Source organism: Branchiostoma belcheri, unplaced genomic scaffold (genome assembly GCF_001625305.1).
Source record: "Branchiostoma belcheri isolate BF01 breed outbred unplaced genomic scaffold, Haploidv18h27 scaffold16, whole genome shotgun sequence".
Lineage (NCBI taxonomy): Eukaryota > Metazoa > Chordata > Leptocardii > Amphioxiformes > Branchiostomatidae > Branchiostoma > Branchiostoma belcheri.
This window is the reverse complement of record NW_017803046.1, coordinates 2,177,797-2,302,378: the sequence shown is the minus strand read 5'-3', so window position 1 is coordinate 2,302,378 and position 124,582 is coordinate 2,177,797. Positions and strand designations below refer to the sequence as shown.

Genomic DNA, 124,582 nt, shown 5'->3' with positions numbered 1-124,582 from the left:
GCAGTTTTTAATTAGCATAGAAAGCTCTCTGGCCATGTCGTCACCTATCATGTGTCACATCTGTCAATCTTATTTTATTCAAACTTGCTTCAAGTACTGTATTGTCTTCTACTTTCATCATACACGTCTCAGAACTACATTATAACTTGGGCAAAATTTAGATTTGACGAATCGTTATTTCTTTTCCAGCCACCTTAAATCGGTTTTAAACTGGTATTCCTTGGTGCGAAAGTACGGACTACAGAAAACTGACCCGGTGGACGATCTACTGAAGCATCCAGGAGAGCTGGACAGGAAGTGGCTAGTCCCGCGTGAGCACAAACAGCCGTTCTCCTACACACGCAACTTCATGTCGTACGACCTGGGGCTGCCCATCGCTCTAGCCGATGACGAGACGGTACGACATGCACTTAACATTTTTTTTATTTGTTGCTCAACATGAAAACGTACAGGGCACAGTGGTGTGCAACTGTAGCGGCTGCTAATATAAGCCTCATCACATAAAGAAAGAAAGTACTGGCAGAGACGATTACAATATTTATAATGAATAATATCACAGTCTGAAAGGCTGGGCAGTGAGAGATGTTAAAGACAATATGTAAAACTAGAATATTGAATATTTGATATTGATAAACAGGTAGGTCCAGTCAAGTGTACATCGTTAGCACTTAATTTGTTATTCTGAAACATTTTCAAAGCAAAATCTGTGGGTTTCCGTTTAAACACTACGCCGACCGATAGTTTTGAACGAGTGATATGATTTGCAACAACAGTTGCAAAGGATCGCTTCTATGTTACAACTTCAGCCATGTTCTAAGAAAGGATCACCTGACGACCACATCCGACTTGATCATTATATGTCAAGCCGTGATAAACAGTTATTGCCTCTGTCAAATTTCGTCTTTGTAATATGCCATCGACATTGCAATGATACCGAGTGCAACATGAGGCACAACATTTATTAAAGTACAGTATTTGAGCCAACAGTACGTCCGTGACTACATCGCCCAGTTGGACCGGGATTTCCTGCTGGTGCTGGTGCTGGAGTACTTCGACGAGTCGCTAGTCCTGCTGAAGCGTTACATGTGCTGGCAGCTGACAGACATTCTCTACAAAATACAGAACAGTCTAGAGTGAGTATTCAAGCAGATGTGATTTCAAGAATTAGCAATAACCGGGCAAGACGACTATTGGATAAAAACTACGAAAGGGAGTTAACACCAGAGCGTAATTGATAATCATGTTGAACTGATTCTAACATATCTTTGCTCTCCTTGTCCTCATTAGATACGGATATAAGGAGGAAGAGCTGTCCCCTAAAATGAAGATGATCCACAGGAACTGGAGCAGGGCTGACTACCTGATCTATGAACACTTCAACAGGACCTTGTGGGACAAAATCGCACATGAGGGGGAGGACTTCTTTAACGAGGTGAAGTTTCGCTCTGAATCCTCTGATACGTTTTACCTTCATACGTCATACATTTTTGTGTACCGAATTATTGTTTTTTACAGAAAGAAAAAAACTATAAAGGGAATAACTCAATGAGTCCATTTTGTTATGATGGACATGGCCATGACATAAAGAATAGAAAGAGAGCATAGCTGACGATGTCCGAGCTGTGATCATTTGACTCATATTATCGTCTTCTTCTACAGTCATATCTAACTTTATAACAAAATGGTGGGTGGAGCTTGTGTTTTTATCCTCTATAGCAGACGCCACTGATAAGGATCTTCTGTTGCAGCTTGCGCGGTTCAAGGAGATCAACCAAATGACGACCCGATTCTGTGACGTAACGGTCGTCAAGAACAGCACCGCAGACAAACGCTTCGGCGCTACCCGGTGGAACGACGAGTTCGTCATTGATGGCAAGTTCTGCGGAGTGCTGAACACCAGGCATCTCCTCAGCCTGAAGAGGATGCACGTAGAAAAGCTGAGAAACAATGGGGTCAACATGCCATGGCCGAAATGGCTGGGTCCGCCTCCGAAAAACCCTCCAGACAAGAAGCAACCCCAACCTCAGAACAAACCTGCAAAGAAGAAGCAATCGAAATCTCCAGCAAAGCGACCAGTCACGTTCAAACGTATAAAATCGTCTAAGAAAAGACGCCACTGATTCAACGTTAGTTGATAAGGACAGCGTTCTGTCACAAGTTTGAAAATATGTGCAGTATGTCAGTATGTGATGTTGTCAACTTAATACGACGTTGTTTGAAAATGTCCGTCGACATAATTTATATTTTTTCCCATTGAGCTTCAGATGCACCTGTTAAAAAGAAGTGATTCATATTATGAAGTTATATATGAGCAGTTTCGGAGAATCGTGATCGGGCGCGGTTTGAAAGAAATGTATGGCACGTGGACCAGATGCGAGGAATGCGAGTTACCCGAATCGCGGTTCGGGAAGTCAGTGAAGGCGCTTTACATGTGGCTTCCCCCGAAGCCGGTTTCAAGTGGCCCCATCTGAACGCTCCAAATCACATTGAAAGCGCCTCGATCCCAATCCACATCGAGAGGTGGTTTCGAACCGGTTTTCCCGGATCGCGATTTGCGTCTGAACGCAATGAGATTTCAATGTGACTTCACCTGGTCATGGATAACGGGGTGAAATTTCTAACCCTAACTCTAACGCTAACCGTAATTTAGGGTTAGCTAACCCTAATTTCGGGTTACGCTAACCTAATTTAGAGTTACGCTCTAATTTAGGGATATGTAACCCTAATTTAGGGTTAGCTAACCCTAGGGTTACCATTGGCTGCTTGTATCCACGTTTATGATAAACGTTTGCCCCACGATGTTGGATAGAGGCGGCCAAAGGCGGCTATAACATCTCTTTGCCACACCGAATCTGCTAGGAGATAAAGTAGGCGGAGAACGTGGCTTATTTGGGGCAGCGTCAGGGGGCGTTATGGGGTGGTGCAGGTCAGGGGTCACCTTGGTGCGGATGACTGGGAGGGAAGAAACCGGTTTGGCAACATTGCCAGGTCCGGGTATTATAGAGTTATATGACGTGAGGAGGACAGACAAACAGTTGTCATGATTAGCAAGTCTAATTCGAAATAAATAACAATGTCATTCGTGGATTTTGTCTAGGTATGTAGAGTATGTTGTTTTCCTAAACATAGTCCTTGTGGCCAGATTTCGAGTGAGCAGAAGAAGTGAGAAAAGATCTACAGAAGGCACCCTTGCCGTGACTGACCTGAGAAGCAATTCAGTAAGTACATTCAAGGAGGTTATGGTTTTCGTTTGTTTGTTTGCCCCTTTAGATATCACATGCAATTCGCCGTCAATGTGGTCCAATCATTTTCACCTACCCTCTTGGACCATATAATCTATATTACAGAGGCCAATATTTTTATCGTTAGTTTGAAGATAAAAATATCGGCCTTTTGTGTAACATATAGTATATGGTCCAAGAGGGTAGGTGAAAATGATTGGACCTCATTGACGGCGAATCACGGTCTTCCTCAAGATTGACGAAGACAACTCTTTTGTCCACCAGGCACACTTCAAATATTACTGTTGCTTATTAAATGGTGGCATCTTCGACCAAGAACAAAACCAGTCCAGGAACCGCCACAGTGACAACACCGAGCAGTAAGAAGCCATGTACACAGCTGGTGCGTAACACCGAAGGGCGGTTATACCGGCTATACCGATACAGATGCAGATACAGACACAGATGTGTATGTCAGGGATTCAGCCTTCTCATCTGTGCGATACTTGTTGTCGGCATGACGTACTTGTCTGTTCCGTCGGGCGTCATCAACGTAACGTCAAACATCGTCCAGGGCGTCGTCCGGCCCGCGGCTTATAACGATCATCATCATCATCATCTTCGCCGCTGTAGTCATCTGTCGACAATGCGGGCCTCCACCGCTTTCCATTGTCTCCTGTCCTGTGCTGTCCTTCGGGCTCCCTCCCAAGTGATACCCATCACTTCCAGGTCTCTCATGACAGTTTTTTCCCAAGTCATTTGTTGTCCCCCCCCCTCCTTCTTTTTCCTTGTGGTACCCAGTTCAGTGCCATCCGGGGGAGGCGTGTTCTTGGCATCCTTGCCACATGGCCTAGCCATCTTACCCGCGCCCTGCGTACCAAGGTGGACAGGCTGGGTTGTCCTGTTCTCCTACGTACTTCCTCGTTGGAGATGTGCTGGTGCCACCTGACCCTCAATATTGTTCTCAGCCATCTTTGGTCGGCAGTGTCAAGGTTCTTCTCTTGTCTTACTGTCATTTGCCAGGTTTCTGCCCCATAGCGTACTGTTGATACCACGCAGGCATTATATATTTGGATTTTTGTTCTGAGTTGTTATAATTGTTATAACGATACTGGCCGGTAAGTTAATGCTGATGATGATGTTAAGCCAAGGGGAGGGGTGTAACGTTATGTGGGGTTTACAATCACAATCACGTTATTCCCGAAGCTTGCAAACTGTTGATAAACAGTAAGGTTTGCTTCTCTGATACATTGTCATCTATGATGTAGTGATGCATATATAACGTAGTTGGTGCAAAAATAACGAAGTTATGTACACGGATTCATCTTTGATAGACAAATCGTCCTTTCATTTTGGGGAATTGATATAAACGATAAAATTTCTATGTATAGCTGTTGTGTGAATTGGAAGGAAGATTGCTTATTGAAGCTACTGGTATCTTCGTGAATTTTCCGATAAATATAGAATGAGCAACGTAGTTAACATAACTTTACTAATGGTATATTTGTCAGCGCAAATGCACATTAAAGATGGTGCATCAACATTGCAATTCTTGCAAAATCCGGTAGGTCTAAGATCGTCGGCGACGTTGAAAAGCAACCAGGAGGAGGTCGCTGTAAGGAGAAGACCGGGGCTGCCTTCGTCAAAGTGCACAAAGCCGGATCTACAACGGTCCAGTGCATCTTGAAGCGATTCGGGTATCGCCGCCATCTTCATTTTGTGTTGTCAAGTAGCAAAGAATGGAAGCTCGGTAAGTTGATTCGTCAGTAAAGAAGAACGCTGGGTATCCCAGTTAGTAGAGCTGTATAGTAGTCTTTTGTTCTGCTCAATCAGGAGCCGGTCACAAAAGTTGTGAAAAAAGTTGTATGAACCAAACAGAAAAGGCTCATTTTCTGTATATATGCCACTCAACCGCGACCCCATACCCCCAGCTTGGCCGTACCTGATGAAGAAGGAGGATTACCTACAGCCCATCCCCGGCCAGCCCTTCGACCTGCTGGTGGACCACACGGTGTACAACAGGGAGATCTTCAGGAACCTGCTGCCCAACGACACCGCGTACCTGGCTATAGTCAGGGAGCCTTACAGGTGAGAGTACAGGTCACCATCGGGTATAAATCACAAATGAGCTGACGCACTTATCTCGGCCTCCCAAAGCCTCCCAACACTTGGAGGTTCCATAGTAGCATGTTGCCATGGTTTGGATTTCTCGTATTGATTGTTTATGGAAAATTAACATTGTTCACGCCATGATTCACTACTCAAAACTCTTTTTTTCTATTTGTCAGCCACTTGCAGTCCGCCATCAACTACTTTGACTTGAGGCGAAAGTACGGTCTGCCGAAAGATGACCCTGAACGGTTCTTCCTGCAGAACCCGGCGGAGCTGGAACGTGCCTACGTCTTGTCCAGTGCCATGAACATTACTCTCTGCAAGCCGGAGTGCACGCACAGGAACATCTCCAAGACCAGGAATCTCATGGCGTATGATCTCGGTATCCCGAAGACATTGTGGGAAGACGAAGATGTATGTTAACAGTTATCTCCAAGCAGATGTTTGGGTGGGAGATCGTAATGTCTTCTTACTACTGCCTGGCTTCTATGTTGGGTGATGGACTGTCAAATAAGCCAGGCAGTCAGAAATCGTAACGACGATATCCCGCCCCAATATCTGCTTAATCATTTTTTGAACGTTTCGAATATTCGGTCGCCATCTATAGTCACACCAACATGACAGCAGACGCTGACGATCCAACTTAGGATCTTAAAAGTTTAAACCTAAAGTCCTTTCACAGATCATCATATCACTTCACATGCGTTTTAAACAACGAGTGTTTGGTATTTTAACAGAGACATTGATTATATTGGTAAATCTTTTCATTGATTTGATATCAGGACGTCCGTGACTACATCGCCCAGTTGGACCGGGATTTTCTGCTGGTGCTGGTGCTGGAGTACTTCGACGAGTCGCTAGTCCTGCTGAAGCGCTACATGTGCTGGCAGCTGACAGACATTCTCTACAGAATACACAACAGCCAAGAGTGAGTATAGAAGCATAATCGGTGAAACAGAAAAGATGAAATTTGAGTTTCACAACCAAATGTACTTGCGAAGAGAAATGAGTTTTGAACGATGAGAAATGGGTTTTTGGAACGAAAAGAAATAGGTTTTGAACGATCAGAAATACTGTAAGTTTTGAACCATGAGAACTGTCCCGACGAGGCCTTGTTGAATTGTACCTTTGGTCTTTCGTACAACCCAGCGTATGTGTGTCAGTGCATGTACACTTGCCATACATTGTATCCATTGCAATTGTTGCGCAATAAAGATTGATGTAACATAAAATCCCGATCTCTCCTGACAACTAGTACTGCGTAAAACCTATTCCTGACGCCGACTCAGATGGGAAAAACATGCATCATCAGCAAATTTCCTGTTTTGACTTGAGATTAAACAACTTTCGTGCCACAAGTGGGGGCTGACATCGTGTATGTGTATTATATGTACCTTGCTTGTTACACCGATTTTGATAACTACTAGTAATCCACGTGTTATTTTGCGTTTAATGCAAAGCCGGATGTTTTCTTTTCTGAGCTTTTGTGTTTCAAGTGTTAACACAGACGCTGACAACTTCAATGACTACGATGCAATGTAGAAGTAGTACTAGTACATGTAAATAGATAGAAATTGCACAACAGTGGATTTCAAGTAACAAGGTTTTGGGACATGTTGGTCTGAATAATCCCAATACATGTGATATCGACATTTCATGAACTGAACACATCAAGAATGGTTAGAATTAGATGTTTTCAACTTCAAAGTTTCCTCTATTAGGAAATATTCTATCAATTTACTGTCTGGAAATGTTGGCTGACCAAGTCCATGCATATGTTCTGCCCAGGTATACGAACGAAGGAACAAAACTGTCGCCGGAACTTAGAGAGGCTCACTACAACTGGAGTAAAGCGGACTACATGCTCTATCAACACTTCAACAGAACCCTGTGGGAAAAGGTTGCAAATGAAGGAGCTGACTTTTACTCAGAAGTTCGTATCTTTCCATGTCACCACAGTCGTTGTACATCCGTGGATCTAAGTTAGATGAAGGGAATAAATGTTTGTGGTGGGATTTTAGAAACGTAAACTCCGTTCATTAAAACAGCTTTTTGCCTTCTACAGGTGAAGCAGTTCCAGCACCTGAACCGAGTGACTTCACAGTTCTGTAAGGAGGAAGGGGATGTCTCTAATTATAAACAGAAGGTGTTGGAAGCCAGCGCTTGGAACGACAGAATTGTCTTAGACAGCAACTTTTGCCGTCTCCTGAATATGGGAACTCATGACTATGGAAGAGCTCTGAAAGAGAGATACTTTGCTGCGATGACGTGAATCATATATGGAATATTACAAGTAGTCTACCAACGAAACATTGCACACAATTGAAACGAAATAGAAAACAACGGTCAGTGCAAGTTTTATAACAAGACATCTCACAAATGTATTCGTTTCAAGCACTAGTGAACTCAGTTGACGTAGATATCGATATTACAAGTAGTCTCAGAAATGCAAAGAAACACCGCACAAAATTGAAACGAAATGAAAAACAACGGTCAGTGACAGTGTAAGCTTGACGGCATGACATCTCAAATATATTTGTTTCCAATGTGCTTGCATCAAGCACTAGTGAACATTTCAATTTGAATCAGGCATTTTGCCGTAGGCAGTCTAGGCCAATATTTATAAAGTTTTATGATGAATTTTGAGCTTTCTGTTTGAATTCTTTTTGCTCTCTCAGTCTCGAGCTATATAATCTTCTTACCAACAAAAACCTGTTATCCCACTTGACATAGCCTCGAGTGCATTTCTCTTCTTCTCCGTATGGTGTCCTTTCATACTCGTCGTAGAAATGGTGAGAGGGGGAAGTTACAGTTTCAATGTGTTATCTAGATCTTCCAAGCACTTCGCCGAGAATATTTTTTTCAAGGAAATGACGTTAAGGTAAAAGTTGCAAGTCGGTGCACAAGCTTAAGATTTTATTCAAATAAATTTTATAGTAGCGCTGTAGATGCACATCAGATCACTATACAACTGCTTCAATTCCAAATTACTTTAAGTTATTCTTCTACTAGTCTATTATTCTAGCGCTTTTTTTAGACAAAACGCATTTTTACGCTGTCAGATGGTTAGTAAGGTCCATATCATCTGTGGCAAGAACCTCCTTGGTCGTACAATATATATGAAATGGACAATGATGGTGAAATGGACACGTTCCGACTTCCGCGTTCAAATTTCCCGCGCCGAGTAGTCAGCTGATGGCGCATAAATTACCGCCCGGGCCGGTCCCTACTTCCTGTGCGCGTTTGGCCTGGGAGCAGAGCTGAGGCTGGCTGAGGTTTGCGGTTTCGGAGGCGGTGTAGTTCTAGCCGGGGATTTTCTGTGTTTGGACGACGGAGAAAACGCCGCGACTCATCCGCAACGGCAGGGATTTACGGCAGCATGGCGGGGTGGAGAGGTAGACCGGGCTTTCGGACGGTCCTTAACTTTTTAGCGTGTGTTCTCGGCGTCGTTTCGCCGTGTCTGGGCGCCGTGGGCCGCCACACGATGGGCGAGTGTGTGGACAGGCAGGGTCGGGCTCAGCGCTGCATGCCTGAGTTCGAGAATGCAGCCTTCAACAAACTGGTTGTGGCCACCAACACTTGCGGGGACCCTCCGATAGAGTACTGCCTGCAGACCGGCGTGACGGGAGTCACCAAGTCCTGCCACATGTGCGACTCGGCTCGCCCTCGGCTCGCCCATCCTCCCAGATACCTCACCGACTTCAACAACGACGACAACACGACCTGGTGGCAGTCGGAAACCATGCTGCAAGGAGTCCAGTATCCCAACGAGGTCAACATCACGCTCTCCCTAGGTAAGACACAAAAAGAGACACATTGCACACAAGTCAGAAACAAACTTTGCGAAAGAGCGAAAAGTTCGGTATCGAGTTCGCCCCCCTCCCCCTCTCCGCCAGGGGTCCGTCCGCAAGCAAGCGGCCTAACTTTGTTCTACCAACACCCATGTCCGAATGACCCGCATTTTACTTCTCTGTGCGCTAATCATTACGACAAACAAGTACAAACAGTATGGTATTGTCTTAAGGTTGTATTCATGTAATATCTATAAGTAAAATGGTGTTGAGAAATGTAGGAAAGAAGATTTATTCTCTGCGTGTGTGCAGCCTTGGGTCTGCTCCAGCCATCAGTGATTGGTCAAAATGGCCGCCCAAGACGCCAGACCATCGGCCGACAGAATTCCAGTTTACCTTTCCCCAGTCCCGAGAGACCAAAACAAACCTTACAGCTTGATTGAGAAAATCGGATCTGGAGTGTGTCCGCAGCAGATCCACATTTAGGACGTTTGTTAGGAGCGGAGGAAGGTAGAAAGATCAGCGCTTGTTTACTTTTAGGTCAACCCCCGTCTTGTGTTTGTATAGGTCGATGTGAAGCACCAAGAATTTTTGGGTTGCCAGAGAAAAACAGATAAAGTTTCAATTATTCTCGGTGGCCAGAATAAACAAGTGTATTTCCCCTAAACCAGGAATGCTAGAGCGGTCCTGTAGACAAAAGGGGGACGGGATATCCTGGCAAGTAGGGCAGGGGCCCGCCTGGAAAATGTCTGGTATGGGTCCTGTAGCTTTGCTAGTCTGGGTATCAGGACATCATAGGGCCTCCTTTAGTCAACTGGACAGCATCAAAGTGCTTGTATGTGCCTGTCTCCTAATAAGCATTGGAGTAGGCTATACATATGTAGCCTTGAAGTCACAATGCCCTGTATGTGTGAGGGATTACAAATGGTGTTAGATAAGAGTGTCACAGATTTCCATAATTTCTGGTAGCCCAGGGTTTTCCCTGTGGTATGCCTGGGGAAAACAGTCCTTATAAAGACCTGTGTTATGTCAACAGTTTTGGTGGAGCCTCCCCCCTCTACCCAGGTAGTGGAATATCACAGCCTTTTTAGGGTAGTTGCTGTCAAACGGTTGGGCAGCATAATGATAACGGTCCACTGTTATCCAAGCACTGTTAGCCTCAGGCATGACCTGGGCTAAAAGTGGAACAACCCCCCACCGGAGCATTTGTCTGATTGACAATTGAGGTGGAATCCAGCCTAACAAAGGCGACTAAAACCCGTGTCATACAGGGGAGGCATTGCGCAAGGTTTGCTGGGGGGTCCGACAGGTCAGGGTGTCGCGGGAAGCACACCCTCATTTTGACCCAAGATAAACATGTGGACAAATATCAAACAGTTGTGAAAGTTTTCTTGGAATACCCCATACTGATTGCACTGAATTATTCACAATGTTCATTGGTCATGAATGTCAAAAATTGCTTGCTTCAAATACACACCTACTGTTCGCATGTAGGTTTGTCTGTAATCTCAGAAATGCATGATGTAATATTATTAGAATTCCTCTGGCAAGGGTCACGTCAACCAAATAATATTTTGAATATTATCTGAATAATTGCACATGTATTTTGACAAATTAGATGCCAAATCCAGATGCAAAAATTGAGAACATGACTTGGCAAATTGTTTTGGATAGCGACAGTGTAAACTTTGGTCAGTCAGGATTGATATGTTGATTTTACTGTCTGGACATTTGAGTTATATTTGTTTTGAATGTTTCTATTAGTGGAAACTTGTAGATGCAACAGGACCCAACTATTTGGAGTCACCTCTGCCAGACTTTGCCCAGCACTAACCCCACCTCAGGGTGGGGAGCAGACTAAACCAATTTTGCTAATTGCTACCTCTCGACATAAGTTTCTAATTCAAGGATGGAGATAGTACTGAGCACTACCACGTGGAGAGGTGTGGTAGGATGTGTTCAACTAGGCCAAATGGACATGGAAGAGTGGGGAGGGGGGCAAGCAGCGAAACTTCCGTCCCCGGCATTGGCCTGATTGGGACAGCAGGAATGTCTGTCGTTTCAGCTGATTGCCTCTCTGTCATGCAAAGTCTGTAGCGATTATTCCTGATGAAAAGGAAGACTGGACCTTCTTGAAGATAATGACATTTGCATAGCCGTGGGCATGGACATGATAAGGCCAGGGACAGGTGTCACCCACATATGTTGGTCCAATTAGAGCCATGCAAATTGATTAGGTTTAATGGAAGAGGAGATTATATCTTTACAACATCACTTGCACTCATTGAAGACTGAACTACATTGTATAATGCAAGAATCTGTAAGTGGAGAAACCAGTACTTTAATTTCTGCTGGCTAGCTTGACATTTCCATGTCCATAGACATGTGAAGCCCCAGAGGGACACAGGATATGCGCATGTGAAGAGATAATGTGAAGAGCCCATAGGTGTGATAACTGTTAGCACAATAGTGTCTGTATAGAGGTGAGGTAATACACAACCTGGGGCTATAGAGAGCCATTTTCACCTTTTTTTTTGTGTATTGATGATACCAACAACAATGAAACTGATACAGAGATTTGTCACCTGATGTTATCTTGTCTAGTGTTGTGATACAGATTGTAGATTGGTGATGTTAGATAGTTGTCTTTATAGCATGCAGATAGCCATTCATATATCCGCAACAATGATTTTTAAAAAACCTACCAAACTTTGGACCCTACTGAACTTTGGTTTGGATATCCCTGTTAATATAATTATGTGATATCAGAACAATTGCATTTTTATAGATGTTAGTAATTGTTTCACTCAGTATTGTCTACTTAGCGAGATTTTTTCCTCTCTACATGACTTAGTACTTAGTAGCACCTATGACATGCATGAGTATTCATGATCAGTTTGTTTTCTAAAGGGGAGGGGTTGAACAAATCTTCCTGTTCCTGTCCCTCAGACAATCAATAAATTTGTACAACCTTTCCTCAGAATGGCCTCAGATGTGTGCTGATTGTGCTGCCTTGGAGTGATAGGCATACCTGGGAAAGTTAACATGTTGTCTTGCCATGAGGGTTCCAATAGGTGTGACCCATGTGTGAGGGCTACTGTTTGTGGTAGGCGTTGTTTGACTTGGCCCATGGCAGCTAAACTTTTTACAACTTTGTCCTAATGGAAAAGGGAAACAGTCATTAGTTTCACTGATTGAGCAGCAATTGAACAAAAGAAACCAAGTTGTTGGAAACTTTGAAATGTTAATATTCTAGAAGACTAATTGGTATATAAGATTTATTTGACTAGAATAAAGCAATAACACACACTAGACAATTTTTCCCCCAATAGCTGTACAATGAAAAATAAATGTAGGTACATATAACTATAAGTATGTATTGTATGTAGAGGTGATAGTGGTTAGATCTGACTGGTAACTACCATGTTTAATTGAGCAAGCACCATTTCATCCTTTAATGTATGGTATCAATTTACCAGAGCTTAGTTAAATGCAGGGGTTGCACTACCTTGATGTAATGGTAGGTTAGGGTGGGGTGTATTTCAGTGGTTTGATCAGGTATTACATTACAACAGAAGATAAGAGACTATAAATGATGGTACTGCAATAATGGGTTTTGTTCACTTTTCGCTATAGATCCTACCGTAGATCACCTTACATTTTGCACAAAAAGCAGCGGAAGCAAGAGAGAATGCTCGGTTGGTCCTGAATCACAGGAAAAGGAAACAGGAGTTGCGGTAAAGCCTGACATGCAATCTGTTGATCAAAACAAAAGTGGAAACCTGACCTCTTCTAATTAAGTGGTCTTCTATTGTCATCGGAGCTTAGGTGGGCTCCTGTCTTTTCCCTCTTCAGAGAAGAACTTCTAGAAGCTGTAGGAAGTGTCAAGTCCCGACTCTGTGGACAGAAGAATTGTTCATAATATCAACACAGGGTGCATATCAGGACATATTTGGTCACGGCATTAGGCTGTGTTTATAAGATGTTTTCACGGTATTGTTTGTGGGATTATCTCTGCCAATCTCCCATGTCTACGCCGTCTGAAAGTATTTCACGCCAGATTATCAATATGTATTTTGCCAATTAGGGCCAGAAGTTTGCTCTCCTTGATTACCGCTGTTGTTTTTTGATGACTTTTGAATAGAGCCCCCATGGGAAATTGTTTTTCCAATGAATACCTTTTATGAGACAAATCAGTTTCTTTATTACAGTTTATACAGTTATCAAGTCTGCTGGATTGTTATATAAAAATTATACCAGAGAAATGATGTCTGTATAATTATGACTTTGATGAATTTGTGTTATGACAGTGTTTTAAAAAAAGATAGGGTAAACTGCTTTGTGGCCGTTATTTATATCACTGATTTTTTTTGTCTAAATGATTGATAGCTTTTTTTGAGCTTGCATGGTCTTCATGTTGTGTTGCCAGGCAAACAAGGTATTTATTTACCCCTACCAGGGATCAGACTCACTGTGCTTTCAAGTTGTACCTACCGGCGGAGCTTGAGTCATTGGGAAGTATTGTCTGGCCTTATTTGTTCTCCTGGCGTGTTGGAAAGCATATTGTCTAGGTACATATCACTATTGAATGGTACTGATAAGGCATTTTGATGTCTCCCCCTTCCTACTCTACCTTATCCCTCCACAAGTGGTGGTTTCCTACAGTATTGTCTACTGTTCTCACAGAACAGACAGTTGTGCGGCCGGTAGACCTTGGCATTTCCGAATGAACTTATTTTGGCTCAGGGCTGTCCTTTGTGTGGGTGTGGGGGTCCTCACGGTGTACTTTAAAGGAGGGGTACACACGTACGGGGAGGGAAGTGTGGCCATGCTACAGGAATTTGGACATTGTTTGTGGCAGACAGCAAGGTTGGTGAAGCCCTGTGGGTTGGTGCAGTGCCAAGTGGAAACAGAAGTTAAAGAGATTAGTCCGGATGAAGGGAGCCCAAGTGTTTCCCTCTCCATGTTCTTAAACACTTCTTCAGGTTTTCAACATTCCTGTCGCAAACCATTGTAGGCAAACATTTTTTACCTTCTTGCACTATTCCTTCTCTTGTACACACCAGTGCAGAAGGAGCTATATTTTGATGAGACATGTCTCAGCATTGGCCTAGAACTCTATTGACTTTCTCTCCAGTGCACCAAATAAAGAAAAGGGACGTCAGGCGGGGAAGAATTTGGGTGGTGTTTGCTGCGGAGGTGAAGTGTGGGTGAGACCGGTATGTCGGCAGACGGCCAGACTGATCTCGTCAATGTTTTCATCACCACTCTGTATCAGTGCATGGAACAGGACCTTCCAGAAATCTGGGAAAGACCAAACTTGAAAGGGAGTTGAAGATTATGGCAGTACTGTATTCCATGCGGGGAGATACTGGTGTTGTGTGTTGAAAGGGTAAAATATTGGGTGCCAGAGAGGGGGTGGGGTGAAGTGCCAACTACATCGTGGCTGCCAATGATATGATTCATGTCAGCACTTGATAATGGAGGGCTGGGCATCTTATAATCCATGGATATCTGTCTTTCTTTTGAGTCCCAGCAGACCAGTGGTTACATATAGATCAGTGCCATGGCTTGCTGGGATGGCTGCCAACTGCAAGTTTACCAGTGCATGCTGAAGTTACCAGGAACAAGGCAAAACCCTGTGTTTTGCCACAAGTAAAACTGAAGCAGAAACTTGTGGAAAGACGTTTAGCTATGATGCCACAGATGTTCCAATGTGCATGTTTCGCCCAATATCTGTTGCAATGAAATGAAATAGACATTTATAAAATGTAAAAGTAAACCTGGCATATTATTGCAAGGCTGAACTGGACAAAGTGACAATGCTGAGTCAAAAGTTTCCCTTCAAATGTTAAAACAAAAGATGCCATATCTGCCAAGATAACTCTAGCACTCATGTATCACTGGCACATCCTGATGGTACATGGAGTGTCAGTGACATGGCAGCGACACTTCTTGCTCCATGTTGTTAGTCAGCTGTTGACCTGAAAGTTAAGGGTTCTAATCCCAATGAGTAGTGCTAAAACTGGCAGCCGGTCATTTGGCTTACAATAAACATCATGTTGGAATTTCCTCCCCCCAAGCTCAGATCTGTCAGACCTGGGGGTTTCCCTTCAAGGCCATCAATTCCAGGGGGTCCTTCCAAGGTCATGCCTACCAGGGGGTCTTTTCAAGGTCATGCTGTCTAGGGGGTTCCTGCTTGTGGGGTGGCCAGACGTCCTTCAGGATGTGGTGAAAAATCGGCCACTAATCTTTAGTCTTAGACAACTCAGGGACCGACCATTTTACCAGTACAGTGAATAAACAATACATCAAGATCAAGATGGGTTTGCTTTCATTTGATATTCTGCTATCATAGTCAATTACACATTTGACCCAATCATTTACGTAGGGCAAAAATGAAATGTCTGTACGAAATCTCATATTCCCCATGAAGCATTAATGGTTCACCCCCAGAAGGTCATGTTTGTGGGAGCAACACATTACCAGGGAGGTGTCTGGTCAACCCACAGATTGGACCACGGCCAGCTCTCCCACAATCTTTAACTGGGTCCTTTTTTCTTCTTTCTTGAAAATAAACGTGCTAAGTAGCTCACTTTTGTATAAACAGATCGTATATCTCTATGGTTAAGTGCTGGAGATTTGTGGGGTTAGTCTGTTTGGATTTGCACCAGTGAATGTAGTATATATTGTTCAGGCACATGGATTACTCAGTACTTGGAGTAAATGTCAAAATTAGTCCCAAGAAACTTTAACTTACACAATATCACAAAAGGTCAAATTAAATTTTTTGTAGAAATTTCCCCTTGCTCATTTTCCCAGACACTGGTCTGTGTTCAGATCCTACTTGGTCTTTTCCGTCAGTCCTTTCTAACGTGGACACGCTGCTGCCAAGCATCTAGGGTTTATTTTAAGGTTGCTGACCCATGTGGAAAAGGGTCACCAAGTTATTAGAAGCCCTGCTATGCAATTAGAGTGTTAGAGATAAGATAAGTAAGGTGAGGTTGCAAATCTGTCATTGGAAGAATGTCCAACATGCAGCGGGCACACTGAAGATGGGAAGGGCTTATCTGTTCTTAAAAATGAATTATGATCTCATACTGTAAATATATAAACTTAAAAAGACATGTCAGTCAGGGCATGGCAAGATATCAAGCATCTCCAGACAGATAATCAACTTGTTGGACAGGGAATATGATGGATCTAAAAAAGGAGCCTCACTCCAGACAGTGCTCTTTTCTCCATGTTTGGACCTTTCTGAACATTTCTATCCAGATCTTTGGTTTATTTTTAGTCAGCGATAATATCAGAAGTAAGAAAGTAACCTTGTCACAGAAGCCGTTAGATGCTATCAGAGAAAAGTAGCCAGCTCATGTATAAAGCAGACATTGTCTGCAGCCACTTGTCCAGGAGCCTGTAGGCTCTTGTTTAGGATCAATATTACATTGAAGTGTGCTTATATTAGATTAAACCTTGAAGCTGTGCAAACATATGATACTAATCAAATTTTGCTAATTGGCTTTAGACAAGCCCCTATTATATGTTAGATGCCCAACATGTGGCCTTGGATAGACCTAGTGAGATGAAGCACCCTGGGATAGCTATTAACCTTTGACCTGGGGGGAGAATCAGCAGGATCAGCTGAGCTAGTTGGCTGCCAAAACCAGCTGAGAAAGCTGTTAGTAAGGGGAGTTATCGGTCTGGTATTGCACACATAACATATCTGGTATGGGTAAGTCTTAGTCTGGAGAGGGAGGATTCACAGACCACTTGAAAGGTCGAAGAGAGCAATGTTAGGGAGACATAACTGGCATGTAAAATTCTTCATATCAAAAGTATATAACAGTATAATATATTACATGTGAACTCTAGTACATGTAATACTGACTGGGTAAGAAGATCATATGGAATAGCAGATCAGAATTCGAATAAAATTTCTAGAAAGTAGTATACTTTGTCATCATCATCACTAACTAAGGACAAGAAGGATTCATTGTCCTGAAAAGACATTTACATTGTTCTGTCTGTAAGGATAGCCAGGATTTCCATTCTTCTGATAAAAGGAAGGCAGGCCGATAAGACATGGGGGATTGGCCATGAGTGACTTATTACAGACCTTCTTATCTCCTGACTAAACCCACATTCCACCTGTACCACACAGCAGCAAGAGAAACACCATTAAAACACTGACTGAAAGATATCTCCCTCTGTTTGTACAAGGAAAAAACCCAGGAGGTTTCGTTGGGAGGGTTGGATTACCTGGCTATGTCTCTCCTGGAAACTGGAGCATCCCGACAATTGACACGTTGAGAGCATGCCAGAAGAATCTCAACCATTTGGTATAGTTTAAAATCATACTTGTTGCCAAAATTGAACGATTTAGAATTTCTACACAGTAGGAACGATTAGGAAGAGGAATAGTCTACGAGAGAAAAGGTTAAGAAAGGTTCAAAAGCTTGTGTGAAAAGAGGTTATTGAAGAAGACTGGAGTGAAGGAGACAGGAAGTTGAGAGGATATCTAGGGAAACGAATGTGTCAGTAAGTTGGAAAGGACAGGTCAGAGTGCCCGACTTTACTACAACACCATTATTGGAACCTTCTTAACCTGATCATCCCTGACTAAGTGAGTTACGTTCGGATGTACAGGGAATAGCTCCATTTGGAGTGACTGTAAAGTGGAATTAGAGTTGGGAGAAGAACCTGAAAGGTTCAAGAGTGGTAGTAATTGGCAGGAGACTTTAAAGAATAACTGATAACTGAGTATCAAGAAACAGATAGCAAAAACTTGTGGTTGTGTAGGACCAAGATCTTGTGGTTGCATAAGACATGATGTTCCAAGACTTGGAATGGAAAATGCAATAAATTGTCCCTAGTAATCAAGAAATGAGGAAACAGTTGTTTTACCTCAGTCCCTCCTACATGAAATCCCAAAATATTTGGTTACCTTCTCAACAAACAGGGAGAGCCATAGGTAGACAGCCTGTGTTGACCAAACTGAAAGAAGGAAGGTCACAGGTACAACTGAAGATGCTTTACAAACACTGGACAGTACCACCTGGTTACACAGACAGGTGGAGTGTTTATGTAAAGGTCAACTGAGGTAATAAAAAGGTTTTCACTCACTATGTACATCTTTGTGCATCATACGAAAATGTATGGAACTTCGAAGCACAAGATGTTTGAAATCATTCTACCAGCATGATAGAATATCTGTTAATTGCTTTTTTAATAGAATAGTTGTTGTACATGTAGCATACAGGTGACCCTATCGCCATATTGAAATTGTGAGGAATGGGTATTGTAGTGCCTTCTAACATTGACTGCCAGTGTTGACAGATTAGTACACTCTGGCAAGAAGTGTTGAACTTGCAAATGTTCAGAGGTGGGTGTGAAGTGGAATTCTTAACAGCTGAGATATGAGCAGTCCTGTACCTACCAGCTGGGACCTTGGGCATGTTCCAAGTTCTCAATAGGTCATCTTTTAGGAAGGGGATTTTGGCAGAGGGTTGAGTTGTTTCTTAGTGCCTGTAACAAAGAAGGAAAGCCATGTTAGACTTGTACATTTATTTAAGAATTCTCAGTGAAGTTGGGGACCAAGTAGTATCCATTGCTGAAATTAAAATTTCTGGGCTAGTTCAGTATTCATATCGATTTTTATATTCAATTTTACATTGCTTAAAAGTTTCCACCATTCACGTCTACATGATTTGATATTCTGTAGAAATCTGCTCACGAGTTGCTGGCATTTTCTGGAAGTTGTCCAACACAGATTTTATTGCCTGTCCAGCATACGTCTGTGCCCCAGTGTATTGGTATTGACTAGAGGTATTGACAGAGATGGCCATGAACAACATGATTGATGTAACCGTTGAAGTTATCTTCTTCAGGTTTTGCATTTGAATACTTAACTGTCATTGTTGTAACAGAACGCCAGATAAATGGAACTGGAAATTACCATGGAAAATTTACGCGAAAGACCTTTGTGCAAAGGAGTTTCAAGCTGGTTAAATACATCATGAAACACCAATTGCCAAAGGCTTCCTGCAGTAGATGTATATCATGTGGGCTAACTAGCTTTTTTCTTGCCAGCAGTAGATTAAGAATTTATGAAAACAGATGAGCATGGCCTACTCATTGCACATTTTTAAACTTAGAAACCTCTTGGAAGATTCTGAATTCAGCAGGAATGGGGAAATCTCATCCCGAAAAGTCCAAGATTCCACAAGGACATGATGGACATCACATGATGTTACTTAACGTATATAGCCATTCATTAGACGACAATGTTGTAAGAAACACAATGAAATTTCATCATCCCATTATTCAAAATTGGTATCATCTATGGCAATAGCTTGTGTGAGAGTGAGACTTCCATGCTTGTTAACCTTGTCAAAAAGTCAGAGTGTCTAAACTACAGGCTAACCATGATCCTAGACAGGAATGGTCTGCCAGACCACCCATGAAGCGTTTTAATTTCATTGTCCAGATCACAGCCACATTGTAATGGAAGAACCACAAGGAGCCTCTCATTTCTTTCTGTTTGAAAATGTAGGGACAAACCAATGTACAACAGGGGAGAGCTGCTAGGACATTTCTACAAGTATCCCCAACTGCATGTTCCCCCATCTTGTTACAGCTGCACTGTAGGGGAAACCGTTATCTTGCTTCTTGCTCATCCATGTTTTACAACACGGAGTAGGGGCAGTGCAAATGAATATGTGTTGAAAGGGCAGATTGTTTACACAGGCCTTCACCCCTTGGTAATTTGCACACAAGTCAGACTCTGGGTCTGTGATTTGCTCACAAGTCATTTGCCTGTATCTCAAAAGGTTAAAGTTAAACAATCAGAAGGTTTGCGCTGTGTTTGGGCTTGACGTTTAGCCTTTCAGCTTGAAAACTTCACAAACTGTTTAGTGGTACAGGTCAGTCCCCGCGTCAATATTTGGTATGACCTATTTGATTACTTTTTTCCAGTTGGCAAATATTTTAAGTGGTCCGTGTAATCTAAAACTTTGATTACAGCTTTAGGTAAGGGGGGGGGACTGCACATTTTGGACAAGTTCTCTCTGATTTCTATAAGTTTGAAAGTAGTTTGCAAAATAAACATACTATCTCTTTGATAAATTGTGTTGATACAATCCAATAGATTTTAAGATTTGCTATCAGCAAATTTGTTTTGTGGTAGGAAGAGATTTTCAGACCGTTGCAGAGTCTGTTTTTTCTCCATCTTGTAGTTTTTCCCAACAATGAGTTTCCTGACCTGACAGCTGTTTCCTCTACCCTGTGCAGTTGAAGGTAAAGTGGACAGGTATTCGTGAGAGGAAGCACATTAGGACCCAGTAGGTACCATGGTCGGCAATCCTAGCATGTCTTCACAGGATCCTCTGTCTTCATTTACAAAGGAAGAAATATATATTGACTAATTCCAACGGAAGTAACAGTCAAAACAGAATCACTACATCCTCTGATACTTCACACTATGTGCTTATCACAAGATGTTACGCTGGATAGTTCTTGAAAAGAACAAGGAGGTCTTTAGCCTGGGTTCCAGACCCATAGCACACTGGACACAAATATCTCAGTGAGCCTGGCACACTGAGATATTTTGTGTCCAGTGTGCTTTGGGTCTGGCATCCAGGCTAGGAGGTTTTATAAAAGGGGAGAAAGGAAGCCAATGGAAAGAATTTTTGGTTGCATTTTTTTCTCCACTTATTGTCTGGAGCTGTAGTGTTGAGTGAGAGGATGGCATTAGTAGTTGTGTTCTTAGTACAGACATGAGGGCCCTTGCATTCAGTGTGAGCTTGGCTCTTCCTTCTCATTCCCATTACAATGGTAAGCCAGTCTTGTTGCTCGGACCACAAGAATGGAGTAATTTATAAATCCTGTAACTGTGCAGCCTGATAAGTTTCAAGCCCCCTGCAGGTATGACAAACAAAGGATGTTTATTGTAGGATTTCCACACGTTTTAGACCATCAAATAAGGTGTTTACTGGGTGTCAATTGTGTAATTAGCAAACGCTGTTCACGCCTTTGATGTAAGGAGCCTGATTACATCATTTGCAGTGCCAGACCTAGGGTTTAGGGAAGGAGCTTAGTGCTAAATAGGTTAACCTGCAAGCTGTGCAGCTGAGGAAATCCTATAGAAATATTTTTACCGTCACGTTTTGTGACCAGATTAGTCAAAGAACATGGTCGAAGTATGTGTGAGAAGATTTTCCTACAAATGAAAGATGCCATGGGTCAATCACATCAACACAGTGACAGCTAGTTAACTGTGTATAAAATGCATCAAAACATGAAATGTCTGGTAACAGTGGAATCTTTGTGTGTAGCAATGTAAAAGTTCATGGTGCTGTCAGTGATTTTAGTGACTTCCATGTGCAGTATCAGTTACTTCAATCAGGTACTGTTTTCTTGGAATGAAAGGAGAAAATTGGATACCAAACAAGGCAGTCACAGTTGATTTGTTTAGTCTGCCTGTCTATAGAGAACTGTGCCATCCACCCTGATAAGCTGTATGTTTTCAAATACACAGAGGAAATGTGAAACAGAGCACTGTGAAATCATGATTTGTAGGGGTTTCTCCAAGCCAAACAGAGATCCACATTAGATGTATCGACTCCTATGGGAGTCAGGCCTTCCTGAAACTCAATATCATGCTAATTACACAATTACAAAATTCCCAAGGAATTTGCATCAAATCAGTCACAGAAGAATTGCTTTTATGAAATTTGTCCCAGTAGAAAAGTTATATCCCAACAGGAGGACATTACAGTCTGCAATTTGAATAGAAAATTTGGAGAGAATAATGTACAGTGCCAGCTTAATTACATTTTCTTATCACCCAATTTTTGGCCACATTTTGATTTATGATCCCTTGATTATTATCTCTTGATGGTTATGAAATATTGATGTGTCATCATACTTCACAAAAGGTGGAATGGGATTTTGAAGCTGCGTTGTCTGGTTAGGGTCTCTAGTTGACTGATGTTTGGGGAAGATTTTGTCTGGAGATTGTCAGGGTCACAGAGGTCATGTTGGTACAACTGTCATGGTTGTGCACTATTAGGACACCAGGGTATAAAAGGTCAGAGGTCAGTACAGCAATTATAAGAAGTAACTTGTAAGATACAGTTATTGACATTTTATATTTATCAAAGGGAAAGATGACAGCCAATTCTGCTCTTTCAGTGATTTCTTGAGCCTTTTAGCTGAGGTTGCCTACTTTACCTTACATTTTTATCTCAGATCTGCACCTCTCCTATCTAACAAAAGACTGCAGCATGTATACTGTTGGATTGATTCTTGAATATACAAAGTATTCAGTAGTGGACCGTGCAGTTTGAAGGGAGGGAAACTTACATGTTTTGAGGATATATTCACATATTATTAGGCTGATATATATGTATATTAGTGAAGGCTTGTCATAAAATATCCCTACATCATGATCGGGTCAAAACACAACCTCCAGGAAGCTTGTTTGACAGCTGGTCGGAAGGCAGATACAGCTGGGGCCAAGTCAGGAAGGATGTTGGGATGTGTGGAGGATGGGGGAGGGGGGTGCATCAGACCTCCCGTTCCCTTGACAGTGAAGACTGATGCCTTCAGTGTAGGAAGGTCAGAAATGTGGTGCCAGTCGGCAGAAGTTTATGGTTAGTGAAAATGTGGGATGTAGGACATGTACAGGTCAGGGTCAGGTGTACCTCAAACATTTATCCCCCACTGACTTACATGTTGTACTGGGAAGCAGGGATAATCCATTTTACACTAAGAGAGGTGGAGTACATTGTTACAGGTTGGAACGAAATGTCAGCAATTGATTTCCCCATAGACAGTAGATCTCCAAGCCTGCTCATCGGTCAGCGGTCTGGCAGGCCAATCAATATGGCTGGTCTTCAAGTTCATGGTGGGAAGATTGGCCAAGTCGATGGGTGGACACACCCAGAACTGGTGAAGCAATTTGGTTACAATTCTTAGAAAGCCTCTTCTTGCCTTCCTCTTTAACAAGTGGTTTCTGTGACACCATGACAACCTATAAAGTGCCTTGAAGGCCCCCATGTTAAATACTATGTTTCAAAGGTCATTGACCTGTACAACATGGATATGGGAACAAAGTTGTCAGTGGATGAAATAGCTTCACTTTCCTTTACCCAATACATGTAGGTAAGTCAGTAAAGGCCTAACATGATCTAGTTGCAATCTTGTTTGATATGTTGAGAAATCACTTGCACATTTCCAGTATGCCAGTGTGAATTTATAATGTAACATGTAATGTTCATGGAATCGGGCTTGTTGATGAACTTTTGAATACGAGAGGACATAAGATGGAAGTCATTACATTTTTGCGAAGTTTTGTAACAGAAAGAGTGGCATCCACCTGTCCACACAGAGGCGGGGTGAGCAGATCTATCAGGAGGTGAATAGTCTCTTGTTCTGCTGTGGTCTGACTTGTGCAAACAAGCAAGATGGGTGTCCCCTGTTGTTGTAGTGGTCTGCTTATCCAAACAGAACATATGGGAGATGTCAGGGAACAGCTCAAGAGTCAGTATGGCATCACTCAAGAGCAAGATGTGCATGGCGGAACAGAAAACAAGACTTTGGCCTGGTGATCATCTGTAAAAATGTCCCATCCCCTATTTGGTACTAAGTGTCTAAGACGTGCAGCATGCATTGAATCTCTTAGTTACGAAAAATGCCATGTAATTTTGAATTTTAGGAAACCTCATTAGGTTCTCAGTAACTCATAACAAGGCTTTATCTCAAGTTCATGTTGTTTTTGCTTTATCTCAAGTTTATGCTGTTGAAACCTCTTCCTCTAGTAACTATCAGGAATCAGTGGTTTTCTTTCAACAACTGGTATCAAGTCTCTGTTTGATTTGAAATGAATTTCACCCTTAGAAGGATACTCTTGGCATTGCTGCTGATATGGAAGCTTGTAACGATCCCTGGCTTTAGATGGGGGGTAGCCCTATACAGGTACCAAACACAGAGACAGAGATTGTCTTTCCAAGTCTTTGTGCCCTGTTTGCCAACAGACACTATGTCATCATGTGCCTGTATTGTCGTCCTGTGTGTTTGAGGCTGTGGTTTGGTGTGTACTCTGTTTTGAGTGACCAACCCTTTTCTAAAGCCTTGCTTGTTGGGGGTCAGATGTCCAGCTGTTGGAATGTGGTCCTAAACCCCATGCAGACCCTGATGAGATACAGGTGTTCTTGTCCAGGTGTGCCTGGCCAGGTGAGCACCAGGGGCACAGGTAGGGGAGACCTGGGAAGTCCGTACAAAGGATCAGTGACAAGGGTCTTTCCATTCCCAGAGGACATATCATACTGTTATAGTCCTTCTTTACCAAAGCTTTCTAAAAATAGTAACATTGCAAATGATCCTACATGTATCTGAGTATCCCTTTAGTTCAACAGTTCCATAGCTAGAAAGATACAAAACTCCTTGACACTTGACACTTGAAACTTTATCCAGATCAACTTTCCTTTCTATGCACTAACAAGATTTGGTATGATTTGAAAAAATTCAATACATTTTGTATGATTACAAATACTGTTAGTGTGAAATAAATCACTAGGGAGTCCTTGTCAAACAGTTTCAGGTATGCTAACACTGCTACGTAGGGATGCTTGAAGTTGAACCGTTATGTTTGTCAGGTATCACCCCACTTCATACATAACTGTCCTCGGATTAACACTGCAGGGAACAGGGCAGCATATTTGGCCAAGGACAAGATGGAGGTTTGAAATGTTTGCGGTTATCAAAGGTCAGGGGTCAGACAGATGGAATGTGAGAACAAGAGACAGGACTGATGAAACACAGCCTGTGAGAAAAAAACCTGATGGGTTCATTATTGCTTCATTACTGTCCCTCCCTCCAGGTAACTATTAATAGAGAACAGTTTTTCAAGTATTCAAACCTTAATCAAGTTAATGTCACTGAGAAAGTTCAAATGAGAGCCTGTCTGGAGGGAGAAGTTATGTAAGTTGAAAATATACAGGCTGAAACAAGAAAGAGTTGGTCTCAATCAGCCATCAAAGTTTCAATCCACAAAGTAGTTGCATCAATATTTCCGAAGGAAATCCAAAATGATATTGAGTGGGTCATAATTTTGTAACCCATTGGAACACAAACTTGAAGTTATTGTAAAATGTTGGTCAGAAGATATCACATTGACAAGTTCACACTGAAACTCATATTTCCTATGTGTTCTTGCTTTGGCCATAATTTGAAAGGTACTTCTTTCTTTCATTCACACTTGCTTTTGTCAGATTTTCTATTTCCTATGCATTGACCATTGGAAAGGCAGGTCTCTCCTCTATTCTCATTAGCTGTTGTCAGCAAATACAAGCAGGCCCATTGCACAAGAGGAATGTTGATTTGTAAACGTAGCAGGCTGGACAAGTTGACATATAAGGTGACAGTACATGGCTGAGGTGTTCAAAAGAATGGTTAGGTGACTTGTAACAGTCCTTCCCATGACGGACTGTGTGCACACAGACTTGCACTCCAGGCTTTAAATGGTGCATAAATACACTTGGGTCTTGATTTCGTTTACTTAGGGAAAACAAACAGTGGCCAATGGTGGTGAGCTCTGGCCTGCTATGGCCTTGCTCCTATGTCTGGTTCAGGGAAGGCAGTCTGCAAAAAAACCCTGGGAAAGAAAGAATCTTCCCTCAGGGAAAAACAGTCTGTGCAATATGGATAAGATGCCCAACATTTTTCTCCATTATCAAAATATTTGCGTCGTTATCAACTTGTGCGTATCTGAAAATGAGCAACTGCATAAACAAAGAGGTGCAGTACTTTGAATACAGTTCATGCATCAAATGCCATTTACAAGGTGAGATGAAAGAAAGAGTGATAAACGTCAATGGAGACATTCGAAACACAAAGTGTCCAGTTACTACCTAAAGGTCAGGCAGGTAGCCTCAAACTCCAGGCTCCAGCTTAGGGATTGGAAAATGTATAGTGTATACATGTAGCAACCTGATCAGTCTAATTACTGCCACCCTGAATCAGAGACTACTGTTCTTGTCTCAGACTCAGAGTTGAATACTGTGTTAAACATCTTGGAGTTGGAGAGTATGGTCTGGGATAGAGTTTTTGCGAGGGCTTGTGACATGTTTGTTTTTTCAAATTAAGGCTCAATTTTATTAAGATCTAAGGCTGGGGTAGATGTTTCAACACAGTTGAACCAAAGATGCAAACATGTCAAACTGGAGAATAATCCCCATAACTCCTGCTAACAGCCAGGCCACAGGACTTGTCGCTTACAATTTACCTTACAGTCGGTACAAGCTGCACACGTGTCCCTGTCCCAGGACCACTCCCTGACAATTCCTTTCTCTCGCCTGAAAATTACAGTTCCTAGTTTAACTAATGGCGTTCTAAATTGATGTTTGGTTGAGGGTCTGTTAATGATGTTATAATCATTACCACAATTACCAGTCCTTAGACTAATGTTAGAGTACAGATGGTCTGTATTACCATACCAATGCCTTCTCCACCCCTCCCTACTGCATGTAGGTATCTGTATATGCAATATCTTTCTTCTCTTTTATATCTGTGTATTAAAAAGAAGAAAAGTTACCTTTAATCCATAGTAAGGAGTAGAAAACACTTCAAACACTTGTGACAGCTGGTATATAAGTAGGGTTAGGAGTTAAGTGTGAATAAATCATGAAATAATGGCAAAAATTCAATATTTATGACGAGGCTTTTCAACTTAAGTACAGGCAGGATGGTCCCTTGGGTTCGGGTCAGTTTAAAGGTAACAAAGTGAACATTCGTCACACTGACAGCATGTCAACTACACTACTGTCTACCATTTCCTGTTAGAGTCATGTTTGTCTTGTCACTTGCTTTTAAAAGAAGTCTACAAATATCACATCTTAGTGCAATCATAGATTTTCAAGCTCAAAATGATATATGTTTGGCTCAGATTTATTGGATGCTGGTAATTTTTATGATAAAGGTAAATATATACTGGATCAATAAAACATGTAGGAATAAATGTACTTGAATTTGTCATGTAAAACTTGTGAACTTGTTCCCAGATCCATACATGTATGTGGGGAGAAAGCACAAGTGTAGACTGCTCCCTTGTACATTTAGTAAATAGGCAGCATCCATCATTTGTCCATAGAGAACCTGTACCGACCTTCAGACTTCTATTTACGAGGAACATGTGTAAGGTCGACATTGTTAACAAGATGCACGTGAAGTTTAACCACTGCCGGCAAAAGCCAACTCGAGTTCAGACCTGTCGCACAGCTCTACTTCTATTCCGTACAAAATAGACCCGATATGACAGGGCTATTTTTGACCAGAACTGACCGTCAGACGACCGACCTAGAAAAGCTATGCCTCTCCCTCCATATATGGAGTGTTGAGTTTCTTTATTTGCTGTCGGACTTTTTTGTGCTGTCAAAACCACTTCCGTCTCACAATCAGGGTTTGTCTGGGAGGGTGGGAGACTCGCCTGGCGATATTGTACCTCAAACAGCTCTCTGTCTGAGGGCTCTTTTCTCACTTGTCTCTCAGTTTATTTTACGTGACCTCTGGGGTCAGCCCTTTATTTATAGGTGATGCCCAGTTGTTACAAGGTTGTTTTCAAACGGATAAGCCTTTCTGCAACAAGAGAGTACACAGGTGTCGCCAGACAGGTCTATTGAAGCTGACATTGTACCTTACATGACACCTTAGCCCACATAGCGAAAACCAAGGTTCAGAACATAGCTCTGATTACACTGTTTTCCCTTGTAGGAAACACCCAAACATCTTGGTGCAGTCACAACACAGCAGTTTGCCATGTACTACTGTAAAGATGTTTGTATTTATTACACAAGTGACATAGCAGTGAGTTTCAGAATTTAACTGTAACTTTTGTACAAATCACATCTGTATTAGAAAAAGAAGCAGACAATGGCCATTCATGGCGGGTTGTCTTCCTTTATGAGTCTAACCTTCTACTTAAGGGCCTCGTATAGTATTTCCACTTTCAAATGGCAGCTTCACATCGGCGCCACGTAGGGGTAACCATTTCTGTTCGCAGACCTCGTCAGTAAAACCAATATATCCCACGCCTTGGTTTGATTTGTTGACAGGAATGGCGGTGCCGGCTATTTTCGTTCGACCCCCGGCCCTGAAATCAGGGCCGAGCAATGGGAGGCATGGGAAAAATTGGAGTTGGGCTTTTTATTTGGGTTTGGACGTGAGATTTCCAACTGTGGGGGTCCCTTGGATCTGGGGATCTCATCAGGGCCGTACCCTTCTGGGGAGAACCAAGGGCACCTGGAGCAACAGTTGTTACAAGGGTTAAACGAATAACTGGATGGGCCCACTTAGTACAAATTGGGGAGGGCCGTCCCTGACCCGTGTCTGCACCGCAATGGTACAGTCCACCAAGATGGCGGCCTGGGATTCTGTGGTATATTGAATATTGGCTTTAAGTGGCCCTGAAGGGATAATGGTAGCAAGGCTATATCGGTCCGATCTACCGTTCTTAAACCGATCATTTACAAGGCCCAGGGACCACCTACGTCTTGGCTACAGTAGTTTGTAGAGACCCCTTTTGTTTGGTCCTCAGAATGCAAATAAAACATCTATACACACTAATACTGTATTTTTATATTGGCTGTAAGAAACGTTGAAGGCAAAGTTCTAAAAGTTATACTATTTTCTTTTCTTACAATAGCACATTTATGGATATTCAAACATATATACTGACATTGGGTTACTGAAGTTGCAGGTTTAGGTACCCTCACTATCTGGACCCCCCCTCCTGGATTTCTATAGAATGGTGCACAGGAACTGTTCAAGGACATTATTCCCTGGAGTTTGTACAATGTAGTGTTTGACCTTCAAAGTTATTGGTAAGGGAAAATACTGCTGCTATCTTTGATGACCCACAGCATTGCAGTTTAGTGCTCACAAAATCCAGATGGCAAACTTTACTGTATGGCCTTACCGCAAAATTTACTGTATTATCATCAGCTTTCTTGACCTGAGTTGGCAAGTGGAAAGACAGCTGAGTTTTGTTGTCTGTTATAAAGCTTAAAGTACTCCTGGAGGCCTACAAGAGGTCATGATGCTTGGATAGGAATCTCAAGATATCTTAGAAGCGGTATGCCACACTTTTCCAGAGAAGATACACATTCTTTTAACATTTGCTGCAGTGTTACAATACTTGAGAACCTTTTGAGAAAAATTATTTTTGTCTGAAAGCTCATGTAACTAGCATTGGAAGTTTTTGACATACTATGGTCTGTGTCTAGCTGTTCGCACATGATTTCTAATGTCAAGGCAACTATGCCGGTATCCCTCAGCGATAACTCACAGGTCTAATTGGGTGTTAACATCAGCCACGCCAAGGTCAGCTTTTTCCCAGAGTGCAGTGGACTTTCCCCTTATCTTGCTCTGCTATGTTGAAGTATGTGGGAAAGCTATACTTGTAATCCTCATCCTTTACAGTCCCCTGGTCATATGGTGGCAGAGTAGTAATCTGCAGTGCATTTTTATTCCAATAGAGGGCACTTCTGCTCAGTGTAATGTAATCAACATAGGTGGATGGTATGGTGAACAGTATCTTCCCTGAGAGTTTGCAGCACCAGAGTACTTAAGACAATTATCGTGTTTAATTGATTATGTTAAATGTTAATAAAGATCATGGCTAGATATTGACCAAAATAGCCTAAATTGCTCATCTAAAGGATGCAAAATGAGGTGTTGAAAACATCTTCATTTCTATGTCTCACTCCTAAAAGATACATATTCTTTATAAATGACGGTTTTTATCTCATTTTTGTTCTACAGGAAAAGCCTTTGACATCACATACGTCAGACTAAAGTTCCACACGAGTCGACCGGAGAGTTTCGCCATCTACAAGCGGACGACAGAAGACGGGGAGTGGATCCCGTACCAGTACTACAGCGGGTCCTGTAGAACAACCTTCCAGAAAGTCAACAGAGGAGTCATCACCAACAGAGACGAGACAGAGGCCATTTGTACAGACGAGTTTAGTGATATCTCCCCTCTGACTGGTGGAAACGTGGCCTTCAGTACGCTGGAGGGAAGACCAAGTGCCTACAACTTTGACAACAGCCTCATTCTACAAGTGAGTGGTACAAGGAGCATATGTCTGATTCTGTAATGTCATGAAGATGTATAGGTTGACCCATTCAGTCTTGCATGTTTCAGAAAACTTCTGGCCTTGGGATAGAATATCATTTTGATTTCTGTAACAATATGGTCGACATGTTAATCTATATAACAAATTTTGAGTATTAATACTGTTTGTACTGAGTAATGCATAGGCAATACTTGTTGTTCTACATATATACTTTAGAAGGTGCCTTTGACATTCATGACTTTGAACATGTTTCAGTTGCCATTTGGGTGCTGTTCCCACAGACTCCACCAGGGGGCATCCCTGACACATGTTGCCAAGGATATACTGTAGTACTTTGTACGTTTCCCTGCCACATAACATGCCCACCACCCTCCCCCTTCCCTGTAGGATTTTGTTACAGCAACAGACATCAGAATTGTGCTGAACAGGATCAACAGTTTTGGAGATGAAGTTTTCAGGGACCCCAAAGTTCTTAAGTCGTACTACTATGCAATCTCCGATTTTGCCGTGGGCGGAAGGTTAGCGGGAATCATAGATACTTTTCACAGACACTGTTTACAAATGTATGCAGCGGGCCTTTGCACCATTTGAAGTTTCATAATTTCTTGTTCGGAAATTCTGTACAAATCTAAGAAAAAAGTATGGTACAAAAATGTCATTTGCACTGATGAGCCACAATGCACTTTTTGATGTTTGGAAAACTATGCTTCACAGAGTAAATTCAGGATCTGACCGAATCTTCAAATGGTGTGAAGACACATGGCTAGACTACATAACAACCTCTCTAAGTGTGTCTTCATCTTATATGTGTCATTTTTTTATTATTATTATTATTTTGTTTATTTTTCTGTGGGCATTTTTAGGGATGGGTCACCGCTACAGACATTCGCATCCGCTTAAGGCGGCTGAATACCTTCGGAGACGAAGTGTTCAGGGACCCGAAAGTCATGTCCTCATACTACTATGCCATCTCTGACTTTGCTGTAGGTGGAAGGTAGGCAGACACCTGCCAGCAGCTGTCATGCCCCTGAGTGATCACCTGCTTCACCTGCTATCTATCCTGTTTTTATTTTGCAACTCCTCCGGAGAAACACAGCTAGCTTGTTGCACTTACAGTGAACGTAACAGAACATGGATTTATTTTGTAGTACTGTAATGTATGCCATGATAACGAAATTTTGAAGAAGGATGAATTTCTCTTCCCTTGATTTATTCATGGTGAAAATGTCTCATGTAAAATTTCATGTAAAACATAAGCAACTCTCAGGTCATTTCTTGCAAACAAAGCTTTTATGCTAGATTAAATGTACATTGTACATACATTCTTGGAAATAATTTTGATGCGTTGGAATTCAGAGGACACTGCAGAATGACCAGTTAGGCAGATTGTTGACCTCTGGTTAGGCAAAAGTTTCTGGCCTTCCCCACAAAGCTAGCTGTGTGAACTCCATGCTTTCTTGCACGTGTGGTCCTCATTTCCTCCTTCCCTAACTAACACTGTGATTTTGTGTGATTCGTTCTGTGATTTTAAATAACTCACAACAAATACATCCCAATCATGTGTGAACCCCAATCATGGTGTGACATATTCCCTGCTCTTTATGGTGATGGTCAAACCCAAGAGCATGACCTTTGATATCCTGACCTTACCCAGATGCTTTGATGATGCATGCATTCATATATGGCACTTTGAGCTTATGTAAACATGTACATGTATATTGGGAGCAAAAGAAATTGCTTTGTAATGTAAGAGCATTTTCAACACATAAATGAACAACTAATTACCGATTAATAATACTCAAATAATTGTTGGAAAACCAAAGTAAAGAACTATACCTGCACTATTTCTAGATATAAACTGTTGCAAAATTTGGAGGATTACCGATAGATTCAGAACTGGAAACAATCTGTAACAGTAACGGTGTATATGCAAACACTGCAAAAAGAAAAGATGACTTTTAGAAGTCCTTACAAATACTATACACACAGCTATGGAAATACTAACACTCTACAGTGTTTTTCTGTCCCATGACAATGTACAGTTGTACATTGGAATGGTACATTCACTCCTGACTGTAACTCATGAAACTGTTGGGAACTCTCCCAGGTGTAAGTGTAACGGTCACGCTGCGTCGTGCGAGGCTAACGTGAACACCGGGGGCGAAGCACGGCTCATCTGTGTGTGCGAGCACAACACGGGCGGCGTGGACTGCGACAGGTGCCTGCCCATGTACAACGACAGACCGTGGGGAAGGGCAACGGCGTCGGATTCTCACGAGTGTCAAGGTAAGTCGCTGAAGTGTTATGGTCTCTTTTAGCTTATTGTTATAACTCTAAGAATGAGCTCATAGTTAATTCAACAACATTTTCGTACATCAGAATTCAAGTATATTGTTTTCTGTTTTCGTCTATTCCAACATACTCCAAACTAAACAATAGACAAACACCCCTGCACAGAATTTTGAGATGAACCAGTCCAAAGCAAAGAGTACATTTTTATCCTGTATGCCCAAATAAGGACATGCCTCATCACACCTTCTATACAGTGAGCTTCATTCTGAGTTGAACTGTAAAATTGGCAGTGATTCGGCTGAGAAGGTACCATAATTATACCAGAAGCCTTTCTATCAATATTTATCACTCTGTTTAAAGGCCACCTGATCTTTGTGTACATTTAATGTCAACTACCGAACCTTAGATCTACTAAACTATGCTACCGGTATATGTATTATTATAAAATTAATTTTTCCACTTACAATGCCTATCTGTATGAAAATAGTTCACACACTATCAGAACAAACATGTTGCCAGCCAGCTAGTTGTGGACATATGGGATGAACACATAGTCCACTTGGATTTGTAACTCAAAGGGGTTAGAAATCTCATCCTTCAGGATTTAGTTGGATGTCTTAGTACATGTAGATAGCTGGAGGTTTGACCTATCACAGTATCAGATCCTGTTGATAGCTGTCTGCATACCAAACTAATGTAATGGTATACGTTCAATGAAATTGCATGCTTTCACATATATATCAATCCAACAGTTCAGATTGGTAAATACGATTACTCTTGAAATTCTAACAACACTATTGAAATGGAGGAATTGTACTTGCCTACATTAGGTAGCATCAGTGATGAACAAAACAAAGTTTGGCCAAACATGTTTGCAGAGGTTAAAACTGAATAATCAGCACAGCTGCCCCAGTAGATACCAAGTGGTGATTAAAGGGCAGGGTTTTAATCTGAACATCACCCACACTGACCTCCCCTTTTGGACTGGAAGTAGATTGTGTCAAAAGGTCTCCTGCTCAGGTAATTAGCTGCTGTCAGCAGAGCACTTAAAACTGGGGCTTGTTGGGATAGTGGTTTTCCCTGTACAGTATTGTGAGGATGGATGGATGCTCGCGTTATCATGTACACAGTAGCATGTGTATTATACAATACACATTGTGTATCAGATGGTATACAGTCCTTGGTGATGGTTTGTTTAACCCTTTCATTTCAGAAACAGGTCCATAGACCGACATTTACAGCTATAAGAGATGGTTTGTAGGTTGATGTGCAATTGATTATATCATTTAGACATGTTACAATAAATTTTCAAAAACAGACCCAGTGGTAGTTACTGCTGCTGCTATTGGCCACACAACACACATAAATACAATATCCATTATTTTTGCTACAAAAGTCTAAAAAGAGCCTATGTCTTCCAGGAAAATTTTGGAAAGACAGTGTTAGACCAAGGGCAACATGTGTAGATGTAACTGATGAAAATTGTAATGGTGTTAGACATAGGTCTAAACCCTAAGTGAGAAGAATAGACAATCTAATTGTAGAGGATACTTCCTGAGATGAAAAATGCAATTTTAAAGCAAAGCAGGCGACTTTATCATGTTTGCAAATATGAACAGTCTAGGATATTGCTCTTCGAGTAATTTGCATCAGACAAACGGCACCATATGAGTCATCAGTACTGAAATGGGGGAACTAAGGCAAAAACATTAGCATGCATACCGTGAGCTACCATTTATTTACTACAAAACCCATTTGAAACAGAAACAAATATGACCAAATATGTCAACAGAAGACAATGTGACCTATTTCCTACTGTCCATTCCATTCCCAGGGTATAGTGCCAGAATAGAAGCATCCGGCATCAAGTAAAAAGATCTTTCCCCAGAAACCATGCCAAACTCTTTCTCTTGCACAACAGCTACATCGAAATGCGACTGATTGATAGTAATACCAATATGGAGCTATTTAAAAGGTCACAAAACACATCACATGAGCTGGAAGACCCCAGTAAATCTCGAAATGCGCCGAAGCTCACCAGATGCACATGGCATTTCACAGCTCGCCTGCAATTAGCACAAATGACATACATGTACTTACGGAAATGAGAAAACTCTCTAGGAGGTTGGGCCATAAATTTCTACATTTGGAAGCAGTGCAAGGTTAGGGATGTAATTAAGTAAACTATGGACATTTTTTGCTAAACTTAATTTGCATTCCAGATGGACTTGAGTCTTATAACCTGTATAGCCGCTGCTATTTCCTTTCCATTGCAAGGTGTGCTTTTGAGATAAGTGGAAACCAATAACCTACCTCAGAAACTGATCTATTGAGTGATCTAAGACAAATGAAGGTTGCAGCTTACCTGATTGTTGGATGAAGTTCAGCTCCCTTCCCGTTGCCACCTCCATGTTGGATTTGTGATGATTCACCTAAGTTGGGTTCCTCTGGGACCAGAGTGCCTACACAACAGGAAAGAGACAGTGTGACTCACTCGGTCCTTTCCCCACTCACACACTGAGAACCGATTAAACTGACCATCTGCAGGGAGAAACGCTTACAACGAAACCAAACCACACAATCTGCTACACACATGTTACAGGTAATGAGCATGCATGTGTCGTAAATGGAGTTTTCCTTCGGGTGACATATTTCCTTCATATCCGATTCTCAGGAAAATGATACGATCAAATATTTATTATTGTTCTACGGGGACATAAGTGCTTTGAAGGATGCTAGACTTCTATTTATCTGGAGGCATGGCCTTATCTTACTGTAGGAAAAATACTATCAGAGTCCAGAATGCCAAAGAAACATTCCCACTAGAGAGATGTGAATTCCTAAAGCCCTTTTGAACTTTTCCTCTCAAAGTTTATGGGTTGTAAGGCAATATCTTCATACATTTCCCTTTGAGGCAGGTTTAGTAGAGGATCTCCCCATGTTGATGATTTAAACCCTCCCAGAAGACATACTGGATGGTCCCCTCATATGTATGCATGAGGAGATGTACCTGTTGTGTTGGCCTGACTGTTTTCCATAGGTATGCATATCAGTGCAATCTAATGAATCATCCTCATTAGAGGCAATTCCTATGCCTTTAACACAATTGAGGAGATGATGTTATCTTTGCCCCACCCCTGTTTCACCTGTTATCAACCTTAACACCTAGAAACGAATTATACTTAAAATGTAAAATTGTGGAAATGAAACATCGTGTGAGCATGCTTTAACAAAACCCTATCTCTTAGATGTTAACTATGTGGGGACAAGCCCCCTGTCCCTCCTTATCTCCCACCAAGCTGCCTTCCTGAAATTGCAACAATTTCTCAGTGTGCCCAGTGACAACTTGAACCAGTGGGCTGTTTGTCTGCTGACCTGTTGGCATGTGCTGCACTGATGGGACCCAGCAGTCCCCCCCTCCCACACCCTCCCCTCCCTGCTGATCCTTCTGGACTGTCCCTGAGAGAAGCTGCTATAAAAGTTTGGTGAGAACAGGACCAATTGAGCGTTGGTGTCTGCGGTTTGTGGATGGATGGGTGCCGCAGCCCCTAGGCCCGCTTGGCAGTTCAAATGGTCCGCCCTGCCCAGAGCTGCATAGCTAATCAGCTGATCTGAGTGCCCCGGCCCAGTGCTAGGTGGTGATTAGGGCTGAGTGGAGCCGGGGGATTTCAACTGTGAACAACACACACACAACATGGCCCGGCAACGCACATCTGTAGGATTTTTGCTGCTTTCCTGGCTTGCCCTGGACTTGCTTGTTGCAGTGACAGCGCGGTATTACTGGGACGGGACACAGTGGATCCGTGAGTGACTGTTTTCCCTGTGCTTTACGGTGTTTGTAGGGGGGAGGTACCAGGTAATGACAATGCTGGGAAGTGAAGTGTCTACAGGGTGGGTGGACTGACTGACTGACAGCTAGTTTTACAGCTTGCCAATGAACGGCTCTCAGGGTCTGGAACTGTTACTGTGAGATAAAGGATGACCTACAAACCAGGAGTCCAGGAGCTCTGTCAGAATGCTGTAGATCTCCTGAGTTAATGTAGCAGCACATCTGGCCATTGTTAGACCCTTTGTGTGATACCCTAGGAGATATTCCAACTTGACTGGGCCTTCCTCGCTTTCTGGTCAGACGATTCCATGTGCAAATCCAGCGAAACTGCACCAGAAACAGGACTTCTGGAAAATTTGTACTGTTTGTATTGAAGTCTTGTTCATTTTGGAGGTTGTGAATACGGATAATATGCTCATCAAAGTTATCATATAGATTATAGGTATCGCTCTTCCCTTGAGACCTACTATTTCTCCTATCCCTGACTTACGTGAGGGTGTCAAATATCTTCCGTTGTTCTGAATGAATGCAGAGAAGCGTGTGTTTTGTTGGAGTTTTTATTCAGCAAGTGTGCCGCAATTTCTAAAGCTCTGAAAGCAGATGGACTGACCCCCTTGCGTGGACATGCTTTGTTTCCTGTCCCTTCTGTGTGGCCATGTGGTCCCTCCCATGCTCTACTGCATACACAGACAACCAGGAATGAGAATCCCAAAGATAATACTCATAGTCCCCATTACCATTGAACAATGCTGCATGTTGTTGTTATAGGTTGATCACATTTTAGCCATTCTTTTATTCTCATTGAAATAATACCGGAAACATTTTAATGAAATCCCCTTTCAAAGATTTCTTTGCAGCTGGTTTAATAGCATGATGCTTACATAAACATGAGATGCATACCTGGTACTACCTTTTTAAGATTTATCAGTGACAGAATCCTTTGAGTTATAATCAGCATGCTTGATCAAATGTTGTATGCACAAACAAATCTCAAGATGTATTAATGTTATCATTTCTAAATACTTAATTACATGGCAACCAATCACGTACTGTGATAAAATCTCCCCTGATAGCCCGATATTCTGCCAAATTTCCTGTGTGACTATCGTCCAATCAGATTGATGACTGGTTCCCAAGTTTACGAGCCGCCCTGTAGAGAATTGAAAAAAGGTGGGAGGTCTAGTATAGTTGAAGATAAAAGTTGCACCTGACACTGAACAGACTTCCCATTTCTTGACATACAAATTTCCTGTGCCTGGCTGATTCTTGTGGTATTTAATTGTCTATATCATATTGTGCAGCACTTGACTAATGAAGAATTGGGGTTATGTGGCTGGCGGTCTGGATCTTTTAGGTCTGGTCACTCACGAGTTGTTTTCTTTGTCTTCAGTATCTGAAAGGTCTGCCTCCACTACTTTTCATACTGGACAGGGAGAGAGAACGTTTGCCAAGACATTGCTAGTAAAGATCTAGTTTCCCCCTTCTGGCAATTGTAAAGAATGCTTTGAAATAGTCTGTTACTAGTGTTAGACAAAATTGAATTATGCGTTTCCTATCCGTATATAAAAGAATTAAAAAAGAAAATCCATTAATACATTTTTCGTTTACCAAGATACCAAAAGAAGACATGTAACATTAGGTAGAGATAATAAATATTGTACACAGGATGTCACCATGTGTTGAAGTGGGAACAGGGGATGTAGGTGTTGTCACAGTGACATTCCGATGTGTCCTTTGAGGCACCTGTCTGGTATGTTCAGAGGAAACTCACCTTGTTGGGACAACAGAGGGAGAGGCCACCTTTGGGACACAAGTCTTTAATTTACAACAGTCGTGGGCTGTAATCTACAACGCTTCACCTTGGGTGGAAGGTAATTTTCATGCTGATGGATTCTGGTAATGATAACGGACGCAGCTCGCACCGGAAGACACAACAGGTGTGGACAGTAAATGAGCAAGGAACGCAGAAATCCCTCACGTTCTTGCTAACAAGCGGCTTCCCTGTGGAAGTTGCAGTGTAAGATGGGAATGCCACATGACTTACAGTAATTCATGATAGCAAAAGTTTGCCTGAAAAATGGACATGTTCATGGAACCACATGTATGTATATGTTCGTGGTGGCATCAGGTGCAGCAAAAAGAAAGTCGGTGAATTATTTGTTCACGGTAATGATAAGTTCGCTGTACAGAAGTGACCAGAAAAACCGAAAACATAAAAGTACCACGAAAAAATCATGAATTACACATCTGCTCAGTACCATCATCATCAGGAAGTTCTGTCACCTCAGCCATTTACATTAACCACTGGTGTCTGTATCACCTTTCCTAAAGATCAAAGATCACATAAACAAGTGAACACAACGGAAAAGTTCACTACTTTCCAAAAACTAACAGGGCGTGTTACAGCCGTAGTAGCTGATGAGAATACGAGGAATGCTTATTTCTTTAGGCTTGCTCTACATGTGCGAAGTGAACTTGTAATGTCTCCCAAGTGGTCTTCCAACCTCAGAGGCAGAGGAAATTAACTCTCCTTTGGCCCCCTTCTTGTATTCCAGTAATGTCTAACCTCTATGACCCATGGATGCCCTCTTTGTATGTGTACCATAACCAAAATAGCCCCTACTGGACCAGAACAGACTAAGAAGGGATATCAAACAAGTCATGTAGGCTCTAGTACCCAAAATAGATAGTGATCTTGCAACACCTACTGTAGTATTAGGTCTTTTATACCAGCTTGCACCAACGTTGTTGTCTGGATAACAAATAAACCTTTATTTTATCAGCTTGTCTGTAGCTGATATTTTACCTAATTGTACACCTTTTAAGTCAGTTTCACCACTATGGCTCAGGTTCTTTTTGTGGGAAATCACAGTAACTTACTTAGTTCGGTGTCACTGCTGCTGACTTGTAGCCATTGTTGTCAAAAGCCCTTGGCCTTTGATGTGGTAATGTAAAGCAGTTGTTGCATTCTGAAGGACTGCTGTGGCAGAAGTTGAGATAAGAGAACTTACAGCCTACACAACTCACGGCATAAACCTCAACTTCTAAACCCCCAGGCGGCGACGGAAACAGGGCAGGATTAAACTGGGCACGGCTTCCTATTCTTTGTGGAAATCCACCGGGATAATTGTGTGAAATAGTTTCCTTTACCCCTCAGGCTACACTCCTAGAAACTACACAAAAGAACTGCCAGATATACACTATAATACCCACAAATAAGTCCTGCACAAATGTCAAAGGTAATTGCACTTGCATCTTCTATAGGACTGTGCTCAAACCCACATAATGCATTGTTATTTTTGCCCCAAAATGTTTTCGGAGAGAAAAATGTAGGAAATGAGAAAATATTATCAAAGATCAATCAAAGAGATTAAGCATGAGACCATCACCTGTTCCAAAGGAATTAATGTTTTCTGATGCTAACAAAATGTACAAGACAATGAAAACCAGTAGAACAGGTATGTAACATGAGAATGGAGAATTTTTCCATGATAGGTTGGCTAGTAGAGTGTCTTATGTGGGGAATGTGGGCACAGGAAGTGGTGTGTCTAGAAGGTGGGTTGTTCCCACCACCCACAGGTTTCCCTACTCCTACAGGTAACTGTACACCTTTAGCTGGGAGTGTGGGAGGGGGAGGGCAGCCCCAACAGTTGACATCTGGTCTGTTCTGTAACCTAAGGGATACTTGGGGGAGTCAAAACAAAATATTATAGCAGCAGCTTATGTAGGACAGGATATGCAGATGGTTTTAGGGATGAAAGGAGGCTAGCATGTGTACATAACCCAGAACTCCAGCTGAATGAAAGAAGAGCACCAAAACCACACAGGTAATTTTGTATACAGTTTGTATACAGTCAACAAAATACTTCCCAGAACCTTGGGTCACCACATCCTTAGAGAGAAGACTCTGGAAGTTGTTGATGAGATTCTGTCATATAATTTTTCAAGATTTTCACCAGCTGTACCTTATCAATTCTGCCAGGGGTATAACTAACTGATAACGGACCAAAGACATCATTAAGCTGCTCATTACCTGCAGTAGTAAGACTTATTGCAGTGGTTCACATTTCTGACCCAGGCCATACTACATTTGGTACTTCCAGAGCACCTTGTAATGGCCGCAACTTGGGGTCCTGGACCTTTCCCACCAAGCAGTATTTAGACAAGCTGCCTTGCTTTCTAGAATTTCCTTCTCCTGTTACAAGGCTACAAATTGAATTTTCCCTGAATGTAAATTGTTGTCAGGAAACTCTGAACAAGAAGAATGATCCTATCAAGCCAGATTAATTTGATCTGGGAGCTAAAGTAGGTGATGAGGTGATCTCTGAGTGATCAGGGCAGGTCCATGTGGTAGTCAAAGGTCAGCTGCAGGTAATGGGTAGAAAAACTGTGGATTCTGCACCTGGTAGAGGTGGAATATGGCACAAACCTCCGGTGGACAACTCACAGAGACCTTGCCCACAGATGCAGGGTTAGGAAGATGGATATACTTGTGTATGTCCTGTGTCGTGGGGTTAGTTCAATGAGATGCACCTGTGTATGGAACAGTTCTTCCAGACCTTTTTTTGATAAACTCACATAATTCACTTGATTGGTCCCTGGAGACCTTTTGTCGGGCCAAAAAGACTCATACATGTACTTGTATGATGTATGTCTTCAATATTATGTTACTTTAATAGTTTCCTTTTATGTTGAATGGATGACAAGTCGATCATTAGTTTGTTTTCTTTACTGACAAAGAGAAGATGCGTGTTGAGTCAACAAGTAAAGTAGGTCTGAGGATGTATGTTTGTCCTCCCTGTGTTTGGGGACACAAGACCTGGTCTTTATTAAGTGGACGGGGTGACAATTCACTGTAATCTGAGGACATTACCAAGAGTAATGCACCTCTCAGAAGTAATTACACCAGCTATCTCTTAACAAAGATAAGGTTGGGGTTGATGGACAGACCTGTAGGTTTCAATTTGGCCTCACTTTTCAAATGTAAGACTGCCACTAGGAAATGTATTTAGGTAGGTAGAATTTTGTTTCATCCATGCTACATGCTACTGTTAAAGCATACAAAATTAAACAGTTTTAGGAGGGATTTTGACTTAAACTAACTTTATAGGGAAGGGCAGTATATAAAATAAATAATGTAATACTAGTAGCTATTATATGAGCAAATGAAAAATTTAAGTTAATGTGGAGCATCGTAAAAAAATTGATTGTTTCCTGAGATTTCGACATGAATTTGCCCTTGGAAAAGTCAAGCAAAGTCAAGTCAAGCGGGTGTGTACATGATCCATCGAAATTCGAGTCAAGAAGATTTGATTCATGCGAAATCAAATTGTTCACAGGTAAACTGATTTTACTCCCCCAGGGTAGACAAATGTCCTGACATGGAAAATCTGTCCTTTGGAAAACACTTGACATTTCTGAGGAAAACCTATGGTTAACATGCAGCCTGTGAATCACAAATTGCCAATTATCTGGTGTAGCGGTGCGTTTCACTCTTCCTCGGTACAATTTGCCATGCAGAGGTGCACCACATCAGACTCATCTGAGCCAGTGATCTTTACTATGTGACCAACATCAAGAGAAGCTTCTCTGACTTCTATTTCCTGCCTATAACCTAGTTAGGGCAGTGGCAGGAAGCCAAGTTCTGATGCAGAAACCAAATTATTGACTCTTGGACCCTCCTGGAATAGATTTTTACCTGCAGGCATCTGTATGGTTAAATCTATGGTATCGATGTCAGCATAGAGACTGTTTTCTAGTCAAGGTTACGATCAGTATACTGGCAGTTAAATGTTACAATGTCGTTACTGTATATCTATGTTCAATTTTTAATAAAAAGGCAATTTTATGATCTTTCAATCTACATAATATTATGTTCTAGACATAGTTCAGCATAATGTTCTAGCCTATAGGTAGAAAATGAGACTGTGGCACAGATGTATTGAAGTAGCTGCACAAGAGAAAATGACTTCAAAGTTCAGGAAAATACGACTGCTGAGAGCAGCTGAATATTAGGTCATGTCTAGACACAAGCCAGCGAAATTAAATTAACAGCCGTGAAATACACCTGCCACATCATTCCTTTACCTCCAGAGGCAAGGCTGTTGTGACCCTCTGTTATATTTTGCAGGTACTTTCTCTTATCATGTTAAGACCGAAAGTCAGGCATGATCAGAGGAGGAGTTGTTATGATGTCCCCAGACCTCTCTCCCCTCAACTGCATATGGCATAATGGATTACATCTCCCGCCTTTATTAAGTTACGCCTTTATGACACATCCCCCACCGCGCACATCACACACACATGGATTAAATTACTGTGGCAGGCACGGCAGCGACCAATCTGATTTGGGAAGGGGTCGCAGGCGCAGCTTTGCCTCCGTAACCGAATTAAACCTTGGAGGAGACGGAGCGTTTGTCACTAAAAGTCCCTGTCAGTGTCAATATTATTGAATTGCTGACCTGCACGGAGTGGTAATCAGTCAAACTTTGCAGTACATGTTCCAGAGACTTCTCTTTATTTGGTACAGGGGAAGGGTGTAAGCATGATGAATGTCTGGATGACCCAGGAGACCCATATGGCGCATTAGTTGATGGCGGTTTTAATCATAGCGCATAATGGTATAGCCGTATTATTAACCTGTTGCTGAATATTTGTGCAGTGGTGCATAGAACACTTTGATAACTCGCTGTGGGTATTGGTTCCCTCAGGACAGTGTTTCTCCTGCATTGTTGCAATGTTTGGTATTGTTTGTTACATCTACACTACCTCTTTTGTTTTGCCATAAGCAAGAAGCAAGTTCATTGTTGAGTGAGACAGATTTCTACACATAACAGGAAACACATAAAATGGGATACCAGTTGCAGGGATTCACCCTTGCCTACTTATGATGCAGGGCTTGTACCATGGTGCCGTATAGCTACTGAGAGTTCCAACTGTCTAACAGGATCTCCTTATGAATTTAACATAGCGGTGTGTCCGTTGAGTGGGCATGGTGGAGAATAAGGATGTTAAACCTGTAGGAATGCTAACCACAAGGTTGGGAAACATGACACTTCCAAGGTCAGTACACGGAACATTGCTGGCATAACCAGATAAAAATGTAAGTTTCAGAATATATGTATATATCAAAAGACAAGAGGTTTTGTGTTGTACAATACAGTTCCTCCTGTATTATCTTTGCTATTTATCTGTTGTCTCTTCCAGGGTCAGGCTCTGTGTCTTCCTAGCTCAGCCTTAAAATGTCATGTGTGCTCAAGTAAGACTTAGCAACTAACCAAGGAAGACATGGTAAATGCCTGAACTATATGTCATTAGAAGTAAGCCTGTTTTGGGTCTAAACATAATATCTGTCCAACAGGTGTTCTTCCACTACTGTGGAATTGTTCTACACTAACAAATATGTAGAGGTAGTTGCACTGGAAAGGAAAGTTTCAAATAAAAGTTCCCATCTGGACTTGCAGTGCCCTTGAGGTCACAAGGACCGTAAATTCCAAATGCCAGGCATGTCCTAACATAACAAAACGGCAGCCATGCTTTAAAGTGCAAAGGACGAGATTCAAGGTGACCATGGTGCATTGGAGGTGCTGTCTGTCACTGTGTCAGGGCGAAACATGCTTTTCTAAGTAGAAAGCTATGTCAGTAATGGCATTTTTTGTGGCACATGTAGAAAATATAAGACATAGCCATGCAGTGTCATTGCAAGGTGATTAAAATGAACAACTTGTTAAGACAAGTTAGATGTTTCTGCTTGTATTTTGTCACCATCATTGCTTTGTATTTTTACTTGGAACTATGGATATGATGAGCAATGTACTTTCCAGGTGTGTCCACTCTATCAACAGTATCCACCATTTCATTGAAAAACATCCTGGGGGAACACTGTCAGTAAACCAAGGTCAATTAGGAAGATTCTTGTCTGACATATCATATCTTCCCTTCCAGCCTGCAACTGTAATAACCTGGCGGACAGCTGTGAGTTTGACTCGGACCTGTACAGACGGACAGGGCACGGCGGGCGCTGCATCGGCTGCAGACAGAACACGGCTGGACCCAACTGTGAGCGCTGCCTGGAGTACTACTACAGGGCCCAGCAGACCGACCCCTGTCAGCCCTGCAACTGTAACCCTCTCGGTATGTCTGGCTTAACCCTGCTGGTTTTGAGATAAGGATAGGCAGGATGTCAGAGGAACATTTTCTGAGAAAACATGGTGGCAAGATTCTGTCTGAAAGGATGTTCAGATCTTCCTGGACTGGTTGACAAGAAAAATATTGTTTGATGTTTGGCACACAAAATATTATTCCCTAACTTCGAAAAAAAGTTGTACATTTTCGTTCAATGATATTACTGGTGTTGGGATGCCTGCAGATTGATAGAACCTTCCCCTTTGCCATAGGCATTGGTTGAGATCTGTCAAGGGTAGAAATATGTGAGGTAAACAGAGCCATGTGCATGTGTCACTGATCCTGATTGGCTGAACTTTGTCCTTCCCAGGATCCATCCAGCAGCAGTGCGACCCCCTGGGACGCTGCCAATGTAAACCCGGGGTGGGAGGGGACAAGTGTGACCGCTGTCAGGACGGGCACTTCGGCCTGAGCGAGGCTGGCTGCAGGTGGGTATAACTTTTGCCAACTTTCATTTTCTCTCTGAAAGAAGTTCTAGTCATGCTCTTATTCCATTTTAATCCATTTACAGTAAAATTGCTGCAGCTTTCATTCTTGACCACTTTTGTTATTGTTGTGCACAGACAATGTTCCTGTGACAGTGCTGGTACCGTGAACAATGCGGGTGCCTGTGACCAGGTGACAGGACAGTGTCAGTGCAAGCAGAATGTGGAGGGACCTCGCTGTGACAGGTGGGTCATGGGTTAGTTTAGAGTTCAGGGGTGGAAACTTTCAGTAGTATAGTGTATTATACTGTACAATGTAAGTCAAAGGAAATGTAAGTATGTTTTAGAGGTCCCTGTCATCGTCCAAAATTTAACTTTGTTGACAACTCAATATGGAAAACTATGGCCTGTAAATTTTGTAACATTTTGACACGACATGTACCACTATAGGTGTAAGCCTGGTTACTTCAACCTGGACTCCACCAACCCGTCTGGCTGTATCTCCTGCTTCTGTTACGGCCACTCTGCCAAGTGTGCCGTGGCCTCTGGGTACGCTGCCTCTGTCATCAGTACACCCTTCACCACAGGTCAGTCATAAATCAACTATCTCCATGTACCTTATGTGGTGTAAAACATTACCAGAAAGATCATAACTTAGTTATCTGAGATTGTCTTTGCAAGTTTAAGCTGTAGTAGTTAGTTTGTCTAAAATATTTTCAAAGTTAAACCCTTTAGATAGACAGGGTCACTGTTTGAAGGTGGCACTGCCTGATGACATGATAAATACCCAAAAATATTCCCTTCAGTCTATTGTAAAATCCATATTGATGAGGAACCTGTGCTTTGCAGCATGTTGGATTGTAATGCTTGTGTTTAATGTATTTTAACCAGGTGCGCTGTCAGGGCCTTGCCTCTGCCCGGGCCCATTGGCCTGCCTGCTTGCTGACCATTCTATTGGTGCATCTTGTATGTCCAGTTTTGCCCACAATTCAACAGCTCTGTAGCCAGAGGAACATAGCCGCAGATGCTGCTGCTAAAACCCTTCATCCCTTAACCATATCTAAATGTTTGATAACAGACAATTGGTAGAAGGCTAAAATCCACACCAAAATATCTGCACTAAAATTTCATACTGACCTTACATTTTTAAAAGCAGTAGATAGCCCATAATTTCAAAGGCAAGCAAGCAGATGTGGCGTAACATTTTCAGAATGGCTTTAACCACAGTAAAACTAAACATGTAGTTTAAAGCAGAATCATTGCATAAGCTGTAATGCATCAATCAACAAGTGACCTGATGGAAATGTCACTAGGCAGCTCTAAGGATGAAAGCTTGTCTGTCATATAGTTAGGTAAAATTCTCAGCGGGTAATTTGCTGTAATTTGGCGGGTTTAAAGCAGTTAGGCAGATTGTGCTGTAGTACAAATGTAGCCTACAGCCTGCAGATATTTGCCTAACTCCTATACAAGTGTTTTACAAAGCGGTGTTGACATATACAAGACCTAGTAATTGGTGGAAGCTGCTCAAGATATTTATGAAAAGTAGAAATATTAACTGAGTGGTTTGTTTTCTCATGATTCCCTTCGATGTGCATGTTTCTTTTCCTAGAATTATACTTCACCTACTTAATATCTTCCAGATTATTGAAAAAAATAAAAAAACTGAAATTGCTTATTCCACGTAGAAGTACAGAGAAGTAAATGAATAGGACCTCTACTTTCCCAATACCTTTGACTGGTGACCTAATGAATGACCCCTCTCCCTGACCTGCTAGATCCCAGGTACCAGTACGGGCCCAGGTTCAGTACCTTCACCCATGGTAAGCCCACTGTGCCACAAAGGTTAAAATACGTAGAGGAACCTTTTCTGGCACAGTGGAGGAAAGGCTTGAGGTTTGCGGCAATCACTGGCACCTAGATGCGCGAGTTGGTACTCCATGTTTCATGGCAAACTTGCTAGAAGGCACAGATTGTGCAGATGTGTAAGCAGTGCTAATGTGTAGAATATTCATGAATATTGACCACAGGCTTCTCTCCAATCAAGGCTACTTTTATGGCTATTGCAGATCAGCAGAAAGCTGTAGAGAACATCATTTCATTGTAGCTTGCCTATGAAGTGTGTTCATAGACAGATCAAACTCTACTGCTGGATAAATTATAGAGATTTCTTCTGTACGCTTCTGTAACTTATCCAGTAGTAAATTTTGATTTGTCCTTGAATATTGTTTACTTGGACGTCTTACCTTCATCAATGTATATGAAGTTTGTTGTGTGTAGGATATAGAATAAGATTCTCCAGTGATGTAACATGTGCAATATTTCTTGTCCAGATACTCGACAAGTGATAGACGACTTCGCCCATGGTAAAAATGACAAAAAGTTTTCTAACGGTGATGTCTGTGGTGAAGTGAATTTTTGATAAGGGTCAAAAGAGGTGTCCAACCAGTGTGGTGTTGGTATTAGGGTGTTTCCATAGATGGTAACTACAAGGTGACCCTGCACCCATCTATGGTTATAATGTGTGATAGTCGAGTTATGAGCCAGTTTGTTGATACATGCTGCCCCCCTCCCGCAGGTCAGCGTGGCTGGACTGGTGAGGACAGGTTTGGGAATGAGAGGGAGATCAGGTGGACACAGGTGGGGGAGAACCTGGGAGCTACAGCCGACAGCCAGGAGCCTGTCTACTTTGTCGCACCAGGTAAGGACTGAATATCTTCAGATTTCAACAAATACCAACCCAATCTCTCTTTGTCGTAATGTTATTGATCAGTAAGTAATCAGTAATAATGCTATTGATCAGTTCTTATACCCTCCTGTATAGTAATGATGATTAAAAAAGCAAAAAGGTTTTCTTCATGAGGAAGAAAGATACAGTAAATGGGGCCATAGAAAAGTTTTGTTTTTTTAGGAGATTGCTCCATGTATGTCCTTGTGTGCATAGTGTTAGAAACTAGTGTCCTCTTTGTTTGGGGGGATACTGTAACTTGAAAACCATCTCTTTAGCTGTGAAAAGTTCATAGGTAAAGCCTTGATACACAGAAATAATGAGATAAATGTTTTCTTGATTTCAGCTGAGTACCTTGGAAACCAGCGCTTGAGCTATGGCCAGACTCTGACCTTCAAGCTTCGTGTTGACCCGGAGGACGTGCGCCTGTCAGCGGAGGACATCGTGCTGGAAGGGAACGGAATCCGACTCTCGGCAGCCATGACTGCCCAACAGAACCCCGTCCCCAGGAGGGTCAACCAAGAGTAGGTTCCAGAACTTATTGTGTTTGGAAAAGTTTAAACATTAGCTTCTGGTGTGGGAGTTACAACTGTCAACCTCAACTAGTTTGTATTTAAAATAATTTTACTCATTTTGAGCAAAGAAGTAATTTGAAAAGGATTCAGAACAAACGCGCAAGTCAGCTGAAAGCTTTGAATGGACCTGCACTGTTCCATGATGGGCAATGCAACAGCACCACCTGGCAGTTGTGTGGTGTACTGCAGTTCAAAGATGGTGATCACAATCTGCAGCTTGTCCTGACTTCTTGTTAGTCAGTAGTTTAGTTTAGTTGTAGATGTTCTGCTTTATTGTGTGAACAGTACAATATTAGATTACAAATAAGCAGAAAATCAGCGGTCAATGTATTTTTTTGTTTCTTCCCTAGTTACTCCTTCCGGCTACATGAGGACCCATCCCTGGGGTGGAACCAGAGGCTGTCCTCCTTTGATTTCAACCGTCTCCTGAGTAACCTGACTTCCCTCAAGATCCGGGGAACCTACACTGACAGAGGTCAGCAGATTTCTTCCATATGAAATACCACTTTGTGTAAATGTTTTTTGTTAACTCTGTCCACTGATTTGTCCCCAAAGATTCATCAAGACATCTTTGACTGATTTGTTTGGTGCAGTATTGTTTCATGTCATTTTTTGCCTGTGGTAGATACTGAGCAAGTCATTAAATGTCTTTCCTCCCCTGATCAGGTCGTGGTTTCCTGGACGATGTTCGGCTGAACACAGCGGTGAGGAGCGGGGCCCAGCCAGCTGCCACCTGGGTGGAGGTGTGCGAATGTCCAGAGGGTCAGTATTCCTACTCTTCGTACTCTTTTACTTCTCAATGCGCATTGTTTTAGAAAAATTCTGAACTAAATGTAGGAACAGAAACAGGGCTATTTTATATGAGATACATCATAATTCTTAAGCTGTGAACAAAGGACACTATTTAATGTTATGTCAGAAATGTACACAGAATGGAAGAAAGGATAAGCAAATCTCATAACTTAATCCTGGCCATTACAGAACTAGTAGATGCAAATAGCTGAGATTTTGAGGCCTTTAATGATAGTGCTATATTGGCTTGTAGTAAAAATGTCAAAGCTAGTATATCAAAGTGAAGGATTGTTACATGTAGATTTTGCCTCCTGTGCCCCTGCAGGTCTGACTGGACAGTTCTGTGAACAGGTGGTGCCTGGGTACAAACAGGAGAACCCAGGACGTGGCCCCTTCTCCCCAGTAGAACCATGCTTCTGTAACAGCCACTCTGCCACCTGCGACACTGTTACAGGTACGACAACCCTCTTATGTTTCAGCAATGACACAGCATATCATGAATCAATCCTGTCTTCAACAGTGATCTTTGCATCATATCACAATTACTTCTGCTTTTTGCCTTTGAAAAGTCATGTTTAACAGCAAAGCATTTTGCTAAAAATATGATTACCTAGTACATGTATTAGGAAATGTAGGTTTTGCAAAAAATTCTGGTTGTTGATTTGGCTGCGAGGATTTGAAAAAATTGCAGCTACCACAAGGTTTGAAACTTTATGTACTGTCATCACAAAACCTTTGCTGTGCCTTTCACAGGTGAATGTAGCTGTCAGCACAACACAGAAGGGATCTACTGTGAGCGCTGTCTGAAGGGTTACTATGGCGATGCCACCCAGGGGACGCCCAACGACTGTCAGCCCTGCCCCTGCCCTAACCAGGCTCCCTGTGATCTGGCTCCTAACGGGGAGGTGGTCTGTACCTCCTGTACTGAGGGCTACATCGGTATGTCATTCTTATACTTGTACCAAGATGTAACTGTTCTTGCAAGTGGAAAGGTTTAGAACTGGTGAAAGGAAATAGGATCCTTTTAGGATTGTCACATTCTTGTCTGTACATGTGGTGTTGTGCTGTGGATCTGTCTGAAGTCTGTGTGCCTTTGTGAAGTTGCATGTGTGTGTTTTTCTTTTGTCTCTGTGTTCTCCTATGTGAGTGGTATTCTCCTGTGTTAGGGGGATAGCTCACATGATATTTGGTTAGCAGATCAGGCAGTGCGTGAGTCACTACCCCTCAGCGCAAATGCATCATCCCTCCCACATGTATGTCGCCTAGCCAATGTTAGCTATTCAAGCACAGTTCACATGTAGCCAGGTGTTCTGAGGGATGCCACGAGGGCAGCTGATTCAGTTGCATGTGCCTCACCTACACAATACAGGTGATAGTGAGACAGGTAACTGTCGAGACAACCCACAGACTGGTGCAGAGGACTCACAGCTTCAAACCGAGCTATCCGAAACAAGTGAACGACATGAGCTTGCTAAACCAGAGGTGGCAAATCATGATGAGAACAGCATACATGTTCAGCTGCAAGGTCCAGAAATTGGCCGAGAGCCAAAGCCAGGGAAAAGACTTGAAAACTCTCAGCAATATTTCACACAACAGTATCCCCAGTTTGTAGATGCTTCACCAGTAATGAGAGACATGCCCCAGAACGATAAAAGCGATGTCGCGGTGGAACGCCTGCGGCAGGAAACTGTTCAGAGCAGGCCACACTCCCGTCGACCCATGTATCCTAACCCTGGGCGCAAGAGGGGGCAACAGAGGACCTCTGCTATTAAAGGCATCACACGCCCCACATACCCTTACAGTGGCCAGGCTGCCGAGCCCCTGTATCAAGCCCCTCAAGTGAAGGGTCCCATGAGACCAACCAACAGGCCTACAGGGCCAGCACAACAGCCATACTGGTCAAGGAGTCGGACCAAGGGCCCGACCCGACAACACTCGGACCCCTACCCCGGACAGGCCCAGGCTGAACCCTTTGATCTCCCACCCTGCCCCACCAACATCCCCAGTCGGGGCAGTCGTGCAGAGCCCATGCAGTACCCCTGTAACCCATGTGGGGGTAAGTCCACGTGTGGGGCAGCCAGAGCTTTAGAACACCATTAACCACACCATGTGCCCTACAGTAATCATAAACTAGAAAAAACTGTTTTGAACTTTTCCCCCCATTTCTTAGGATTCATCAGCCTAAATACTACTGACATGTTTTATCCACAAGGATGAACAATTATAGCTGCATCCTGAGGACCTAAGGCTTACTGGGTAATTTAAAGTGCACAGAATTTTGCTGTGCTAAACTTTGGTAACAGTTCCTCTTTGACATCAGTATAGGTACTTACAACAGCAAGCTTCTGTGAATGTGTTCATCTCTACTTTTTCTCTACTATGTTGTGTCTGTGTACTTTCCTCTGCAAACACTACTACACTTAATTTTCTTGGACGCAACTTTAATCTGTGTGGTAAATTTGTATATCCTTGTATCATTTCTTTGTGAATTACAGCCACATACGATTTGAATTATCAGTTTTCTTACCTTTTCTTAACTTGCTCATTCACAGGTGACCGTTGTGAGAGATGTATGGATGGTTACTATGGTGACCCCATCGGTCAGTACGGTCAGCCACGCCCCTGCCAGCGCTGCATCTGTAGCGGCAACATCGACGAGAACGCCGTCGGAAACTGCAACTCGTAAGTCAAGTTGGCCATGTTAATTTTTCATTCATTTCATTCATTCATTCATTTATTTATTTATTACAATTTTCCACATACTGTTCATGGAAGGCGTGGTGGAACAGGTGGACCTAAGCACACCTTTTCGAGGCCACCATGCCTACAAATAAATAGACAGGGTTATACAAGTGCATAAGAATACAAAACAGTGTTAATTCTTAATAGTGCACTCCTTTTTACTTGTAAACATGTAATACTACATTAAAGCAGTGTTTTGATAGTTGTTAAATTGTACCTAAATAATGGATGAAAATTTATCATATACATTAATTTTACATGTATATCCTTACATATAAAGTTTTGATTGATCTTCTGCTGACAAGTTGTATCGGCAATGCTGTCAGTGTTATTTCCTCCTGTCCCCATTATGAATCTGTTTTATGTTGAAACTTTAGTGTGGCCTAATTATGTCACAAAACTTCAAAGGTCTGCCACCCTGCGGACCCACAGGTAATGCTGTTATCTGCCATCGGCCTGGCACAGGTAATCTGATGTTGGCAAGCTTTGTTGTAAAGTCCTACTGTCAGCTCAGGTGTCATTATAACATACCTGTCCTCCCAACACCTGCAGGCCTGCATACTTCACACTTTCACTCACCTGTACATGTTTCCTTTCCCCACAGAATCACCGGGGAGTGTCTGAAGTGCGTGTACTTCACGACGGGAACCGCCTGCGAACGCTGCCTCCCCGGGTACTACGGCGATGCCACGTCCTTCCCCAAACCTCCATGCAAACGTAAGGCTCTGCCCCAACCACCATACTTAACCACATTATGTCTTCCACAATAGAGGTGCTATTATGGAGTTATTTCGGGTGATACCATGTTAGTCTGGTGAAGGGGACTTAATTGGTGGTTAGTTTGTTTATCTTCTCAGCGTTAGGCCACAATGGCTTCGGCTAAACATTTCCACAACGCTAAGCTGGTTACGGGCAAAACGGAGAAGAAATGTTCTCTTGTAGCTGCCAAAAGAGAAGAAAAGCTACCATGCTTGTTTTATCTGTTGGCAAAGTAGCCAGGCCGGTTTTTGCTAGGATTGTCAGTCGTGTGAAGTGGCCCAAGGCAGGTGATAAGCTGTGTGGTTAATGCCTAGTTCCTCCACCTCACATCGCCGACATGGTTGCACCCTGCTGCCACCTGTATGCCTTAATAGGGGTAGTTGCGTGGTTACTGCAGAAAGGGGAGTGCGCAGGTAGGTTAATCTTGCCCGCCGGCAATTCAGAACGACTTTAGAACGACTTCCCTCATTACCTCTGGCTGGGCTGCCTGGAGTGGCTGACGAACAGGCAGCAGGCATGGCACGGAAGGAGGTGCTTCTCTTTGTGCTCGTTGTCCTGAGTTCTCCTGGCCTTGGTCAAGGTTACTTCGACTTTGACTTAAGTTGGCTCACTGATAACTTAGACTTACCAGACTTAACAGACTTACCAGCAGATACAGATACGGAAACAGATGCAGAGGAAGGATTGGTGCCGAAAGGTATGTTCTATCACCATCACCCAGGAGGTGGAACATTTCTACATAATGGTAGATGTAGAATGTTGACTGCAACCTGTCCTTGTTTCTGAGTACTTCAGGAAGGCAGTTGGGTAGGAAAGGGCTCCAAAAGGCAAAAGGGAAAGTCATTTTTAATAAGATGTTTGGAGGTCTTGTAGCAGGAATATCACGTGCTAAGTCATGCACGTCTCTGTGCTCCTCTAAGTACTACCTGCATAAAGAAATAACTACAGGTATCCTAATATCGGCAGTTTTCAAACAAGACAGTTAATAGTAGTTTGGAAAACATGAAAGCTGCTACTAGAAAGTGTGTAAGTTTGGGTCTGGTTTTGAGCACTGGGTTTTGTGTAATGGACAGCTGGCAGATGCCATTATTCATTACAGTCAAAATGTTCAATTGTTTACGTAGTCAGATTCAAATAAAAACTTGGTCATGTGTGACATCCCAGGTGGATCCAGTTCAATTCATGACATGAGGTTACATCTGTAGGCAGAGATTTAGTACTACTGGTACTAGTAGTGTGGACTTGCATGTAAGTGTTTGCTTGCTGTGGGAAACTATAAAGGCTATTCAGATGGGATTCTTTTCAGAAGCATTCCTCTTTAATTACTGTACCCATTTCAGGTAAATCATCTCCTGTTAGATCGGACGAACTTTTTGTGAATATAAATTGCCATCCAAAGAATGTAAGCTAGCCCTTAGAGATACAATTCAGTCCATACATTTTGAAAATTTAGCTGTTTTTTTTTCACAAGTTCTGTGACTTATGTAAGAAAGAATAATCCATCTTCCAAAAGGGATTATTGTAGAACAGTTGCCCCAGGCTACCAGCAGTATGTGGATTAAAAGAGGGAATGCCACCATTAACTAGTCCAGATGTTCTTTCACTTCACAACATGTAAGTGTATATAGTTGTGGTTTGTACAGGATTCCATGGTCTTGTTTCCTTACTGGTTTTTGCTGGGATAATGTTGTCTGTTGAAGTATGTCACGTCCAGACAATACTTCCTGTCTTTTGTATCTCATATCAATCCAGCCATCTCAACCTGCAAATTGTCCTTCACAGGTGCTTAAGGGATCAACATTTAATCTTTGTGGCACTCTCTTTAGATAGTGCTAAACAAACTTCATTGGACAGGGAAGTTTTCTCAGATGAGTTAAAGAAATGGATATAAATGACCATACCTGCATACCAGCACAGGGTGCCTAAGGGCTTCTTCGACTTGAGTGGCATAAAGATTAGCACTGTGTTAAAAAAAATTAAGAATATTCAAGAAAAGTTCTTTGCAGGCTTCAGCAGCAATTTCTTAGCTGGTGTGACTATAGATGTTCCGTTGAACTCATCTAGTGTCTATACCTGGTGTCTGTGGACTAAGGTGTAAGGTATTGCTGCCTACAGATAAATTGTAATTGGTGGGCTTTTATTCCCCATCAATTACATGTATGGAGACACAAAGGGGGGAAGATTCTCTCCAGTGTTGTTAAATTGTGAATGAAAAATGTTGAGACAAGTAGATACAAAACAAGGCCTTGCCTTTTGTTTCTCAGCAAGCTCTGATCCTAATTTGAGTGTTTAGTGTGTTTTGTTTATCAACTGAGTTCTTAATTACTGTAGATGACTTATAAAGGGAGGTGTGTACACAGATGGTAGTAGGGCTTGGGTGGAACATTCTCTAATTGGCTTTCAGGCCAGAGGTCATACCGGAAGAAAATGAGCCAGCAGTGTCTTAACAAGGACATTATACAGTCTTAGGAAATTTCCGTTGCCTTAGGAGGTGGCATTAGATGAGGAAACAAATTTGCAAAGCTCAATGATGTTGTAAGCTTTTGTGGTGGTTGGTTTACGTAGGTGCCTATGTTAGAATTTTTTGGGCGCATTGCTAATACATGTATGTGAGATAGTGGTACATAAGACTACCAAGACAATCAGAAGGAATTGATTCAGCTAATTCATCATCATCATTTTTTAATCAAGATGTCTTCAAAAGATTGTATTATGTAGACCATTTTGACCCTTTGGTGGTTACATGTGTAAAGTGCTGTACTGTATGTGTTTCATTACTGTATTGCAAATGGACAGCATGTTTGGTTAATTGCCCATAGACAATTTACATATAGTGCTGTATATGTACTGGTCACTGGTGTAACTGGACATACAGGTTAGGCTAGTGATAGATTCTCTGTGATCTCAGAGGGTCAGAGGTCAGCAAACTAAAACAAGGAATGTGAATACTATCTGTGCATAGGCACGCACATTTACCAGTGTGAACCTAAGGGAGAGAGGTACACCACTGCCAGAGCAAGTTTTATATTAAAAGCTAACCCCCAAATCTATGTCTTCAGTATAAGTTCTGCATGTTAATTCATTGTTTTGACTTCACTTTCAACAGTTAGTTAACAAATCTTTTTTTTTTCTATCCCCAGCATGCAACTGTTACCAGTTTGGTACCCAGGTAGGAGGAGAGTGTGACCAGACCACCGGCCAGTGCCCCTGTCTCTCCAACGTGGTGGGCCTGTGAGTACCATTCCTTAATCCATACTGTGCAACTGTCTCATAATCTTGTATCTTCTTCTATCTGTTTTGCAGTCTTCCTCAGTCAAATGACCTACACGGTAGATCACATGACCTTACAGACAGGTGACATCAGCAATGATTGAAAAATCCCATGAAATTGATGATAAAATTATGATGCACTATTTTTTTGTTTTGGAAGCTTTTGTTATGTGGCATATTCTATGTACCAACACAGACAAACTTTCAAGCTAATATGTTACATTTGACTTCAAAAGGTTGTTGAAGATTCCAAGTTTGATTTACAGCCTTCTTCCATTTGTTCCAAATATTTATTTCAGCTAAGAAATATATTTCTGTATTTCTGACTTGTTGTGTTGTTCTGTATCCCTAGACAATGTGACCGGTGTGTTGATGGCTACTGGAACATCAACAGTGGTTCAGGTTGTGAGCAGTGTGACTGTGACCAGACCGGCTCCCTGGACACCAGCTGTGAGCTGAACAGTGGTCAGTGCCAGTGTAAGCCTGGGGTGGGCGGCCGGAGGTGTGACAAGTGCCTCGCCAACCACTATGGCTTCTCCTCTACTGGCTGCACTGGTGAGTCGTAGAAACTTTTTTTTTCACTCAATAAAGGGGAATTCTTATGTAATTTAATTATGCAGAATGTAGATGTTTTTTAAGTCATAATCTAAAATAACCTCTGTGTAGAACTGCAAATTTCCATGTCAGTTAGTTTTGTTCATATACTCTCTAACTTCTTTTAAATGAAAAGAAAGCCTCAAAACTTCTTTTAAATGAAAAGAAAGCCTGAAAACTGAATGCATATGAAAGTGTTTCTAAGATAACTGCTGTGTCGAACTGTAAATTTCCATGTCAGTTTCTTTTGTTAGTTTCTTTTTCTGACTTCTTTTGAATGAAGAAAGCCTCAAAACTGAATTTCAAAGGAACTAGCCAAAACTGAAAGGCTAAACTAGCCTCAGATGTAGAGAAATTGAAAATTTGTTCTAACCTTGAATGATTGGAAGTTTAAATTTTGACACCATAACATTTTTCCTTTGATGTCATATTGATCCCACATGTTTGTTTTGTCCCCAGCCTGTGACTGTGACCCTCGCGGCTCCCTGCGGCTCCAATGTGATGAGTTTGGGCGCTGCCCGTGCAGGGAGGGGGTCGTCGGAGACAAGTGTGATGCTTGTAAGGAGAACTACTACGATGTAGCTCGTGGTTGCATTGGTATGTTTCCACATTCCTTTTTATGTACCAACGTACATGATGAGTCAGGCAATTTAAAGGCATATGTTACTTGACTTTTGAAGAAAAGTAAGATATGCCTTTAACTTGAAGAAAATTTGATTAAAGTGATTTTTTGTGTCTGTTCTAAACTGTCTTCTTTTTTGTGATGTCTTGTTCTTTTTAGCCCAGAGTTACCGGCCAAGAGGTTTGTCCATTTTGGTCACAGTTCCCTGCTGTCTGCAATAACTTGAAGGATGTTCAAAAATTCTTCATATTTGAACTCCAAAAATATATGTTTCTCTTGCACAGAATTAGAGTCCAAAGGTCCATATAACAAATTTCAAATGATGGAGTAAAGCAAGGCCAAGCAAAGTATGGCAAGCTGCTTTCCTTGGCCTGTATTGCCTCCATTTTAAGAATTTCTTCATTGAGCATCCTTCACTTCTGCTTTGATTTGCAGGGTGCCCCCCCCCCTATCAGAGCCCCTAATGCATTGTGTCCCCATAGTGCTGTTCCCTCTTATCAATAATGAACAGCTAGAATACTTGTTTTTTTTTTATGAAGCCATCTAACCATTCCACATGATGTCTTTGATAATAATTTGATTACACTGAAGCAGACACTCAGAGTGAATACTGTATACACAAGGCTTTTTTTTCTCACCATGTCTAAATTTGATGACTGTAATTGTGTGGCATTGGGTGTGATTCTCACTCAACCATAAGCATTCCAGTGGTGCCTCAGTGCCCTTAAAAGGTCCTGTACCCTTTGTTCTGATTACCTGATGAATAAAAGAAAGAATTATTTCCTCCTAGATGAATCTACACTCATAACTCCATTCATTCTGGTTCCCTCTTTTTTTCTAAACTTCTTCATCTATCGTTTTCCTCTTTCTTTTCTTTCATAACCCATATTTTCTAGCAACCCCTTAGTATCCGTGTTGACTTTTCTCTAGGACACAAATCTTTTACCAAAGAAATCTTTGCAGGCCAGCTCTTGTTGTGACATGTACATTGACATGTAATTTTGGTTAATCTACCCAGAGTGCCCAGCCTGCTACGGCCTGGTTCAGGACAAAGTGGACGAGCACCGCGAGAAACTTCGCCAGCTGCGTGACCTGATCAACAACGTCGGGGTGAACCCTGACCTCATCAACGACCAGAAGTTTGAGGAGCGTCTGAAGCAGGTGGAGGAGCTGGCCAAGGACCTGCTGAACGAGGCCCGCAAGGCAGCTGGTAGGTCAAGGTTCATTCTCAGTAGAACATGCAGGAGAATTGAAATATGAATCTGAATGGATTCGGAGAAAGAAAAAATAGAAAAGATAGCCGTACACATGATTGTAGGTATCAAAAAATAAAGAATTCCTCACTTAGCTTGTTTTGAGGCTATTTCAAATGCTTCCAGTATGAAATGATGATGAACATGTGCTATGAAATAGCAGTAATTTGTCAATATCAGACAGATGTTTTCATCCAGAATATTTTTTGTATTTTCACTCTGAAATTGCATTGGATGCCTTTAAGTTGCCTTATGTTTCACTGCACCTTCTTGTTACAATGTTGCCATGTTGGTATCTGTCAGTTAGCCTGACTGCACTTCCTTCCCCAAACAACAGGAGGCGCTGGCATCAATGCTGACTCCCTTCGCCAAGCCCTGGACGCTCTCCGTGGCAAGGTCAACGAGATTGAGAAGGCCAAGAACAACGCCCAGGCCACCACCAATGATGCCAAGGTCAAGGTGCAGGATGCCGACGAGACCATCCGCCGGATCCAGGACAAACTCCGGGAGGCAAACAACTACCTGGACAACGAGGTGTGTGTTATGTACTGAGCCTTCTTACTTGTCATCTATAGCAAGAATCAAGTTTTATATGTGTACAAGTGCATATGGTTTTGCATAAATTGACTCAGAATCGATGAGTGAAATGATAGTGAACATTAATTTACTAAATATCTGTTTCACTAAGTTTTGTCTAGTTTTTGTCTACTTTTCTTCATAGATTTTCTTCATTTTGGTCATGGTGAGAAGTGAAGTATGTTCAACCCTACCTTTACTCACCAGGGTAAACAAGCGCTGGAGGAAGCCAAACAGGCTGCTGCTAACTTCGGCCAGGGCTCCAGGGAGATGCAGGAACTGGCAGAGCAGGCCAAGGAGCTGGCAAACGAGTAAGTTGTCTGCTGTAGTTCTTCTGTAATTCTTTTGGTTGAGTTATTTCATTTTAAGAAATGCATATCTCAGCCCTGTTCCCTGATCATTCAAGTATGAATTTTTGTATCAGATCTTTATAGCCAGTGTAACCGCCCCTCGGCATAACACATGTGTTTTAATGATCATGTTTCTCTCTTTGTACCCAGTCAAACTGAGGATGCCCAGGCTATTGAAGACACAGCCAACCAGGCCCTGCAGACCTCCAAGGATGCCCTGAAGGCTGTGAGGGATGCTCTGGCTGGACAAGGGGACATCGCCAACAAGAGAATACCTGACCTGGAGAGGAAGTGAGTAGATATGTTCTCAATCTGGAACTGCAAGAAGTTGTTGTAGATTGTGTTGTTATGACTAACTTTTAAAAGTAGTTAGGGATCTGGTCACAAGTATAACAGTTGAAGAGAAGTTAGCACAAATTTGATGATAGCATTTTTGACTTGGAGTAAGATGTTTCATAACGTTATGTAACGTTTGGCTACTAATTCTGTGTTGGTTATGGGGTTAAGCAGCATGGAGAAAGTTAAGCATTTCTGACTATTGTTACATTTCATGTACCCTCTTGTACCACAGGCTGCAGGACGCAGAAGAGCAGCTGGACAAGGTGAACCGGGAGGCAGCTGATGCTCTAGCCAATGCCGAGGCCAGCGCCGCCCGCGCCACCAAGATCCTGGCCAACTCTCAGGCCCGCCAACCCAACATCGACGTGGAGGACCTGAAGCGACAGACGGCTGCCATCAAGGACGAGGCGGAGAACTCTCTGATCCCCGACATCGCCAAGCTGGAGACAGACAACCAGCAGACCGTCAACGACATCAACGAGAACTACGACGCTGCAGAACAGCTGCTGAAGGATGCCCAGGACAAGCAGGATGTGAGTAAAGCATCCTACAGATCAAGGGACTTGAACATCCAAAGAAATTGCAATATATCTCTGGATTATGAAAAGTAACATATACTGATTTAAGGAACAACAGCAATAGCTGCCTGTGTCCCATGTGCATTGTATTATTACAGTTGCAATCAAATCAAATCAAGAACAGTGAGACAGCTTTCCAGTTTCCAGTCAAATCCTAACTCTAGTCTACCAGTAAGATAAGTAAAGTGTATCACGAGTCGAGCTATACTGCCAGGCAGTTTTGAATGTTGTTTCTCGTGGTCAGTTCATTACCTACAGCTGCCTAGACATACGGTGTAGTTTGTAGTTACACCCCTTATCTCATAATGTGGTGTGAAGTATCTTATGTCAACTCAAGACCCTTAGAAGATCGTATAATGTTTTGATTCCTCCTATGACAGGTTATTGACCAGTTGCTGGCCCGTGCTGATGCCGCTAACGACAAGGCTGAGCAGGCAGAGGAGAAGGGCAGGGAGACTCTGGGAGAGGCTCAGAAGACACTGGAGTACCTCAGCAGTGAGTGGAACACTTTGTCCTAGTCTGGAAATGTAATTTGATTGGCACATACAGTAGGTGAAGGTTTCTCTGAGTCATACTAAATGTCATGAAATAGATTAGTTAGTAGCCATCCTATTTGTATACAGAGGCTCCCATACTCAGTCTCAAACAATTAATTTTAGGGAGTGACTATTGGAGCCCCAGTATGCCAGTTGGATGGCACCCAGGCCAATTTGTTTGAGCTTGTCATTTGATTTCTGTACGAAAGTCACTCTTTTGTTCCTGTCATGTTAAAATCCTTCTTACTTTCTCCCCAGACTTCGAGGCCAAGGTCCAGGAGAGTAAGGACAAGGCAGACGAGGCCCTGGGGAAGGAGGCTGAGATCAGGAGGATCATCGACGAGGCCGTGGCCACCACTGACCAGGCCGAGGAAGCCCTGGGGTCAGCAGACAGCGACGCCAGGACCGCCAAGAAAACTGCAGAGCAGGCCAAACAGATAGCCGAGGGGGCAGCCGCTGTAAGTGGGCTGGGATTCCCAGAACCTGCAGAATTTATCTTTCAACACAAACATAAGTTTTTCTTAAAAACGTAATGTTTTTGTCACAAACATAATGTTTTTGTCACAAACATAATTTTTTTCCTCACAAACATAATTTTTTTCCTCACAAACATAATTTTTTTTCCTCACAAACATATTTATTTTTCCTCACAAACATAATTTTTTTTCCTCACAAACATAATTTTTTGTCTATGTCGAGTTAAAACATTTTTAAGTGAAAGATAACAAATTTTGATTAAAGATGACCAAAGATGATCCCAACATTACGTTACTCTTTCTTCAAGCTGAAGCTTGTATTTTGTGGTGAGTTTTCTTATATTGACACAGTACCCTTGCATATGTTATCCAGGATGCCAAGCAGGTGAAGGAGGATGCCAACACGATCTATGCCCAGGCCGCTGCCCTCAACAACAACGCAGACGAACTGAAGGGAGACGTGGACAGCGCCGAGAACACCTTCAACCAGAAGAAGAGACAGGCAGATGACGACGAGACAAGAGTCAATGCTGTTAGTAACATCAACCTTTGTGTGAACTCTTGAAAAATGAAGATGTGAACATTTCTACAGACAGTACCCTAGATAAAGTGATGGTAAATGAGGGTTATTAACTGCCATTTGATAGCATTTGCAAATGTAAGATTCCAGCCTCTATGAAAGATGGTACCTGCTCTGGAAAGATCTAATGTACCTTTTGGCCCAAAGGAAGGATTAGCTAACAGTACTGTAACATCAAGTTGTTATTTGACAATGCTGATGTCTTCTTCCTCCCCCTCAGGCAATGGCTGCTGCTAATGATGCCCAGAGGAAAGCAGACTTGGCCATGGGCAAGGTGGAAGGTACACTGGACAGAGTCAACAAGATCCTGGATCAACTGGGTATGTACATGTACTTTGAAGTGAACCATGTGTTGTCACCACGTCACTATCAGAATACCTGGACACTACACAGGGTTTAGTTTGTGGTGTTTCTACATGTATCAAGATGGCTTTGTTATGACTTATCATAATGTTATACATGTATGAACAGTTGTGTTTTATAAAACAAGATGGTTATTCTTAGGAACTCCTTTTGCTTTATAGAAAAAGCCAGCTTTTCTCGTTTCACAGGGCTTCTTTCTCTGAGTAAAACAGACAGATAACTGAGGGATATTTTTCATTACGAGGCATCTTTTATGTGGCACTGTTGTTTTTTTTCAACCTACAATTGCTGGACCAAATGGTGTAATAGCAACTTGTGGAAAAGTGGAAGTGAAGTCTGAATTAGACGTTCTGCACTGCAAGAATTCACTTACTGTACAACATGTTTTTATTTCTCTGTTGTATGATGTTTTTTTCTTTTCCTGCACCTCTCTCATGTCTGTCATCATCTCACCATGTTTTCCTCTCTTCCAGCCTCCAAGGTCAGGCTGTTTCTCACTCCATCTCTTCACAGACAGGCACAGAGATCTCAGCTGTGCATTTCACTCTTTCCTTTTTTTTCAGTCCCACAATGTTTTACCGTACCTTTCCTATTTTTCTAAGACCCACTATACATGGTTCCCCATACCCTGCATGGACCTGTCCTTTAAGCATGTAACATGTACTTCATCAGTATCTGTGTGCTTAGTCTGTATGTGCATTTGGATTTACACTAACCTTGTAACTGTTCCTGAATGTGACCTTCTACATGTATGGCTTCTCTATCTTTACTTAAGTGGATTTGTTGAAAGTCTTACGTCTATGTGTGTCTTCAGGCACAAAATACTGCAGAGGTTTTCTCTCTATTTTGTTCATACTACATCTTAACACCCACTAACGGCATGCTCTCTTCGGTAGAGCAGACAATACTTCAATGGCATGGCTTTTTCCAGCATGCCATGGCTTGTGTGGTTGTTGTACATGTACAATGTACCTCTCACAACTGTGTGTCTCTTCTGATGCTCACACAGATATCAGTAGACATTTGCCTGGTGTTGATGTGCCTAACAGCTTGCCCTGTCTGTCTTTGCAATGTGGAGAGATCTATAACTAACTCTAAACCAAGTGAAAATGGTTTTGACGAGTGCCGATGGCTTGCCTGCTTGCAGTAGCATGCTTCTGACGGTGTGGTTTGCCCCGTCCGTGGTGGATGTGCGACCATGTTTAGTTCTGGTCGTCCCCTGCCTTTGATTCTCCCCCTGGCTGAACCAGTGTTGACGCAGTTCCAGGATCGATGATGATGACGATGGATGCCCGCTCCTTACCTCCACCGAGTCCTCATCTCAAACCATTCAGACGATTGAACAGTCACATGAATATTCCTACAGAATTGTTGGTCCAAATTTACTGATTAGATAATGATGTTATTGATTGCCTTGGAGAAAGAAAGGTTTCTGATGAGTAGGTTTGGATCAACAGTCTGGTAGAATTTGTGGTTTGACCGCTTGGAGACCCCACCTGTTGTGAGGTACAGAAAGTTGAGACAGACATGTGAGCTGGTGTGTGTTGGCTGCACTACAGACAGGTTTAGTGGCAGTGGCGGGGTGGACGAGGGCCGTCTGCGAGCCGTGCAGGCGGAGTACGACAGAATCAAGGGCGAGCTGGACCCCGACTCCATCAACGCCATCATCGCCAACCTGAGGATCGACGCCCGCGCACAGGGCCGCCTGCTCTCGTATTACGAAACCCTGCGCGGAGACGTCATGTCTGAGATCCGGAATCTGGAAGAGATTCTGCGTTCCCTCCCCGACGGATGTTTCAGACCACAGAAGATAGAACAGCTGTAGAGGTAGGGGGTGCTGCAGTCCTGAACTGGAGCCTCCCATGGGTTCGTTCATTCAGACACAAAGATCTGACGGAAGTTACTATTTTCCAGTTGTTGACAACAAATTTTTTAGAGTCTTACATGTAGGCATTAATATGTAACCCAAAACAGCAGTGATTATGATGACATTAGGGATGTTTGGACACAACTAGCTACATGTATGTCCTATATACAATAGCTACATGTACTTCTACAAAGAAGAAACATTGTCATGGAAATACTTATTAGAGTACATGTATATTTCCAAAAGATTACCTGACAAGTTCAAAGTGATGTACAGTTTGTCTATCCAAAGTGTCTAGAGAACCCATGGGTAGCTTCCACACTGACCTCACCCCTGCCTCTGTAGTTGTATGATGTGATGATTTCTGTAACCTGTGTGCTGTGGACTCATGCTGCTTGCTTACTTATGTTCTCTCACATTATCACGATGTCTGTTGATGAATAATCCTTTTCAAGTGTTGCAAGTTGTACAGATGAGTTTTGCATGTTCATGGATGAAGGTCTGACATACGTCCATATCTTCAACCCCCAGTAGTTAACATGCCTGCAAACACATACATGTATTGTCTGTGTTGCTGAGTGTGAGTGCATGGAAGAATTGTTGTTAGAGTTTTGCTGTAGGCACAGTCTGAAGTGTGGTAGTCTTTCTGCCCTTCTCATTCCATCCACAACAGCTGGGCATGGAAGGGCACACTGGCTACTGTGTTTTGAACATTATAGTTGTAGAGCATTGTGTAGAAAACTCAAGCATGGTTGTAGGTTTTGTTTGGTTGTTAATTTGCTTTCTCATTCTGTGGTTTCAGCAAGTTTGCTTGCATCTGTAATCACAGAATGAACTATTACCTTTTGTGCACTTTGAAATTTTAGTTAGTAACCATCACCTCAAACAGATATTTTAAGCCTGCCACTGCATGCAAAATCTTTATCAAGCATGGAATCCCTGAAGAAATGTCTGCACAGTTGTTTCAGAGGGGTATTCATTTACCAGTAGCAGAATTGTCTAAAAAGTGAACTTACACCCCCCCCCTGCCTGTTCCTTACAGATAACATCGAGGCCCCGGATACAGACAAACTGAAGGAACTACAGGACGAGTATAACGACCTGAAGGCTCAACTGGACGCATTACAGATCAACCAACTCATGCTCAACATCAGACGACTCATGACTGATCAGGAGAATACCGTTGGTAACTTTGACGCCGAGCTAGAAAACATGAAGAGAGAAGTGGCCAACCTGGAGGAAATCAGCCGCTCGCTTCCCGACGGCTGCTTCAAACAGCCTGGCCTGGAGGACACGTAAAGCCTCCATCAGGGAATATTCCACTGGTGCTCATATCGGAGACATGACGCATTCTCTCAGTTTACCACTTCTTCCAGCCATAACTGTTGTCTACACAAGGAACATGTCTTTATCTCCATCCTGTCTTCCACCCGAGAAATGCACAACTTGCCAAGGGAATGCCTCATGTCTTCTATTGTAGCTGAAGGTCTATTTATCCTGAAGTAGAAGTGACTGGCACTATGAGTCAGTCTGGGTCAGGTTTGCTGGGGATATCACTAGGATTTACATCAAACAACCAATACATCATCTACAATGTTAAGGTATTTCAAAATGTCTGAAAAGCCCATCCTGATGCAAACAGTACAGTGAAAACTCTTCTTCCTTATTGATGAGAATGTCAGGATTTCTTGATTTCTCCTGAGTGAAGAGCTAAAGCCTATCTGGTATCTATGACATGTACAGTGATATTTCCCCCAAACCTTTCCAGCAGCCTACCACTATGACAGACCCATGCAGCATGTTTTTGTTGTATCATATGCAAACTGACAGCATGGTACAGTAACAGAAACAAACAAATCAATGAACCTCAAATCAACCTAGAAATCCATGCAGAAAGTAACCAAATACTGACAAAATCCTTGTTACATACTTAAAGGAAAGCAATGTAATAGTTGATTGATACAAGATGTATCCACTTTGTTGATCTGTTATGCCTCCTTATTTGGCAGGTGTGGCTTCCCATATTTGGTAGGGCTGCCAGACCTTATTTTGATAGTTAACCAAATTGGTATCTTTCTATTCTAAAAGAGGATAAACATATTCATTTGAGATCCTTATTTCGAATAGGACAAGCAGTTTTCTTCAGGGTTTAGATATTATATGCAGCAGTATTCCTATTCTTGAAACTAGGGTGGGAGGGGGGCAGCATCTAGCATCTTTGCGGATGTACTTATAGAAATAATCTCCTGGAATTGATATCATTCACGAGTCTTGAGAACAACCACGCAGATCTGATATCCATTCTTGTGGGATGGGCTAATCATGTAAATATATAAGATGAGGTGGCAGCTATCGCATAGGTAGACTAGAACTTAACTTTGGACGACATTATTTTGGATGAGTTTCTTTTAGTGTGTATTTGGGAATGTCTGCCACCTTCCTATCCAGTATATATATCTTTATAAGGTTATATGCATTCAAGGGTGCTAGTATTTAATGGTAACCTGGCTCAGCAATAAGGCTAAGATCATGACGCTGTATGTAAAGGTGAACATAGTGTTGTGCAGTGTAGTTGCCTCGCCAAGTGCCTAGACTTTAAACCAAGTGTATCGCCACCACATGGACTTACATCAAAAGTATTAGCTGCACTAGTATTATAAATGTAGCCGTAGTTCTTGTCCATAGCTGCCTATTCTGTAGAGAGTGCCTGCATAAGCACTGGTGCAGACTATTTGCACCATGTATATGCTAGCCACTGGAATTTGGTGGGAGTTTGTATGTATAATTTTTGAATTTAGTCTTATGTATGGTACTGTTTTTAACCTACCCTTTTAGATGTCATTAACATATTATTTCTGTTGCCTATTTCTTACAAGAGGTGTTTTGTTTGACTGTGTTTTTATCGAACATTTTTTGACAAAGGAAGAGACATAAGTTATTTTGGTATGTACTTCATATACTTCTCACAATACTAAGTCAGGTCCGACCATTTTGTTGCCAAGTCACAATGTTACATCACCACTGTTCTCTCTCTGATGTAGTGTTGCATAGACTAAAACTCTCCACAGAGGAACATGCCAGTAATTCTAACATCCAAACCTTCATTACACCATTTCTTCACAACTTATCCTATCAAGAAACCTTCTACTTTTGATTTGTGACAATACAGTATATATTGAAAATTCTGATCAAAGAGTGATTGACATAGTATTTTAAGGAAGACCATTGCCCTGTGGAGAGTCGTATGTTTTGTTAACTCCAGAAAACCCAGTAGAAGCAGTAAAGAACAGAGAACTCCCTTATCTTGGGGGAAGTGTGTACGGAGTTAGTTATTATACGTTTGATATTTTTCATTGTACATGACATGGGGAAATAAATCTTGTAAAATATACTTCAGGAGTTGTGCTTACCTTTTATTTTTGCTCCAGATTTTCCGACTGGCACCTATGTGTTATATGACGATTTTCCACATATTAAGTCCTAATTAGATATTAAGAGGTCATTGGTTTAAGATTCGTGGGGCAAAATGTAGTAAGCATACTCACTAACTAGTAGTAACCTGAATGGAGACAAGTTCTGTTTGGAAAATCTTATGTCAAAACCAAGAGGTGTAAAAGAAAACATAGAAATGAGAAGTTACGACGACCTGCTAACAATCTCGTTTTGATAAACTGCTAGATTTAATTAAAGATGGACAGTTGGAATCAATCTTTATGTATGTGAAAAGTTCGTAACCACGCCTTAATACCATATTAGGACGCTCACAAGTACGAGAGCTCATGCCCAATGTCAAAGACAAAGGCCTCCGAGACGTTAACAGAATGCGACAATATTTGAATTTCTATAATTTTATTTTGCATTTTTACGTTTTGACGGGGCTATGGGATCCTCTCACGTGTTTTGCTTACCTCTAGGGGACCCTCACCTTTGATATTGGGCATGCGCAGTCTTATTTGTGAACCAGCTCAAGGATGAGTGACAGCTAGGGTGGACAGTCAGGTCACACGTGCTCTTTTGAAGGAGCGCTGGGTGTCAGCTAAGGAAAAAGACTTAAGAGAAACAGTGCACTGATGATACACTACATAGAACATTTTAGATAGCCGCGAAATTCAAATACATTACACCTGCAGCAAAAGTTTGATATATTTTTCTTTTTGTAATACCACCCTTCGTTGTTTTCATTGTTTTCTTTCTTATCACCCCATTCTGTAACTGTGTTCTTTCTGACCTCTTAATTAGTAGGTTTGAAACGTGCTGACAGAAGATACAGATAGCCTCGGGATCAATCCAGGAGGCTTCTGGCATTGCAAAACAACTTGACAATACAGTCGACTGACGTGGGTTGGTAGAAGGAACGCAAGATGGCTGTCTGCAAGGTTTTTCTCTGTTTGTTAGTGATGCTTCTATCAAAGCAGAGCAGTGGTTTTTATGATGACACGGACTGGCTGTGGGAGATCGGCGGCGTCGACTACGATGAGACGGACTATGTTTTCACGCAAGGTGAGTCCTTGGCATTAGGACCTGTTCGCATACGCCGTAGGTCGTCCTACGATTTTGATGTCGATGTCGGATTTTCAGGCGGGTTGTGACAGAACAAGCCGGCGACATAAGGATCATGGGCAGATTTTCGGTAAAAAGATAATCGAATTCTGTTCGTCGCAAGAGCATGCACAACTATCCCCAGAATGAGCGATTTTGCGACTGTACGACCATCGTATGACCAACAGTTTATATAAATTACGTATCTTCAACGCAAGATGGCGATTACCTAAATATCAAGCCCTCAGGTGGTGCGTCTTAGAGACATAACAGGGTAATCTCCAGACAGATCTTTCGGTGGCTGCAAAGAGTAACAAATTTGCCAGGCAGTATCCATTTGCCAAAGAGTAGTGAGAATCCACTTGTTGGGCTGGCGTAAAAAAAATGACATTACAAAAAAGGGAGCCCGATAAAAACGCCTAAAATACGCCCAAAAAGGCGAAGGTCAAACCTTTGCTTAGAGAATAATAACAGAGTAACGTTACTCCCTTAAACAAAGGGAAGTGTGTACCGAATTATAGAACAATACTTTTAATATTTTTCATTGTACAAGAAGGGGAACTAAATCTTCAGGTCGATCGCTTTTGATAATATTACGTTACAGTGTGACTTTCCTGTGCTTGTTTGCAAAGGTTTCAAATTGAATAGTTCACAATGCACACAGGGCTACTAAAGGAAATTGCACATGAGTTTTTTTGCTCGATTAGAGCTGTGGTTTTGATATCTGTGCAAGAAATGTTAAGGTTGAATAGCGATGGCTTCTGTTCTTATAGCCCTGCCCATCTCAGCCAAAACCAAGAAATGCGAAACAAATGCGCAAAAATACAAACATTTTGACCGACTTCCAACTTTTCTTCGATCAAGAAGTGCTACGTTTGTTGGGCAGTCTGGATTGACATGTCATGCATATGTTCTTAGAAAATTCTATGCTACCACTCCTTACTAAAACCACGCAAAAGGTTAATGAGTCACGATGAGCAGAGAGGTCACACGTGTGTCTCCTGAAGGACGTTTAGGTGTGCTAATTAAAAAATGAGACTTAAGTGCACATATTACACAATTGCAAATGATTTATGTATGTTTAAGTCCAACAGACTCAGTGAGATATGTCGTAGCACTGCCCCTCCCTACAATTGTGTTGTCTCTGCCATTGGTGGTGGTGACAACGTGAAAAGGTGACAACCGCCTATATTTTGTTGCCTCGTCCACATACGTGGAAATCAGAATAAACAAGTGGGTTTCTCAGCTCATATCACGAAATTGTATTGCGTTGTTGAGTGCGTCATGATCTGTGCAATGGAAAGACTGCCCTCCTCCCTGTACCCTCCAGACGGGAAACAAAACCACAGCCCGTGACTGTCAAGGTGTGTTCCCGCCTCCACACAGGGCGATCCGAGGTGCGCTCACACCAACACAGGATGGGCGCCATTACACCTGGGTCTGACGTCATCCGCACAGGTAGAACCCATGCCTATATATGGAACGAACAATTTCATCATAGTCGAATGACTGCCGACAACACCCCCTACTTATGACTTGGTCAACTTGCTTCGGGCAACAACAAACAAAACTTGACAGAGCAGTCGGTTCGGATCGGACGGTGACAGGGAGGCAAGATGGCCGTCTGCAAGATTTTTCTCTGCGCTTTATTAGTGGCGCTTCTGTCGAAGCAAAGCTGCGGATTTTATGACATTGACTGGCTGTGGGACAGCATCGATGGTGTAGACAAGGCGGACGGTGACACTGACGCCAAGCAGCAAGGTGAGTCGTTTATGTTAAAGGCACAACATAACTCCGACTTAGACTCTCGGTGGTTATCTAAAGTTCAGTTCTTCAGTCTGTCCCAAACGACGATCATGGTTCTGCGGATCGAGGAAAAGATCACTTAGAGGGATCTAGACGGGCTTGTGACAGAACCCTGCCTGTCCCGTGGAGGATGTTGTGTGTGCAGTAGTTCCAAGAATCGAATTGGATAAAAAGGAAAGCTTAATAGAAAAGACATACTTGCATTGCAAACGTGCTGACAGAAGATACAGATAGCCTCGGGATCAATCCAGGAGGCTTCAGGCATTGCAAAACAACTTGACAATACAGTCGGTCTGACGTGGGTTGGTAGAAGGAACGCAAGATGGCTGTCTGCAAGGTTTTTCTCTGTTTGTTAGTGATGCTTCTATCAAAGCAGAGCAGTGGTTTCTATGATGACACGGACTGGCTGTGGGAGATCAGCGGCGTCGACTACGATGAGACGGACTATGTTTTCACGCAAGGTGAGTCCTTGGCATTAGGACCTGTTCGCATACGCCGTAGGTCGTCCTACGATTTTGATGTCGATGTCGGATTTTCAGGCGGGTTGTGACAGAACAAGCCGGCGACATAAGGATCATGGGCAGATTTTCGGTAAAAAGATAATCGAATTCTGTTCGTCGCAAGAAGCATGCTCAACTATCCCCAGAATGATCGATTTTGTGACTGTACGACCATCGTTTGACCAACAGTTCTTATTATATAAATTACATATCTTCAACGCAAGATGGCGATTACCTAAATATCAAGCCCTCAGGTGGTGCGTCCCAAAGACATAACAGGGTAATCTCCAGACAGATCTTTCGGTGGCTGCAAAGAGTAACAAGTTTGCCAGGCAGTATCCATTTGCCAAACAGTAGTGTCTAGTGAGAATCCACTTGTTGGGCTGGACGTAAAAAATGACAGTAACAAAAAAGGGAGCCTAAAATGCCTAAAATACGCCAAAAATAAGGCGAAGGTCAAACCTTTGGTTGGAGAATAATAACAGAGTAACGTTACTCCCTTAAACAAAGGGAAGTGTGTACTGAATTATAGAACAATACTTTTAATACTTTTCATTGTACAAGCAGGGGAACTAAATCTTCAGGTCGCTTTTGATAATATTACGTTACAGTGTGACTTTCCTGTGCTTGTTTGCAAAGGTTTTCAAATTAAATAGTTCACAATGCACACAGGGCTACTAAAGGAAATTGCACATGAGGTTTTTTTGCTCGATTAGAGCTGTGGTTATGATATCTGTGCAAGAAATGTTAAGGTTGAATAGCGATGGCTTCTGTTCTTATAGCCCCGCCCATCTCAGCCAAAACCAAGAAATGCGAAACAAATGCTCAAAAATACAAACATTTTGACCGACTTCCAACTTTTCTTCGATCAAGAAGTGCTACGTTTGTTGGGCAGTCTGGGTTGACATGTCATGCATATGTTCTTAGAAAATTCTATTCTACCACTCCTTACTAAAACCACGCAAAAGGTTAATGAGTCACGATGAGCAGAGAGGTCACACGTGTGTCTCCTGAAGGACGTTTAGGTGTGCTAATTAAAAAATGAGACTTAAGTGCACATATTACACAATTGCAAATGATTTATGTATGTTTAAGTCCAACAGAGTCAGTGGGATATGTCGTAGCACTGCCCCTTCTTACAATTGTGTTGTCCCTGCCATGGATTGGTGGTACAACGTGAAAAAGTGACAACCACCTGTACTTCTTGTTTCGCCGTCCACATACGTGGAAATCAGAATAAAAAGGTGGGTTTCTCACATCACGAAATTGTATTGCGTTGTCAGTGAGTGCGTCATGATCTGTGCAATGGAAAGACTGCCCTCCTCCCTGTACCCTCCAGACGGGAAACAAAACCACAGCCCGTGACTGTCAAGGTGTGTTCCCGCCTCCACACAGGGCGATCCGAGGTGCGCTCACACCAACACAGGATGGGCGCCATTACACCTGGGTCTGACGTCATCCGCACAGGTAGAACCCATGCCTATATATGGAACGAACAATTTCATCATAGTCGAATGACTGCCGACAACACCCCCTACTTATGACTTGGTCAACTTGCTTCGGGCACAACAAAACAAAAACTTGACAGAGCAGTCGGTTCGGATCGGAAAGGGAGGCAAGATGGCCGTCTGCAAGATTTTTCTCTGCGCTTTATTAGTGGCGCTTCTGTCGAAGCAAAGCTGCGGATTTTATGACATTGACTGGCTGTGGGACAGCATCGATGGTGTAGACAAGGCGGACGGTGACACTGACGCCAAGCAGCAAGGTGAGTCGTTTAGGTTAAAGGCACAACATAACTTCGACTTAGATGGTGGTTATTTAAAATTCAGTTCTTCAGTCTGTCCCAAACGACGATCATGGTTCTGCGGATCGAGGAAAAGATCACTTAGACGGGCTTGTGACAGAACCCTGCCTGTCCCATGGAGGATGTTGTGTGTGCAGTAGTTCCAAGAATCGAATTGGATAAAAAAGGAAAGCTTATAGAAAAGACATACTTGCATTGTTGTGTAAATCCGAAGGTTCTTGCCCAACCCAACCCTACCCCATCCAGTTGTTCATTGTAATGTCGTCAACATTAGATGCCGATTCTTAACAAAATAGAGTAGAGAGTCCGTCAGAGCAATCATTGTAATGACACTAACAAACCTACGAGGCCAGTCTTGTTTGCGTTGATGTCAGACAGTGATTTCCGGACTTCTTTCTTTTCACATTTACGACAAAATACACCAAACAGGAAGCAGAACACCCAACAAACAGCTCTGTTACAGTATTGTCATGGTTCAATAGAAATATCTTAGGTTGTATTGGAATAGATTCAGCTATTTTAGTCGGGACTATTGCACCTGGAACCCTTTAGATAGTGTATGCAGTGAGACGTGATAATAGTATAATTGTGACTGTGTGACTGGACTTTTGTTCAGTCCAGGGACGTGTCAGATTTCGCCGTGCTCTTTTGACCTCGGCTGTCCTTCCTTTGCGTATATTACAGGCCGGTTATATCTTCTGGCAAGCCTTCTTGTATTCATTTCAGTCCGAAAAGTAAGTCTGAAGCTCAAGCCATTTGTCAAAAGTGCCGCCTTGTCGCCTTAGGCCACGATACGAAATACTAACCTAGGTGAGATAGTACTAGTAAATGCCCTGCTCCTCACAGTTAAAGAGTCTGGCTTCTGAAGCAGACCCCATACTTAAAATCATTACAACCGTAATATAGAGGGACAACGCACATCATTTCGCGTCCTACAAGAACCGGTATTGTCGAATGTCTACTTGATATGTCTAGAAAGGTGGCCGACTTGTCGGACTTTCTTCTCGATAATTGCACAGCTGATTGGGTAGCATGACAAGAATGCTCTCCGGGCTGTTCGGGCCTGCTCAAGCGTTACTTGAACAGTGGAGGCAGATAAATCTGTGAATTGACCATGAAGACTTGTGACCGCATGCTAGTCTTCTAATTAGTGGGTAGACTTCATGTGGACTTCTGATGACCGGCACGATTATGTACAGTATCGTTACGTCCTGCAACAGAACCGTGTCACCAAAAGAGAAGAACTCGACGTGAACAGGGCTTGGCAGGGAAGTGCTTATGTGGTTTGTGGTAATGCATTAGTCAGGTCTATAGGACTTCAATGACAAGATTATCCCACTAGATTCCTTTGTAGGAAGGTGAAAGGAGAGGTATGTCGTGTTGCAGGTGGGCCATGTGCATCACTTCCTCCGCCGTTTCCTGGGCGAACCGTGAGTCAAGCACCGTGAAAAGGAGTGTCGTAATAGGTTATCATATCAAACACCACCCCCGGAAAAAATGAAATTATTCAACATTTCATTAGATAAAGACTCAAACTTGACTCAAGTTAGTTCATGCCTCCCAAAACTAATCTAACGACAGATGACTTTTTTTACCTTTGCTCTCATAACGTCTACTGAATAACGAAACCAACCGTACACTAGTACTGGTAACTACAAATATTACAATGGACTTCATGAACAATCTATACGGACGAATACTGAGATTGTCCTATAAGATCAGATCACCTCGGCAGCGTACCAGGCCATTGTAATGCTGATCTTTAGAATGTCGTAAATATTGTGTAAGTCCAGACTGTGCGTTATTGCGACCTATCGCCTGAGGCGGTGTACATTCCCCTGTAAAACTCGTATTAACCTGGTCTTAAAACACACGAAGATGGTGTACTCAATGCTAACCGCTAACCATGCTGTATAGTTTTGTACAGAACGGATTTCTCTATTTCCTAGAGCTAGAGAAAAATTCATATTCCTAATAGAACTAGACAAACCTTCCATCGAAAACATCGAAAAATATCTCTCTTCTGAAAGCTTATCTCTATAACTGAAAAAACGAGATAGAATTTGAATCTATAGATAGTTTCATTACTAGTATGTATCTCCAACTGTATCTGTTAATCACTGTTTGTTGTATCCTGAACTTAGCTAAGTGTGGCAAAAATGCTCATTCACTATATTGTATATTCACTATTATACCATTGATATTTGGTAGGTTTGATGCTATTCTAATATCCTAAATTGCATCTTCCAGAATGTGGATGTGATCAGTACGGCAGTGAGACCTGGAAGGGATGTGACATCTTCGGACAGTGTCAATGCCTCCCAAACGTCCAGGGAACGTAAGGATTCTTCAGATGTCTTCTTCTTATTTGCTCTAGGCAACAGACCTGGTCTCTGGTACTATCTTCAGCGAAAGATCACATTACTTCATATTATCAATTTACTGCACTACATAGCTAGACAGTTGGACATTTGATGGATTTTAGACATGTTAATGTCGCTTTATCTTGAATAAAAGTATTTACCAACCAGGTGGGATAACTATTGACGACAGTAATTGTGACCCCGACTTCGAATCCTGCCATGTCACCGATCTTGTGCCATTGGGAAAGGCGCTTTACACGACTTTCCTCACTTAACTCGGGTGAAAATGAGTTTTGTCTACTGCTGGTGGCGTCATGTGTCAAATGTTTTAAAAAATGCGATGTTCCGCTGACTTTGCAGGAAATGTGACCAGTGTATCTACGGGTACTGGAACATCATGAGCGGAGCGGGCTGCCAGAGCTGTGACTGTGACCTGGTGGGCGCCATGGACAGTGCGTGTGACCAGTCTACTGGTCAGTGTAACTGCAAGGAAGGCTTCGGTGGCACAAGCTGTGATACCTGCGCTGAAAACTACTATGGGACAACCCAGGAGGGATGTAAAGGTGGGTTCTATTAGATCTGATCCATACATGTATCATTTATGATTCGTAAAAAATGATTTTGATATAAGACTTTAAAATGGTAAAACAGTAGTGACTAGTGTTCATGATGGTATGTTTTTATGATTTGTTTTTTGTTTTGTTTTGGAGGACAAATAAAGACACTACAAGCTTTGATCTTCAATGTACTTTGTAGTGTCTCCAGCTCGTTATATGTATTACTTATAGTATGTGCAGTTAATATTGGTTATTAGGTCTTTCTTTTTAGAACTCATTTGTACCAAGGATGTTAACCTCCTTGTTTCTACGTTAATTGTTTTTAGTCCTATCTGTACACTTATTCATTTGTAATTTGTAAATTTTGAACCAAGTATAAAATTCAGCGCCATTTTGCGCTCCAATATACGTGAGATTCTACAATGAATCAATAAACAAATGTTATTATATCCTAAGAAACTTAATGATTATTTTGTTTCAGCGTGTGAGTGTAACTCGGACGGGTCTATGGTGCAGCAGTGTAACGCTGACGGGACCTGCAGCTGTAAATCCGACATCTTCGGAGACAAGTGTGACAAGTGCCGGGAGAACTACTACGACGTGTCCCGCGGCTGTCTACGTAAAAACAAATAACTTCGCTCAATAAGATATCTTAATACTGGGTATAAGGTACACTTTGTGTTTTCGTATTGTTACTTTTGGTGATCAGATCTTTATAGAACGTTCTCACAAACAGTCGGTGATCAGAGTCAGAAATAATTTGAACCATTTTGGACGAAGTAAATCTTGTCGCAGCCTCTACCAGGCCCGAAAGAGTATAAATTGGCCAAATAGACAGATACGATGCTTGCGGGTGCGTCAAATGTACTCCTTTAGCGGACCAGCTCCCCTTTGCCTGTAAGGCCAATTTCTACTTTTTCAAGCCACTTGCGAATCTCGGTAGAGGCTAAGCATGTCGAGTAGGATACGTGACCAATGCATGTAACACTGACTCTGTCCCTACAGAATGCCCGGCCTGCTACAGCGACGTTAACGACCAGGTGACCAACCTGCGGGCCATGGTGCAGCAGCTCCAGCAGCTCATAGACGACGCCTCGGGCGGGTCACCCATCACCGACCCCACCTTCGAGGCACGGCTGGCACAGACCGAGCAGGACGCCGCCGACCTGCTGGAGCAAATACGCGGAGGTAGTTCTGTTCCGGTTCTGTCATCAAATTACTTTTCAAACGTACAGAGGAAGTACTGTAGTGGCACTGTAGTGAAGATGTCAAACTCTCAGTAAAAAAAAGACAATTACTTGGTTTCTGTTTGTGGCATTTACATGAAACCAAAGGTGCGAATAGCCTACAACTCGGCCGTTACATATTGGCTAATTGTTAGTCTGATACCGATAGAAACTACTGGGCATCATATAGTGTACACGGAGGTAGGACTCACTTTGTGTTTTTTTCCAACGCCTCAGGAGCGGTGACATACTACAGATCTTTAAAAAAAAATCCCTAAAATGTCTCCCATGCATTTCACAGGAAATCTTTTCTTTTGGTGGCAAATAAAGGGTGTATTGTAAATGTATTAGTTGTTTTTATTGTTTATGACGCAGGGAATGGACTTTTTGTTCGGACCGTTTCTAGTATTTTTAGTACTTAAGGTGGCGATGATTGATAACAGATGCCATCTACATTGTGAAATGCTGTATCGAGATAAAAAAAATGGCGTATTCAAAATCTTTAAATTGACGATATACATGGGTCTTGGGTCTCTTAGTTTGTGAAAACACTTGCTCATCTTCGACGATCATTAATTATGTTTACCGAAGGAAAACATATTGTTTTTGCTCTGTTCCTTCTTCTTCTTCCGTACTCTCACCATGGTAACTGGTGTTGGGTTACACTTTTCAATTTTATAGTAGGCGGGATTTAGACTCCTGTCACCATATATGTGAATGTGTTTGAGTAAGAATTAACAGAGCAGACCATATGCGAAGATAAACATTATGCGTTTGCTTTGCAAATGTTACCTTTCTATTTGTTTAATGTCCTCACTTGTGTGCGAAGGTGGAACCGGGACGGGGGGCGCTGTGGACGAACTGGAGGACCTGCTGAACGACCTGAGGGCCAAAGTGAGCGGGATCCAGGACAACGTGGACAGAGGGCGGCGGGACGCAAACGACGCCGCGGATAAAGTACTCAACATCCGGGGTATCATTGCCCAGATCAACCAACTGATGGGAGACATGAAGGATTACATGGAGAACGAGGTCAGCTTGTAATATTACAACAATTCATACTGTCTACTGGTGTGTCGGCACAGTTACAGCAATCTATCTTAGTGTATGTGTAAGCTTACAAACAATCCGCACGGCTCAAAGCCATGGTTACTGGAAGAAAAGTATAATCTCCAAGCAGATTCATTCGGGGCCAGGGGACGATCAAATTGGCCACCCGAGTTACCATCTGTCCCCGATAATCTGTTTTTATGGTTACCACACGGGGAGGGGCACGCGCACCGACACCAAGGATAGCTCCACCCTAGTGCGTTCTCCGGGGGGAAATGGCCAATTTAATCGAATTAATCTGCTTTGAGATTAGGAAAAATGATGTCTTGGCATTGTCTTGATTTGTCCATTACGCATGCCAACACCCCGGGACTGTTAGAAAAGTTTTGCAGGTGTCTTGCACCACATTCTGAGCATAATCTGAACCTTCATTTCGACGCAGCACGTCGACAGAATCCGTATTTTTGTCTCCTCTCATTCAGTCTGTTGAGTAGAAGGTATTGTTCCAGGTATTGCCTATATACATCTTATGTTCGTTAAATTTTGTTCATTTTTCATATTAGGGGAAGGATATCATCGACAACTCCGGGGGTGACACAGGGTCAGCGTCTGCCGAATTCGACGAGTTGGTGAAGAAAGCTGAGGAACTTGCAAACGAGTGAGTTTTACTGATGTACAAATGTTGTGGACTTGAATAACATACCATACCAGCTTCAGAGGTGTATGACAAAAATCGAGATATGTTCAAAAGTACATTGTTACTTTCGGTAGGAACTGGGTCCAATATTAGCGCTGATACTTTACAAAAGCGGGCTGGTATATTCTGTTTATATTATTCACAATCCTAGGTCTAGGAACAAGTTAGGTAATGTGTATTTCTGTCTCCCCACAGACAAGAAGGAGACGCCCAGAAGATTGAAGACGTCTCTAACAACGCCTTAAGTATCGCTAAAGAAGCGCTGAAGAGGATCAAGGGCGCCTTGGACCCCGATGGATCCGACTCTAGCGTGGGGGCACTGGACGACCTGCAAGCGAAGTAAGAACGGTAGACTGGATGGGAAAATACAGATGTCGTTGCTTTGGCTAATGTTACATTTTGTACTAGTAAGCAATATGTAAACATTGATAAGTATCTAGGTGTGTTGCAATTCTTTTTGACGGTTTGTCTACATGAAGAATCCGGCCTAAACACTATGTTGCACCACTGTTATATTTCTGTAATTAGCAGAAGAGAGAGTTAATAAAGTTATAAGGAATAACATTGTTTCTTTTCCACTGGTATTTGAGACCCATTTTCGAAGTCGTTTCCCATTTTCCCTGACTCCCAGACTGGACCAGGCAGCCAAGGATCTGGAGAAGGTGAAGCAGGAGGCAGACGCCGCCCTGCAGAAGGCGCAGACCACTGATGAGAACGCCCAGAGGATTCTGACAAACGCCCTGGCGAGAACATCCAACCTGGACGTGGAAGGGCTGAAAACACAGGCCAACAACATCAAGACAGAGGTATCTCCTCTCTCTGTCCCTCCTTCTGCACTGATACATTCTGGCTCTTATGTACGGGTTTTATTTGTTTAAAGTTATAACTTTTGTTCCAACACAAAGAATTGTTCTCACCTAGACTTTCGACCAGAGCGAGTTTTAACTCTAAACATGTGACTACCAACATGTTTTTTTCTTATTCAGGACAAGTTTTCATATAGTGGAAGGTATGTTGGAACAGGTTGTTCAAGTACACCCTTTCAAGGCCACCATACCGACAATGTCATTCATAAAATACCCATACATTACATACTCAATATTAGATAAACAGTCTTGAGCTGTTGTCAGTGTGTGTGCTATCCTTTTTGTTGCAGTCGGATGATTTGCTGGGGGAGATTGATAAGTTGGATACTGACGGGACAGCTGTTGTGAATGACGTCACAACCAACCATGACGAGGCATTGAAGCAATTGCAGGATGCCAAAGAACAGATCAAGGTACGTCAGAAACACCGGTGCGAGATTCGAGGTTTGGTCAGCAAGCGACTACAGCAGCGTTAGTTTCCATCATAACTACTTTTCGTCCATCTTTTCTATTGGGATTTTAGTTGTTACAGTTAGGAGTGTCATGTTATTACACTTTACCTACTCCCCAAGCAAAGATTTAGGCTTTTGTTTTCTTTTAACGGTCTTTCTTTTTTGTAGTATATTTTTACGCTCTTCGGGTGGTACCTGGTCAATTGGATACTGCCATGTAGCCATTGATATATCTGTTTGCAGATTAACACGTCACCCCATTGTGTTATTCCAGCGTACAGACCAGCTGATGGCTCGGGCCCATGGAGCAAAACGAAGCACAGACGAGGCGGTGGATGATGCCGAGGCCATCCTGGCTGACGCAGAGAAGACATTAGAGACTCTCAGCGGTAGGTGCCGGGATTGCAACCGTGCCATTAGGAAAGAGGTCACATGAACGTGCGCTTTATTTCTAAAATGGAGAAGACGAAACCTCATGTCTAACTCAACTATTGCCATGCCAGTACGCTGGTTTACTCTGTGAAACGTAAAACCAAACGCTATTTTTCATTATTTGTTGTTCCTGTCAGCGTATTGTGGAATCTGTTTTGTAATATGAGTAGAACTAGAAGCAAATCAAAGGACATTATAAACAGCATGGGATTAACGTGGTCATGTATGTAATACACATGTATATGCGTTTTGTTTCCTTATATTCTCTTGCAATGTCATTACATCAACACCCCGTAGTGAAGGTTTTTTAATGTAACTTGTACATATCTATGCTTAGTTGTTGTTATTCTCTTTGTTGTTTTTATTGTTTCGTCATACCACCAGACTTCGCCAATAAGGTTGACGAGGCGAAATCGGACGCGAAGGCCGCCCTTACCAAGGAGCCTAACATCAGGGCCATTATAGTGGAGGCTGAGACGGCCACCACCGACGCCAACACCGACCTGGGGAGCGCCAAGACAGACGCCGAGGATGCCAAGAACACTGCGGAGGACGCCAAGAGAATCGCGGACGACACCAAAACAGTAAATATGATATTCAGCTTGATATTAATGCAAAACATGAAGGGAAAAATTATCAATCCAATCGCCAAGACCAAACTTTTATCCACAGTGGATATTGTCAGGATCCATTAAGGTCTTGGTGAGGCTAGATCATGTTGTACATAGTTATATATTTAATTTGGAGATTGTTTCTCACAACCGGTACGATTTCTCTAAGATAATCTTTTTCATCAGTCGGCAAGGCAGGAGCTCGAGCGAGCCGACCGACTGGCCCAGAAAGCGGAGGATCGCCACAAAGAAGCCCAAACTCTGCACACAGACGTGGAGAATTTCGATAATGCTGGACGTCCGTGGGACCTGAAGAAAAAACAGGCTGACCAGGATGAAGCTACAATTGCAAAGGTAATACATACTGTTGGTTATCAGTCAATCTTATCATTCACACTACGGAAATACCGACTCTAGCAATGACTGGCGTCTCGTATGCTGTTCGTTCGTTGACAGCTTGTCGATCAAGAGTGTCGAGCTTTCAGAATCAAGTATGTTTTAAAAGTGGACTAAGGTTGCGTTGTCTTCTACAGGCGAAAGCAGATGCGGAGAGGATTAAAAAGGAAGCCGACGACACATTCAACCTGCTGGAGGAAACGGACCGCAGACTACAGGCTATCCTGGACAAGCTAGGTGAGTACAGCAGCAGTCAGCTGGCAAGCGTACAGATGCAGGTATTTATATCCGCACAAACTGGCGCTATATGGCTATGCTGAATGACGACCTTTATTGCACATTTTTGTCACACTGGGCTAAGTACAGATCACAAAAAGCATGATGAACAGACATAGTTAAGAGATACAAGATTAAACTAACGATTAGATACATTCAAGTTCTCCTCGCTATTCAGTTATATTAGAGATAAAGATAACATAACTCATGCATACACAACGTTAACGTCATCTGCCCAAGTTGAATAACACGGTCACGTTTTTTTTCTTTCCTTCGTGTCCAGGCGAAGGGTCAGACGCCCCCGACGCCGACACCATGAAGTCACTCCAACAGACATACGACAACCAGAAGGCTCAGTGGGAAGCCCTCAACCTCAATCAGTGGCTCGTCAACGTGAGGGCGTTCATGCAGGAAACGACTGTCGGGCTCAACGTCGACATCGACGCGCTGCGGAGAGAGGTGGACAACCTGGAGGCCATCAAGAACGCCCTTCCCGAAGGCTGCTTCCGCGCCGCGACAGGCGTGGAGGGCACCTAGGTAGACAGGCTAAAATATACGCTAAACCGTCTTGATAGATAACATGATGTAAACTTACACAGACAAACACACACACACACAGGAACACACAGGCACAGATACACACACACACACACACACACGCACACACACACACACACACACACACACACACACACACACACACACATACACACACACACATACACTAACACATAGTGATGACAAGCACACGTAGTTTGCTCTAATTTCGATGGTGAGTGATGGTTTAACATCGAAACTTAAATATTATTTCTATAATGTTATTAAGGTTCTGTAAAGTCTATAGGTGTGGAGTCAGCTACATGACTAATAGGTGTGATTTTCACATATTTAATGTAAGAAGAAAGTGATTGTTCGTTCAGTGTTACCTAATGTTTTCCATCTTTGTGTTCAGTTATTATTTTGGTGTTGATACATTTATCTTATGAGGTTACATTAAAAATGGAAAGATAGATAGCTTAATTGTAAGCCAAACGAAGACTAGTTTCGTCATCAAAACAGATCAAACACATCGTTTAAAATAGTAAAAAGTAGCATATGGCGTTTATGTAAATGATACGTTTTAATTTTTTCATAGATTAATTTACTGAACACTGAAATGAGAGAAATATTGACGAAAAATCTCTGTATTTGGCGGCTTGTATAACCTATCCTATGAATGTTTGTGTCAAGATGAACAGATGCAATACTGAAACGGTTCTTTCCCGATAAATTTCTGATATCTGGGTAGTTGGGGGAAAGCCTCAGGGCCAAGAACAAAAGCGAAAAAGACCTGGAGTAAAACCCCCATAAGAGCCCATCTCGTTTCCCAAATGGCCAGATCTGTGAATGAAAAAAAGACGCTTCCTTCGCGAGATACAGACTCTTTTGGAACCGGTGCTCCAAAACGGGGGCGTGATAGGGGATGAATATCCGCTTCTCCAATTTTAGAAAAATGAAACTTTTGAAATTTTTCTGCTTCCTCGTTTTCAGTGTATGCACTGTCCGGTCTCTGTTCTATTCCTACTTATTGCCTTTCCTCAAATATGCTTCATTCTCGAGTTACACACCAAAACGCGATTTTGCAGTCAGCTGATCCCTCGCAGAAGTGGTCAGAGCCATTGCAGGAGTGAACTTTTCGCTGTCGATCTCATTACCATATGAATGAAAACCAAGCAGATGGTGGAAGGACTTTGCCATTGCATACGTCTGACACTTGCCTGGTTTCATATTGTAATACATAAGGAGTCTCTTCATCATTATTTCTGCCATTTCAGTGTTCACCAAACATGCAATCCCAGAAAAATGTACCATGTATCCATTCATTTATTCATAATAGTACTGGCATCAAGTGTGTTCTTCAAACGTTTCACTGTATTACAAAATGTCAAGAAGCAATGATTCATTTTGGGAAGATTTTCTGTATATAGTTAGTTGCAGTTTGGGTGTCATAAAATGTTAATATGGAGAAATTCGATAGTGGTACAATGTGTGAGCAATTAAAAACTATTTCTTGACAAATATGTGTGGTATGTTTTCAGTGATGTTTCTACATACATGTTGTACTTTCTAATTTGGTAGGTTTGTGCGTGAATAGTGTTCAGCACCAGGGACATGTAGGTTTGTGTGTGAATGGTGTTCAGCACCAGGGACAGGTGTGTTTGTGTGTGAATGGTGTTCAGCACCAGGGACAGGTGTGTTTGTGTGTGAATGGTGTTCAGCACCAGGGACAGGTAGGTTTGTGTGTGAATGGTATTCAGCACCAGGGACAGGTGTGTTTGTGTGTGAATGATGTTCAGCACCAAGGACAGGTAGGTTTGTGTCTAAATGGTGTTCAGCACCAGGGACAGGTAGGTTTGTGTGTGAATGGTGTTCAGCACAATGTATGCTGCAAAGGTATACATTCACAACTTTTTCTAATACAAGTGAGTACTATTTTAGACAAGAAAACAACTGTAAAAAAACAGCCTTTTCTGTCACCAGACTTTAATGAATGCTGTATGACACATCCGGTATTGTCTCAAGAATGTCCTCATTATGCTGTGTATTGGCATTGTACTAAAATACAAAACTATATGTAAAAAAAACTATTTTTCTTGTTACATTCACCACTGCATACATCACAAGTCACCATGTTATACACCATATCAAGCAACTGTTTCTTGGACAGTTCAGTTCATAGAGATTGTCTAATTGGTACACAGTGATTGTCATTGCTAGAAATCAGTGCCTTTTAAAACTAGCCTGCTCAAAAATTGGCAAACTATCGGGTGTTAAAGCTGGAAAACAAAACTGCCATGCAAATTTGAATTTTTACAGTCACAAGTCTACGACATAAGTACACATAAAAGCACATGAAATTTATAGGTTTGACCCAACCAACCTGTATGACAACTGTGATGTCAAATGCAAATACCCTACACACCACATGACAACCATGAACTAGCCAGATCATCTTATGCAACAGAAATAAGCTACAAATTCATGTTTATACAAACCTTAGACAGATGCTTCTTTACCAGTTAAAAAGTCTATTAGAGTTAACCTAAGACATTCTACTGTCCAACAGCACACTATATTATCTTGAATAAGATATAATAATATAATAAAATAGACTCATTACAACATATGTGGTCCTCGGTTCAACAGCAGTACATGATTGTGTTTCCCATTAGTCGTTACATCTACAATCTATCATAGGCTTAGTTTATTAGCAACAACTAACAACCCACCTCTACATACATGTAACACTCTAAAGAAATTCAATATGATTGAAAACATATAAAACGCTAACATAATAAAGATGATTAAAACCCATAATTCCGTCATTATTGAAGCAATCTAAAACACCATGCTACATTTCTCCTGGCTTTGCCAACACTCTCAAGGGTATTCAGAAGAACTACAGTATGTGATTGTCAGATTCCATTTCTGATGTAGGGAGAGAGTCCCAACTGATGCTGTTGTATGTCACCTCAGGCCGTCTTCTTCCCAGTAGGTGCCAGGTAGCCAAATACCAGCAAGCCCATGTGCCCGATGCTAGGCAAGAAATGCGATCGAGAATATACCATACGTATACATGTAGGGCAGGACGACCGCCAGAAGCACCACATCTTGCTGAAATCAAGAAACTGTCATTAAAACTTAGGAATAACTTTTACTATACGTAGAGGCTTCTGGGTTTCCTTGAAAAAAAAATGGTGACTATTCTTCAGCACTCCATCCTTTTCACTAGCGTATTGATCCAGACCAATTCTATTTCCTCATGCTAAAGGTTCATCATACATCCACAAGCAGCTGTCTAAAGATGTAACCTGGTGTCCAGTCTATCATATTTTGGGCCGGTTCTCTTTGTGGCTGCTCCAGTTCTCTTTGCTGCCTGACTCAGCTAGGCTCCGCAGTGGGTTTTGCATGACGAAAGTTCAGTTAGCCCAGCACATTTCACATTGATCAAACTCTGTGCAAAACTCCTACAGGGTGGCCTGTTGAGCTGGGTGGGAGAAAACTCCTAACAGCTCTGAAGAGAGCCCACCTAAAATAGGATAGACTGGACACAAGGCTATCATTATCAAAGATGCTGACCACTCACCACGATCCTGCCAAACAGGACGTTCCTCTTGTCCTCGTCCTTCAGGAAGACAGGAGCCCAGGTGGACACCAGGCCGGTCATGAAGACCACAGAACCAACACAACGAACCATGTGCAGGTGGATACCATCCAACTTCAATTTCACCTAGGGGAGAAATAGGAAAAATCAGCACACATGCAATATGGAAAAGGATCCATACACCTGAACTACATATGACTACATTGCATATCAGCTGTTGTCTTCAAATATAGATAAAGAAAGAAAAATAAATGCCAGGAAAAATATGGGGTCTGATGATGATGCATATACATGCATATATCAGCAAAAATTTGTTTATATGTTAAGCTGATGAAGGTATATTTTATTCTTATATCTATGATCAGTCATTAAGTAATCTTACCAGTAGTTATACATGTATTTAATACATCCAAATGAAATGTGAAGGGATTCAAATGTATTACCATCATGGACACTGCCATGTCCGGAAAAGCGAAGTCAATCAGGCCGCCCAACAGGCACAGGAATCCATCCAGCCGCAGGACGAAGGACAGACGGTCATTCCGCTGGCCGTAGCAGCCGAACTGGTCATTCCTGGCACTGTGGTACAGGTTCCCCAACAGCCACACTCCTCCTCCAAACAGGCCAAACCACGCTTGCTGAGGTACCAGGAAGAAAGGTTGACAGTTCAGTGTATTTATAATGTAGACACAAGGCTTGCAGGAAGAGGACTCTTGAAAAGACTCTGTGCATTTTGAAAATCTACAAAAGTCATAAAGACATCATAATATAGGCACATGTAATTTAGATTGGGACTTAATTGTAGATCTAGCAATAATTACGAAAAACTAGACTTAAAATCAATTTGTTTAAAACTGGAAAGTTATTTAGGATCAATCTTCACTTCTGGAAATGAGGGGAAGACATCATTTCTTACCTCACTTGTCCAGCCACCTTTCTCCAGATCCCTGTAGTACAGCTGGGTGTAGCTAACGGCCATCAGCTGCATCGCAATGCCCTGCAACAGACAGGTCAAGGTCATGCCCATGCAAGAACTGGTATTGGCACTTAGCACCTTTGCCAGACGATTATATTGCATTGTACTTCATTTTACAGTTTTACAAATAATCTTTGTAGATACCGGTAGATAATGATAGACTAATTTATTTGTTCATTTCATATGGCCACATCTGGCAGCCTTGAGGCTGAATTGTAGACTCTTCTTACAAAGTTACATACCAAACATGTTTAAAAGATTTACACCAGACTGTATACTTAAAACAGGGATCATGCAACAAACTGATGTGTTAATTGTCAAAAGCTGGACAATTAAAACAACACCCACCATGACACGGGAGTACAGCAGCACGTTGGACACGGTGATGTCACCAGAATCGCGGATCTTGTAGAAAATGGCCACAGTCCCGATCAGCAGGGCACCAAACTCACGGCCCATGACCAGGTGATGGCCATCCAGCGGACCGGTCGTCTGGAATTAAGCAGAGGGACATATAGTACATGTAGACTCCTTTGAGCCTGAGGTCAATGAATAGATATGATTTTTATGTGATACATGTATTATGATGTACAGAAACTTCATAATGGTACATGCAACATTACTCCTACTGAGTGAATGATATGGGCCGATTTTTTATGAACATTCATGTGATATTCCTATTAAATTGTATCATTGTTTTTTTTCCATATAACAGGCAAATTCATAAATAATTACAATTAAGTCATCAACTCTATAACCTAAACGGTATGTATGAAGGCTCTGCAATCCATTAATGTTCATGGTATGTTTGAATGCCATTCCTAAATTCACATAGAAGTTGTTGACCCCAAGGTCGTTGACCCTGTTTGATGTATATCTACCTGCCCAGCCTTGTAGACTACCTACATGTGTGCTGGTGACTGGACTGGATTGTGTCATGCTGAAACAGTACACAAACACTACCACAAAAATAAACCAAGTATCAGTCAGCTCAACAGAACAGAATATCTGCTTGAAATAAGTGCTCCTCTTGCATACTGTTTATTTTAGCCTATAACTCTAGAGGACAGAACTAGGTTAAAAACACACAGCTTGCTTCCACATGGACTTATGGATGGAACAGTGTGAGGGAAAAACATTTAATTTTAATTTAAGGGAATGGGTTACGAGGATAGAAGCAAATTTCTACTAGAAACACTCAAATGATTCTTACATGTTTCATTATTTCTGGACATGCAGAACTTTATTTTAGGTTGCCTCTTCACAATGTGTTCCTTGCAGCTGAATGCTTAATTCCAGTAATGAAATGAGCCTCTTCTAGGCTAAAAAGTTCACTGACCAGTGTTACAGGTGTACTAGTAACTCAATCTGATGACCTCATTCATTACTGCCATAAACTGGCAACAGAAGAAAGATCATTGTATGCAGTGAGAATTTTTCACTGCACACAATGATCTTTTCTGCTGCCAGTTTACTGAGAATCATTTATGATGATAATGATGAAAATGACACAAAGTACAGTACATGAACAAGAGAGCAATTTAATAGGAAACTTAAAGTTAAACCTAAATGTTTACCATCTGGCCCAGAAGAGTTCCTGGCACAGCAATCCATGCCACGCCAAACAACAGGACAGCTCCTGCATCCGCCAACATCCAGATCTTCCGTCCCCGGCTCACGGCCACCGCAAACGCCACCAGCATGGCGCCTGTGCGGATGATCTCAGTTGTCTCCATGACGATTCCACTAGACTAGAACGTGCTGCATTGAGTGTATGAGATGAATTCCATGTACTCACAATAAATTCACATTTAACTCTAACAATTTGCAAAGTGGAAGGATGAGATTATCAGTGGTGTGTCCCTTGCTTTTACACGCAATTCAAACTCTTTAAGTCTCTTTGATTTTGAAAAATGTACTAGTATATTTTTCAAATGTGCTTTGGGCTGGCATTTTTGTTTTGTTTCCTAACCCAATTTTAAACACATTTTTTTCGTGATGTCACCAAAACCTGCCAGTGTCAGGACAGTGATTAGACTCCAAAGGTTAACACACACATTTTAGGTGGCACACCCAAAAAGATCAGGTAGGTCATTTGCAATTAAGGGCTACTGACTGTGCATAAAAGTACAGAAAATGCAAGGAAAATATGGCATGAAACGATTCAAGCTATGCTGTCTCCCTGAAGCTACAGAAGTAACAGGTGTTTTCTAAGTTCAAATGATCACAGTAAATACTAGGGGATCTGTAATTTAAATACCAACCGACCAAGGTAGACAGAGCAATCTCCATATTCAAATGATGAAACAGAGGTTTCATTTTTGATTGAATACTAGGTGACACATTTTGTCATTTAAGTTATTTCCGAGCTTCTACAACGAGACAAAGTTGGACATGTCGCATGTGACGTTAATTAGTAAGGTCATTTTGTCCTCTGGAGATCTTTTATCTAGACACACAAGTCAACTAAAGCAAAAGGGGCGTGTCCGTTTGAACCAGACATACGAGCCCAAAAGAGACAACTACATTACCATAATTTATTATCGTTGGCAACTTGACATTGACTTCTTGAATTCTCTGTCCTTTCTCGACTGCGTGCACTTTTTGGGTAGAGCTGCTCCTGAATATAGATAACCCATTTAGACTCCCCCCCCAACCGTGACTGTGAAAACAACTCTGTTCAGGAGACATGGCGCTTCGGGGGCGGAGAATACCCCGGGGGCAAACGTATCTTCAAGGTGTGCAGGGCAACGGAAAGGAATGTGTCATACGTGACTAAAATGGCTGATCTGAACGTCTTCCATAGGTTTACCTTCTAAAGAAGATATCACAGAAAACAAGATTTTCAAAGGAAACATCGGGTTTTGGTATCAACAGCGCAGAGTACATGTCCACGACTGTTGTCCTTGGCCGTGGCAAATCGTATACGGCACACAAACACAACCTGGGTTTTGCAGGGAAAATGCACAACTCCAGGTCTTTAGTTTGTTGAGAACTGAAGAAGATACGCACCTACCGTAGTAAAAGATGTATTGAGTGCTGATCAAGGGGAAGAACAGGCCGAAATGCGCCCAGCTGCAAGTGGTCCTGACTTGTTTTTCCCTCCGCACCAGACGCTAACCTCTGACCTCCAAGAGCAGCTGTAGCTACTGGTAGGAGGAATTATACTTTAAAAAAGAATTGAAAATGCAGATCTAAGTGCAAATTTTGCACAATAAACCTACAAAACCGTACTAAAATAACGTTTAAAACTTGTGTTTTGCATTTCTAGCCATTTTTGTAAGTGTTTAACGTTTTTTGTTTGAATTATTGTCTGAAAATATGGTTTGTTTACTAAGTTCTTTCCTCCCATGACTTTGCATGAAAGGACCACAGTGCACCTCGGCTCAGTCGGACGTGGACACGCCGGGTCGTGCAGGCTTTGCAAGAATGTGGGTAGAAAATGTACAGAAATATGCAAAATTACGGGTTTTCTTTGAAAGCGTTGAGTCAGAATACATTGTTTGGTATACGTAGAAGCTATCAGTAGCTAGTTTTTGGATATCGGTATCGTTTTCTACTGGCTGCATGGAGGTAAAAGTATTGCGTGCGTGCTACAGGCAACATAATTCCAAATTTTGGAATGAGGGAGGGGGGCTCAGCAAAATCATTCATCAGTTGCAATTTTATTATTTTGGACTTGGAGGAAAGGTAGGATGTTGCCCTTAAATTTATTCAAAAGAGAACTATAACTTTCCTTTATCCGGATAACGTGATCATGAAACAATGGGTAGAGCCGGTAGAGTAGAGATGTGAAGATTTTTTTTATTGAAGTTGCACCATGCACTGCCCTCCAGTTGCAGGCATGGCGGACCTGAAGAATTTCCTGTACGCCTGGTGTGGGAAAAAGAAAATCACCCCCAACTACGACTTCAGAGCAGCTGGGTCCAAACAGAGACAACGTTTTGTGTGTGAGGTAATTATGCAGGCAGTATTGCATATATGGTAATATGACAAACAAAAAGGTCTGCAAAATTATCAAAGTCAGGAAAAAATATTGCAAGACATCACTGATTGTGTTAAGAAATGGCAGACATTGTAATTAAAAATAGCTTCCTTAAACCTTGTAGATTTTGAATGCAAGACCTACAAAGCTTGTATTTTAAATTTCATGCACCAATAAGTACAGTACCTTTTTCACATCTCCGTTTCAGGTACGGGTCCCAGGCTATGACTATGTCGGTGCTGGCAACTCAACCAGCAAGAAGGACGCGCAGACGAATGCTGCACGTGACTTTGTCATGTATCTCGTCCGCACGGGGGAAGTTAGCCAGGCTGAAGTCCCTGCTGTGGAGGTAGATGGAAGTCATATTTGCTGCAGCCTTTCTTACTGGATGCTTTCCTTTATTTCATGTTTCATAATATGTTTGCTTTTCTAGTAAACGTTTTCCTTAGGATGAAAGGTAGTGCCCATGGATCATATACACTGTAAAAGCCTGGATAGTGAGTTAGTTATATGATGAAATGAATTTTTGTGTTAAAAATTGACAATGAAATTGTGATCTTTTATGGAAACAATCTCTGTGAATTCCAAAAATACAGACTGATATGTCTGCCAGTTTCATAATAAAGATCCAATCCAATTTCATCTATTTGATGTTCATAATTGACGAAATGCTTATTCCATAGTACTACAGCAGAGTTAACGTTGGAACTATTTGAATGAATGTTGTGAAGATATTGAAAAGTGCCCCTTCTCCTCGTCAGGCTCCAACCTTATCAGCACCACCGACAGATGGTGCAGGGCCATCAGGTGCAGGACCAGGTGGGCTGCCTCCAGGTGCTCCACCTGCACCACACCTGGCTGTAGCTGGGGAACAAGGTAAGATATATCACAAACCATATACACAAACCGGATCTGATTTGGGTATTTATTATTTTGTATCATTGATTGCACATGTTCCAGTTTCATGTGTGCTCAGCTAACTGTGATTTGTTCCTTTTCCTGCATCTTGTTGGTCTTGTAACAGAAGGTTGGTCTTCATGTTATAACAAAAATCAGTATTTTTCACAGAATGTTATTGGGGTTAGTAGTAGTAGGTTATTCTTAAATCTTGTTGAAGACAGGCATGATAAGTTAAGTGTCCAGGTTTCATTTCCATGTCTCTATTTAGCTACCTTAAATTGATATTGAAATACATTAGGGCATTTGACTTATAAGTCACTGACAATTTCATCAAGATGAAATTTTGAAGTATCAACAGAATGTATTTTATGCAAATGTGAGTATGGTGGCCTTGCCTGATACATCTAGTTTCCCTCTATTTCAGGTGGTAGTCAGGTGTATGAATACAACAAGCCCTACTCTGGCCGAAGTCAAGACTACCAGGAATACTTTGAGAGAGTGGATAAGAGGAAAGTGGAAGAGGTACATAGTTCTGAACATTTGTTATCACATGTACAATGAGATGTAAAATTGGCATCACAGAATTGTTCTTGTTTGCCACTATTTCTCCAAGTTTTGTATTCAACCACAAAAGAAGCATTAAGTAACAGTTATGCACAAGCAGGAAGATGGTAGTCATTTTTCACGCTGCAACATTTGATGATATGGCATAGGTGTGAATGGTATGTTTGAAGCAAAAACATTAAATGAATAAATTATAATAATAATTATTAAAATGATTTGAAATAAAATATTGTAGATCAGTGTCATGTTTTGAATAAAGATATCTGTTTATGTCTGTCCAGGCTGAAACTATGGACCTGAATGCTGGTATCCATGGTAACTGGACCCTGGACAATGCCAAGCAGCGTCTGCACCAGTTCATGCAGCAGAACAGGATCCAGGCAGACTATAGATACTCCCCCACAGGGCCTGACCACAACCGGTAACATGACTGGGAAACAAATGATGTCTTTATTTCTCTTCTGCTAGTGCTTTTATCTATACTGCTACTAGTGGCTAAAATTGCTCAACACCATTCTCTGTACTACTGCTGAATTTGCCACCACTCTAAGAGTAATATTTGTTTATTACAGGTCTATAATCTTAACCAAAGATTGTGCTAATTACCGTGAGTGACTGTGTATAATGGTAAATCAATGGAGAGAATTGCTGTTCACTAGTGTCAGAGTTTTGAGGTTGTTCTTTAATCTTTGAAAGCCCAATATGACAGTTGATTAACATAGCATTTAGAAATGTAAATTTAAATCCAAGTACATGTATATATTTTTACAACAAATGTACAGTGTGTGATGCCCATCCACCTTCCTTGGGCACAGGTTGAGCTTTCACATGGCCAGTGGTGTTTCTTTCAGCATTCTGACTGACCAAGATGTCTTGGCAGACTGAATGTGACAATCTTTGTTACTGTCATCTTAAGTGTACATGTATATATCCACAAAGAAATTTCTTCACAAAGAAAAATCTCTTCTTGCATCATTTGAGGATGATGTTGGTTTTCCATGCCTTTCTGATATTTCCAGTTTCAATATTTTGGTATACCGGTACATGTAGTTTAAAAAAAAGTACCAACAAAGTCCAACATACTGCATCATGTTTGAAGTGATTCTAACTATGATAAGCATTCTCATAGGAGTTTATGTTTACTGAGGGAACAGTCAGGAAGACTGCCATGCCTTGCAAAGAAATGACAACAAAGTCTCACAGTTCCAACAGCATGCAAATAAGCCACAACTACCACATAGGCAGATTCCTTTGAATATTTAAGCATTCTAAAGGATTCTGTCCATGGCTTAAAGACCTGTTTCCTTTAAACAGTGTTAAGTACACAAGTTGGCTTCGATTTGATTTTTGTTAAAGACAGAGAAAGCAGAGCAGCAACAGTTCTGTAGTCTCTGGGTGAAAGACTTCATGCTGTTGTAATAGGTGTGATGATGTCGGTCTATACATGGTCAGTGAACTTCATCATATCAAGTCACAGACCAAGTTAGACTCCTCTAAGATCTCTCTGCTGTCGTTTCTTTGCAAGGCTTGGCAGTAAAGAGCAAGTTATGGCCATGTGAAAGATCAAGTGAGAGAAGCAGTGTAGTACAGGCCCACAGAAGGTGGATGGTGCTACATGTAGCAGTGTCAGGTCAGTATGAAGCGTACCATACTACACAAGTAGGTACAGTTGGTATGGAATTTGTGCTAGTAATATTGTAACATTTAGGGGCTAATTGATAGTGTTAATTCAAGATGCAGTGAATGTCTCTGTAGTACACGTCATGTAGGCATACTCAACTGCCAAGTGATGTTATGTGAGGCATTTGTGTACAGAAACCTATAATGTATAATCAAAGTTACTTTTTGTCAAACCTAAACAGTGGCATTAGCAAGGTTAAAGTTTGAGGAAGGAAAAAAATGAAAATGGACATTTGAAGGTGTATATACAAGCAGGCAAGCAGCATGTTGAAAATGCAACAGGAATAGGGAAATGTTCTGCAACTTCTGAAGTTGTACAAAATTCTTCTTATAGGAGTTTTGTTGCTGAGATGACTATCTTTGTGAAGCAGCTTCACCGCAGTGAGTAGTTTTTCTTTTTTAAAATCGTAAGTGGGTAAGAAGTTAAGAACTTATTACAGTACAACTGTAAGCGAGCGTGAGTGATTTTTCAGTTCCTTGTCTTTGTCAAATTGAATTGTATCTGAACATGTTTTCAGACATCAGTGCCCGTGAACATGGCTCTAACAAGAAAATAGCGGCCCAGTCGGCTGCCCTGTCCCTTGTGCGTCAGCTGTACCATCTTGGGGTGTTGGAGGCTTACACTGGAGTCACTAAGAAAAAAGAGGCAGAAAAGGTAACTTGATAAATTTTTAGTTGCTTTGACTAGATGGATTCATTCATGATGTTTGACTAATGTGTCCTAAGTTCAGTTCCCAGTGTTCTCCCTGTACCATGTATGTAGCTACATGCAGAATGATAGTACATTGTAACAGTAACTGAGTAAGATATATGCAACTAGATTGCAAATCTGTAGACATTCCTACAACACTGCCGTGATTGGCAGTACGGTAATGCCCATGTTTGCTCTTGTTCAGATGTTGACTAGAAGTGAACTGTTTGATTTTCCCTGTGTATAGGTGGAGCATCATGTGGTGTTGAACCCACAGGTGGAGCAACAGCTGATGGGTCTGCTACAGGAGATGGAACTGCAGCCTGTACCTCCGGTGAGTGCAGCAAACATGCTCCATCCTTAAAAATTTAATAAAATGGCGTTATGCAATTTTTTTCACCTCTTTAAAGTTTGAAACTTCAAAGGGGATGCTGAAGTAAGAAGTAAAAACCGGACTGGAAGTGAAAAAAAGACATCAGTATTTCAATGCCTTCTATGCTACTGGATTTTACCAACAGTCTTGAAAATTCATGCACATTTGAGTTTGGAAAACTTACTAACGACATTTTTTTCTTACGCAGATGGGAAGAATCTTTTACCATCTCCTTATGTCTTGATAACCTGAAGAATTGTTACAAGAAATTGTACAAATTTTTATCAATAGCCCATATTTCATTACTGTCCTTGTGATATTGTCTTCACCTGTCATGGCAATATTCTAACACAAGAAATGTCTGTTTCCAAAGCCTGAGGATCCGACCCAAGAGCTGAGCCTCCTGACAGATCATAAGGAACGTTTTGAGCCCAGTTTGAACCAGTCTGCGGCAGGTGTGGTGCCATGGTCCCCTCCCCTGCAGAACTGGAACCCGTGGGCTGGATGTAACATCGATGAGGGCCCACTGGCTCATGTAAGTTATCATGTATCAAACTACAACTGTTTGTTGCCCAATCTTGTATATTATGCTTAATATTTTGCTTGTAGAAAAAAAAAAGGACAATATAGCATGGTTGTCCAAAAAAAATTTGTTCTGATAGAGAAATGTATATGTTTGCTGATGAATTATCCCTTTGGTGCTGAATAATGTATGACACAGTTTCTGGTTTTCTAACCCTGTTGTTGTTGCAGATGACTTTAGAGCAGCTGAACCATGATCTGGTAACACAATTACAAGACCAGAGGAACCAGGACCAAAACCTACAGAAGGTTAGCTGGGATTTTCTTGTCTTTGCACTGGCGTGGGCAGGTCAGTCTCTTGTCCACAAGTCCACACAAGATGACTTTCATAGTCAGTTACATAGTTGCATAGCATGCTACCATGGAAGGTTTCTCATCTTTAGGGCACCACTCAAAAAAAGACTTTTTTTTGGACTTAAGAACATTACTGTGAGATTGTTTACTCAATCATCACTGCAAGGGCGTTTGGTAAATGTTTTTCACGAAATTGAGGATGAAACATGTAATCTCAACGACACCACTGTTATTTTAGATGCTGCAGGACAGACAGGCCTTACCCATCTGGGAGTCAGTGGACCATGTCATGAATGCCATCGTCAACAACTCAGTTGTCATCATCAAGGGAGAGACAGGCTGTGGCAAGACCACACAGGTAACCCACACTCACAGCCAGCTTCTTCAAACTGCTAGCTTCCAGCTATCTTATCTACTTGCTTTGTCATGTACAATTTTGTTTGAAGTACAATATTCACAGATCCAAATTTGTACTTTTCAACTTATAATCATTTGCTGTCATTTGTTTACTCTTGTTATCCAAGATGATTTAAGAGATGGCTATACTACCTTTCAAAAGATGTTCGTTATAGTGTACACTTGTTTACATGAGTATAGTGATAATACAGTATACGGTACAGTTTTGTAGGGTGCACTTTCAGGTATTTCTTGGACACTTGTGATATAAAAAGTGTTTTAACCATGGGGATTGTCTGATTGTCGCAGGTGCCACAGTATATCCTTGACGACATGATCATGAAGGGTCGAGGGGCAGAGTGTAACATCATCGTGACGCAGCCTCGCAGGATCAGTGCCGTGTCAGTGGCGGAGAGAGTTGCCCAGGAGCGGGGGGAAGAACTGGGCCTCAGTACTGGGTACAGCGTCAGGTTTGACACTGTCTTCCCCAGGCCTTACGGAGGAATCCTCTTCTGCACTGTTGGTAAGATCTGCACTGTTTTGGAATCTCATCTAATTTAGTCTCTAGCTATATAATCTCCAAGCAGATCATACGATGGCAAGGCAGTATCCATTGGCCAGTGGAGTGTGCTAATTGATAAGCTATACTCTTTTTCTCCCAAATTTCTGTAAAAGAATGAATCAATATTAGTCAATAGTAAATGGAAATCAGATTCAAGTATGCTGCTTAAAGTTTGTATTTTAAGTTTTGGGAAAGTTTACAACTCTTCATTGTAACTTTTCAACTTTTGACAGTCTACCCTGGGTGTCCCCTTGTGGATTGATTTGTTAATTGATTGATTGATTCATAGGTTTGTGTAAACTCTTGTCTTGGTATTTTCACAGGTGTGCTCTTGAGGAAGATGGAGGGAGGGATGCGAGGACTCTCCCATCTGATCGTGGACGAAATCCATGAAAGAGATCTCAACGTAAGGCTGTTGTCATAACTCTCACTCATCTATCATTGTATTTCCAACACTAACAGTGCCATCTCAACTGCAATGATGATGATCTCTTGTTGAGTGTCGTGAACACAATGAATCAAACAAACAACACTTCAGCTGAGCAGCTATTAACTGGAATGTGTTGCATGATTGTTCTTCAACAACGAAGGATTCATATTGCACTTTAATTGCATTTAATTTTAAAAACTGTATATGTAGATATCATTGAGAAGAAACAGTTGACTTTTTTAAATCACTTTATATTCGTGGTACTTTTCTATCTACGATTTTCGTGGTCACTTCTTTACCGTGAACAAATAATTTGCTGACTTTGTTTCTTCTGCACCTGCCGCCACCGCGAACATGTCCATTTTTCTCAAGACTACAAAATTTTGGTACCGCGAATATAAAGTGCTTCATGGTTTATTGTTCAAGAAGACTGTACAATAAGACTTTTCATACTGTCATCTATGTTGAGTCTTGGGCTCTTGTTGCCTGTGTCTGGATGTTGATATGGTTAAACCTTTGTACAACAGAAGTTGTTGTTTGTGCTGTACAGTCAGATTTCCTGCTGGTGGTGCTACAAGGCATGGTGCGAGCCTACCCTGACATGCGCATCATCCTCATGTCTGCCACCATCGACACCAGCCTCTTCTCCGAGTACTTCGGGAACTGTCCCGTTGTGGATGTGTATGGCCGCACACACCCTGTACAACGTAAGGAAATTTTATATAGGAGGTTTAATCTGTAATTTCTAACACAAAAATTGGACTTACCCAAATACTGGACAAAGTAAAAAATTTGGGTCTTTTTTTATGTTGGAAATTACAGTTTAAGCCTCCTGTGTAATGACATCTACCAACACATATGAACCTTTAAGGCAAAGAGACTTTTGGATACACCTTTAGGAGAGAAAAGGTTAATAATTCCATCTGAGAAGAGGTGAACATGGCTTGTTACAGCATAAACTGTTATTCTTGATTACCAGGCCAGAAAACCTCTGGATTTCAGTTTTATACAAACTGTTTTGAAAGTACATGCTGAACTAAGAAACTATAGCCGGTGCTGTATCTTATGGTTGTGTTTTGTGACTACAGAGTATTTCCTGGAAGACTGTATACAGATGACCAACTTCGTGGCTCAGCCCCAGGAGAGGAAGAAACGCAAAGACAAGGATGACGACGATGGTGTGGGAGATGATGACAATGTAAGGCACTCGTCACTGCCTGTCTTTCTACTTTATTATGGTGCATTGAAATGACAAGACTTGAATGTAGTGTACCACCATGAATGTAGTGTAGTATAGTGTGGGATCAAAAGCTGTCCAAGACTCCAAACCTTCAATAGATGCTGCTCAAGCAATATTTATTCCATTTTTTCCGTGACTTTTGTGTTTTGGGGATTAATCTAGCATGGGATGTAACACCCATTTGCCCATAACAGAGTGCAAAGACAGAATTAGCAATTGAAAATAAGGATTAAATCTTGATATCCTTTCTTTTTCCAGGAGAACCTGAACTTGGTTTGCTCCAATGAATACTCTGACCAGACCAAGAGGTCCTTGTCTATGCTCAGTGAGAGAGAGATGTCCTTTGAGCTCATTGTGGTAAGCCTTTCAGTGTTTCCCCATTGAAATAACTTGTGGTTTGTTTGTTTGTTTGTTAAGGAATCTCCATTAGTGTTGACAATACATCCACTAGTCTTCCTGGAGTCCTGAAATAATACCTTGTGGTGTTAAGTGATAATTATGGTTCTCAGATACATGTAAAGTCAACAGCATTTCAGTAATATCAGCCTGTGTGATGTTTGTTGTCCAGAGATACCAAGTAAGTGCATGTTGAATGTTGACTGTAATGTGTTGTTGTGTTTCACAGGTTCTCCTGCAGTACATTAAAAGCCTGGAGGTGCCAGGAGCGATCCTCATCTTCCTACCAGGATGGAACCTCATCTTCGCCCTGCTCAGATACCTGCAAGAACACCCAGAGTTTGGAGGTATGGCATGAATTTTGTTGTTCAGAGAAATGTTCATTTCCTATTCTACTGTCAGACTATTTAGTTATTGGTTTGACAGGCAAAAGGGTCAATGCCGGTTTTTGAAACTCAATTTTTTATGAGATGATATTATTGCTGTGATGATTTGCCTCTGACACCTCTTGTGTGAGTGTCACAGACACCTTGAACATAATGTGCAAGGGACTGAGCAATAACATTGAGAAAAACAATTGAAACAGATTGAGTCAGCAGATTCAATAATGAAGATGGCAAAACAAATTCTTGTAAGGCATATGAAAGGTTGAAATCATATTGCATGTATCTGCAGTGTTTTATGCATTGACATGCTATTGCATTCGTATTTGTTGAAGCACCCAGCTGTTGTATTTTCTTCCAGCCTCTGGGAAGTACCAGTTGTTGCCCCTGCATTCCCAGATCCCCAGAGAGGACCAGCATAGGGTGTTCCAGTCTGTTCCATCAGGAATCACCAAGGTATAGGATTCCTTCAATTCAGGCCATTATATTTGGGTCTTTTGGTCCCTGTGGCTGTTTAGATAGCTCACGTTGTAGGTACAATAATTGTAATTTGTACATGGGTAGGACTTTTCTTTGTTTTCTTACACCTAAGAATGAACAACAACCACTAGACACTGACAGGCTTGAAAATTCACTGCAGACAGCCTCCTTTCAAAGGCATGCTTGACTAACCCTTTGTCAAGTGTGCTACGCAATGGAGGCAGAGAAACTGGGGACCCAGTTCCGACTTCACCAGCCTTACCTGCTGAGTGGAGCAACCTCAAGGGTCCCCACAATCTGATTGTCTGTAATGTAAATCTGTAGCATGGACCACTACGAAGTACAATTTTAGCACAAATTCTGTAGTTCTTTTACTCATAGAATATAGATTTTCACAAGTATGTAATATTTTTCAATATCTTGTTGCTAGGTGATCCTGTCCACCAACATTGCTGAGACCAGCATCACCATCAACGATGTTGTCTACGTCATAGACTCCTGCAAGTAAGTCCACCTTCATACTCAAGTAGGAAGGAAAATTGGATAATATTAGTCTGACAAAGCTAGTGGGATAAACCACTTTGTGAAAGCCCACAATCACCAGTATGTATTTCGAAGTGTCATAGTAACTTTTGTAGCACGAGTACAGTATTTGCTAAATGGATAACTGTTTGTCTGATTTTAGATGTTTGTCATTGTTTCAGGGCTAAGATGAAGCTGTTCACATCCCACAACAACATGACCAACTATGCCACAGTGTGGGCCTCTAAGACCAACCTGGAGCAGAGGAAGGGACGGGCCGGCCGTGTTCGACCCGGCTTCTGCTTTCACCTGTGCTCAAGAGCCAGGTTTGAAAAGTAAGCACTGGTCCTGGCAACTGTTATTTCAATGTTACCGATTTCAGCACCATATACAATGTAGTTAGAAGCAGTGCCATTTTCTTTGTCTAATGAGCTAGAAAGCTACAAAAGCTACTTTCTGATGATTTCTGATAGAACCATTAGCTGGATTGCTGTGATGACATGTCAGATGTGATGTCTGGTGTAAAGGCACTTGAACGTACCAACCAAAACATTGTGACTAGTGCGGTCTGAGCAGTCCAGCTTAGCATTCCATTATTATAATTATAGTCCATCTTAGTTGTATACAAATATATAATGTTATATAATCCATTACTGTATCCTATTTGTTAGGCTGGACACCCACACAACCCCTGAGATATTCCGAACACCCCTCCACGAGCTGTCCCTGTCCATCAAGCTGCTGCGTCTGGGAGCCATCGGACCCTTCCTGGCCAGAGCCATCGAACCTCCACCCCTGGACGCTGTCATCGAGGCAGAGGCCCTCCTCAGAGGTTAGCTACTTAAGGGCAAAGCTAGACACTTCTCTAAGCAGATGCCTTTCTTGCAATGTTGACGAATGCTAATGTCTAGAGAATATGTGGATCTGGATTCAAATCCTTTTTAGCATTTGATGTTCTTTTCATTCCAAGTTTCTTCGGTATGTGTCTTGAGTTACTACGTTGTCAATACCTGAATCACCCAACCATCTAAGCCAGTGCCTGGGAATATGAGAATGCAATTGCAATAAAGTTGTCCTGAGATGGCACTATTGCTATGATGATTTGCCTCTGACACCTCTTGTGTGAGTGTCACAGACACCTTGAACGTAATGTGCAAGGGACTGAGCAATATCTTTGACAGAGACTGACAGATTTGTACTTAATAATATACTGTGAAATACATGTGTAATGAGTCCATTGTTGTGCAGAAATGGATGCCCTGGATTCCAATGATGAGCTGACTCCCCTCGGGAAGATCCTCGCTCGCCTGCCCATCGACCCACGTCTGGGAAAAATGGTCATCATGGGCTGCATCTTCAGGTATGTAGACCTTACTGGGTAGGGCATTGAGGTCAAATCTGCACTGGTGGTTGTTAGCAGATAGACTTTCCTAGTTGTTGCTATGATGATTTGCCTCTGACACCTCTTGTTGGAGTGTTGTGTGCACAATGAACGCAACATGCAAGTGAACTGAGCAACAGAATGATATTTGTCCCCTTCAGCTACCACAACGCTTGTATAGTCAGTACATAAAATGTACCTAACCAGTCCTTTATGGATAGTTCCTAGGATCAGTCCGGTTCATAACTGTATTGAAAGTTGTTGAAAGTACCAGTAGAATGCTGATTGTGTCCCCTGTACCTGTAGTTGTGGAGATGCCATGGCTGCCATCGCCTCCAGCACGTGTTTCCCTGAGCCGTGGGAGGTTCCAGTGGAGAGACGGAGGCTGGGCTGGGTCCACAAGTCGTTTGCTGGGACCCGCTGTAGTGACCACGTCGCCATGCTCATGGCCTACCAAGGCTGGGAGGAGGCACGGTCAGTAGAATTTTAGTCTCTTTGTAAATTCTTCCTTTCTTCATAAGAAAGCAGACTAGAGCTTTTGTCAATCTTGTATTGTCTTTCTGTAGCATTCTTTTTTCTCCAAGCAGAAAAGCAGAAGAGTTTTCTCTTTGCAGGGAATGATAACATGTCTTTTAGTGTTTCATCAGAGGATTCAGATTTTTCCTGGTATGAAAATATCAAACTGAATTCTTAAGATATTTTCAGGTACTCTGCCTTTGGTGTATTCATGTGAAGGATTGTTCTAAAGAGTCAGTTTTGTTTTTTCCATCACCACTCAGGTCCTATGGAGAAGACAGTGAGATGAATTTCTGCCAGCGCAAGTCGTTGAACATGGCCACCCTGCGCATGACATATGAGGCTAAGAACCAGCTGAAGGATATCCTCATGATGGCAGAGTTCCCCGAAGGTAAATGTCAAACCTGACGTTAAATGTATGAGAAACTCTCCTCATTGTTGCTATGATGACTTGCCTCTGACACCTCTTGTTGGAGTGTTGTGTGCACAATGAACGCAACATGCAAGCGACTGAGCAACAGAATGATACTATGTCCTCTCACCTTTTTTCCAGAAGTGAAAAACTTTCACGATTTGAAGAAAAAATGTGTTAATACCAATACTTTGTCTTTGTTCCTGCAGAATGCTTGTTGCCACACCACTTTGACCACACAGGCCCAGACTCCAAGTTGGACATGGTGGGTGTTTAACCATTACTTCTAACTTGTACAGAATATCATCTATCTTTATCTATCCATATGAAAACCCAGTCAAACTATACATGAGCATCTATGGCTAAAAGCTGTCTGTTGTAGCGTTCTTTACCATGAATGTACCATACCTACCAATGTGGCTGTCAAAAATGATGTCCCCAAAACACTAGATTCTCTACCAGGAAGAATGTTTTGGGTTGTCTTTTTTTGACAGCCTACCTCATATATCTGTTCCAGGTGATTTCCCTGCTGACCATGGGCCTGTACCCCAACGTCTGCTTCCACAAGGAGAAGCGTAAGCTGCTGACTACAGAAGGCCGCGCTGCCCTCATCCACAAATCCTCCGTCAACTGTAGCAACAGGGAGCAGACCTTCCCTTCACCCTTCTTTGTGTTTGGAGAAAAGGTGAGCTTGGTGAACATCTACCAGCTTTAAATAGCTTCTTGTCCATCCCCATTTTGAACTGTTGAACTGTATGAACTTCAACTGTTGATGATTGCCTTCCCAGATCCGAACCAGAGCCGTGTCAGCCAAACAGATGACCATGGTGTCTGCGGTCCAGCTGCTGCTGTTTGGTTCCCGCACAGTCAACACCAAGGACGGGGACATCAAACTGGATGACTGGTAGGAAAACTTTGTGCCACAAAATTACTGAAATATTTAAGCATTTCTTTCAGCCCTTAATAGAGAATTAAGATTTATGTTTTGCCAAGGCTTATATGTGTTGGGATTCATTCTTCAATATTTAGGTCAGTTGCGGTACAGTTTCAAATTTTTTAAAAATAAAGTTATGAGATTGCTATGATGATTTGCCTCTGACACCTCTTGTGTGAGTGTCACAGACACCTTGAACGCATTGTGCAAAGGACTGAGCAATAGAACAAACTAGTTCAGTTGCAGTACAGTTTCACATTTGTATGCATGTTGCTGTTGTACTTCATAATCACTACCCTACTTTGCTTTACAACTGCAACATGAAAATAAGTCTTTAGATGAACCATGATATAAGATACCCAATGTTGTTTTGACAGAAATTCCTTATTTTTCCAAAGGATCACCTTGAAGATGTCTCACCCCTCTGCGGCGGCGGTGTGTGCCCTGCGCCCGTCCATGGACCGCCTGATCGTGCAGGCCTGCAGCCAGCCAGAGACCATCCTGGAGCCGCAGCAGCTTGATGAGAAGCTGATTGGTGTGATCAGGAGCCTCTCTAAGGCTAACGTGGGAAGACCAGTCAATGAGGATGGGGAGGGGTCCTCCTATGCTGGGTGAGTCCCTTTATCTTGTCAGTCAGTGAGAGCAAAATTTATACCAGTGTCATTGTTAATCATGCTTGTTTCCATGCTGGGCAAAGTCAAACACAAACAGGTTTACTGGTAGTACCCAGTAAGACTTTTAGCACTAACAAATTGTGGTATGCATGAATGTTATGTGTATGATGTAGCTTTTTATGGTTTCTGAGAAATAGATGTCCATTGGTTATTAAGAAGTGACACAAGTGTACCAGTATTTTACATATTGGAAAATACTCCCCAAAAGGACCTATGGTTTAGATAATCTTACTTTGGTCCTTGAAACTCCCCTAAATGTGTCTTGTCAAATTTCTCAGGCGCTGCATGATTCCTACTGACTGTTGTTTTTCACACTTTTCAGGTCCACCTATGGTGGTGACTACAGTGGCCCGCCACGCAAGAGGTACCGTTTCAACACCCCTGATGGCGGCAATGGAGGCTTCCGTGGTGGCGACAGAGGCGGATTCAGGGGGGGCTTCAGGGGGGGTCCAGGAGGAGGGGACTTCCGAGGGGGTTACAGAGGCGGGTTTGGCGGCGGGCCACGATTCGGTGGTGACCGTGGAGGATTCCGTGGTGGATTTAGAGGAGGCTATGGAGGAGGATACGGTAGGTGCCATCTTAAGTTACCCAATGAATCACTTTAAGATACTGTGTGCAAAGAATGACTGATTTGGTCTGGAAAGTTTTTCCCAACGAGATTGTGCTTTCAATTAGCCACATTTCAGAGAAGCATGTGACAAGTCTCACTGGGTCAGTCTAAAGCGGTTGAAAGCTCTAGATGGTAACAATTCTTTCATGTTAGAACAAAAGTTTTAGCTCTGAACATGTAACTACCAACTCATATGCAATTTCATAATAACATGTTTTCCTCAGGTGGAGGAGGTGGGGGGTACGGAGGAGGCAGAGGCGGTGGGTTCCAGCGAGGCAGAGGAAGGGGTGGATTCAGGGGCCGACCGAGCGGGGTCTACTAGAGACCTGCGACCTGCTCACACACTTGTGATGATATAACAGTCTTCTATGCTGTATGCTGACTGGAGTTAGCTATTATTGTCCAGAGAATTTGGTCATTTGCTCATTTGGAACACAGTATCTATGTGTGTTTTTGTCAGCATAGATGAATTTGAATGTTTGATTAATGATAAGCATGACAACCATTGTCGATATCAATTACAAGCATCAATAATTCCACAATACTGGAACATCTTTTAAGTTATTTATTTTCAGTTGTAACTTTTTATTTCTGATCTTATATTTAGTGACTGTTGACATGTTTTTTCTTAGTCTGGTTATTTTTTACTTTGGTGACTTGAATGTCCCAGACACGGGTATGGAAGAGTATGATTCAATAGCAGATTTTCAAGGATCGTGATACTAACACGATTTTGCTTTCAAGTATGTATGAAACAGAAACCAAAATGTTGTTACAAAGTCTAACTGATGTAATGGCAGTATAATAAATATTGATAAAGCAATTACCAGAAAATTCTTGTGTGTTAGTTAGTCACAGTATACCTTGGTCATTCTTGAAACTGAGAAGCTCATGCTAGTTTTGTCAGCTGTTGAAATGTAGCCTTGCCCCCTCTTCAGTTGTACAGTAGGTCAGTCCTAACTGTAACAGTAGTCTTGATGTTGTGCAAACACATGGTGAAACAAACATTGATCAAAACCCTACATATTAATGGTAGTCAATTTCACTGGAGCTAGAAACACCTGACTTGTTCACAAGCCTGTAATGGGCACTTAAAACCACAGGGAATTCAAAGAAGTTCCATACATACAAAATGCCTTATTTGAAGTTGACGTTGTTATTTGCCTTGGTAGAGGTGTACTGAGTCCTCTGCACCTGGTAGTGGGAGTGGCACACACTGTATCCTGTGTTGATGAGGAGTTTAAGGTGATAGAATATCAGGAACATTATGCCAAGAGACTTACAATGTCATCCATCTTTTCTGAACTTCTGCCAGCTTTGCTTCATACTACTGCATCATGGGGACATTTTGTCTGCTAAGATAATGGTATGTTGTGCTGTACCATTATAATTTGTCTCGGTATTATGACCATGTGATTTTGATTAGAATTTGATGATATTGTACTCGAAATTTGTCTGGTTGGTACTGGCTCAGACTGCCTGGTACCAGCTTAGTTGTCGCATACCAGTCCCTCTGGGACTGATTCAAATATATGTAAAAAAACACATGGTCTGCTGTGTGGCGCTATATATGCATTTATCCACTGCTTCAAACGGTAGACTAAATTGTTTAGAGACCTAAAATGCTTATGGTGCCATCGAACACATTTCCAAACCGTACGTCACAGTCAGTTGATGCAAGAGTGCAATTACATTTCCAAAACGAGCTATAATTATGTTAGTGGGAGAAATAACAGCTAGCCTATATTTAACGACGTTCTTGATCGTGAGATCGGTTGTTTAGCAACGCATCCTTACAGCGACCCATAAATGGACCATCCAGGCGTGTGCATAATTTTTCTTACTTTACTGATGCAGTGTGTTTTGAGAAATCGACTAAGCATGGTGACGAACATCTTTTGAAGAAGAACCTGGAAAAGTACAAGCGACGGGCTGTGTTCCTCGGTGTATGTTTTCGTGCTATGAGATCCAAGTCGCCCTTATGTATGTAAGCATTTTTGGTTATGTGTTTCTTCGTGTGCAACGACACGAAAGTTTCCGGCAGGGCGAGAAATTGGTTTTGAAGACGCCTGAGTGATAAGGGTGTACTTCAAGAAGTACTAGTAGTTCCTGTCTAAGACGCCAAAATGCCTGCGTTTCCGTACGGCACGTCTAAGGCCCTGAGCGCCCTGCACCTGGTAGTGGGAGTGACCGGCATCGTGCTGGGTGTAGCCGAGCTGTTCTTCAAAACCAGGGAAGACGCGCGGAGCCAGCACAACAAGGCCTTACAGCTGACTGTGGGCGATGTCGGGACGCCTATCATCGGCGGACTGTGGGTAGGTGAAGGTTTAAGCATTACCGAAGGTTTAAATGAAAGTTTAAGCATCACCGAAGGTTTAAGTATTACCGAATTACTCGTAGTATGACCAGCATGAAAGTATTGCCATTGATGGTCATTCGATCGAAGGTATATGCACGTTTTCAGAACTGAGGACTTTACCAAGCATTATAGCGATATAAGAAAGCTAGACTTTCGATGGATGACCAATTCAGCACCAAGGACAGTAACGTTATCTCTTCGTTAGTCCGTTATAAAACGAATAGGAATGTTTTGCGTTAAGATCTTACGGACGCCAATGCAAAAAGGGTTGGTACTCTGGTGTTGGTTTTTGTCATCAGATCAAAAATTAGAAAAAGTGTTAACTGCAAGATTTGACCTAACAAGACAAGGGCGCTGTTCTTTTGGGCAAACTCTCTTACGGCGTTATACATTCGAATAAGTGCGATAACATGGTACAGCTAAGATTTACTTTATAACAGCTCCTATATTGCTGCCTTTTTCCTGTTCAACAGTTTCTCCTAGTCGGTAGTGTAGGTGCCTCTCTGGAACCTGGCGGTCCCAACAATAAGTGCAAGGTAAGATGAACTTGAAAAAATTCGAAATTTATGAAAGGCTGTAATATCAGCGCTTGGAAGTTGTGAGCCAGATTGAATGGGTGATCTCCATTGAAAATATTGGTTACGAAAGGAAAACGATGGCAGGTTTTTACGATTTAAATGTCTTCTATATATTTTGTCTTAATATGACTCCGTTATGTGTATTCGAATATGCTAAATATTGTACGATTGGCCCTGTTATTGACAGGAGCAGTAGGAAGCAATTACACGTATTACATCATTTTTGCGTCAGTGTTAGTGACGTTTTTATCCCCATGGTAACCACAGATAGCTGCCTACCACGTCCTGTCAGTTGTCAGCTGTGTTCTGTTCGCCCCGGCCATGGGAATCATCGCGGCCAACAGCATCTCACAGGTAACAATATGCATAAGCGTGTAATTACTAGCGCATATGTAACCTTCCATTAGATTTTGACGTCAAAATATAGCGAACCAATCAGATTCTACAAACGAAACAGTAAGAGAAAATCATGGGAAAGTCTTGTGTAAAATCTCAATAACGTCAACCTTGTCAGTTTGCTACCAGTCTTCGGAAGAGGATGGAAAGTGTAGACGTTGGCCAAATATACAGGTGATATGTCAGAGGAGTTGATCCGCTAGAAGATTCATGTTCGGGAGCGCCAAACTGTACTCCTTTCGCGGACTAACGGCTTAATATGTTATCTGTTTATTTGGCCAATTTCTGCTCTTTCCAGCCGATTCTGAAGTCTGATAGAGGCGATCAATTTGCAACTATCGTTTATTATGTTTACCGATATTGTTTTTGCTCTGTTTCTTCTTCCGTTCCAAATACTGACCTGGTCAATGACCTGAACCAGACCGTCTGTCACCATGGTAACTGGTGATGGATTACATAATGTTGCAATTTTATAGTCGGAGGCCTAGGGATTTAGACTCCCGTCACCATATATGTGAATGAGTTTGAGTAAGAATTAACAGATCAGACCATATGCATTTGCTTTGAAAATGTTACCTTTCTAGTTAGAATTGTATATCATGCAATTTTAAAGAGTTTGATGTGTCTAGGAAGAAGGTATTGTGCGTATCTTTTAAATGCCACCTATTGTTTCCAATTCCATGTTATCATTAGCGACAGGACGCGCTTGAGTGCACGTCTGAGACCTGTGCGGAGGCGTCTGGCATCCTGGGTATCCAGGCAGCGGTGATCGCGGCGGCGGTGGTGGAGGTGTGTCTGTCCGTAACCACGGCAACCATCTGCTGCTGCTGGGCCCCGCCGAGTACAGCACAGGTAAGGGTGAAGCAAGTCCTGAAAGAGCGTTTTAAAGCAATATTATGTACGATTTTTTGCACCAAAACTGTAAATATAGATATCTAAAATTTTCTCATCTATATTGTTATTTTCAATAACTTTCAACATAGTAGCGTCGCGCTATTTCGCTTTTCCTGGGACTCATCAGCGCAGCGCGAGAATCAGTTGCGCCAGGCCCGCTGTATTTTTAGGAGGCTCCTAAAAAGAATGTCAACAGATAGCGGTTTTTGTTCGGGTATCTTCGGCAGCTTCCAGCGCGTTTTTGCGACACAATGACGTTGATCGTTTACTCCCCAAATGTCATCATGAACCAAGATAGGCTTATAGCGCGAGAAAATGTGTAAAACAACGATGCTGAAAATAGGGAAAATCTTACATAATATCGCCTTTAAAACCAATCGTAGGAACATGAAGGCAAAGTGAATACCGACTATTACGAAGTCATATTTACGTGCAAGTATTGTCATTAATAATTAAGAACGTGTTCACTGTAAAGGACTTTCCGTTCCTAAGTATTATAGCGAAATAAGAAAGGTAGACTTGAACGCTTTCGAGGGATGACTCATTCATTCAGTACCAAGGACAATAACAATATGCTGTTTTTATGTCTTGAAAGGGCGCGCGTTTTAAAACACTCATAGGGACATAAAAACAAAATGAACTATATACCGACTATACGTGGGATTGGAGAAAGTTGGACAAACGTCAGAATCATTTTCGTCGCGTTTTGCCCCATTGACGAAAAACGTGAAGTTGTTGCTGAAATTTTTGAGATAGAGTGGAGAAAACCTTTGTACTTAAAAAAAGGGATAATAGAATTGTACACACAAGTCCCACACGGAAACAACCAGAAAGTTATTTAAAAAATGAAGGGAAAAACATTTCACAACTAGTTGACTTTTGCTTAGTAACAGAAACAAAATGACACGCCAGTAACCCATCAAACATTTGGGGCAATTACCCTTCCTGAATACTATACTCACTAGTGTCACTGAAGAAAGGTAGTGGATGCCACCCGAAACCTCCGACCGTTCCCAAAATCATATCCACTGCTTTTTGGCGTATCGTATTACCTGGATGTCTAACCTTCACCGACGTATACTTACCATCGTTGTCGATTTCTTCTACTAAACCTCCATCTCTCACGTGCACGACTGTACCTCAGGTGATGCCGATGTCCGTCCCGTACACCATCCAGGTGGTACCACAGACCGCCGGCCCCGGCCAGGGCGGGAGGTTACTGGTGCCGCAGCCGCAGTTCTACCTGCCCAACCAGACCATGGCTGACGACATCGACTTCAAGAAGACCGCAATTGATGCCGATGGTGAGATAGGTCAAAGAAAGAGGTTGAAAGTCCTTATTCACCATCCACTCATTCATCATTTAATTCATTCATTCATTCGTTCGTTCATCCATCCATCCTCCATCCATCCATCCATTCATTTTTTCATCAGTTCCTGTCTTCGATAATGTTTTTCACAATGCTTCTGTCTAATAAGGCCATTATACCTTTGAACGAAATAGATGTAGATCAATAGATAAGCTGGGGGTACAGGACATAGCAGGTTGAAATATATCAATAACTGACACATTATAGATGGTTAACGTAGCCTAAATTCACCCATTAGACAATAGTCCAATATACTACAAAACAATATATTGCAAAGCAAAGGTTCGTAATGTGTCATGCCATATCAAACAGGACTACATGTAGGTGCGAGGGAAGAAGTCAAGAAAACCAGCTCCTCCCAGACGCCCCCTGACGCCCGTGACGTGGGCTGCAACACGCAGGACAAGCTGATTCCGTGGCTGGGCATCTCCGCGGAGGAGCTGGAGAACGCTCGGGCCACCCTGCGCCCTCCCCCGCCCAAGAAGGCGTGGGCAGCCCCGGGCGCGATCCTCAGGAGGATCACCAAGCACCAGAACGGGAACGTGTGGCCGTTAGGGATGACCAAAAGTCGTGTGGCAGAGAAGAAAGCCAACAGATCTGGGAATAACAATGGTCCCAGTCCGTCCACGTCCAAAGCTATTGAGTTTCATGGTGATATTGGGAGCCCTGTGGATGATAATAAAAATGAGTCCAAAGCCCCGTCCGCCCCAAGCCCAACCCCTCCCCCATCCCCTCTCCCTGGGGTTGTCATTGATTAGTGTAACAAGTAGTGCATGTAGCAATGGCTTACACATCTATACAGTCATGTCATCTTACCATTAACTTTATATCAACTTTTTTTTATTTGCCGAAATGTTAGTTATGTTGTGTAGCATTACAGTGACAAAAATCCAGCTAACATTTGTGAGTTACTTGTCAGTTTGTATCTTTCAATGCTGTCAAGTATACATGTATTGTGAAGCATATGATAAACATCTGTGAATTTTGTTCTAAGATATATTACTCATAAATCTATATATATATATGGTCTTGTAAGAAGTCACCATATTATAGTTGTTGTGTCTAAAACATTATGTTTAGTCTACATTGTGTACAAAAATTAAGCATTATCTGTTGTATTGTGAAGAAATGTATTGTCAGTCAATGATAGTAGTCAGTTATGCTCTCAAGTACTTGGCATTGTCATGTTTTATTATAGTTCATTCTTAACATTGATATTGCTGTTGAAATCAATGTTTTCAATTACGTATACACTGTGCCATGTAAAATTCACACAGTCCTGATACAGGCAATACATATATACCATACATAAAAAGATGCCAGCATACAATATGGCAAAATGGAATTTGTTGCTTTGTAACATTTGTATGTATTTACAGTGTACTAAACTTCACAGCAGCATATACTCTTTAAAATAGCCAGCAACATTGCATTAAAAGAAGTATTCTTTCCACAACTTTCACCTCAACATTTCTGAAGGTATTCCAACTCTTTGCCATGCTTTTGAGATGAAAAACACTAAATCTCATATAGGCAAGATTTGGGGCAAAAGTTGAATCACGGTGTTTTATCAGCACCATTGTTGACCTGTGTCCAAAGAAGCACAGTGGAAAGGTTCTAAGAAGTTTCACCACAGCATGCAGTACTAAAATATTTCACAAGGAGGTGTTGTAGAAGTAACATTTGATCAGTGGTGTGTGTGTTGAGAGACGCTGGCCAGGAATGGTCCCATCTGTTCTTCAGTCTCAAACTGGTACAGGCCTGGTTCTCTATGGTCGCACATCCTAGGGGAGGAGGGCAGAAAGTGATAAAGATTTGAATCACAGACATCAAACTGCACTGAGCATGCCCTTCCATGCTAACACACACACAGAAATCAATAATAATAATAATAATAACCTTTATTGTACATTCATGCCCTACCGGGCTACATGTAGGTACAGGCGAACAGATGAAATAGGTAATATTTTATTTTTTATTTTAATTCGATTGTGACGATACAATACACTGGCCACCCAGGCAGCATAGCTGATAGGTAATATACATGTTTGTTGTACAAACAGCTCTAAATCTACTCTAATACATAAGTTCGGCTTCTTCTCGTTTCTTTGTAATGTTAAAAATATAATTTGAAATGGGTTTGTATAATACAGGATGATCAAAGCGTATAAGAAAGATAAATTTTCAATATTAGGCAAGTATTGGAAGTATGGAAACGTACTTGTAATATATAAATAATAGACAGTAAAGTTGTTTTACCACAAAAGTAATCATACCTGTCATAGATGATGCCATCCACCTCCATGGACTTCAGAAGACTCATGTTGGCCGGGTCGTTAATGTCTTCTCCCCAAACGAAGCAAACCAGTTTGCGTTTTGCAATCTCTTCAGTGAAGGATGGATTTCTTAAGATGTCTTCTGCATGAAGATCTACTCCCTGAGAGTGTGAACACAGAAATAGAACTTGTCACCTATTAAGAATGAATTTTTTTTTCTCACACAACCATGTTTTTCTTATCCCCAGCTTCAATCCCCAAAATGAAACTCAAAAAGTAAATATGCAGAAACACTAACCAGGAGACCCTCTGCCAGGGCAAAGTTCATCGCCATGGGAACCGTGCGACACCTGAGGTCCATCATCTCAGCCCAGCGCTCTGTCACACCCTGAGACAGGAACAGCACAGGGTACTTGTTCTGCTTACGACGCAGTCTGTTGGAGAAAAAAATGGGGTACATACGGTTAACTGCAGCTGTGGGTGGCAATGGCATTGTGACAAACTGTGTCAAACTCTCTCTTTAGCAATGACCTTTATGGCATTGTAAATGGACAAAGTCTAAGTACATTGAGGTAACCACTAGTACAATGACTTTCACAATGCTATATTATGAATCCCCTGCAACAAATGACATACATGTGTATTTGGTGTGTACTTGGAATCTAGACATATTCAGACTTATTCAGTCAACTACAGTCCTCAACAATGCCAGTGAAAATTAGACACAGTCATCAGTATAATATACTATAACTGGATAAAAATATAACAGTTGAAACATGCTAAAGAGAAGGACTGACAGAATGCAGCAGTCTGCATCAAACGAGGACAGCAGGATTCTCCTCTTCCCTCCATTCTCCAACACCTCCCGCATGATGATGTCAACTATCTCATTACGGTCGAAGTACGTGTCCATTTCTTCTTCCCAGGCACCATCCTAATGTCACCAAGAAAAACAATGCTTAGAATAGAATCATAGGGAATGACATCTGTCATTTAGATACACATAGAGGAGAACATAGAGAATGTTAACACAATTAAGACTATTACAAAAGCAACTATTACAAAAGCAAGAGGGACTTCTTACAATATTAATAACATTCTGAAAATTGTCCTACATAAAATGTTGTACAATTTTGTAATGTTGTTAATCTATGAAAAGATTATCACAGAGTCTTATAATTTTGATCTAACTGAACAGCTCTGAAATGAACCCACCTGCTGCAGTAGAGGGAACTTGACTTCTATGTTGAGGTTGACATGCTCTGGAAGGGTGTTGAAGACCTAGTGATAACATACAATGTGTTATTGACTGGCACAATCTCAGCCTAATGTCACACAAAGGCAGTATCATGCTATGAAATCATATATCTTATTATATAAAGCAAGCAATGTTTCAATCTTGATATGAAAAAGTAGTCAATCACATCAATTATCAAGAAACCAGCCAATGTACAACAAATGTAAATGTATGATCAGACTGACACACCTTTCTGAGAGTTGGGAAGGGATGAACATCTGGGGGCTCCTCCTCATCAATACTTGCATCTAGAAAAGAGTTGTGCAAGATCGTCAAGTACAGGTATTTCAAATCACTTACATGTCAATACCAATACATACACAACCTATACAAGTTATAGTGGCAAACAAAAGCCTCAACAGAGACTGAGTCAAACATAATTCAGGATAGATTCAGAATAGGATAATCCACAAGATCACTGATCATTTTATACTGACCTTTGTCTGCTAGGAGTTTCTTAGCAGTCTTGTGATCAAGCTGTGGAAGAAACAACATGATAACAGTTGAATTTTCACCCCTCCAAAGTCTTAGCAGGAAGAGGCTTACTTTTAGAATACAAAATAAGATAAAAGATTTTCTAAAAAAAATTGCAGCTATATAATCTTCTACATATATATCAATCATCTACAGTACAGGGTTGCAGACCTTGAGACTTTGCACATCCTCCAAAGTCAGGTCCATGACAGCAACTTCCATCAACTGAGCACCACTTGTTCCTCCCTTCTGCAAAGGCAGGGAAAGACTTCATGATAATACAAGGTACATTGTAGCAGTAGACAATCTCAGGATATAACAGACTTGTATGTACATGTGGAAGTTGAAGTCACTTTGCATTTACGCCAAAAAACAGTTACTCAAGCAACTGGATATGATTTTGAAAACGTCAGACGTTTCAGCTAGTATCCACTAGCTTTCGTCAGTGACTGAGAGACCAGAGGGGAAAGCAGGTTTATAAGCAAAACCTGTTGATTGATATGCAAATAAAGTGAAGACAAATTTTTGGAAGTCGAAAAAGGAACTTCACTTTATTTGCATATCAATCAACAGGTTTTGCTTATAAACCTGCTTTCCCCTCTGGTCTCTCAGTCACTGACGAAAGCTAGTGGATACTAGCTGAAACGTCTGACGTTTTCAAAATCATATCCAGTTGCTTGAGTAACTGTTTTTTGGCGTATCGTATTACCTGGATGTCTAACCTTCATCGACGTCACTTTGCATTTGTTTAAAGTCAGTGTTGATTGATTTAAAATAAATGGGTCTACAGACTAATTACTCTTACATAATGAAAGAGAAGTAAAAATGTCTTACCATCTTGGTTGAAATGCAGGCCTTGTAGTCGTGGTAAACAATGGGGACTTTGTCTTTAGTAAGCTGGACATCAAACTCCACAAAAGCAGCTCCCTGGAAACAAAGCAAAATTGCAGGTCAAGTATCAGAAATTTTTTATTTACTACAAATGTATGTCCACATGATGTATTTGAAAAATCACAAAAATATTGATGTTACATTTGATACAGAGAGGTAGATTTGGAAAGTGCACGGAACTTAATTCAAGGCTGTACATTGACTTACATGGTTAGCAGCACTCATCAGTGATGCTATGGTATTCTCTCGTATGTGTGAGACTCTGAAATAGGGAAACAACTTTGTCATGTGTAAAGCAAGATATGATAACACAAACAGTTTCTCTCTTCTGCATTCAATTGGTATCAACATTTATGTCAAATACATGTACAATATTTCCAGGTCCAACTGTAATCATTATGAAGGGTTTGAAAACTTACGAGGCAGCAGTGTAAGAGTTGCCCATGCCCCTGTGTCCCACATCCAAGGTTTTCCGTTTCTTCCAGAAGCGAGCATAGGACACCTCAGCCGTGCACACATCATCAGGCATGGGGGTGATCATCAGGTAGTCAACTGGAAATGGACCAGCAATCCATAAACATTAACATAAGTCATGTATTTTTAAATTAGTTTTTTCACTGTTTAAGCTCTATACATGTAGTATATACTTGTAGCTTGAAAGTTCATCTGTTTTGGTATAAGACATAAAAAAAAATGTTTTAACTGTAAATGGTAAATGTGTAGCTTCCAACAAAAGAAACTGGAATTACCCAATTTTTTTCACAGCACAACTCCAGTTTTTGTCAAGGAATGAGCAATCCACTGCATATATTGTGTGACATCACATTATATAGATTACTCATTCCTTGACAAAGACTTGAGTTGTACAGTCCAACTTCTTGTGTTGGAAATTACAGTTCAAAATTATTTCTAGTTATGATATTAGCCTTCTAATGTTATGTATCTTTACTTAGAATATTTCTTGTTTCAAAGGCCACCTACCATTGATCTGTCCAACCAGCCTGTTGTGGTTGTTATGGAGGGGGACAGACACCACACCTGTGGACCCCGTCAGGTTAGTGGGCAGGACCGTTGCCTTGGCAACAGGCTGGGCGTGGCCGTCCGACTGGGCAGCATTGACCTCTGACTCAGCATACAGCAGTATGTCAAAGGCCTGCAGAAACAAAAAAAAAGTTACTAAAAAGTCAGAAAAAGTCCAGAAAACTCTACTTTTTCTAATATGTCACTTTTAAATGCCTGCCTTTTCAACCTTTTGCAAGGGCAATACAATAGTACTGTAGATTGGCATTGCACCAAATTGCTGTAAATGTACAACAAAGAATTTAACAAATCTTGACAGGCTGCATTACCATCATAGGCCAGGCTGACTCTAACAACTCATAGAACCCATTTACAAAGCAAATCTATAAGTTTGTTCATTGATTGGTAAATCACTTCTGGCTTACCCAGTCCTGAGGGTTGAACACCTGAGTAGTGAAGATGAGGTAGCTGTCGTTCTCCCACAGGTGACCATACTGGTGCTGTAGAACTGGGTGCCACTGGGTGTCATTCAGCACCTGCACAGGACATCATCAACACTGATTCTAGATAGTCTGATTATTGCATTATGGCAACAACTGCCAGTACAATGGTCTCGCATTATAGTCCGTAAAGCAACGGAGTGATTTTTTTAAAAAATTGCCACTCAAACACTGAAGTATATATAATAACATTTCAAATAGGTTCTAAACCCTGGTATGCATGCTTACACTCACCTTGCAGGTCACTGGGATTTCTTCACAGGTAGAGCTGTCATCTTTTCCATCTCCTGTTTGTTCCTGAGACAACAAGAATATTCATTTTGGTACCATTCTCTTAAGATTGAGCTATAAACAGCTTCATGTAAAATGAAATTAGAACTAATTTAAGCCATATTCATATTATTCATCATCTATTGAATACATCTTTTGCGAGAGACATTTTTGGGTAAAAAATTGATACAGGGATGGTCTTGACGTGAGTCCAACAGTAAGGCATCTGAACATGAAGAATACCTACCTGTAATGCCTGTATGTTAATAGGCATGACTTTGATGAGGAATTTCCTGTTGACGTCTTGCTGGCTGAAGATGGTGATGGGAGGAGACTTGGAGGAATGGAAGCGTAGCCGGATCTCTGTCTGATCAACTAACCAGCCCTGGTCAACAGCACAGCCATCTCCATCTGGGAAAATTAAATATCAATATTATTATAAAATGTTATCAACTATGATCCTCTTTAGACTTGTTACTAAGTAAACACCAACCAACAGAGAGGAAAATGTGACTCTGAAATCTAACATATCAGTCTGACTCACAATATATAAAATCTATGTGCCATATCTCTGCTCCCCTTTCTTAGCCTGGTTACCAAACCTACATTATAGCTCCCGATATAATAGTTTGGTAACCAGGCTACCCTTTCTGACATCAAAACACTGGTATCTTACATGACATTATAGATAAATCTTATCTAAAGGTATGAAAAGTACTGGTATATGTATATAAAAGAATGTGTACTTACCATAGCTTCCAAAACTCCCTCCATCAGCAACACAATTTTGCCCTGTCATGTAAATAATGAGTATTAAATTAAAAATGATTTTGGAAGGTTAACAAGTATACAGTTGCAAAGTAGAAGAAAATTGGCATCAATCTAAAATGATAACACAATTCATTTGATGACCTAGGGCCAATTGCCTACCATCGGGTATGAAGGTTCGAGGTTGTCTGTATGTTTCCCACTTGACTATCATTAGTTTCTTCCCCATCTTGTCTTGTCTGCTATGACAGACCATGTACCTGTACTGGACAGGTGTTCCCTCAGGTAAGGGCACTGTACAGCTCCACACATCACTGCAACAGAATGGAGAGTAATGTGAAGAAATGACGTATCAAAAATCATGTAATATTGTGTTTTTGTACTTTATTCAAACATCTACAAGTATATGTATTATAGCTTTAACCCTAACCTGAATAGCACACCAGCTAGACAGGTAAGAATATTGATACCGAGGTCCATCCCTTGCTGTTTTCCTTCACCTGAATACTAGTGCACAGAAATTGCTCTAAATCTACTACAGTGTTATCAAAGCCCATAAATTTAGACCTATACCAAGGAGGTTTTTCAGACATTCCCAGGGTTACTTAGCCTGGGTGCCATTCTCCATAGTTTCTGCAGCTCTCTAATGTTGCTGGCTACCACAGAGCTGGTGGAAACTACAGAGGATGGCACCCAGGCTAAGAGTGGGTTTCTTTTACTTCTAAGTATGTAATAAGTCAGGAGAATTAGCAAAATATGTGAACATTGAATAGAATCAAGCCAAAATAGTTTAAAGGAAAAATCATATGGCTGGTCACCAAGGTGTGTCTTAAAGGTTAGATAGGGGCAATGAAAAGAAGAGACTTGCCTGTCTTGTTTCTGTAGGTCCACAGCCTTGTGAGGGTCCCAGCCGCCCAGGGATGGACAGTCTCCTACCACAGCCACACAGTGCTGGGCAGACACGGACACATGCACGCGGAAGGTGACCTGGGAGGTCATCCTGGTGTTAGCTTCTCGGTTCAGCTGCGTGATGACTGTTACTGGCCATCCAGCTACTAGTATAGGGAATAAGTACAAACCCCACAGATCAACAGTTGGCATGAGGAATTCGCTAACAGTTACAATCTTACCACCTACCCCATAATGGCTCCCCCCCCCCCCCCAACATAGATTTATTACAGCTTCCAAGTGCCTTCCACTGCCCCTTTTAAGTGCTTGCAAGCATGATCATTTTTACAGGATAAAAGATATATAAGTAACCTCATTGGGCAGACAAACAGCATTCCACACAACAGATGTAACTGTTATTTCAATTGCTCAATAATTTAGTAATCAAAAAAGCACTGACGTTACTGTGCACTGAAAACCCTACAAAAGGCTTAAGCAATAGTCCCCACCAGACTCCTTTGCAGGCTGCATAAATAGTAGAAATCGACCCAAAAGGGGGATATAATTGGACAGAGGAGTTGACCGGCCAGAGAGGGTCCATTTGCTTTTTTAGGCCGATTTCTACTTATTTATTCAGCCTGCAAAGGAGTCTGGTGGAGACTAGCAAAACAACACAATTATGCAGTCCCAGAGGAGGGGTTTGGTACTGTAGTAAACAGAAGCATTTGTCTGCAACATTTCGAAGTCTATTAACCTAAGAACATTTCTTGATTAACCGCAAGGGCAGCATGGAGATGCTTTAAGACCAGTTCATAAGTCACTTTAGTCTACCTTTAACCGGCTAACTGCTGACTGGCAGTGACCCTCCCACACTCAGTAGTATTTGTGTCTGAAACTGCGGATACGTAAATACTATCTTCCGGAGACTATATTATATAAAAGGCACCATCTACAACAACGTACCTTCCCGATTTCTTGGTTCAAAGTCCGCTGTAGTCGACCAAAATTTAACAGTGCGACCTTGATCTTACGCGTACCGACTGGTTCTCCCTCCCACCTTGCGTTTACTAACAGGGATGACCTTTCCAATTTGACCTTACGACGTCACAAAGAGCACGGTTTTGCTAGACGCTGATTGGTTGGGTGATTAGGGATATCCCTGTGCTGTCATGATCTGCTCTTTCACAAACAGGCAGCATGTGGTTTGCATGGGACGATCACGCCCCCAGCCGGCCAGATGGATCACGACAGCAAAGGTGTCTTGACTCGGAGGCCTTGTACTAAGGCCATGTTGATTTCATTATATGGATGACATCCCCTGGGAACCCCAAAACTGATGCGAGCGTGCGAATAAAAAAGTTTTGCAAAAAAAAAAGTTGCTTTCATTATGAAATCTACGTGGTCATATGAAGGTTGAACAAATGACACAGAGTATGGTATGGTCAATAATCTACTCTTTAAATTCATTTCTTTACATTTTCGTCTTTTTCGTTTGATTTTGGCATTGTACGGCATTGGTATTGTTTTTTTTTGCAACTTACGGTAGATATTTGCTCATTTTGCAACTGTTTTGTACGATTTACAGTGTGGTTAAAACTTTTTTTTTTGGAAACGGCCGAAAATTCATGCGCGCGCGCGGATGTCATCTAATCTTCCTGGAGATTTTTTTTTTCAAAAGTGCATTGAAGGAGACTGGATTCGATGGGCCACGATTGTAATGGAATATCGCGTAATAACAGTTCCAATTGTTTATGTTGTTTCAGAATAAATGTCAGATGAAAGACAAAATGAAACTGATGATCTTGGTACTTTTGTGTTTGTTTTGCACCTAGACTGAATGACTGGAGATGAGGGTAAATAGATTTATTCGTCTTCGTATAGTCATTATGAAAATGGACTGTAAAAAACGAAAGAAGTTAGTAGTTTTGAGGTCTAAAAATGATTCTCTAAGTCAAAGTGAGGGCAACACGATCCTGCTTTGTTGAAACAATTTAAATTAATAAGTCACTAAAGTCTACCTTACCGGCTAGCTCTATGCATGCACGTCTTCGTATAGTCATGTTAAGATGGAATTAAAAACGTTAAAAATGAAAGAGAATAGAAAAAAATCACTTTTACATTTTTGCAAGTACATGAATCACTATTTAAAATGACAAGTCGAAGGTTCAAAAGATCGATACTGTATTGTAATCAAATGAGCTGACCCGGATGTAGCTGTGCCATGAAACACACATCTGTATTTGTAAAACCTTCATGATTACGTGTCCTGTTCCACATCAAGGTTAGCCACATCGACTGAATCAGCTGTCACGGTAACATTTCTATGTTTACCTTCGCAGAAGAAAAATGTATTGTTTTTGCTCTGTTTCTTCTTCCGCCTCTTCTTCCTCTTCGTCTTCTCCAAACAAATAAGGTGAATGACTTGAACCAGACGTCTGTCACCATGGTAACCAGTGTTGGGTTACATCATGTTGCAATTCTACAGCAGGAGGGATTTAGACTCCTGTCACCATATATATGAATGTGTTTGAGTAGACCATATGCGAAGGTAAACATTATGCGTTTGCTCTGCAAATGTTACCTTTCTAGTTTCTCAGCTGTCTCCACTGTAATCCCCGTGTTCCGTAGCTAAGTATAATACACCTTGGAAAGAATTCCCCGTGAAGACCCACAAGATTCATGCGTCACTCTAAAATCCATCCATACCGGGTAAACAATGTAACAGCTGTTCTATTATTGATCAGTGCTTTGTCGTTTGTTGTAATCCGTACTGGCTCAGTACTAGTATGTACAGATTCATCATGATTATTGAACTTTAGCGTTAAGTATTGAGCTTTGGCATTATTCTGACCCGTTTTATATTCTTTATCTGGACATGGAAACATATTGTACGTATGCTGCCCCCATATCGTGACATGCCAACATGCATATCATAATCCATGTACTAGTAGTTGAATGCAAAATGAATATATGTTGCAGAATAAAGTCAAACGTACATATCTTATCATGGCATGTTAGGCATTTGTACGCATTTTTGTTCAATATATAACGATCTCTTGTTGGAATGTATCATTTATCGGTTCTCCGATAAATATGCAACACAACAAGTATGTTTTAACATACTTGTTAAAACATATGGCGAAGGCAAACGTTTATGATGCTTTTGTTTTTGTATATTTCAATGACTCCATCACACTACGTGTGATCATGTGGGCACTGTTGCCACCAGGGCTCAAACACAGCTGCAGCTGATTGCATTATGCAGTAATACGATAGCGTGGGTTAGTATCATATTGCATGCACTTCCAATTAGATTAGGTGCACACTAGTGTAACAGTCGTGTTTCTTCTGATCGCAAAGTCCTGCTCAGAGAACAGGATATATAAACATATTTGGTTTCTCACTTCGGTTGACGGTAGCATAAATTCGCCACAATGCGTGCATGCGTCACAGCAATACCACCCGTACCGATGGAATATTTAATGCATATATCATAAATTAGCTTATAGAACATCGATAATATCATGTATTAGCTTATAGAACATCGATTCTAAAATGTTTTCATCACACAAATGATCATTGCACAACTCCTTTCACTATTAAGATGGTCAGACTAGCAATCCTTTTCCCCGCAAAACAAAGAAACAAACAAACAAATAAACAAACACGGTATATTGTGGTTCAATCTACTATTTTTTTTATTGATGTATTATCATGGATCGTGCTTACATTTTCACAATCCATCCACATTTCTAATATCATCCGTAGTTATGAGCACTGTATCCTCCATCTATCTGTGAAGGGATACTTAGTAATTTATATGAAAATTACTTTTTGTAAAACATATCTGGTGTCAACATTGTTGCTCACTCAGTGTGGGAAGTTGCTCATTTTTTTTTAAATCATGTTTATATCAAATTGATCTAATGCTGCTGTAAGAGCTGTGTGCTTGAGCAGCTGAGTTAAAGATGAGCTCGAGCACTACACAACCCTTTCCCACGTTGGGATACTCGTCATCTCTCTACCGTGTTTCTGATCGTAGTTTGGCACATTCAAATATGTTGGAGAAAACATTAACCCTTGTCCTGCTGGCATTCCTGGCACAATATTTTTCAATATTTTCATGTCTTGATTAGATTAAAAAAAAACAAGATTTTTTTGCCCTGCAGTGGCATAGTTACTTCCGCATTCGTTGCGTTTCTCTGCGGTGTAATCCGTTGCACGAGAAATACCCCCAAATTGTACCTATGCAGGGTGCTATATAGATGGTACTGTATGTGCCGCGCAACATATGTTGCGCACAGCAGGACAAGGGTTAAGATCTACAGTTACTGAAGAGATATTGAAATATCTCTCAGATCTACATGTGAGAGCCATACGACATTCTCCTGATCATGTGTGTAGTTACATTGGATCGGATGAGTAATATTTCCTTTCGTGCATCCTCCTAGCTTTTAAGAAATCCTAGCTTTTATTGAAAGCTATATACATATCAACGGTATGAAATGCAATATATGTAATTAATACTATATGTAATGTATGTAATTAATCTACCCCCAAAGTCACATGCCATGGCGAATGATCTGCAGGAAGAAATAGATTCTTGAAAGGAAACCATTTTTACTCCGTCGGAGTGCCAGGCATATATCCGGGCCGATCAACAACCGGATACCGACTGGGTAAAGTCGATAACGTCCGCGTCCTGTTTACTCTTCTGTTTATGTGTTCCGTACGGTTCCGTCTGCCGACTGCCTTGTAATATAAACATAAAACCTCTCTCATCTAGCTGCTCTTTGTAGACATTCGTATGTTTATGATGGCACATATTGCCGACAGAATGCTTTTACATATACAATGCGCAATGTGAATCCATAGAAGGCTACGTTTAGGCTAAACATCTCGTACCACGAACCGTGATAAATATAAAGTGTGCAAGCTATAAAGCATCACATACAATACGTGTACCGTGCATTTTGCCAACGTACTCTGCAAACACTCCCCCATGGTTTTAGTACTGCATGTACACGCACAAGTTTCGTGCACGTTTCCGTGTTACAATACAAAGGAAATGCAGCTTAAGAATGAATGCTTATCTCTGCTCACATGTTTTTTTCTTGGTACTTGAACAGGCCGATCGACTAACGTTATGATCTTACAGAAAATCAAAATATTGCATGAATAATGGCGGTTGTGATTGCTGTTAAAAAGGTCAAAGGTTGCAGTCCTATTTGTTACGTATCCTGTTCAAACAGAAGAGGTACTGTGTGTTGGTATTGTTTGACCGAGCCCATGCTTGAGCTGAGAGTTACTGAGTAAGAGTCAACAAAAGGAGGGAGGTCAATGCAGGTTCATGGCACTATCTCGTGTTTCATTCAGTAACGTTCAAAATACAATTTTATTTGACCTGACCTGACCTATGAAATACTGCAGAACCATAGAAGACAATAAGACAATTCAGTAAATGGATACTCCATTGCTTGTCCTTGAAGCAGTAATTGTCAATAAAAGACCAACAGAATTGACTTAGGCCTGTCTTAGTGGTGCGTGTCCCAGCAGACATGTACCTAGTCAACCATGGAGGTTTCCAAGGCACATTTCCAGACATTCCGGTCAACTTGCTGGAGGGACTCCAAGCAGACAATCATTTTCACATGAGTTGACACATTCGTGACCGCCCTTAGGCGATCGACGACATGTTAGTCTGCGCTCCTTGTATTAATTGTGACTATTCAGTTTGTCTCTCATATACATGTACATTAGAGTTAACTTTATATCACACATAGCAGTTTAAAGTATCGTATTACATTAATTAAAACATATGCACCATGATGGTGTTTATTCAAACTACAGCTGTATTTCGTTTTTTTCATTCAGGCAAGTGAGTATTAAATATAAATAAATATGTCTGTTTTGAGA

General features: G+C 41.7%; 8 protein-coding genes and 1 long non-coding RNA gene across 16 annotated transcripts in view; 6 read left to right on the top strand and 3 right to left on the bottom strand.

The window, feature by feature from the left end:
• LOC109465903 (galactose-3-O-sulfotransferase 2-like) overlaps nucleotides 1–2,224 on the top strand; it is a 5,652-nt gene extending 3,428 nt beyond the window's left edge. Inside the window, exons 4-7 of the mRNA XM_019763390.1 lie at nucleotides 190–397; nucleotides 988–1,133; nucleotides 1,288–1,432; nucleotides 1,749–2,224. Of these exons, the coding sequence (XP_019618949.1) occupies nucleotides 190–397; nucleotides 988–1,133; nucleotides 1,288–1,432; nucleotides 1,749–2,120 (871 nt within the window). The 3' untranslated portion in view covers nucleotides 2,121–2,224. The remainder of the gene's footprint in view (nucleotides 1–189; nucleotides 398–987; nucleotides 1,134–1,287; nucleotides 1,433–1,748) is intronic.
• A 1,643-nt stretch (nucleotides 2,225–3,867) lies between these two features.
• LOC109465902 (galactosylceramide sulfotransferase-like) lies at nucleotides 3,868–8,061 on the top strand. The gene is made up of 8 exons (XM_019763389.1): nucleotides 3,868–3,930; nucleotides 4,260–4,339; nucleotides 4,790–4,971; nucleotides 5,153–5,309; nucleotides 5,510–5,747; nucleotides 6,116–6,261; nucleotides 7,122–7,266; nucleotides 7,399–8,061. Exons 1-8 carry the CDS (start codon nucleotides 3,868–3,870, stop codon nucleotides 7,603–7,605), a joined length of 1,218 nt encoding a protein of 405 aa, XP_019618948.1. The 3' UTR covers nucleotides 7,606–8,061.
• Nucleotides 8,062–8,547: 486 nt separating this feature from the next.
• Nucleotides 8,548–67,376, top strand: LOC109466026 (laminin subunit gamma-1-like). Of its 3 annotated transcripts, XM_019763553.1 has the most exons (30): nucleotides 8,548–9,127; nucleotides 29,942–30,243; nucleotides 30,646–30,776; nucleotides 32,366–32,544; nucleotides 44,324–44,512; nucleotides 44,874–44,991; nucleotides 45,127–45,234; nucleotides 45,439–45,575; nucleotides 47,319–47,351; nucleotides 47,564–47,686; nucleotides 48,060–48,237; nucleotides 48,639–48,763; nucleotides 48,955–49,050; nucleotides 49,406–49,534; nucleotides 49,834–50,019; nucleotides 51,633–51,762; nucleotides 52,427–52,539; nucleotides 55,722–55,812; nucleotides 56,204–56,406; nucleotides 56,905–57,042; nucleotides 58,086–58,277; nucleotides 58,658–58,854; nucleotides 59,104–59,207; nucleotides 59,397–59,537; nucleotides 59,818–60,118; nucleotides 60,544–60,658; nucleotides 60,958–61,157; nucleotides 61,549–61,707; nucleotides 61,976–62,075; nucleotides 65,028–67,376. In XM_019763553.1, exons 1-30 carry the CDS (start codon nucleotides 8,713–8,715, stop codon nucleotides 65,282–65,284), a joined length of 4,890 nt encoding a protein of 1,629 aa, XP_019619112.1. In that variant the 5' UTR covers nucleotides 8,548–8,712; the 3' UTR covers nucleotides 65,285–67,376. The 3 variants fall into 3 exon arrangements, with proteins under 3 accessions (XP_019619112.1, XP_019619113.1, XP_019619114.1); XM_019763554.1 differs by lacking the exon at nucleotides 47,319–47,351; XM_019763555.1 differs by lacking the exons at nucleotides 8,548–9,127; nucleotides 29,942–30,243; nucleotides 30,646–30,776; nucleotides 32,366–32,544 and adding an exon at nucleotides 36,201–36,353.
• LOC109466028 lies at nucleotides 11,988–39,624 on the bottom strand. Its single transcript, XR_002140002.1, has 5 exons — nucleotides 39,260–39,624; nucleotides 34,916–35,012; nucleotides 18,561–18,649; nucleotides 12,912–13,021; nucleotides 11,988–12,282 (listed from the first exon to the last, which is right to left on the bottom strand). It is a non-coding gene; the product is annotated as an uncharacterized LOC109466028 (long non-coding RNA).
• Nucleotides 67,377–70,042: 2,666 nt separating the features above from the next.
• LOC109466027 (laminin subunit gamma-1-like) lies at nucleotides 70,043–83,773 on the top strand. 3 transcript variants are annotated; one of them, XM_019763557.1, is made up of 17 exons: nucleotides 70,118–70,124; nucleotides 70,832–70,834; nucleotides 72,442–72,595; nucleotides 74,885–74,972; nucleotides 75,358–75,560; nucleotides 76,036–76,173; nucleotides 76,560–76,742; nucleotides 77,610–77,812; nucleotides 78,394–78,488; nucleotides 78,723–78,866; nucleotides 79,159–79,333; nucleotides 79,684–79,806; nucleotides 80,120–80,234; nucleotides 80,662–80,861; nucleotides 81,075–81,242; nucleotides 81,422–81,521; nucleotides 81,844–83,773. In XM_019763557.1, exons 3-17 carry the CDS (start codon nucleotides 72,451–72,453, stop codon nucleotides 82,095–82,097), a joined length of 2,334 nt encoding a protein of 777 aa, XP_019619116.1. In that variant the 5' UTR covers nucleotides 70,118–70,124; nucleotides 70,832–70,834; nucleotides 72,442–72,450; the 3' UTR covers nucleotides 82,098–83,773. The 3 variants fall into 3 exon arrangements, with proteins under 3 accessions (XP_019619117.1, XP_019619115.1, XP_019619116.1); XM_019763556.1 differs by lacking the exon at nucleotides 70,832–70,834 and having other exon boundaries at nucleotides 70,107–70,135; nucleotides 72,446–72,595; XM_019763558.1 differs by lacking the exons at nucleotides 70,832–70,834; nucleotides 72,442–72,595 and having other exon boundaries at nucleotides 70,043–70,285.
• Nucleotides 83,774–83,935: 162 nt separating this feature from the next.
• LOC109466185 lies at nucleotides 83,936–89,822 on the bottom strand. The gene is made up of 7 exons (XM_019763851.1): nucleotides 89,697–89,822; nucleotides 88,258–88,441; nucleotides 87,029–87,172; nucleotides 86,621–86,701; nucleotides 86,148–86,342; nucleotides 85,687–85,830; nucleotides 83,936–85,214 (listed from the first exon to the last, which is right to left on the bottom strand). The coding sequence occupies exons 2-7, from the start codon at nucleotides 88,414–88,416 to the stop codon at nucleotides 85,137–85,139; spliced, it is 801 nt and encodes a 266-aa protein (XP_019619410.1). The 5' UTR covers nucleotides 88,417–88,441; nucleotides 89,697–89,822; the 3' UTR covers nucleotides 83,936–85,136.
• Nucleotides 89,823–90,059: 237 nt separating this feature from the next.
• LOC109466131 (ATP-dependent RNA helicase A-like) lies at nucleotides 90,060–105,519 on the top strand. 3 transcript variants are annotated; one of them, XM_019763771.1, is made up of 31 exons: nucleotides 90,060–90,111; nucleotides 90,517–90,635; nucleotides 90,874–91,014; nucleotides 91,427–91,541; nucleotides 91,990–92,087; nucleotides 92,411–92,550; nucleotides 94,144–94,190; nucleotides 94,328–94,464; nucleotides 94,748–94,834; nucleotides 95,247–95,408; nucleotides 95,627–95,704; nucleotides 95,988–96,107; nucleotides 96,455–96,668; nucleotides 97,031–97,113; nucleotides 97,688–97,844; nucleotides 98,226–98,335; nucleotides 98,636–98,734; nucleotides 99,003–99,120; nucleotides 99,518–99,612; nucleotides 100,067–100,140; nucleotides 100,341–100,493; nucleotides 100,830–100,990; nucleotides 101,407–101,518; nucleotides 101,846–102,013; nucleotides 102,319–102,446; nucleotides 102,677–102,732; nucleotides 102,985–103,152; nucleotides 103,256–103,371; nucleotides 103,800–104,012; nucleotides 104,398–104,642; nucleotides 104,910–105,519. In XM_019763771.1, exons 2-31 carry the CDS (start codon nucleotides 90,525–90,527, stop codon nucleotides 105,005–105,007), a joined length of 3,804 nt encoding a protein of 1,267 aa, XP_019619330.1. In that variant the 5' UTR covers nucleotides 90,060–90,111; nucleotides 90,517–90,524; the 3' UTR covers nucleotides 105,008–105,519. The 3 variants fall into 3 exon arrangements, with proteins under 3 accessions (XP_019619330.1, XP_019619329.1, XP_019619331.1); XM_019763770.1 differs by having other exon boundaries at nucleotides 90,067–90,124; nucleotides 104,910–105,007; XM_019763772.1 differs by lacking the exons at nucleotides 90,060–90,111; nucleotides 90,517–90,635; nucleotides 90,874–91,014; nucleotides 91,427–91,541; nucleotides 91,990–92,087 and adding an exon at nucleotides 93,655–93,759.
• A 1,287-nt stretch (nucleotides 105,520–106,806) lies between these two features.
• Nucleotides 106,807–111,193, top strand: LOC109466179. Its single transcript, XM_019763842.1, has 6 exons — nucleotides 106,807–107,000; nucleotides 107,518–107,580; nucleotides 107,890–107,976; nucleotides 108,712–108,870; nucleotides 110,057–110,216; nucleotides 110,595–111,193. The coding sequence occupies exons 1-6, from the start codon at nucleotides 106,812–106,814 to the stop codon at nucleotides 111,038–111,040; spliced, it is 1,104 nt and encodes a 367-aa protein (XP_019619401.1). The 5' UTR covers nucleotides 106,807–106,811; the 3' UTR covers nucleotides 111,041–111,193.
• Nucleotides 111,194–111,430: 237 nt separating this feature from the next.
• Nucleotides 111,431–119,770, bottom strand: LOC109466177 (glycerophosphocholine phosphodiesterase GPCPD1-like). 2 transcript variants are annotated; one of them, XM_019763841.1, is made up of 19 exons: nucleotides 119,630–119,770; nucleotides 118,647–118,830; nucleotides 117,941–118,092; nucleotides 117,761–117,802; nucleotides 117,258–117,421; nucleotides 116,975–117,037; nucleotides 116,666–116,776; nucleotides 116,202–116,373; nucleotides 115,640–115,772; nucleotides 115,428–115,482; nucleotides 115,164–115,256; nucleotides 114,501–114,578; nucleotides 114,293–114,332; nucleotides 114,045–114,103; nucleotides 113,774–113,839; nucleotides 113,356–113,492; nucleotides 112,857–112,992; nucleotides 112,559–112,719; nucleotides 111,431–112,066 (listed from the first exon to the last, which is right to left on the bottom strand). In XM_019763841.1, exons 2-19 carry the CDS (start codon nucleotides 118,775–118,777, stop codon nucleotides 111,970–111,972), a joined length of 1,890 nt encoding a protein of 629 aa, XP_019619400.1. In that variant the 5' UTR covers nucleotides 118,778–118,830; nucleotides 119,630–119,770; the 3' UTR covers nucleotides 111,431–111,969. The 2 variants fall into 2 exon arrangements, with proteins under 2 accessions (XP_019619400.1, XP_019619399.1); XM_019763840.1 differs by having other exon boundaries at nucleotides 111,432–112,066; nucleotides 118,647–118,833.
• Nucleotides 119,771–124,582: the final 4,812 nt, after the last annotated feature.

Bases quoted from the DNA above. Each gene is read 5' to 3' on its own strand.
- LOC109466177 (XM_019763841.1), bottom strand. From the start codon at position 118,777: ATGACCTCCCAGGTCACCTTCCGCGTGCATGTGTCCGTGTCTGCCCAG. The intron at 117,803-117,940 runs GTAGGCAATTGG...TTTACATGACAG, and splicing joins TCGAACCTTCATACCCGATG to GGCAAAATTGTGTTGCTGAT. The intron at 115,483-115,639 runs GTAAGTTTTCAA...TCCCTATTTCAG, and splicing joins AACTCTTACACTGCTGCCTC to AGTCTCACACATACGAGAGA.
- LOC109466179 (XM_019763842.1), top strand. From the start codon at position 106,812: ATGCCTGCGTTTCCGTACGGCACGTCTAAGGCCCTGAGCGCCCTGCAC. The intron at 107,001-107,517 runs GTAGGTGAAGGT...CCTGTTCAACAG, and splicing joins CTATCATCGGCGGACTGTGG to TTTCTCCTAGTCGGTAGTGT. The intron at 110,217-110,594 runs GTGAGATAGGTC...CATATCAAACAG, and splicing joins GACCGCAATTGATGCCGATG to GACTACATGTAGGTGCGAGG.
- LOC109466185 (XM_019763851.1), bottom strand. From the start codon at position 88,416: ATGGAGACAACTGAGATCATCCGCACAGGCGCCATGCTGGTGGCGTTT. The intron at 87,173-88,257 runs GTAAACATTTAG...GCTTAATTCCAG, and splicing joins GAACTCTTCTGGGCCAGATG to ACGACCGGTCCGCTGGATGG. The intron at 85,831-86,147 runs GTAATACATTTG...TTTCTCCCCTAG, and splicing joins ACATGGCAGTGTCCATGATG to GTGAAATTGAAGTTGGATGG.
- LOC109466131 (XM_019763771.1), top strand. From the start codon at position 90,525: ATGGCGGACCTGAAGAATTTCCTGTACGCCTGGTGTGGGAAAAAGAAA. The intron at 92,551-94,143 runs GTAACATGACTG...TTCTTCTTATAG, and splicing joins ACAGGGCCTGACCACAACCG to GAGTTTTGTTGCTGAGATGA. The intron at 100,991-101,406 runs GTTAGCTACTTA...ATTGTTGTGCAG, and splicing joins GGCAGAGGCCCTCCTCAGAG to AAATGGATGCCCTGGATTCC.
- LOC109465902 (XM_019763389.1), top strand. From the start codon at position 3,868: ATGCGGGCCTCCACCGCTTTCCATTGTCTCCTGTCCTGTGCTGTCCTT. The intron at 3,931-4,259 runs GTGATACCCATC...TCTGCCCCATAG, and splicing joins TCCTTCGGGCTCCCTCCCAA to CGTACTGTTGATACCACGCA. The intron at 4,972-5,152 runs GTAAGTTGATTC...CCATACCCCCAG, and splicing joins TAGCAAAGAATGGAAGCTCG to CTTGGCCGTACCTGATGAAG.
- LOC109466026 (XM_019763553.1), top strand. From the start codon at position 8,713: ATGGCGGGGTGGAGAGGTAGACCGGGCTTTCGGACGGTCCTTAACTTT. The intron at 32,545-44,323 runs GTAAGTCGCTGA...CTTCCCTTCCAG, and splicing joins GGATTCTCACGAGTGTCAAG to CCTGCAACTGTAATAACCTG. The intron at 57,043-58,085 runs GTATGTTTCCAC...TAATCTACCCAG, and splicing joins TGTAGCTCGTGGTTGCATTG to AGTGCCCAGCCTGCTACGGC.
- LOC109466027 (XM_019763558.1), top strand. From the start codon at position 70,141: ATGGCCGTCTGCAAGATTTTTCTCTGCGCTTTATTAGTGGCGCTTCTG. The intron at 77,813-78,393 runs GTCAGCTTGTAA...TTTTCATATTAG, and splicing joins AGGATTACATGGAGAACGAG to GGGAAGGATATCATCGACAA. The intron at 78,489-78,722 runs GTGAGTTTTACT...GTCTCCCCACAG, and splicing joins GCTGAGGAACTTGCAAACGA to ACAAGAAGGAGACGCCCAGA.